Source organism: Canis aureus, chromosome 37, assembly GCF_053574225.1.
Source record: "Canis aureus isolate CA01 chromosome 37, VMU_Caureus_v.1.0, whole genome shotgun sequence".
NCBI classification, from domain to species: domain Eukaryota; kingdom Metazoa; phylum Chordata; class Mammalia; order Carnivora; family Canidae; genus Canis; species Canis aureus.
The window spans coordinates 1,275,270-1,419,448 of NC_135647.1; the positions used below are offsets into that span (position 1 = coordinate 1,275,270).

The 144,179-nt window shown below is 40.6% G+C and overlaps 6 protein-coding genes, 1 long non-coding RNA gene and 3 pseudogenes across 11 annotated transcripts; 3 read left to right on the forward strand and 7 right to left on the reverse strand.

The window, feature by feature from the left end:
- Positions 1-2,545: 2,545 nt before the first annotated feature.
- On the forward strand, positions 2,546-54,790 carry LOC144306454 (uncharacterized). The gene is made up of 4 exons (XM_077885866.1): positions 2,546-2,642; positions 4,626-4,971; positions 53,769-53,846; positions 53,937-54,790. Exons 1-4 carry the CDS (start codon positions 2,546-2,548, stop codon positions 53,941-53,943), a joined length of 528 nt encoding a protein of 175 aa, XP_077741992.1. The 3' UTR covers positions 53,944-54,790.
- On the reverse strand, positions 8,196-29,015 carry ZSCAN16 (zinc finger and SCAN domain containing 16). 4 transcript variants are annotated; one of them, XM_077885930.1, is made up of 5 exons: positions 25,679-29,015; positions 23,443-23,606; positions 20,123-20,587; positions 19,293-19,431; positions 8,196-11,272 (listed from the first exon to the last, which is right to left on the reverse strand). In XM_077885930.1, the coding sequence occupies exons 3-5, from the start codon at positions 20,546-20,548 to the stop codon at positions 10,752-10,754; spliced, it is 1,086 nt and encodes a 361-aa protein (XP_077742056.1). In that variant the 5' UTR covers positions 20,549-20,587; positions 23,443-23,606; positions 25,679-29,015; the 3' UTR covers positions 8,196-10,751. The 4 variants fall into 4 exon arrangements, with proteins under 4 accessions (XP_077742056.1, XP_077742055.1, XP_077742059.1 ...); XM_077885929.1 differs by having other exon boundaries at positions 23,443-29,015; XM_077885933.1 differs by lacking the exons at positions 23,443-23,606; positions 25,679-29,015 and adding an exon at positions 20,912-21,136.
- Positions 29,012-40,196, reverse strand: LOC144306436 (zinc finger and SCAN domain-containing protein 16-like). Its single transcript, XM_077885854.1, has 5 exons — positions 39,659-40,196; positions 37,550-38,004; positions 37,275-37,422; positions 29,774-29,956; positions 29,012-29,568 (listed from the first exon to the last, which is right to left on the reverse strand). The coding sequence occupies exons 2-5, from the start codon at positions 37,925-37,927 to the stop codon at positions 29,012-29,014; spliced, it is 1,266 nt and encodes a 421-aa protein (XP_077741980.1). The 5' UTR covers positions 37,928-38,004; positions 39,659-40,196.
- LOC144306548 (zinc finger protein 165-like) lies at positions 45,536-56,430 on the reverse strand. Its single transcript, XM_077885981.1, is given in 6 exon segments — positions 45,536-49,712; positions 49,714-49,874; positions 51,295-51,425; positions 51,724-51,781; positions 51,784-52,199; positions 55,561-56,430. Coding segments are annotated over 5 exon segments (1,437 nt in total). The 5' UTR covers positions 52,127-52,199; positions 55,561-56,430; the 3' UTR covers positions 45,536-48,968.
- Positions 55,498-85,033, forward strand: LOC144306559 (uncharacterized). 2 transcript variants are annotated; one of them, XR_013373632.1, is made up of 2 exons: positions 55,498-56,893; positions 84,629-85,033. It is a non-coding gene; the product is annotated as an uncharacterized LOC144306559 (long non-coding RNA). The 2 variants fall into 2 exon arrangements; XR_013373633.1 differs by having other exon boundaries at positions 55,498-56,702.
- Positions 85,034-85,522: 489 nt separating this feature from the next.
- On the forward strand, positions 85,523-86,497 carry LOC144306455 (olfactory receptor 2B8-like). The gene has a single exon (XM_077885867.1). The coding sequence runs from the start codon at positions 85,523-85,525 to the stop codon at positions 86,495-86,497; it is 975 nt and encodes a 324-aa protein (XP_077741993.1).
- Positions 86,498-87,138: 641 nt separating this feature from the next.
- On the reverse strand, positions 87,139-90,602 carry LOC144306456 (4-hydroxybenzoate polyprenyltransferase, mitochondrial pseudogene; annotated as a pseudogene).
- Positions 90,603-103,275: 12,673 nt separating this feature from the next.
- Positions 103,276-103,393, reverse strand: LOC144306879 (small nucleolar RNA U3; annotated as a pseudogene).
- Positions 103,394-106,752: 3,359 nt separating this feature from the next.
- On the reverse strand, positions 106,753-107,730 carry LOC144306522 (olfactory receptor 2B8-like). The gene has a single exon (XM_077885934.1). The coding sequence runs from the start codon at positions 107,728-107,730 to the stop codon at positions 106,753-106,755; it is 978 nt and encodes a 325-aa protein (XP_077742060.1).
- An 11,876-nt stretch (positions 107,731-119,606) lies between these two features.
- LOC144306526 (olfactory receptor 2W3-like) lies at positions 119,607-120,516 on the reverse strand (annotated as a pseudogene).
- Positions 120,517-144,179: the final 23,663 nt, after the last annotated feature.

The window sequence follows — 144,179 nt, forward strand, 5'->3', positions numbered from 1 at the left end:
AAGTATATTGAAGTTTTCCACCTCAGAGAGAGGTCCATGTTTTGGTAACTGTGTAGCTTTCCAGCCTGTCTGCCTGCTCCCTGTTCATTTCCTAGAGGAAGGCCTGTCCAAGGCCTACATATGTCCAACCTGGATTGGGTCTTCCCATTGGGCTAAGACCAGCTGCAGAAGCAGCCTCCTACAACTACAGTGGAAACACATACTACCTACATTAACCAGCACAGGACTCTGTTCTTTTTTCTTTTTCTTTTTTTTGACTTTGTTCTTAGATATAAGTGACACCAAACATCAGAAGACACCTAATAAAATCAAGAGCCGAGAATGAAAGGGAAGGGGCAGTTATAACATACATAGAAACAAACAAACAAACAAACAAACAAACAAAAAAACATACATAGAAACAACCCAGGGAACAGAAAACTGGAGTAATTGTAAATAATGTAGGGGAGTAAAAGCTTTCTCCCTTCTAGTTTTTTTGGTTGGCCTAATAATTAAATCAACATAAGACAGACTAGCTGAAGGAAAAAATTTTAGGGTTGTTCATATGAGAGTTCATAACAATATGGTGCTCAAGGAAGTGGCCAAAGCAGGCAGCTTTTACGCCTTTTAGACAAAGAAATAATAAATTTGAGAGGAATTCACAAGATAAAAAAGTCTCGCTTAGGGTAGGAAACTGGTAAAGAAGTAACAAGGTTGTTTATAAGGTCTCTCAGCCCTGAATTTCCTGTTTCTGGTGATGAGGACATCTCTTTATTGGCTGGGAGGGTACATTCCACATGGGAGATTTATTTTCTGCTTTCAGGAGGGACAAAGGAGGGTCAGAGTTTCCTTTTTGTATTGGCTGTTTTTTAGGTAATTTTAATTCAAAATAATCAATAGTCCAAAGTGGCATATTTGGGGGCAGCCTGCCTTGAACTCCATCATCAACAAACAGAAAAAGAAATGGGGAGGTACAGTTAAGTAACATCATTTCAGCTGTAGGCTTTGTAGATATTCTTATCAGATTAAGAACTATCCTTCAATTACTTAATTTGCTAATTTTGAAAATTATGAATGGATGTTAAACTCTATCACCTTTTCTAAAGCTATTGAGTGTTGTATTATTTTTGTCCTTTAACATGTTAATATGAATTACATTGATTTCCTCTAATGTTAAGTCAACCTAGCATTCCTGGAATAAAACCAACTTGGTTATAATGTATGTCATCCTTTCAATATATTGGATTTGCCTTAAGATTAGTTTTTGCATTTTTGTAACTTTTGTTCATTAGTGACACTGTCCAAGTCAAGTTTGGAATCAAAGATATGCTAGCCTCATAAAATGGGTAGAGTATAACCTGATCTTTGTATTCTGGAAAGGTTAATATAAGAATTATTTAATTTTTGAATTTTTAAAAAGATTTTATTTATCCATGAGAGACACACAGAGAGAGGCAGGCTCCCTCTGGGGAGCTGTTGCAGGACTGGATCCCAGGATCCTGGGATTATGATCTGAGCCGAATACGAAGGCAGAGGCTCAATCACTGAGGCACCCAGATGCCCCTATTCTTTAGATGTTTGGTGGAAATGTCCAGTGAAACCATCTGGATTTGGAATTTCCTTTATTTTTCTTAAATTCAGTTATCCATGTGAACACCATGGGATCTTATTAACAAGATCACCAATTTCCAGCTTATGCCATCTTGAGAAGCTTCCTTGATTTACTCTGATGAAATACAGACGTAAAGGAGAAATCATCAGAGACAGCAGATTCTCCTTTGAAATGTTGCTGTTTTCCATGACCATAACCACTGTTCTCAGTTCTAGTTACCTCATACCTATATGACTGCAGCCTTGAGATAGTCTTTATAACTCTATTCCATCCCAGATATGGTTATACTAGATTCATGTTCCTTAAGTATCATTATCATTCCTCCATCACTGACCATGAGTGGTTCCTTCTCTCCTTATCACTAAAACAATTTTAAACTTCTTTGTTTGCCTTTTCTAAATTATATTTTGAAAGATTAAAATAACAAAATATGATAAAGATTAAATCTACGTGTATATAAAAAATGCTGACATCTTTATCCCCAAATGCTATTAACTAGAATGTTGCAAGAAATTCTCCAAGGAAAAAAAAAAAAAAGAAAAAAAGAAATTCTCCAAGGATTTTTCACATTTCTCCAAGTCTTCTGATGAATTTTCTTTCAGGTTGTCTTTTCATAGATGTATTTCCTTTTTTTTTTTTTTTTTTTGATGCATCTCCTTTTGGACCAGATTTACTTCCTGACCAGGATAAAGTTTCTTTTCTCTTTTTTTAAAGATTTTATTCATGAGAGACACACGCAGAGAGAGAGGCAGAGCCATAGGTAGAGGGAGAAACAGGCTCCACGCAGGGAGCTCCACGTGGGACTCTATCTTGGGTCTACAGGATCATGCCCTGGGCTGAAGGCGGCGCCAAAACACTAAGCCACCTGCGCTGCCCCTGACCAGGATAATAAAGATAATGCTTCATTCTGGGACAAGACTGGGCAAAGACTGGGGGCCTGAGGACAAGGGAAACATGAAGCTCACAGTGTTTGTGTCACAGTGTTTGAATCCTTTGTTTCTGTCACAGGAGTCTGGTGATTTCTACAGTTCAGGATTTGTGAATCTGGCAGGTGAAATTGTTAGCTTGAGAATACTATGAAGTCTTCACAATTCTAAGCTTGAGGGGATCACTGCTCAGGTTGGAGTGCATTCTTTTCCTTCACATGCAAAAGCACAGCATATAATTACATCTATATACACATAGTTTTCTTTTAAGAAATGTGGAATACATATTGTCCTGACACTACTTTTTCCAATGACAATTTGCTATTTTAATTGCTGAATAGTATTTTATTTATTAAGATTTTATTTATTTATTTATTATTTTTTTTAAATTTTTATTTATTTATGATAGTCACAGAGAGAGAAAGAGAGGCAGAGACACAGGCAGAGAGAAGCAGGCTCCATGCACCGGGAGCCCGACATGGGAACCAGGATCGCGCCCTAGGCCAAAGGCAGGCGCCAAACCGCTGCGCCACCCAGGAATCCCGATTTTATTTATTTATTTGAGATAGAGTGAGCACGTGAGAGAGCACAGCAGAGGGGATGGGCAGAGGGAGAGGAAGCAGCAGATTCCCCACTGAGCAGAGAGCCTGACTTGGGGCTCAATCCCAGGACCCCAGGATCATGATCTGACTCAAAGGCAGGTGCTTAACTGACAAAGCCACCCAGAAGCCCCCGAATAGTATTTTATTATATAATATGGCATATGTAATTATTCTCCTATTGATAGACATGTAGATTGTTTCCTTTCTTTCTAACATTAGCAACTCCGTGTTTACTGCCCTCTAGAATGTTCCACCCCCCCCCCCATCTAATCGCTGTGACACTTCCCCCATACTCTCAAGTCAAGGATTTGTCTCACTGTTTCTTACTCATTCTAAACACTAGTCTGTTATTCGAATAACAGGTCTCTCTTCTCAGGATTTTATCAATCTATTTATCATTCTATTTTATATTACTTGCTATTATTGCATTTGATCTTTAGAGTATAAGTGGGTGCCTGGGTGGCTCAGTCAGTTAAGTGTCTGCCTTCAGCTCAGGTCATGATCCCAGAGTCCTGGGATGGAGACCCACACCAGCCTCCCTCCCTGTTCAGTGGGGAGCCTGCTTCTCCCTCTCCTGCTCCCCCCGCTTGTGCTTCTCTGTAACATAAATAAATAAAATATTTTTAAAAATAGAGCATAATCTTCCTCATTTAATATTCTGAGATCTCTCTCCCACTTCCAACGCACAGTGGCCCTTAAACTATGCAGATATGTGATACATTTCAGACAGGAAAAATGGTTTGATTTGTCGACTAGCTAAATTTAATCAATCTGATTCACCTTCCCCTTTCTTTTTTATTAATTCCTTCCTCCCGAGATCTGTCCTTATTCATCCAAGTAACTACTTCTCAAGAGCCTACCTGTGCCAGGTGCCCAGTCTGGTGAGAGTGCTGAAAGGAGCACATATATGAAGCTCCTTTGGACAATGACCACAACCTTGTCCATTCGTCATGGCTTGTCTGTTACTCAAGTCCTGCAGTTTACTTTTATGGGGGGGGGGGGAGCCAAAGTAGCTTGCCCTCTTAGCCTTCTAGGTTTTTGGCTGAGATACCCCCATCACCCAATAAAAAGGTTAACAGGAGAGAAACCGGGCAGTAACAGGTGTACCTCCTGTGCAAGTGCGAGACCCAGGAAAACTCAGTGAATCCGTGAAATGGCCCTATTCGCAAATGAAGATTTCTGGGGTTGGGGTGAAGCACAGTCCTGAAGGACGGGATTGCTACACAGATGTGTTATCTTCTGTATGACAAGAGGTTCTGGAGGCCTGGAGTCCTTCCTTCTCTTCCTCCCGGAGACATCCTCACAAATGGAAATTTCCCCTACACATGTAAATATTTCTTACAATGAAGTAACTCTCACGTGGTTTTCAGAGCTCCAGTCGTTTGTTCTAAAAAAAAAAAAAAAAAAAAAATAATAATAATAACCAGCCTAAACTATCCTTACATCAAAGAGGCATATTTGGGGTGGCCGGTTTTGCTTTTCTCCTTCACTTTTCTTCCACATGAGAGGTGGCGGGGCGCAGAGGCCTGTCCCCGCGGCCAGTCTCGGACCTCCCGTGGAACCCTGACGATGTGGCCCGCCCCACGGTCAAGGGGCTTTATGGGAATCTACCCCGCCGCCTGACCGAGCCCTCGGGAGCCCCCCAAACCCGCCTTTCTGGTCTCTTTCAGGCTGGAACCCGAGTGTTCCTGGCCTCGGGGAGGACCGAACCCTTTTCCCGGCGCTCTTACGACTGTAGCCACTTCCGGTTACTGGTAGCTGATGGTTCCGGAGCCGCTGGCGGGAAGGGCTGGCGCTGGGGGGGAACAGCGGCGCTTCGGGCTCGGAAACCGGCCGGAGAGAGGGGCTGCTGGTGAGTGATGGGGCAGGGGGTGGCGGGGCGGGCCCGGCGCTGGGCCGGAGCGGGGCAGAACGGCGGTAACTGGGACCGTGACGGGTTATCGTTGGAAACAACCCCCAGGGTGGCGGACCCGTGAAGGGAAGTCAGTGTGGGGTTGGACGCTCGGGGCCAGTGTGCCGCCCGGGCGTCCGGATGCGGCGCCCCCCACGCGACCGCCTTCTTCCGGGGCCTTGGGGTCTCCGGGGCTAGGCAGGGAGCTGTGCGGTGCCCCAGCGGGACGCATGCGCAGCCCCTGGGCAGCTGTGTCTGCGGTTGCGTTTGCGCACCGCGTGCTCTCGGCTCCCCTCCGTAGGGTCTGCCTGCCTGTCGACGCACCACCAGGCACCACCAATAGTAACATTCTCTTGCACGTGTATACCACAATTTCTCTATCCATGCATCCATCAATGGACGCTTAGGCTGTTTCCGTATCTTACCTGTCATAAATAATGCTGCGGTGAACATGGGGGCACGTGTATCTTTATTATTGTTTTTATTTTCTTTGGATAAATACCCAGAAGTGGAATTGCAGGATCATATACTTCGTTTTTTTGAGGACTGTCATACAGTGGTGGCACCACTTTACTTTCCCACCAGCAGTGCACAAGGTCTCTTTCTCCACATCCTCATCAACAATTGTTATTTCTTGTCTTTTTGATACTAGCCATTCTCACTGGTGTGAAGTAATATCTCCCTTTACTGTAACATAAGCTAATGGGGCAGAGATCTTGTTCTCTGCTATATCCTCAGTACGTAGAATAGGGTTTGGCGCTGGAGGGGAGGAAAATTTCTTCCTGTACCCTTCGTGGTCTTCCATTTGGACTAAGAATTAAGTTTATTGGAGACAGGTTAACAGGAGAAAAGACCAGATGGAAGCCCAATAATGAACTTAAGACCTAAAAATGACCAAGTCAGGAAGTCTTTAAACTTTTTAGACAAAGAGACAATATACCTGTAAGGAATTGAGAGGACAGAGAAAACTTAACTTTGGGAGCTTCAATCAGTAAGGAATTTTAAACAGAATTTGGGCTGGGGTAGTAAATTAGTAAACAGTAACAAGGGTTATCTATACAGCCTTCTGGGCTCTAAATTTCCCATCTCTGGTGCTAAGGATGTATCCTTACCTCCTGGTACCTTTCACATGGGAGATTTATTTTCTGCTCTCAGGGGGACAGAAGAGGAGAGGAGTGTCCTTGCACCAGCTGTCTTTCCAGTAACTTATGTAAATGCTATAGTGGTACCTCATTTTGAGGCAGCCCGTCCTTGTCTCCTATAGCACATAGCATGTGCTCAATACTTGTTGAACAAATCAATAAGAAGAAATAGGTAAACAGTCCTTGGCATCATATAACTTAGTCTCACAGAATTAAAGTGGTTTAAAACATAGAGAATGGGAGGTAGAGAAGATCTTGATTAGGCTGTCCAATAAATAGGAATATAATGTGATCCACCTATGAGGTTTTCTAGTAGCCACATTAAAAAAGTAAAAAGACAGGTGAAACTAATTTAATAATATATTTTATTTAAACTAGTATATTCAAAATATTAATATCCAATCAATATAAAAATGAATGAAATATCTTCCATTCATTTTTATGCTATATTTTTCTACTTATTGCACATCTCAATTCAGATATTAAATTTTCACTGAAAATACTTAATCTATATTGAGATTATACAAAATTTAAAATGTTAAAAGTAGATTCACATACCCAAACTACACCAAACATAAAGGTTTTCCAATAATTGAATTATATTTTTAAATTTAATTAAAATTAAGTGAAATTAAAATTGTAGTTCCTTAGTTTCATAGCCATGTGTACCTGGTGGCTACTATAGTGGACAGTGCAGATCTCAATCAAAAGTTTTTGTTCTTAGTTGGGTCAGGGGGCAAATGAGAGGGTGGCACCATAAGTATGCCAGGGAGGGAAGAGGAGAGTCTTGAGGGCAGATTCCCCTGGTCTTCAACAGTGAGGTATGGCTTCCTAAAGCAGATGAATTCTTCAGCATGATTGCTGTTAGTTTAGGTACTCCGTTAATCATTTTTTGGGGTAGGAAGAGGGTCTAAGCAGTGCTGGTTAAATGTACCATCTGTAAGTCGAATCTTACTGTGTATAAGGAACAGTCAGAAATCAGATTATTTTTCTACAGATAAGTTGTTCTCAACTGGGGGCGACTTTGCCCCTCAAGGGGGCATTTGATCCACCTTAAAAATGCTTGCTTATAGTTGGTGTAGTAGCATCTAGTGGTTGAAAGCCAAGAATACTGTTAAATGCCCTACAATGCAGGGGACAAGACAGTACAAGGAACTAGGTCTGGCTGAAAATGTCAACAGAATCAAGATGGAGAAAACTTGCTCTAGGGGATTTGAGGAGTTCTGAGTTCCTTCAGAACTTCAATATGACTTCCTTATGGGATCAGGGGAGAACAGCTTGTTTTGTTGAAGTATGTCAAGGTTTCTAGTTTTCATTGTTGATGGGCTTTTTGATTATAAACAAATAATGTTATGGTCAGGGTGAGGGGTGAGAATGGATACTTGTTGGATAGAGAAATAATACATGCTGTGCTTATAAGACTCTGTACCTTGGGATAAGGAGTTCATCTGTTCTCCTTTGTATGGCTTGTATCCTGTGACCCAGTCTCAAATGTGATTGATGCCTGTATGAGATTATTTTCGTTCTTTCACTTGTACCCTTGCTTCTCTTTCTCTCTCTCTTTTTTTTAAAAGATTTTATTTATTCATGAAAGAGAGAGAGAGAGAGAGAGAGGCAGAGAAAGACGCAGGCTCCGTGCCGGGTGCTCGATCCCGGGACTCCAGGATTGCGCCCTGAGCCGAAGGCAGGCACTAAACCGCTGAGCCACCCAGGGATCCCCTGTACCTTTGCTTCTCATTTACAGAGATTGCCAACAGCTTCTGTCTTGTTTTTCAGCAAGACAAAAGATAAAGGGGGAAAAGCTATCATTCAACATCTAGCTTTATTTTTAAAATAAGGATATTTCGGGATCCCTGGGTGGCGCAGCGGTTTGGCGCCTGCCTTTGGCACAGGGCTTGATCCTGGAGACCCGGGATCGAATCCCACGTCGGGCTCCCGGTGCATGGAGCCTACTTCTCCCTCTGCCTATGTCTCTGCCTCGCTCTCTCTCTCTCTGTGACTATCATAAAAAAAAAAAAAAAAAAAAAAAAAAAAAAATTAAAAAAAAATAAGGATATTTCTAATACTAAAGATTTAATACTTTACTTTTCTCTTCAGGACCATTAAAAATCCTTTGTTTCAGATGCTTTGAAATACTGCTCAGGTACTTCTTTTTTTTTTTTTTTATAAAGATGTTGCATAATTTATTTATTTTTAAGATTTTATTTATTTATTCATGATAGACATAGAGAGAGAGGCAGAGACACAGGCAGAGGGAGAAGCAGACTCCATGCAGGGAGCCCGATGCGGGACTCGATCCCGGGATCGCACCCTGGGCCAAAGGCAGGCGCTAAGCCGCTGAGCCACCCAGGGATCCCATGCTCAGGTACTTCTAAGTCATAAAAACAAGTATGAGACTTGATGGTTTAAATTTTTCTACCAGTTGATGTAGACAAAGTAAATTTACATTTTTTTAAAGCAGCATTATGTTCAATAGATATAAAGGTTCAGTTTATCTTTATGGTGTTACAAGGAGTGACTTAAGATTCATATTCCAGTAGTAGTGGAGACAGAAATGACAGGTGGTTACTTAGTCACAATACAGAATTAAGTGTGTGTAATTCCTGTCTTCAGGAAGAGATTAGATCCCTTCCTGCTTGTTCTGGGGATGGCTATTCCTAGAACCATTGATTCATGGTGGTTTGATGTGCTGGGCCTCTGGGCACAATTTTTGTCATGTTATGATATTCTCAAACTAGGAATGTAAAACTGTTGCAAGTACATGAACTGCTAATACATTTCCAAGCCAAAAAGAAAAAATTGGATTGAGATAATAAACTAAGAGTGCAAGTTTCTTATCAGCATAGGTATCTGATGGGTAATTAAAGCTCTCAATTTTTTAAAAAGATTTTATTTATTTATTTATTCATGAGAGAGAGAGAGAGAGAGAGAGAGAGGCAGAGACACACACAGGCAGAGGGGGAAGCAGGCTCCATGCAAGAGGCCTGACATGGAACTCCACGCTGGGACTCCAGAGTCACGCCCTCGGCCAAAGGCAGGCGCCAAACCGCTGAGCCACTCAGAGATCCCCTAAAGCTTTCAATTTAGATTAGGTTATTGTATTTACTTTAATAATCTTCAATCATCCAATTACAATACACTTTTTTTAAAATTAAAAAAGTGCTATAAAGTTATTACTAAATACCTTTTTTAGAGTGTTTATATTTTATCTCCTGTTGCTACTACAGTCTCTTCATGTGTCTCTTTTACTACCTTCCTGAACTCAGAATTACACAATACCTAAATTGGAAGACGCATTACTGTTGATCGATTAGGACAGCAATGTCCCAATGATAAAAATGTGCATTTGTGCTGCTTAGTTCAATAGCTGCTAGCTGCATGTAGCTGCTGAGGACCTGTAATATCACTAAGGAACAGAATTCTCTACTTTGAGTGAATTTAATTTTAAATTTATACAGCCATGTGTGGGCACTGGCTACTCCACTGGACAATGCAGTTCTGGATCAATCCCTCCCCATCTCTCTCTGTTTAGAGGGACCTGAGTCTCAGAAGAGTGACTTATCCTCATTACTGTCATCCCCGGTCCCAGCAGCTCCTACTAATCACTTAGGCTTTCCTTTCCACTTGAACGTTTTCCTTGCCCTGCTGTGTTTTCTGATAGTTTCCTCCTTTTAAAGATTTCATTTATTTATTCATGAAACACACAGAGGCAGAGACATAGGTAGAGGGAGAAGCAGGCTCCATACAGGGAGTCCGATATGGGACTTGATCCTGGGACTCTGGGATCACACCCTGAGCCAAAGGCAGTCGCTCAACCGCTGAGCCACCCAGGTGTCCCTGATGGTTTCCTCTTTTTTAGTGTAGGCAAACAAATTCTGCAAAATGATTATACCCCCTACTTTAAGATAAAAAGGGGATTAATATTTAGGTCATTAAATCAGTAGTGATGGAAAACAAATAGTATTGTTTTAGTTTTTTTTTTTTTTTTTTAAGATTTTATTTATTTATTCATGAGAGAGAGAGAGAGAGAGAGGCAGAGACACAGGCAGAGAGAAGCAGGCTCCATGCAGGGAGCTCGTTGTGGGACTCCATCCGGGGACTCCAGGATCAGGCCCTGGACTGAAGGCGGCGCTAAACCGCTGAGCCACCCGGGCTGCCCTTGTTTTAGTTTTTAACGTCAAAAGAAGCTTTAACTTAATACAACATACCTGGTAGGCCTCTACTATGTCCTCTACAGAAGGAGAAATGAAGGCAGAGAAAAATGTGAATGCTTTCCCTAACGTCATACACAGAATGTCAAGTGAAAAGGAAAGCTGAGAAACAGAATTCACTATTTTTCAACCAGGAAACATGGTAATTTTGGGCTGCAAGTGAACAGGCTGTCAATAGACATTTCCAAAATAACCCTTAATGCTTCTTAAGAAACTGAACTAATTTAGAAATAAAAGGAAATTTCCTCAGGTATATTCTCTGGTGCCAGAGAAATGTTTAATGACTGAGGATCATTGCCTACATTCAGGATACTCACAGTTCCTAAGGCATATTCTTTGATAACTAAGGAGACCTGAGTAGCTGAAGAACTTCTGTTACTTCACCATCTTAGTAAAGCTTATTTGCAGTATGAATTCTTTGATGTCTGATCAGGGCTGAACTTACACGGAAAGGCCTCCCACACTCATCACATTCATAGGGTTTTTCACCTGTGTGGATTCTCTGATGCTGAATAAGACCTGTGCGCCCACTAAAATCTTTCCCACATTCTTCACATTTATAGGGTTTCACTCCAGTGTGTACTCTGTGGTGTCCAATAAGATGGGAGCGTTGAATGAACGCTTTTCCACATTCATTGCATTTGTAGGGCTTCTCTCCAGTGTGAGTCCTCCTGTGCTTACTAAGGTCTGAGCTGTGACTGAAACTTTTCCCACAGTCATCACATGCATAGCGTCTTCTTTCCTTCTGTTGCCACTCTAATCTACCTTCACTTTCAGTAGCATCTTTGGATTCAGGATGCTGAAGAATGTCTTTGTTAAGTCTGTCATTTATCTTCCCAAGGAATTCTGTATCCTTGGGCCTATGTTCCTTCTGGGACAGAGCTTCATCCTTAATTCTGGTTTTATTACCTGTAACAAAGAGTTCACAAACATGTCCTAATCTAGGTTTGAGAAGCAAACCCTATGAAAGAAAGAACACATAAATGTTATAAATGTATTATAAAAAATGTCGGGATGCGTGAGTGGCTCAGTGGTTGAGCGTATGTATGCCTTCGGCTCAGGGTGTGATCCTGGGATTCTGGGATCAAGTCCCACATTGGGCTCCCTGTGAGGAGCCTGCTTCTCTCTCTGCCTATGTCTCTGCCTTCTGTGTCTCATGAATAAATAAAATATTTAAAAACAAAACAAAACAAAGTCACATACAATGCACAAACTAGATATTTGGCACCATCAAAACATATATTGATATTATAAGGAAGAGACTAAGAGGCCAGTAGGGAAGACAGCAGCAGGATACATTATTTGGGAACAGACTAAGAAGAGAGGAAAAAGGCAATGATGTGGATCAGGGGGTTATAATCCCTTGCAAAGGCAGAATGGTGAGGGACTAAGAGGGACCGATGGGGATTACAGAATAGAGATGGGGCAGAGGTAAAAGTTTGGGAGAAACATGCAGGGGCCTAAAACACAGGTGATTAAGTGGCAATAAAACTGAGTAAAAGTGGAAAAGACTGGGATTAGGAATCTAAAAGGAATGTAGTGAGTGGGAACCATCAAAGGAGGGGAATGTGTAAATAATTAATTGAAAGCATACCAAGAGTATGTAGGTTAGGAAAATTAGCAGGAAGTGACAATGGATGGTCTGGTGTGCTGGGTTGAATACTTTTTTTCCCCCTGAAACTGATCTCCTCACTCTCATCTCTTCCCATCCAAATCCTAGCATGGTGGTTCCCTCAAACTTGACTGTGCATCAGAATCACTTTGGATGACTTATTAAAACAGAACGCCAAGCTTTCTGACCCCAGAACTTCTGATTTGAAAAAGATGGAGTATGGGTTAAGAATTTGTATTTTTTTTTTTTTACATTTTTAAAAAAAAGATTTCATTTATTTATTCATGAGAGACATAGAGGCAGAGACAGGCAGAGGGAGAAGCCGGCTCCATGCAGGGAGCCCAATGTGGGACTCGATCCTGGGATTCCAGGATCACACCCTGGGCCGAAGGCAGGGGCCAAACTGTTGAGCCACCCAGGGATCCCCAAGAATTTGTATTTCTAACAAGTTCCCTGGTGTGATAGATATTGCTGGTCCAGGGAACACACTTTGAGAACCACAGGCCTAGCTATTATGCAAGGTCCATCTCAAATGCTCTCTCCTCCAGGAAGTCTTCTCTAATCTCCTAAATTGGATGTGCTCTTTCCCTCTTCCTGCTCCCCATGTCCTCAACCCCAAGCTTAGCACAAAATAGCACACGATAGCAAGTACTCAATATTTGTTAAGATGAATTTTATGAAAAAATAGCTGTTCTGATGATTTTGGGGGGGAAGAGAAAGTGTCACCTATTTCATCATGCTGTGACCACCATTTCAACAAATCTAGGAATCCTAACTGTGCAACAGTTCATTTAATTACTGCTTTCAGTGGTCACTTGGCATGATGGAAGCAGCAGCAAGAGCTACCAGATATTTCAATGCCTGGGCTTGGGGTGGAAAACACTAGGTTACATGGCTCACTGACTGCCATGTTGTAAGTCTGCCCTTCACTGTCACCACCATATCCCCTTGCTATACCAGTCTTCAAATCTGTTCCTTCTTAACGACTTTTTTTTTTTAAACCAGGCAGTAGACTTTCTCAAAGTTTGGATATTTGCTCTAAGTTGACATTGTTTTGGAATCTAAATGCCATATTATCTTTGGCTAGAAATGACAAAGACTAAATTAGAACCAGGAGGTCTAGATTCCAGTCTGGGAATTATCTGATTGTTTAAATTTTGGCAGATGACAACTATCTTGGTTTCTTTCTTTCTTTTTTAAAGATTTTATCTATTCATGAGAGAGAGAGAGAGAGAGAGAGAGGGGCAGAGACATAGGCAGAGGGAGAAGGGAGCCTGATGTGGGACTTGATCCTAGGATCACGCCCTGAGCTGAAAGGCAGACGTTCAACTGCTGAGCCACCCAGGCATCCCTATTTTGGTTTCCTTATCACCTCTGTGCCCTCCTTTTTACCCATAGTTTGATTAGATGAGGGGATGTATGATAAAATGTTTGTGAAAGTATAATGTATAACAGAGTATTGCTGAGTTAATAGGGTAATAATGATCAAGTGAATCATGGAAATTAGAGACACTTTCATACCATTAAGAAAAGCGTTCTCAAACATCATCATATTGGTTCAACCACTTCTTTTATATATAGCTGTCACTAGTGGTTGGCTTTCCTGTGGCTTACTGAAGATGAATATTAAAAAAAAAAAGAAACAAAAGGTTTATTCTAAGGTCAGTTCACCATCTTCAGTGTAATCTACTAGTCCTCAGGATGAGTCTTCCCCCACAATTTCAGAAGAAATCTAGAGAAAAATCCCACCAGGACTTCAAAAGGCTATTTTCTTTCTTATTTTGAATACAAGGTTGGTTTTTCATGGGTCAGCAATTGAAATGACAGTCCTCTCCCTTACATCTGTACAGAACAATGTACAGAATAATATTGTATGGAAATTGTCAAATGTAAGTTTTCTCATCTCAGAGACCTGTAGTCTACTTCTTGGTCAATTGGGAGTTTCAGAGCTTTATTTATATATCTAAGTGCCAGCTAGTCTCAGAGTCTCAGGCCAATAGGATTCCAGGAGACCTTCTTTCAAAGATTTCCTTATTTGGGGATGGTGTGATGGTGGGGGGCGGGGCAGGAGGGGGAGTGCAAGGGAGAGTGCAAGCTTAAGTGGGAGGAGGGACAGAGGGAGAGAGAGAATCTCAAGCAGACAACTCGCTGAGCATGGAACCCAACACTGGGCTTGATCTAATGACTTGAGCTGAAATCAACAGCTGGATGCTTAACTGAATGAGCCAACCTAGGTGCCCCTCGAGACCTTTTAGAGCAGATAAAATGAAAAATATTTGGATCTAAAATCTTGTGTACAACTTGCTTCACGGTCTAGGGGAGCAAGGACAAGGTTAAAAGCTGAGTGAAGTGAATCTGGAACAGAGTTAAGGAGACTTTTATTTATTGGTAATGGAGGATCAGTGTTGTGGGGAGTAGCATGTCCAAAAAGTTCCCTTTGAGATACTTTAATTTTAAAGTATTAAAAATTAGCACATTTGTGCTACAAAGAATTCTAAGATACTCTGCTCTCCCAAGTTTTTCTGTCATCTATGAAGATAATTCTGTATTAAGGGAGTACTACTGTTTTAATTCCCAGTTATGTTTACAGAGAGTAGTCCTATTACCCTAGCCAACAGCTAATACAAATAATACCTTACTGGTATGGATAAAATGAAATTTTTAAACCAGATATAGTGTGTAAAAGTTTATTTAATGATAAATTTATTTTTGAAAGATAGTGACTAAATTTTGGTACATTATCCTGATGGCTGTTAATGATTGTTCTGGACCAGCAGGCAGGAGCCCCAGGTTCTGACTGTAATCTTAGCTCTGCCTTTACTCTTTGGAAACAGACTAAATCACAACCACTGTGGGTATATTTCTTCAAATGTAAAATGAGGATTTGGACCAGACATTAATATGCTTTTAATAAAATTGAGAGACACGTCTTGAAATGTGTTATGATTTCTGCAGGGTTTTGTTTTGTTTTTGTATTGTTTTGGTGGATTTTGTATTTTGCTTCTCAGTTGTTTTGGTAAGGGGTGTGTTGATGGTGGTGACACAGATAAAAATTGTGTATGGCTCTTGGTGTTGTACCTTAGGGAAAAAGTCATATTCATACTGTTCAATGCAGACAAATGTATTCCCTAAAAATTCTCAGGCCTCGTACGGTAACTACATTTCAGGAAGCACCTTTCAGTAGATTAGATTAAGAAAACGCCTGGGTGGCTCAGTGGTTAAACATCTGCCTTTGGCTCGGGTTGTGATCCCAGGATCCTGGGATCAGGCTCCCTGCAGGGAGCTTGCTTCTCCCTCTGCCCCCCCACCCCTTTCTTCATGAATGAATGAATGAATGAATAAAATATTTTTTTAAATAAATAAAATCTTAAAAAAAGACAATTCATATTTTCCCTTGGAAAGTTATTTTAATAGCAACACAGGGCAGCCCAGGTGGCACAGCGGTTTAGCGCTGCCTTCAGCCCAGGGTGATACTGGAGACCCAGGATCGAGTCCCACATTGGACTCCCTGCATGGAGCCTGCTTCTCCCTCTGCCTGTGTTTCTGCCTCTCCCTCTCTCTCTCTCTCTCTCTTTCTCTCTCTGTGTCCCTCATGAAGAAATAAATAAAATCTTAAAAAAAAAAAAATAGCAACACATATAAGCCTCTACAATTTTAGGTATAGGAACTGTGTATTTTTCTGAATTTGTAACATGCTGTAGAGTGAAACCAGTCCAAAAATATTAAAAAAGACCAAGGAAAGACCATCTAGAACTTAAAGTTTTGCACAGACTATTAGTCATAATCAATAATTGTATGTTCTACACAGAATTTAGCATGTTGACATATTACATTATTGTGATTCCCCCTTTTTAAAAAAATATTTTATTTATTTGAGAGACAGCCTGAGAAAGCATGAGCAGGGGGGGAGGGGCAGAGGGAGAGGGAAAAGCAGGCTCCTGGCTGAGCAGGGAGCCCAACATGGAGCTCAAGACCTGAGCCTAAGGCAGACGCTTAACTGACTGAGCCACCCAAGTGCCCTATTGTGACCTATTTTACGACTGACTGCATGTCCTGTCTCCTCCCAAAAGCAGAGAGAAATTTTTCTTTCTTTCTTTTTTTTTAAGATTTTATTTATTTATTCATAGAGACAGAGAGGCAGAGACACAGGCAGAGGGAGAAGCAGGCATCATACAGAGAGCCTGACGTGGGACTCGATCCAGGGTCTCCAGGATCACGCCCTGGGCTGCAGGCGGCGCTAAACCGCTGCACCACCGGGGCTGCCTGAGAAATTTCTTATAATAGGCCTGCTCACAGAAAAAAGATGAAGACTCCATATAGTTAAGCTTACTAAAGCTTATTAAAATAGTCTGCATCTTTTACCTTTTGCCTTCTGAAACTATTTTTGACTACCATTAACTTCTAAATGCCAAATTCAGTGAGTTGATGTTTATCAGTTCTTAATCCTGTGTCCTATTAGTAGCATTGGCTATAGCTGGCTGGAATTCCTGGTGTCTTTAGTGACACCACCCTCTCCTGCTTCTCTTATCTGACAGTCCCTGATCTTTACAGAATCCTCTTCATCCACCCAAACTTCAAATGGTGGCATGCCTCAGAAATTTACATGTGGCTCTCTCTTTTTTAAAAGATTTTATTTATTTGAAGAAAGGGAGTGACTCCTGGGTGGCTCAGTGGTTGAGCATCTGCCTTTGGCTCAGGGCGTGATCCCGGAATCCCGGGATCGAGTCCCACATCAGGCTCTCTACACGGAGCCTGTTTCTCCTCCCTCTGCCTATGTCTCTGCTTCTCTCTGTGTCTCTCGTGAATAAATAAAATCTTAAAAAAAAAAAAAAAAAAAGAGCATGAGCAGGGGGACAGGCAGAGGGAGAAGGAGACTCCTCACTGAGCAGGGAGCCTGATATGGTATCTGGTCCTGGGATCATGACCTGAGAGGAAGGCAGACCCCCAATCCCTATTTGATTGCAGGTGTCTCTCTTCTCCTCACTTTATATATATATATTCTTCTTGGTAAACTTCACCTATAGCCATGTCTTCTATCATGTACCCACTGAGGAATCCCAAACCTCTTATCTCCTTCTATATCTTTCTCCCATATGTAGAACCATATTATATATATATATATGTATATTTTTTTTTTTTTTTAAGATTTTAATTTGACAGAGAACGTGCGCACAAGCAGGGGGAAGGGTCCAGGGAGAAGCAGACCCCTTGCTGAGCATGGACACATTCCCAATGCAGGGCTCAATCCCAGATCCTGGGACCATGACCTGAGCTGAATTAGAGGCTCAACTGACTGAGCCACCCATGTGCCCCTAGAACCACGTATTTTTTTTAAAGTTTATATATATATTTTTAAGGATTTATATTTATTCACTTGCTTATTTATTTATGAATGATAGACACAGAGAGAGAGAGAGAGAGAGGCAGAGACACAGGAGGAGGGAGAGGCAGGCTCCATGCCGGGAGCCCAACCGCGGAACTCGATCCCAGGACTCCAGGATTGCGCCCTGGGCCAAAGGCAGGCGCCAAACCGCTGAGCCACCCAGGGATCCCCTAGAACCATATTTTAATCTGTATTGCCTACTGGATGCATGTTTTAGGGATAGAGCAAATTCACATGTATAAAAGCTGAATCCATTGTTTTCACACACACGATATTCCCACCTTCTGATTTTCCTATCAATTACTGACACCATTATCTGCAAGTTGCCCAAGTCACAAACTTGGATTTTTATTAAAATACCCCCCACTATCAGTATCTAATCAGACCTGTTCATTAATAAATGAATAACAAATATCTCTTGAATTTTCTCTTTCCAGCCTTATTTGAGCACTGGTCTATAATCTTCTATATTTGAAAGTGGTCTCCCCTCAACCCCCTTTTGTTTATTTTCTATTTACAGCGGTGTCCTCGTTTACTTACAGACTTTGGAAAATAGAGAAGAATAAGTCACCTGTGATTTCATTACCTTCAAATAATCTTTGTCTACATTTGGAGATATCCTTCCAATATCTTTCTTTGTAACTTTAAAAAAGTAGAATCATGGATAGTGATTTTTTTTTAATTTTATTTATTTATTCATGAGAGAGACAGAGAGAGAAAGGCAGAGACAGGCAGAGGGAGAAGCACGCTCCATGCAGGGAGCCCGATGTGGGACTCGATCCCGGGGCTCCAGGATCAGGCCCTGGGCTGAAGGTGGCGTTAAACCGCTGAGCTACCCAGGCTGCCCATGGATAGTGATTGTTAAACACCAATCTGTCATCCACTCCTCTATCTCTATGTAAAATAATGTAACGGGGGCACCTAGATGGTTGGTTGAGTATTTGACTTGATTTCAGCTCAGGTCTTGATCTCAATGTTTTGAGTTCAAGCCCTGTGTTGGTGTTGGAGCATGGAGCCTACTTTAAATAAAATAATGTAACAAACATCCCTGTGATAGGATGAAATTCTGTTTCCTCAGCATGGTATTCAGGAATACCATGGCTGAGCATCTGCCTTTGGCTACTTCCCTACTGGCTTTTGATTTTTCAAAATTCTCTTTATCAAAATCAAAATCAACTCAGAGCAATTGCTATTCTTAGAATGTTATGCTTTCATGCCAGCCTTCCCCTGCCCCTAGTGTTGTAGCTCTAAGTCACCAGTGTGACTGCATTTGGAAAAGAGGCCTTTAAGAAGTAATTAAGGAGGACAGCCCAGGTGGCTCAGTGGTTTGGCGCCGCCTGCAGCCCAGGTGTGATCCTGGAGACAGAGGATCGAGTCCCATGTCCGGCTGCCTGCATGGAGCCTGTTTTTCCCTCTGTCTCTGCCTCTCTCATAAATAAATAAATACCATGTGAAGACCCAGCAAGTCTGTGAGTCAAGGAGAAGCCTCACCAGAAACCAAGGCTGCTAACACCTTGATCTTGGACTTTCCAGCCTCTACAACGGAGAAAATAAATTTCTGTTGTGTAAGTCACCCAGCTTGTTGTATTTTGTTCTGGTAGCTCTAATAGACTAATACAAGGCATCAAATTCTCCTGCTCAAAATCTAAATTTAAGAGAATTTAGAACTAGGATCACCCAATAACAAACAGAAATGTATTATTAAGTATTTAAATCCCATCCCCCCAATCATTGGGCCAAAAAGCAGCTTTTAAGTCTAATGAAAAACTAAAATTTAATTCTTTCCATGATGAGGCAGTGGTAAGAAGGGGGGGATAAAATCTTCCACAGTGAGATGGAGGATTAGCAAGAAAACTTGGCAAAGGAGAACATTAAGGGAGAAAGCTCCTAACACAAGGAACCACATCTTCCCTCACACATAAACTTCTCCTTACCATTCCTTTGGGGCTCCCCGGATTCCTGCTCCTGCTGAGTCTTCTTGGGACGGAGCTGGGTAGTCAGTGACTCATGGGGCCTTCCCAAGGGGGTCAACTTGTCCAAAAGCGTGTCCTGTCTTTCTGATGTGGCTGGGAGCTGGGAACAATGAAGTATGATTGGGCTTATAAGGCAGATTTTGTGAAAGAACTTAAAAGAACTTCAGAGAGAGGATCAAAAGAAGCATTTGCCAGGGACCAGGAACACAAAAGAGAAAAATTCTCGTTGAAGTGCAGAAGTAATAATGACTAAAAAAAGTAGAGGCAGAAACTAATCTCTACACCTCAGGCCACTCTAGAGTGAAATTCAGTGTCTCACAAAGATTGGCACAGGTTCAGGATCACGGTCTTCAGACTTGGAAAGAACCTTAAAAATTATCTAGTCCAACTGCCACCCAATGGGGGCATTTCTTCTCTAACTGCATTGTCCAATAGGATAGCCTCAAGCATGAAGTGCTTACAGAGCTCTTGCAAGGTGGTTAGAAGGAATGAAGATATGTAAAGTGTAAAACATACACTGAATTTTTAAAAACAGTACAAAAAAAGAATAAAAATGAGGTATTTTACCAGGTAGCCCATTTTTTAAATAGATAGCTATGAATGTTGGGAGAACGCTTAGTTTACTTCTGAAGCCTACCTGCCTTCCTGTAACTTCTCCCAGATCCCAGCCTTCCAAACTGACTCTGAATCCCGTTTCCTGTGTCTTTACTCAGCCACACTGGAGTTATTGGACACTGGCAGCTAGGTCCCTCCCTAAGCCTTGCTCTTCGCTAGGATAACCTACTACAGACCTTCAGGTGTCCTTTCACAGCCGAGTGTCCCCTTCCCACCTGCTTGCGCGGTTCCTCCAGCTCCCTCTCCAGGTCCTCCAGCACGGTGACCGCCTCCTCTCCTGTCCTCGGGTGGTGCGCCTGCACCCACGCTTGCAGGTCCCGAGGAAGAATGCTCAGGAACTGCTCCAACACCAGCAGGTCTAAAATCTGCTCCTTGGTGTGGTATTCCGGCCTCAGCCACTGGCGGCAGAGCTCCCAGAGCTGGGAGAGGGCTTCGCGGGGTCCGGGAGCGTCCTGATAACACAGCTTCCTGAAGTGCTGCCTGAAGAGCTCCCTCCTGTGAGGGCTGTGGTTCGCGGTGATCGCGTCCTGTGCCCAGGCGTGGTCTTCGGGCTTGATCGTCACGAGTCCTTCCTGTTCTTCGGGTTTCGGGGTTGCGGCCATTCTGGTTGCGTGAGGACAGTCCTCTCTGGGGCTGGACTCCTGTTACCGCAGAGAAACGACCAAGCTGCTGTGGACGGGACACTCACGAAGGGACCAGAGCGAGCAGACCGTCTTCCAACGCTGAAGCGGGGCCACGGTCTGACACCAGGCTCTCATTTAGACCACCTGGGAGACCCTCGGGTTTCTCACGCGACTGAAGCGGCGCGCACCCGTCAGCACCGAGTGACCACGCAGATTCCACGGCCCGCGGGGCGCAGCTTCCCGGGCGTCCGCTCTCATCCCGTGCCCCTGCACAAGCGCGGGACCACGCCGAGGGAGCCCTCCCGCCTCCCTTTCCCTGCCCAGGAGACACGGCCGACTCACCCTGACGCGCGCACGGACGCAAGCGCCACGGCGGCCCCCCTCGGCCACCGGAACAAAGACCGGACTCCGCCGACCAGGGCGCCCCGCCGCGGGCCTCGGCACTTCCGGCCGCTCTAGGAAGCCGCGCCTCGTTGGTGGCGCCCGGCTCCCTTCCGGCCCCGCCCACGGAGGGCCCCGAGGGCAGCCACGTACACCGGCCCGCTGTGCGGGGGGCGGCGCCGCGCCTCTCGGTTCTCAAGAATTTTTTAGGTTTACTGATTAAATACGTAGTGTAGAAAAGTAAGACATTATCACAGCTCAATGTTTAAAAAGGATACGTGTTCTCCAGCATCTAGTGTTGCCCTCCCGTGTTCCTCCGGACACACGCACCTTCCTTCCCTCCTGCACAAACGGTAGCATCTCCGCGCCTTGCTTCCGCCTTCCCAGCAGCTAATCCTGGAGATGGTGCATAGAGGGTTCCCTCGAGCCTGCTTTTTTTTTTTTCTTTTCAAGCAATTGCGTAGTATTTTTCATATGTGCCATCATTTATTAATAATTACTTCACTGATGGCCATATAGGTTGTTTTCAATCTTTATTTTGAAACGCTGCTGCAGCAAATTACTGTAAACATAAATCTTTCTCATGTGTAAGGGTATTTACATAGAATATATTACCAGAAATAGAATTACTAGAGTACAGAGTAGGGACATTGTACTTTTGTTAGTGCCAAATTACCAATCATAGAACCTACTAGAGATGTTCATGTTTACCTGTCTTTGTCAATGCAACCTCATAAAATATTTTGATCTTTGCCAATCTGATGGGTTAGAAATGCTTAGTTTTTTTTTTTTTTACCCCTCTTTCCCTTTCTTACCCAAATACTGATTATTCATCTGCTATGCCAGGCAATTTTTTAAAAGATTTTTTTAAAATTCATTTATTCATGAGAGACACACAGAGAGAGGCAGAGACATAGAGGAGAAGCAGGCTCCCTGCTGGGAGCCCAATGTGGGACTGGAGCCCAATGTGGGATCACGACCTGAGCCAAAGGCAGACACGCTCAATCACTGAGCCACCCAGGTCACCCTATGCCAAGGCATTATTCTGGAAGCTGGAACTATAGTTTAAAGGAAAATAATACCCTTACCTTCATGGAATTTGTAATTTAGTATGTGTGCTTGTGTGTATGAGGTAAGGAGGCAGACAATAAACAAGAAAAATATATAGTGTATTAGATGGTGAGTGTTAGTGCCAAGGAGGAAATAAAGGAAATACAAAGTTTGGGGTGAGAATGAAGTAATGCAATTTTAAATAGGGTGGTCATAAAGAATCTCACTAGTACACTGACATTTGAGCAAAGATTGAGGGAGATGAATGGGTGTATCATCAGGGGTGATATCGTGGATACCTGTCCATGATACCTGTCCAAATGGTATCATTAAAAGAAGAAGAAAACATGCACTTCACATGGTTCAAAGCTGTTTCAGGGAGAGGGGTAGCAAAGGCACAGCCTGGAGTGTAGAGTGTTTGAAATATTCTAGGCACAGGAAAGATGCTCGAGTGGCTGGAGCTAGGGCAACAAAAGGATGTTGGGAGTAGAGAGAGGGTCTCTGAGATAGGAGGGTCTTGGGTGAGTTCAAGGATATATATATATATATATATTTTTTTTTTTTTTTCTTTTTACTTCAAGATGGGAAGTCATTCAGAGTTTCTGAGCAGGGGAGTAACATGTTCAGGTATAGGTATTGAAAATAAATTTCTGACTGCTGTGTTAAAAATAAATTTGTAAGTCTGGGCAAGTACAGAAGGAGGAAGATAGGTTGGGAAGCTCTTGCTACCTCAGAGTGGGGAGGGTTCTAATCATGACATAAAACCCTAAAGACACATAACTGAAAACGTATAAAAAGAAGGGCAGCTACGGTGGCTCAGCGGCTTAGCGCCACCTTCGGTCCAGGGCGTGATCCTGGAGACCTGGGATCCAGTCCCATGTCAGGCTTCCTGCATGGAGCCTGCTTCTCCCTCTGCCTGTGTCTCTGCCTCTCTTTCTCTGTGTCTCTCATGAATAAATGAATAAAATCTTTTTTTTAAAAAAGATAAATGAAACTGGTGATGTAAAAATTTGAAATTTTAAATGAAGAAAATAAAAACTAAATTATAAGCTCAGAGTGAAATGTCACCCATCTAAAGACACAAGACTGATTTTCCCAATATACAAAGACCTCTTCCAAAAAAAAAAAAAAAAGAAAAATACCGCCAAACCAATAGAAAAATTGACAACTTACATTTACAGCACACAGAGCATTTACAGAACACAAAGAGACCATTCAAGTTCACTAATAAAGAATTTAAATTAAAACAATAAAATTTTCTTAAATTATTCAGATTACGAAAGATAAAAAGATTGGTCATATTCACTATTGGAAAGTATGTGAACATACAGGCACTCTTAGGTTGTATATTTTTGGAAGGCAAGACTTTTTAAAATTAGTATGTCTGTACCTCTTGATCCAGCAACTTAGCTTCTTGGAATTATTTATATAGAAATACTTACACAAGTGGCACCTGGTTCACTCAGCAGGTTGAGCCATGGACTCTTGATTTCTGTTCAGGTCATGATCTCAGGGTGGTGAGATCAAGCCCAACTTGGGCTCTGCACTCACTGGGGAGTGTGCTTGAGATTCTCTCTCCTTCTGCCTCTCCCCCAGTTTTTGAGCTCTAAAATAAGTAAATAAATCTATAAAAAACTCACCAATGTTCAAACATATACAAAATACATTATTTAAATTGGAAAACTCAAATTTTTGTAGAATAATTATCTTAAATGTGTTCTCAATTGGGGTAAGCTCAAAGAGAACTTGATTTCTATACATTATATACTTCTATAAAAGTTAACTTAAAAAAAAAAGATTTTATTTATTTATTCATGAGAGACACAGAGAGAGGGGCAGAGACAGGAAGAGAGAGAAGCAGGCTCCATGCAGGGAGCCTGATGTGGGACTTGATCCCTGGACTCCAGGATCAAGCCCTGGGCCAAAGGCAGACACTCAACTGCCAGGCATCCCAAAAGTTAACTTTTTAAAAATTATTTTATTTTATTTTTTAAACATTTTTTAAAAGATTTTATTTGTTCATAGAGACACACAGAGAGCATGGAGTCTGACGTGGGACTCGATCCCGGGTCTCCAGGATCACGCCCTGGACTGAAGGTGGCGCTAAACCGCTGAACCCGCTAAACCCGGGCTGCCCTAAAAAAGATTTTAAATAATCTCTCTGCGCAAACATGGGGCTTGAATTTACAACTCCCAGGGTCACATGCTCTACAGACCGAACCAGTCAGGCACACCTATAAAATTTAACATTTTACAAAAATTTACTATGGGTGTAAACAGGAAAGACACTTGTCTTAAAACCTCATCTATTCTTCACAACCCACAAACAATTTCCCTGTTTGGGGAATGTTATCAATATCCCTTTCTGAAATTCTTTGCCTGACAGGTCATTTTGTAAGATGATGTAACTCCTTGAAGATGAAAATCAGATTCAACTTCACTGTGCTTCATAGGGCAAATATAAGTGGTCAAATAAACCTGGAGGTGGCACCTGGATGGCTTGGTCAGTCAAGCATCAACTCATGATTTGGCTCAAGTTATGATTTCAGGGTCCATGCTCAGCAGGGTGACTGCTTCTCTGTCTCTCCCTCCTCTGCTGTCTCCCAGCTCACACACTCTTTAAAATAAGCAAATCTTTTAAAAAATGAAAAAATAAATCTGGAGGGGTCATTTAGGAAACACAGAAATGACTTCCAAGTAAACTAGCCTTAGACAACTGTCCTCTCTGGGAGAGAAATTTAAAAACAGCATAACCTCTGCTTTTCTTCCCATTAGAAGTACATGATGGAAAGCCAACCCCTTCCCTTGACTGTGATGTAACACATCCTCATAGCCAGCTGAGCAAATTTAAACAGACAACGATCAATTATTCTCTGCCCCGCCCCTGCCGTGCAGTGCATTATCAGCATGTTTCTCCCTCCTAATCTAATGTCTTGTATCAAATTCTCTCCCAGGTTCCAAACATAAACCCTCCTCCAGGTCCTGAGGAATCCAGAATATTCTTCAGGTATGTCCCTAGCTTCAGGCAGCCATTCACTTCAGACAATCAGCTTGCCAGAGCCTTGGAGCACTTGGCTGTGGTAACCTGAGTGGTTGGATGTCAGACAGGATGAGGCTTCCTAGTGCTGTCACAGAGCCTGGAAAAACCCTGGCTCTGGTCCTTGTCTTAGTTACATCCTTCCTTTACCTGGATGGAGCCTCTCTGCTCTCACGATTGAGGCATAAGCAGGCAGTCCCGTGTATGACAACCAGGGACCTCTTATTTATCTTCCAAAGCTACCAAAAACAAACAAAAAACCACCCCGCAAAACCACTAGTAGACTATTTAAAAATAACAATACTTGATGGATGTATATTACTTGCTTTCATTATTTAAAAAGAGAGAAAATAAATGAACTAAGCATTCAAGAAATTAGAAGAAGGAAATCCTCAAGGAAAAGTTTAGAAGAGAAATAAGGATAAAAGCAGAAGTAAATGAATTAGAACATAGAAAAAGTAACATTAATAGATCTAAGAATGAAACATTTGTAAACAAGCCTATTAAAAACCACAAACCTACAGTAAATCCAATTGAGAGAAAACCCTTAAAAATTGTAAATGACAAATAGCAGATGAAGTAAATATGCTACTAACGTTTTAAAAAATATCAATGAAATTGGTGATTTTCTGGGAAAGTACCTTTAGTTCCATAATTCATCGAAGTAGCAGGAAAATCTGTGGGGCACCTGGCTGGCTCAGTTGGTTGATCTTGAGGTTGTGAGTTCGAGCCCCACATTGGGCATAGAGATTACTTAAAAATATTTTTTTAAAAGGTAGAAAACTCTAAATAAACCAATCCTAAAAGATATAATTGAAAAAGCTATCAAAGAATCATCTCCAGAAAGGCTCAAGTGATTCTGTAGTATTTAATTTTTTTTAAAGTATTTATTACATGTGTATGATGAATTCTAACTTTTCCATTTGGAATATACAGAGAAAAGAAATAGAAAAGGTGAGAATCACTCCCTTTTCTTTATCTAAATACACTTAACATTTTATCACTTCCAACTTTTAATATTTTAAGTCTATTTTACAGAATTATACTCTAAAAATACTTTTATAGGCTGTTTAACATTTAAATGTATTAAAAGCTTTTCATTTTATTATAAGCCTTTCATGAAAATAAATTATGTCTATACATTGTTTGAGATACTAGTACCTCAAAGAAGAGTGGGAACATTTACATGAGATATAACATGATTGCTACTGGACACAACTGGTGTTCAACAGATGGCAGCCATGATTGTCAGAGTTTGCAAAGGACTTTTCCTTTTGCTACATCATTTAATTAACTTATAATGGGTATTATTATTTTATTTTATTTTTAAGATTTTATTTATTCATAGAGACACACACAGAGAGACAGAGGCAGAGACATAGGCAGAGGGAGAAGCAGGCTCCATGCAGGGAGCCGGACGTGGAACTCAATCCCGGGTCTCCAAGATCACGCCCCAGGCCACAGGCGGCGCTAAACTGCTGTGCCACTGGGGCTGCCCTATTATTATTTTAGAACACACTTTTTCCTTTTTTAGGAGGAATAGGTAAATCACATGCTTCCCAGAGAGGCCAAGAATGTATTCTTTTAAAATACATTCATTTATTTAGAGTGGTAGAGAGAGGGGGAGAGAGTGAGCAAGTAGTGAGTGAGAGCCAGCCAGGGTGGGGATGGCCAGAGGGAGAGAGGGAATGTTAAGCAGGCTCCACGCCCAGCACCTGACTTGGGGCTTGATATAAACACCCTGAGATCATGACCTGAGCCAAAATCATGAGTCGGATGCTTTAATGGACTGAGCCACCCAGGGGCCCCACCAAAAATAGATTTTTGCTCCTGGGGGAGAATCCCTCTGGTTGGCTGATTTTGTTAAGAAGGCTGAGCAGGGTTGAACGGTCTTTTCTACACCTAAAGAGAGGTGTCCCGTGTCCCAACACTCAAGAGAGCCATGCAGGGCCAGAGTCCTGAGTGATACAAAGAAACAGCAGTCAAGTCAGGTTTGGGTGAAGGTCTTTCACATTAGGCATTTGGCCTACGCGGCATAGAAATGAAGGGTGGACTAATACTCAGTGCTCCCACCTCCAGCCTCTCAAACTCCACCTCCCATTACTTTTTTCTTTTTCTTTTCTTTTCTTTTTTTTTTTTAAGATTTGATTTGCTTTATTTGCTTGAGACAGCATGCACACAAGGGAGAGTGGACTACCTGCTGAGCAGAGTCCAACTCGGAGCTGGATCCCAGGACCCCTGATCATAACAACCTAACTGAGCCATCAGGCATCCCTCCACCTGTTTCTTTAAAGCCTGCTTTCTCACTTCTTGTTTTCACTGCCTTTGCTTCAGCTTCCTGTTTTGCAGTTTGTTTTTCTGGTGTCTCTGGCTTTTCTACACTCCCCTTTTATGCCAGACTGTCCTGTATTCAAAGCTTTTTCTTCTTCTAAAGATTTATTTATTTATTCATTCAGAGAGAGCGAAGAGAGAGGCAGAGACACAGGCAGAGGGAGAAGCAGGCTCCACGCAGGGAGCCCGACGTGGGACCCGATTCCGCGTCTCCAGGATCACACCCCGGGCTGCAGGCGGCGCTAAACCGCTGCGCCACCGGGGCTGCCCCAAAGCTTTTTCTTCTCACCTCTCCCCTTCTCCCGTTTGGGCCTCATCTCACGGCCTTCCCACAGCTGCTCAGGTCACTAAATGCTTCTAATCTCAAAGCTTCTCTTTCCGAGCTGCACCTCTGCTTTCAGCCCCAGAGCTTCTTACTCCCACATTCCTGTCGACCCCTGCCACGTTTGTTATTTTCATCTCACCCAAAGAACTAGCTTCCGTGGGTTTGATTCAAAGCCATTAGAGTTGACTTTCAATAATTACCTCTACATTCTATCTAAGAAAATTTTAAAGTGACATTCCTCTACCTTTAGGTGCCCAAGTACACACTTTTAAATTTTTTTAATCGAAATCTTCAAACTGTTATCAGAAAGCTCTTTCTTCAGAGAGAATCTTATTGGGGGCTGGTGTGTAAAACTAAGGAAGAACTCTTGGTGGCAAGGTGGCCTGGAATCCCCAGACCCTGGAGAAGCCCTTAGGGAGGGGCAGGAGACCCCACCGGAGGCAGTGTGGCAGTGGACCATGTCTAAAAATACAGTGGTGATGATCTGTTACAGTCAATTCTTTCCTTGTGGGAAATGTGGCATCTATGTTGCCATGTCGTGCATTTTTGTAAGAGAATCTGGAAAGTCATATTTTATGTGAAATCCCCAGATTTTTAAAAAGCTGAAATAATTGGGGCACCTGGGTGGTACAGTCAGTTGGAGGTACAGTTCCTGATTTTGGCTCAGGTCCTGATCTCAGGGTCGTGAGATTGAGCCCTGCATTGGGCTCCATGGCTCAGTATAGAGTCTGCTTGGGACTCTCTCTCCCTCTGCCCCTCCCCCCACCCCAAATAAATAAACCTTAAAAAAAAGCTTAAAAAAATTGCAGTAATTTTATATATTATTGAAAACAAAATACCACATGGGAAAAATGCCCATGCAGGCCACATACAGCCCACTGGCCTGTTTTGCCAACTCTGGTGGAAGATATGAAAAGTCACTGGAATGTGTGTAATCTATCCTCTTGCTCCACCCTACTGAACCTTCCCATCTACACAAATCGTTCATCCCAAATTATGGAGTGTTTTTTGTATTCACAGTGTTTTTAGTGTAGGTAACTGATAGGCTGGTGTCTTTTATCAAGTTAACCTAAAATTCAGGATTTTTAAAAATGTAGATGAGATATTAAGTCTAAATTCACACTTCAGACAAGATCATCACTCAACTCCAAAGAAAACGGGGAGAAAAAACAGCAGCCATCTCTACAACCTCCCAGTACATATCTCACGGATCACTGCAGTTTCTTGAACGGTGTGCTTGTTAGTAAGCTGTCAGGTGATCATCTATTTCAGCTTCCAGAAGTATTTTCAAATGACTGTGCAAACTGCAGTGGCATCATCAGGACTTCTCCCCAGTGTGGATTCCCTGGTGTACAATGAGGTGTGAACTCCACCGGAAAGCTTTCCCACATCCATCACACTCATAGGGCTTCTCTCCAGTGTGGATTCTTTGGTGGCCCAGAAGATGCGAACTGTAGCTGAAAGCTTTCCTGCACACGTCACACCCATAACGCCTCTCTCCACTGTGGATTCGCTGGTGTCCCACCAGAGCTGAGCTGTGGCTGAAGGCCTTCCCACACTTCTCACACCCATAGGGTTTCTCCCCACTGTGGATTCTCTGGTGATGGAAGAGGCCTGAGCTCTGGCTGAAGCTTTTCCCACACTCACTGCACTGGTATGGCTTCTCCCCAGTGTGGACTCTCTGATGCTGTATGAGATGTGAGCTTAGACAGACAGAATGCCTTCCCACAGTCATTGCACTGGTAGGGCTTCTCTCCAGTGTGGGTCCTTTGGTGTCGAACAAGGCCTGAACTGTAGTGAAAAGCTTTCCCACACTCAATGCATTGGAAAGGTTTTTCTCCAGTGTGAGTCTTCTGATGCTGAACAAGGTGTGAACTGTATGTAATAAAAGGCTTTTCCACACTTATCACACTGATAGGGTTTTAATCGGTTATGTATTCTCTGATGGTCAATAAGTTGTGAGCTCTGGATGAAAGTTTTGCCACACACATTACACGAATAGGGTCTTTCTCCAGTGTGGATTCTTTTATGTCTGATGAGGCTTGAGTTTTGAGTGAATCTTCTCCCATATTCATCACACTTATATCTTCTCTCAGTTGAAGTGTTTCTCTGATATCTTTTGTCCATCCTTCATGTTCTTGAATGTCTCCACATGCAGGGACCTCTCCATTGATTTGGCCAGATGACTTTTTTGAAGACTCCATCTCTCTAGTAAGCTCATGCTTTTGAATCAATTCTCCTTTCTCAATTCTAATCACATCATCTGAAACAAAAGGAGAGATTCCAAATGTCACTGAAATTCACTGAAATATATAGGAACAAAATCAAACTAGAAGTACACAGATGAACTATACCAACAAAATAGTTTTACAACATTTGAGGAAGAAAATGGGAGTGACAAGGGAGGAGAGCACTAGCAGTGTCTGGACTGGAAGGCCATGACTTGGGCAGAGTGGAGACAAGTCAGGGAGGAATAAGTCAACAACAGAAAAAATGATCTGAGATGAGAGCAGGTTCCAAGGGCAAGGACAGAGCAGCATAGGGAGGAGAAGGGAAGCCATGGGGGTCAGTGCTGATGTGGAGCTGTGGAGCAGCTCTGTACAGGTGGCTCTGAAGGCCTCTGGGAGTACTGAAACAGGGGGGGAGTACAGAAAGTGCCCTATTTCCAAATATGCAGACCAAGGAGGTCAGAGTCTAATCACATGGGGCGCAGAAAGATATTATTATGTAGGAGAGATAGAAACAGATTCGGCCCCAAAGACACTGCTCTTCTTGCAAAGGAGAACCTGGGCATCTGTCAAGCCTGAAGCTACACTCTGTGGGTCACTTGATATTTCCCAGGCAGATGTTCATGAACACAGAGGAGGGGTTTTAATAGACCCAGACTCCTGGCTGTCCTTAGCCAAAGAAAGCATGTTCCCATAGTTTCCCTGTTTGTTGCTCCTACAGAGGTGCCTCTGAGCAGGGTTCCCAATACCTCCACTCCTCCAGGGTGGCTGATGTGGCCACTTCCTCAATGGTCAACAGTTTCTGAAAAAAAGTGAGACTGTCAAGACGTATTCTCCCTGAAGTAATTCCATTTTAGGACTCAGAGTAAAGGGCAGGATTTGTAACCATGTAAGAAAAATGCAGGGAAAAGCAATATGCTTTGTGTGGTTAAGAGACGTTAATTGGGGGTTATGGGGGTGGCAAGGAAAGACCAGTATGGAGACAGCTGAAGACCAGGAGGTAGCGTTTGTCAGACACACTGGCTGACTGTGCCCAAACCAGTCACCTTAAGGCCACTCTGGGAGGAGAGAGGGGAAGGAGCCATGGCCCAACAGCAGATGTGAGCTCACTGAGTGTGGACAAGGTACAAAGCCAAAGGCACCCCTCCTGAGGAAAGTGACAGACCCCTGGGTGTCAGGGCTCCCATTATATGAAAGTGGAGCTGAGAAGCAGTGCTGCCCAGAGTGAGAGGAGCCGTTTCCCAGGTCTCCTTCCTCACCAGACCACCTTGCCACGCTGGTGAAAAAGTTCTGTTACTGGCTATGTAAGGTTATCTTAAAGTTTTGGGGCAGTTTAAAACTTCATGTTACTGCTACCTCAGATACACTTGTGTGCAGAATTCAAAGGAAAATCACACAAAGTATACATTTATGCAAGAATATAGTCTTTTAGGGAGGTCTGGGTGGCTCAGTTGGGTACATGTCCAACTCTTGATTTTGGCTCAGATCTTGATCTCAGTGCCATGAGATCAAGCCTTGTGTGGGGACTCCATGCACAGTGGAGAGTCTGCTTGGGATTTTCTCTCTCCCTCCCTCTGCTCCTTCCCCCACTTGGGCGCACATGCATGCTCTGTCTCACTCTTTCTAAATAAGTAAAATCATAAAATCTAATATAAAAACGGAAAAAAAGAAGTCTTTTAGAGCCATTAGCAAATATAAAATGCACTGCAGATGTGATCCAAAACATTATTGTACATGTAATAGAACTAAAATTCCTATCAGCATGAGAAGAAAATTTACGGATTATTGAAAAATATAGCATAGAAACACAATTTCTAAAAGACTAAAAAAGGTTGGGGAAGGGGTGCCTGGCTGGCTCCGTCAGTGGAGCACACTACTCTTGATCTTGAGGTCATGAGTTTGAGACCCACGTTGAGTATAAAGATTACTTAATAAATAAAATACTTTTTTAAAAGGTTGGGAAAGATGGTGTACTTCTAGTCAGGATGGCACAGTGAATTCATATTCTAGCCCCAAATACATGGAGTGATAAAAGTAAAAATTAATCTATAATATGTCTGTGCTAAAAGAATAAGACAGTCATCTCTGTGGGCCAGAACGGAAATAAAAACACAGAATGGCAGCTATAGTTGAAGTTGTGGTCCTGCTACGCTCCAGAGATGGATGGAGACGGTGGCTCACAGGAAGATGGGGGACTGGTACCAGCTCACTGCTGATGCGAGTCTGGGTGCACACCCGCAAGCATGTGGACAGCTCTGTGACCAAGGAGCCTGTCAGGCCACTGAGAAGCTTGTGGTGACATTGATGGTCTGTGTGTTATCACTGGAGCCCTGGTTCTGGGAGTGGGGGCGGGCAGAGGTAACCACAGAACTGCTCAGCAAGGAAGGGAAGAATATAAAACAGATCAGAAAGAACTCAAAATGAGCCCAGAGATGAAAATTTCAAAACACTTGAGCAGAATGCTAAGGAAGATGGTTAACAAAATCACCACTTGGAACATGAATTCAATCCAGATGAAATTACCCTCATGAAAAAGCCTGGAAAGAGGGTGCCTGGGTGGCTCAGTGAGTTAAGCCTCCAACTCGTGATTTCGGCTCAGGTCATGATCTCAGGGTTGTGAGATTGAGTCCTGCATGGGCTCCACACTGAACATGGGGCCTACTTCTCTCCCTCTACCTCTGCCTCTCCCCTGCTCACTCTCATGAGCTCTCTCTCTCTCTAAAATAAATAAATCTTCAAAAAAAAAAAAAAAAAGCCTGGAAAGATTAAAGATATCTAAAAAAGGTTAAGTAATGACATAGTATCCATAGCACAAAAACAATTATGAAATAAAACCAGTAAAAATGAAACAAGATGATATAAAAACTGAATAGACAAATTTTATTTTATTTTTTTAAAGATTTTACTTATTTATTCATGAGAGACACAGAGAGAGAGAGGCAGAGACACAGGCAGAGGGAGAAGCAGGCTCCATGCAAGGAGCCTGATGTGGGACTCAATCTCGGGACTCCAGGATCACGCCCTGAGCCAAAGGCAGGTGCTCAACCACTGAGCCACCCAGGCATCCCCTGAATGGAAATTTTAGAAGTGGATAAACTGGAGACAGAATAAACTGGAAGGTAACAGGACTCTACTGGGATGTACCACAGAGACAGAGACAAAGGATATGAAAAAGTACTTACATGAAATGAATAGATTTATAAATAGATTCTAACCAGTGTATTCTGGGAGTCCCAGAAGAAAAAAACATAAGTAATAAAAAAAAAAAAACATTATGTAAAGAACCAATAGCTGAGAATTTTCTAGGGCTGAAGAAAAAACATGGGTTCTTTGCAACAGGGCATATATGAACCAACCAAGATGAGTAAAAATAAAACCCTATCAGGATACACTTTTTAGTAAAACTTAGGATCATAAAGGCTAAGAGTAAATATAAATGCTACTAATGAGAAAAGATGGAATCCCTAAAAAAACAAAAATGGTATTTGGAAACTGTAGTAGCCATTTGTTAAAGATTTTATTTATTTACTTGAGAGAGCAGGAGTGAGGGCAGCAGAAGAGGCAGAAGGGAGAAGCAGACTCCCTGCTGAGTAGGGAGCCCAATGTGGGGCTCAATCCCAGGACCCCGGGATCATGACCTAAGCTGAAGGCAGAGGCTTAACCGACTGAGCCACCCAGGTGCGGCTTAACCGACTGAGCCACCCAGGTGCCCCGGTAGTGACTGACTGACTGACTGACTGATTGATTGATTGATTGACTGATTTATGAATGATAGACAGAGAGAGAGAGAGAGAGAGAGGCAGAGACACAGGAGGAGGGAGAAGCAGGCTCCATGCCAGGAACCTGACGTGGGACTTGATCCTGGGACTCCAGGATTGCGCCCTGGGCCAAAGGCAGGCGCTAAACCACTGAGCCACCCAGGGATCCCCTGGTAGTGATCTTTTAAGGGCACACAACAGAATCTAGAGGACTAGCTACCGGAAGTAGTAGTACCAGCAATACTTTCAGAATGCTGAGGAAAAAAAAGGTCAATCTGAAATTTACTCTAGCTAAACCGTGATTACAAAGGGAAGAAAGGTGCTCCTGGCTGACTCAGTTGGTACAGCAAGCAACTCCTGATCTCAGGGTCGTGAGTTCAAGCCCTGCATTGGGCATGGAGCCTACTTAATATATTAAAAAAAAAAAAAAAAAGAGGAGGGCGATGTAAATATTTTCAGACATGCAAAGACTAAGTGTACATCCAAAGAACCTAAGATAATCATTAAAAATATGAACTCCAATTAGAGTGAAATCTAGAGGAAAGGTGTTGGACCAGAGAATGATGCTTTGGTAACTGACAAAGTATGTCTAGAAATTTATTAAACTTACTATGAAAGAAAAAAATTGATTTCACATTTTTATAAAGAAACTGGTTTCTATGAATGACCAACTATAATCTAGAATTTATAGCGTTAATAGAGTCTAGTTCCCTAGAGAAGAATTTCCATTCATTAATTTTTCCTAGTTATAAGAGAATTTTAAAAAGCCCATGAAAATAATGGAATTTAAAATCTTCTAGGGATCCCTGGGTGGCGCAGCAGTTTGGCGCCTGCCTTTGGCCCAGGGCTCGATCCTGGAGACCCGGGATCGAATCCCACATCGGGCTCCCGGTGCATGGAGCCTGCTTCTCCCTCTGCCTGTGTCTCTGCCTCTCTCTCTCTCTCTGTGTGTGACTATCATAAATAAATAAAAAAAATTTAAAAAAAAAAGAAATTAAAAAAAATAAAAATAAAATCTTCTGATACTGCCTTCATTTAACAAAATAAAGTTTCAAGTCACTGTGCTCTCAATTTTAATGAATTCCAAGGGAGGTTCCCAAAAATGGTTTAATAGATGTATACCAATATTGACTTTGTTGCTACTGGACCTCTTTACAGAGACTTAAAGAGGAGGTTTATTCAAGAAACTATGCTCCTTGGTGGAACTTAGAATTCAGGTCATGGCAAACATTTATTTTCTAGGAGCTACAATGATCAGATAGCCCACACTATACCCAATTTCTACAATGGTTATACTGAAGCATGCAGTTTTGTATTGTTTGTCCTAAAATTTATTCTGACTTCACATGCCATTTGTAGATGGTACCTAATCATACTTATAAATTACCAAATTTTAAAACTGCCCAAGAACTTACAGTTCTGAATATCTATCTTTAATTTCTCCACTGAATGAAATCTAAACTCATATGTTTAATATACAAGCCCTTCATGATCCACTGGGTTTTTGACCCTCAATAGTTACGCATATGAATCACTCGGAGTTAAAAAAAAAAAAAAAAAAAAAGGCCCATGTTTGGTCCTCACCCCAGTCCAAATGAAACCCAATTTCCAAGGGATGGCCTAGGCACTGATCGATTTTTAAAGTCATCCAGATGAGTAATGAAGGCACAATGAAGGTTAAAAATGTCCCTGCCTACTTTTCCAGTTTTATTTCCCATAACTTTCCACGTTCCTCATTTTTATCTCCCATCTTTACTACAGAGTTAAGAACATAGGCGATGAAGACAAAATTATTTAAATGCTGTATCTGCCATTTGCTAGCATGAGAGCTAGTGTCATTTTAGGACACAAGCTGATAGTCCCTCCTACCTAAAAGTCTCCAAGAGCAGCAGTGAACTGCAGATCAGAGTGATTAATCATGATCAACTTACATCTTCAGGAAAAGGATAGACTTGTGTTCAGTGTGCTACAAGAATTTGTTATACTTATCAATAAGATGCCCATTAACTGGCTAATACAATAAAGTTCTGACCTTCAAACAGCAAGCTTCAGTTCTTTAAGAAAACCCTGCATGTCAAACACCTACATTTGGGAAACATGAATTTCCAAGTGATAGTAGGATAACCAGACACACTTGTACTTAAAAGAAGTATCCTGCAGCCATTAAAAGTCCTCCCTCAGCATAACAAAGAAGACAACAACAACAGAAGTATAACTCATATTGTTAAGATGACACTCTTTTTTAAAGAAGTAGGCTCCACACCAGCATGGAGTCTAATATGGGGCCTGAAATCATGACCCTGAGATCAGGACCCCAATTGGGATCAAGAGTCAGATGCCCAACCAAGCTATTCAGGTGCCCTAGGTGACACTGTTTCTAACGGTGACATTCTTCATTTTCTCTTGAGAAGAGTGGGCATCTGTTACACCCAACAGATGAAAAGAATATTCCAACTCTGAACTCTGGATCCCTTGTTTAAGCCAGGAGGGGAGTCAGAAAGAGCAACTCTGTCATCTTTCCAGTACTTTCTAGGGCTTTAGGACAAGTGATCTAGTTCTCTTCATCCTTCCCTTCCTCTCCAACACCATTCAAAACTGTCCAACTTTTGGCCCTTATAATGTCGACTTGGAGCTACACCAAGTCTTCAAAGTAGTCTCCAATCCAGCTTACATCAACTTACATGGCACATGTTAGTTCCTGCTCAAAAACCAAAAGACAGCCAAGTGGGAAGAATAAAAGCTTTCTCAGCCAAACTGACCCAACCACATTTTCCAACCACGATCCGTATGTTTCTGCATCATTTCTCTGCTTGGACTTCATCACTCACCTTTACTAAACATTTCCTAGGGCAGGGGTTCTCACAGAACCCAGAGATAGGTCTTATATACAGTGAAAGTTAAAGATGTACTGACTTCTTACCTGGACACACAAAGCCCTTGTGTTTTGGACCCTGCCACCTCTGCTCTTCTGCCCCCCTCTCTGTGCTCCGGTCACATCAGCCTTCTTTCTTTCTTTTCTTTTCTTTTTTTTAAAGATTTTATTTATTTATTCATAGGCACAGAGAGAGAGAGAGGCAGAGACACAGGGAGAGGGAGAAGCAGGTTCCATGCAGGGAGCCCGATGTGGGACTTGATCCCGAGTCTCCAGGATCACACCCAAGGCTGCAGGCAGCGCCAAACCACCGCGCCACCAGGGCTGCCCACATCAGCCTTCTTTCAAACCCATTTCTTTCCCACCTGTTTTTGCACATGCTCTTAGATGCATTGCTTTTCCCTCTACAACTCACCTGGCTAATTTTTACTGGCCAATTTTAGGACTTTCCTCTCATGTTGCTTCCTCAAAAAGGCCTTATCTGTCTACCTTCTTCCCCCATAAACAATCTGTTATGGTACATTTTTCTGTGTATTTATTTAATGTCTCTGTCTCCAGACTATTGTAAGCTCCAGGAAAACAAGGCTCATATATGCTTTGTTCACTATACCCGATGCCTTGTGTGGTGTCTGGCACATAGTAAGTATTAAATATATATTTGCTAAATGATAAATGACCCTGAGGTCTCCAGGGGAGCCATATGATCCAAGTGTCAACACTAACCCCAATCCTGTTGGTGTTGAGGGTCCTGAGATATACCCTTCAGTTGGATCTCCATGGGTTGAGGCTGGAGAAATGTTGCTTCCTTAGCTGGATCCAGAGGCACTGATGTCTCAGAAAGCACTTCCTCTGTACAGGCCTGGGTTGAAACCTGAGAACAAGCAGGCTCATCTGGGCATCTGAACTGCCCACAGTATACATGATCCTGAGAGCCCACAAAGGATCAGCCTGGATGCCCACTCCCAACCATCCCCTCATTGAACACAGGCGCTCTCTACCTTCTGGCCTGGTTCATCCAATTCCTTCTCCAGGTCCTCCAGCACGGCCACAGCCTCTTCCCCACTCTCAGGGTGCTGCTCCCACACCCAGGCCTGGAGCTCCTTGGGCAGGATGGTCAGGAACTGCTCCAACACCAGCAAGTCCAACATCTGCTCCTTGGTGTGGATCTCAGGCCTTAACCACTTACAACAGAACATCCAGAGCTGGCTTAGTGCCTCACGGGGTCCAGGAGTCTCCTTGTAGCAGAACTGTTGGAAGCGCTGGTGGAAGAGCTCCTGGTTGTTTGGGCTGCTCCACTGTGAGCCAGATCCCGGAACCTTGGCAGGACATTTTTTGTTGTTTCCTCTGATATGCCCCTCTGGCTCTTCAGGAGCCATGCCAGCTCCAACGGTCAGAGAAGAGGAGAGCAATTGTTATCTTTCAGGGTACACTCCTAAGGTTACAAAAACCACAGCTAAAAAGAGAGAGAGAGATACACACACAGGCTGATTAAATACTTGAACTAAATCTAATGTTTCTGTTTTTTTGTTTTTTTTTAAGATTTTATTTATTCATGAGACACACACAGAGAGAGGCAGAGACACAGAGGGAGAAGCAGGCTCCATGCAGGGAGCCTGGTGTGGGACTCCACGATCAGTCCCTGGGCTGAACGCGGTGCTAAACCAGAGCCCCCCGGGCTGCCCTAATGTTTGTTTCAAAGAGCAAGAAGTCTTGACCCAAAATTAAAGATATTTAAAAATGTTTAATGTAATTCCAACCTTTTTCCAAGTAGAAGGGAATGTTGGCAGGAAAGGGCATTTTTCATAATACTGAGAATATTGTCAGATCCCTGCTTTCTAAAAATAAAACCAAAACAATCCATTGATGAAGCCAAGCTGAATTTATTCTTATGCATGCTAGCACTACCTTGACAGAGTCTCAGATACTCTCCCAGGGAGAAAGGCAAACTCAGATTAATGAGGTTTCAGGGGTTTAAGGCAGATCTTTTAAAGCAGGATACGGATTGGGCAAGGATCGGGACCCAATAGTTTAGAACTGACAGACACAACAAGGTGTTTTCAGTTGAGGGTTTCAAAAAGTCTGGATCCTATCCATTAAAAGTTGGGAGTCTGATATTCATTCAGGTGGATTTTTTGAGGGGTAATTTTGTGTTGAGGGGTAATTTTTGAAGCAAATACAAATATTTGCAACTTTATCTCCTAGAGCAAAAATTTCCTGGAATAGTAATGTCATGTTGATAAAGATAGTGGAAGAAGTAGCGTCACATCCAGTATAGACAAATAGTAGGATCACCTTAACCTAGGTAGACAGTAGGCTGTTTGGGTGTCGATGGTTTCAATCTTCCCTCTAATAGCAGACTTAAGCAGAGCCTTTTGGCTTCAGTAGATGTGGACTACCAACTCATCAGTATGGTGGGCCATGGTAAAGGACCTGTGCTATGGATTCCAGAAGACCTGGGCTTAAATCCCACCGTGTTCTCTTACGAGTAGTGGCTTAACCTCTCTAAACCTCTATTTCCCCCTCTGTAAAAATCTTACCTTTTTTAACATACTATTTTGAAGGAAGTTAAAATTTATTTTATTTGAAAAATGTTAAGGTTTTGTTTGATAGTGAGAGAGCACAAGGACGGGGAGCGGCAGAGGGAGAGAAGCAGGCCCCCCCCCCCCCCCACCAGCAGGAAGCCCGTTGTGGGACTCAATCCCTGGACTCTGGGATCACGACCTGAGCAGATGCTTCAACGGCTGAGCCACCCAGGCACCCCAAAATAGTTTTTTTTTTTTTTAAATTTTTATTGATTTATGATAGTCACAGAGAGAGAGAGAGAGAGAGAGAGGGGCAGAGACACAGGCAGAGGGAGAAACAGGCTCCATGCACCGGGAGCCTGATGTGGGATTCGATCCCGGGTCTCCAGGATCACGCCCTGGGCCAAAGGCAGGCGCCAAACCGCTGCGCCACCCAGGGATCCCTCAAAATAGTTTTGAATTAAAGAAAATTTCCCCAAAGGGTGCAGACAAGTCTCTACACGGCTCCCTCGGCTTCCACTCGCGTTGCCATCCTACGTGACCACAGCACAACGACACGGGCGGGATGGAAATCGGTGAACTAACCCTTCTCTCTAGATTGTTCTGAGCTCCCGCGGGTGTGGCCTAGTCCGGGCTGCGGTCCTCGCTGCCACCCGGTCATCTGGGCGCGGCCTCGGAGCCCTGCCGCGTGTCTGGGCCCAGAGCCCGTGGTTCTCTGTGCCCCCCGGCGCTCGCCGCACACCCCGCCGCCGCCCCGGCCGGATCAGGTTGGCGGACCGCGGTGCGCTCGCAGAAAGCCTGCTTCAGGGTCGCTCACGGAGACTCACAGCAGTTCACGTCCTCCAAGGAATGAGACTCACGGCGGCGCGGCCACCCGTCCGGTCACCCGGTCACCCGGTCACCCGGTCACGGGAGCGAACGGCAGCCCGACTCAGGCGGGTCCGCAAGCCGCCGGGCCTGGACAGGCCGCAGGAGGCGGGGTCCCGGGAGGCGCGCACCCAACGACTCTCCCCACCTTGCCTCGCCCGCTGGGGGTCCCGGGCGCGGCGCTGACGTCTCGAGTCCCACGGGGCCTGGAGAAGATGGCAGTCTCCCGGCCGCCGGCGGACGTGCAACCGCGAACGCTGTCCGGCCTGCGCCTCTTCCGGCCGCCAGTCTCCCGCGGCGGAGGGGAAGAATCCCGGAAGGACTCGGCGCCAGGAGGGGCCACGCCGGCACGCGGAGGGGGCGGGGAGCGTCTAGCGGAGCTCTAGGGTGCAACAGTTCTGGCAGCAGTGGAATAAATCTATTCATCAGCGCTTCAGACAGTGCTTTAGGTATTAACGTGAGCAGCAGACGAATGTCTAGGCCCCAGAAATCTCTGAGCTAACTCCAGGAACGTCGCTGTTAGTGGCTGAGGTTCAAGATACACATTAAGGAGCAGATTCAGGTGCTGGAGCAAGTCTTGACCTTCCTGTGCAAAGAGCTCTAGGCCTGTGTGCACGAGAAGCATCTACAATGTGGAGGAAGCTTTAGGAAGAGTTTGATGATCTAAGAGTTGCAATCTGGATGAGTTGTGAGGTCAAATGAAGATGCCTTTTGAAAGCATTCTACAGGGCAGCCTGGGTGGCTCAGTGGTTGAGCGGCTGCCTTCAGCCCAGGATGTGATCTAGAGACTTGGGATTGAGTCCTGCATCGGGCTCCCTGGATAGAAGCTGCTTCTCTCTTTGTGTCTCTCATGAATAAATAGATAAAATTGAAAAAAAGTGTTTTATATAGGTTATAACTCTCTAATGCTCTCATAGTTTTCACTGTAATCATTGCCAAAGATCTACCGATCTCATCTGTGTCCTGGATCTCTACTGTGTGTGTTATTCTCTTGAACTGACTGTTACCTGTGCTTGATTTAGGTTGATCCATAGTATGTAATCTGGGATCATGCTTAAATCATTCTTTGCTCTTTCCCTTAGGTGTCTGTCTCAAGTTCTATCTGTGGTCTGTTTAGGTTACAAAGTAGTACCAATAAGTAGTACTAATTTACTTCTTTGGTCTAAAGGAGTAAATATTTATTTATTAAGATTTTATTTATTTATTCATGAGAGACACAGAGAGAGAGGCAGAGACACAGGCAAGGGAGAAGCACACTCCATGCAGGGAGCCTGATGTGGGACTTGATCCCACATCTCCAGGATCACACCCTGAGCTGATGGTGGCGCTAAACTGCTGAGCCACCTGGGCCGCCCTAAAGAAGTAAATATTTAGAGAAATACACATAGGCAGTACCAGCTACATGATCTGCAGGACTAGTACAAAATGAAAATGTGCGGCCCTTTGTTCAAAATGCAGGAAAAACATATTGTTAAAAGTATTAAAATATAAAATCTATTTATCTCCTACCATAGGCTCTCTCATGACTCATCATTGCGTTTTTGTTCTTTGTCATTTAAACAAAAATTAAAATTTTAGTTATGACTTTTGCTGTTCACCTTTATATTGTACAATACCAGTTTTAAATGCAAATATAAAAGCGTTAGTGATCACCAAATTACACACAATTCATATTTTGTAGTTTTGTGCATATGTATTTCAGATCAGTGGAAACACTGTACAGGGTGACTGACAGCTTCTTGACAGGTACACATTCTGTCAACTCGACCTTTAGGTACTGATGAGTAAGGAAAAGGAAAAAGGCAGCAGTAGTGGGTTGCTCTCTTCCCTTTCCCTTCTGCCGTCATTTCCAGGAAATGGCTACTTACCACAGGGAAGTAACACAAAAAGAACATGGTGAGTTCCTTTTTCCTGTTTCTCAGACCCTGCCTTTTACCAGCTGAGTTATAAGGAAGTTCTGGTTCCAGCAAGAAAAGTATGGTCTCACCTGGCTGTCAGCACCCCAGCTTACTCAGGTGCAGATATAATATGCCTACCTTGTACATGTATGGGTAGGAAATTTTCCCTTCTTCCCTTTCAGGTTCTTTGGGTGGTCTAATAAATAAATTGACATGACCGGTTAAAAGGAGAAAAACAAATTTATGTACGTATAAGAGTTCCAAAGATAGGAACTCATGGGCAATTTGGGCAATTGAGGTTTATATGCCATCCTAAGCCAAGGAATGGGATAGGGGCCTGGGACTTCCTCTTCCTGGGAGGAGAATTCACAGGATAAGAGAAGTTTGGTAATTAGATGTTTGCATGGTATTCAGTTGTCTTTCAGGTAAAAAAGTTATGTCTGGTAATAGGTCTTTTTCTGGTACAGGCCCCCTATATAAATTATTTTAGGTAGTTAATGGAGAGGTAGATGTTTTTCCTGAGTCTTCTGGATCATGATTGGCTTCAGCTCAACATAATCCACAAGCCAGAGTGGTGTACTTTGGGGCAGCCTACTCTATTCCTTTTCTTCTTCTTTAAATATTTTATTTATTTATTCATTAGAGACCCACAGAGAGAGAGAGGCAGAGACACAGGCAGAGGGAGAAGCAGGCTCCATGCAGGGTGCCTGATGTGGGACTCGATCCTGAGGCTCCAGGATCACGCCCTGGGCTGAAGGCAGCGCTAAACCGCTGAGCCACCCGGGCTGCCTCTATTCCTCTTTATAGTTAGAGTCTCACTGAACTCCCATGAGTCATAGGTCCACTGGAATTTTGTGCTCATGGGGGATTGCAAATGCTATATGTGAATGGGAGAGCAAGACATACCTTCTACTCAGGTGCATGCATTACTGTCCTGTCCTTCACTTATAAAACACAAGTTCAAAGAGAACATTTAGAATGTCAAGACTGTGACAACAATATTAAACAAGCCCAAGATCTTCTGAAAAGCAGGACCCCTCTGAGCATTAGGGCCCTGCGTGATTGTATAGTTAACACATCTTGGAAGCTAGCACTGCACATCTGGCCGACTCAATGGGGAGACTTATCAGGAAGGCAGTTGTGAAGTCTTCTAACAGACTGGTGATAAATGTAGGAAAAATTTTCCCTGGAATCTTTAAACTCAGGAGAAAGTATACTGGACAAAAAACTTATAATTGTGGTGAGTATAGGAAAGCCTTTATTCAGCATTTCCCCCTTTCTGGACATCAGAGAACTCACTCTGGGGAGAAACTATCACTGTGGTAAGTGTGAGAAAACCTTTATTCAATGCTCTCATTTTTGTTGGTCACCTGAAAATCCATGCTGGATAAAGCCCTATAGACGTAAAGAATGTGAGAAAGCTTCCAGTGCAAGTACTGGCCTTATTAAGTATTAGAAAATTTGCACAGGAGAGAGAAACCCTATGAATGTAATAAATGTGGGAGAGGTTGCAAGGTTTCTAGGTGTGTTCAGCTCCGTTAAGGCCTCAGACTGCTCCTGTGGATAGGAAGTTCTAATAATGGGTTTCCTATTCTGGCAATTTCATTAAGAATTCAGGCCTTTTTCAACAGATAATATGTTTTGGAAAAGGATGCTATGGGAAAAGCATGAGAAAAGCTTCAAGGTGTTTTTCTCCAGACATGGTAAATTTTTTCCAACATCAGACCCTTGTATGGAAATGATCCCTTAAAATAGCCATTTCTATGTTATCTGACTTATGTGCAGCTGAGTAATGTATAGAATTGTTGAATCATGTTATACACCTGAAACGATTACACTGTATGATAATTATACTTGAATAAGAAAAATAAAGGGATATGAACTTTTTTAAAAAAAGCCTTTTCTAGTCAAACCCTCATATTCTTTGCAGTATGCTACGCACCAAGAGTTTAAAGGTTTAATCATGGCCTCTGGATGAATAACTATTGATCTGGAGAATCCTGCATCTTCACCTCCTAACCTTGTAACTGCTGACAAGTTATTTAACTCCTTTATGCCCAGATTTTTTTCAATGAAATTATTATTGGATAATAACTACTATTTACCAAGGATATTATGAAGATAAAAGAAGGTAACAAGTGGATGGCACTTTGTGTGTGTGTTGCTTTTTTTTTTCTTCTTTTTTTAAAGATCTTATTTATTTGAGAAAGAGCAAGAGAGAGCAAGTATGGGCAGGGAGAGAGGCAGAGGGAGAAGCTGACTCTCCGCTGAGCAGAGAGCCCAATGCTGGACTCGATCCCAAGACCCTGAGCCACCCAGGCACCCCAGGCATTTTGAACACATGTATTCTAATACTGATAGAAGAATGCTGTACTACAGGTTGAGTATTTGCTCTGTCATATCAAAAAGACTAAAATAAAGAGTATGACTATGAGAACAGAAATAAACAATACATACTAAAACCTCACAAATATACCACCATTGTTTTTATGAGTTCAGCTTTTTTTAGATTCCACATATAAGTGGTATCCTACAATGTTTGTCTTTTTCTGACTTATCTCACTTAATACAGTGCTCTCAAATTCCATCCATTTCACAAATGGCAGGATTTCCTGCTTTCTCATGGTTTAATAATATTCCACTGTTTATATGTACTATGTCTATTCATCTATTAATGGGCTTAGGTTGTTTCCACATCTTGCCTATGTTTTATTTATACTTATATTTAAGTAGGCTCTGTGCCACATGTGAAGCTATAACTCATGACCCTGAGATTAAGAGTTATGTGTTCTACTGACTGAGCAAGCCAGGTGCCCTACCTGTGTTTTAACCGAATTGTTTTTGTTATTAAGTTGTAGGAGTTCTTTATGTATTTTGTCTTAAAAAAAAATTTTTTTTAAGTAGGCTCCACACTCAGTGTGGGGCCTAAACTCACAACCCTGAGATCAAGACCTGAGATCAAGAGTCAGACACTCAACCGACTGAGCCAAACAGGCATCCCAAGTTCTTTATATATACGTATTTTGGGTATAAACCTCTTATCTGATAGATGGTTTGCAAATATTTTCTCCCATTCTGTAGGTACAGGATTGGGTGGTGAGGTGGGCAAGGAAAGATGAATAAAGCAACTATCAAAAACAGATATGCACTGACTAACAAGAGTTACAATGAATGTCAAAAGTGGAAAAGATGAAAATAAGCAGAAAGTCTGGGGATGGCAGTAGAAAGCAACAGAAAAATATTTTTAAAAATATTTTTTTGAGAGAGCACAGGGGCATGGGGTGGGATGGGTGAGGGGCAGAGAAGAGGAAGAGGGAGAGAAGCAGACTCCCTGCTGAGTGCAGAGGCCTATGCTGGGCTTGATCCCAAGACCCTGAGATTATGACCTGAACTAAAATCAAGATTCATTCAACCGAATCACCCAGGTGTACCCCAATAATTTGTTTTTTGACTGACAGAACAGATTGAAACGTACTGAAGTTAGAGGGAATGGGGCCAATAAGGAGAAAATGCTGAAGAGAGATCATGATATTTTAGGATCATTTGTTACTTTTTAACTAAAGACAGCAGGGACTAAAGGAAATACCAGATAGGGTTAGACAGTCTGAAAGATTAGGTAGATGATGTAGCTTCCATTACAAGGGCACAAGAAAGAGGTACAAAAGGGCTTTAAATGATACAGGAAATTCAGAAAAGGTCATTTAAAAAAAAAATCTTATTTATTCATGAGAGACACAGAGAGAGAGAGAGAGGCAGGGGCACAGGCAGAGGGAGAAACAGGCTCCATGCAGGGAGCCGGATGCAGGACTCAATCCCTGGACTCCAGGATCACGAGCAGGGCCAAAGGCAGGCGCTAAACCACTGAGCCACCCAGGAATCCCCAGAAAAGGTTTTTAAATGAAGTTATTAGGAATGCACATAGACAACTTTTTCCTGAGGCTGATAACAGGGAAGACAGCATTATGTTATTCTGTACCATGTCCTTTGTTAGTGCTAATTAAGTGGGACTATGGTACTTGAGAGGACATTCAGTCTGATTCAGCACAGTGTTTCTATGACTCACGGGTTCCTAATGCTTTTCTGCCTGGATACCTACCAGAACTTTCAACCATTCTCTCTCAAGATGGATTCTTTTTTAAATCTTTTATTTTATTTAAATTTTTATTTATTTATGATAGAGAGAGAGAGAGAGAGAGGCAGAGACATAGGCAGAGGGAGAGGCAGGCTCCATGCACCGGGAGCCCGACGTGGGATTCGATCCCGGGTCTCCAGGATCGCGCCCTGGGCCAAAGGCAGGCGCCAAACCGCTGCGCCACCCAGGGATCCCTCAAGATGGATTCTTGATGCTCACCCTGCTCATGAATGGCCTGGAATTCTGGATATTTCATGGACTGGAATAATTAGTGGCTTCTATGCTGCTTTGTGAGGAAATTCTGAATGTACTCCCATTCCACATGTCCTGGCTACAACCTGAAAACACTTAAGATATGATTGAGTTTGTGAAAAGCTCAAAGAGTGAACCAGAGTTAGTATCTTAGAAGGACACCTTAGGGGACAATTCTTAGGTCAACGAATAGAAAAAAATTGACATATAGTCTGTTCCATCTTCAAGAAGAAGTAAGAAACAAATCAAAAGGATGAGAAAATGAGGAAGGCGGACACTAATACACCTAGCCTGGCTGAGTGGACTGAAGCTTTGCAACCACGGTTGTACAGATGCTTCTCTCCCTTACTGCATGTTCGCTCATTTAATCACCACTTGCTGCCCTGTGTCATCATGCGCTCTCTCCGAGCCCCCCTCAAGGTGGCTGCCTCCTGTTTTTTGGTTGATCCTCTAACATTTACACCTGCAGCTCCTCATGCGGCATCCGCTACTGACAGCAACGTTCCTAGAGTTGGTACAGAGCCTCCCAGGGTCCAGGTGTCTCCTGGTAACAGAGCTGCCTTAAGTTAGGACCAGCAGCTGCCTCCTGGTTGTCTGAGTTCTCCCGCACGGCCCACGTTCTTGGCTCCCAGTGCAGTGCTCCCCGTTGGAGATTTAATAGCCTAGGCTGCGCCAGTCATGGACTCTGAGTAAACTTCACAGGCCGTGTCTATGGCAGTCTCTGCTTCAAGGAGACTGGCTTGGGGGTGAAGTGAATGTTTTTGGCTCCTCGGAAAGCAAAACAAATCATTAACTTACAGATATCCAAAAGGCTGCCGACAACTTTTACTGAGGCTTACGCTGACTGGTCGTCTTGAAATCACCGAATGAAGCACTGAAAGATTAATTCCAAAGGAAAATGAGAATCCCGGTGAACCTTGTCGTTTGTGACGAAATGCACAAACCAGGTCAGTCAATACAACTGATAACACGGAAAGAACGTGAAGCTTTAACTACAAATGGCACGAAACGAAAATATCCCACCGAACATGCCGGTGTTTTCCAGCAAAAACAAATTCACACGTGAGCAATTAGCACAGTACTTATGAGAAGAGAAACTATGCGTTCAATATTACACACACACAGACACACACATAATGGTTCACTTAGATCCTATCAGGGCTTTTCTAGTTCGAGGTAATTGAGAAATGTAAAACATTTTTTATAAAGCCTATTAGATGATTTTGTACATTAGATTATTGTAAATCTACACAGGAGGTTTGCTAGTTTTCAGATAAAGACATATGCAGTGGGGTATTATTATTATTATTTTTAAAGATTTTACGTATTTATTCATAGAGACACACACAAAGAGAGAGGCAAAGAGGAGAAGCAGACTCCACACAGGGAGCCCGACATGGAACTAGATCCAGGGTCCCCAGGATCACACCCCAGGCCGCAGGCGCGCCAAACCGCTGTGCCACCGGGACTGCCCTGCAGTGGGATATTAAACCTTACATAGTTGTTTTGATTCTCACATTAGGGAAAATGTGCCTCATCAAACAGGAAAACAGTACAGCAGGATTTGCCATATATCTTGAAATCACTGGTGGAGTGGATTCCTCTTTCCACTCTTCTCAGATAAAGACCTTCTCTACATTGTCTTTTCTGGAGAGAAGAGCATCCAGCATAATGAAATAGTTTCAGGACCTTTACTTTTTTTTTTTTTTTTTTTTAAGATTTTATTTATTCATGAGAGAGAGAGAGAGAGAGAGAGGGAGGCAGAGACACAGGCAGAGGGAGAAGCAGGCTCCATGCAGGGAGTCCAATTTGGGACTCCATCCCGGGTCTCCAGGATCATGCCCTGGGCCAAAGGCAGGCGCCAAACCAGTGAGCCACCCAGGCTCCCCAGTACCTTTACTTTTAATGCTAATTCTCTCAGCCCTCTTCCAGGATTGCCAGTAGCTAGGGAACCCTGCTTCTGTTAAGAGGGCTCCTCAGAACTGAAGTCTGTCCACTTACCCCAGAGAGGTGCCAAAACCCACGTATATATGGCAGTAAGATCCTAGTTATGTTACTGTCTCCCCTAAAGTCAACTTTAAGTTCAATGTGACCACCTTTCCTCACCACTAACCGCAAGTCCTCCCTAATTTATTTCTCTCCTCTCTTATTTGAATTTCTCTGGATTCTGGCCTCTTGCCTTGGATGCTTTCCTGGCTTACCTCCTGGTATGACCTCTGGATCTAGATTTTGGTCTGCGTATTAAAATGCCACCATTGCTCAAGTCCTCTTCTTTGACATGACTTTCTAATGTAGTTTGGTTGTCCTTCATTTAAAGGAATGTTTTGAAAGCTCTGTTGTGTATTTCCCAAGTTATTCCGCTTAGAGAGCTTAGACTACCTCTTCTTGTGGAGCATCATTTACTAGTGTTGATGATCAGCTTTACCGAATCCTCTCCTCTCCACATAGTAATCATGGTTACTTCCAAGACAGTCCTTTTTTTTCTGTATCTCCATTGCCACAGAGTAGCCTATTTATTAGCTCCCCTCTAAGTTCTGCTCTTGACTTCAGCAGTCAATGGAAGAGAGGCAAATCCTGTCTCACAGAAAGCCCCCTGCTCCCCACAGGTGAAGACCATTCACAGAACACAAGCCAGAGAATGAGAAAAGAGATCATAGTTTTTCAGTCATTCATCTCACTCCATATTTTTTATTCAATATTTTTCATGTTGCTATTTCTTTCTCCTTTCCATAAAAACTTAAGTTCTTTATATTAACAGGTTTTCCCTCTTGTGAATTCTTTGGTGTTGACGAAGGTGGGAACTCTGACTGAAGGCTCTTCCACACTCACTGCATTCATAGGGTTTGTCTCCAGTGTGGATTCTCAGATGTCGAATGAGGTGTGAGCCCACTCTGAAGGTTTTCCCACATTTACTACGTTCATAGGGTTTCTCTCTGGTGTGAATTCTCTGATGCAGGATAAGATGTGAGTTCAGACTGAATGCTCTCCCACATTCTTTGCATTCAAAGGGTCTTTCCCCAGTGTGAATTCTCTGGTGTCTAATAAGATCTGAGCTCCCCCCAAAGCCTTTCCTACACTCACTACATTCATAGGGCCTTTCTCCAGTGTGGATTCTCTGATGCCTGATAAGCTTTGAGCTATGTCTGAAAGCTTTCCCACACTCATTACACTGCTGGGTTTTCTCCCCATTAAAAATTGCTGCATGTTTAATAAGGTTTGGGCTCTTGAGAGATTTTCCATATTGGTGAATTCTTTCTCCAGCATAAATTCTTTGATGCTTAATAAAATCTGGATTCCATTTGAAATTTTGGTCATAGGTACTGTGTTTACAAGTTTTCTGGTTTATCAATTCACTTGAATTTAGGTTTAAGCTTCTCTCACATCTATCATGGCCAATTTCACCTGTAAGTATATTTTTGTGGGTAAGGATTTTATTATAACCTCCATCCTGAGAAGATGATGGTCTCTGAGACCCTCCTGATTCTTTTTCCCCACTGCCTCTTTAACCTGTCTGCAGACTTACAGATGTCTTGAGGCTCAGCAGATCCTTCCGACATGAATCCTGAAATTCTTCCTGATAGAATTCTTTGTGGTTCAATTTTTTCACAAATGTCCAACTTTGGCACAGATCCATTGTTTTCACTTTCCTTATCTAAAAAAATGAAAAGACAAAGTGGTAAATACCTGTTTGCTGCATTGGAAGAAAAGAAAATTTTGAGATATACCCAAGACAGTTAGTTACATATTGGTACTTGAATTGGCCATTCTAAAAATGTGGCCTTTCAGGTGATAGGTGTGATGGACAAGGACACAAAAGAGAAAAGTTGGTAAAAGCAAGTAGAATGCCCATCTATCCAACCACCCATTTCTTCATCATCCGTGACTGATCAAGTTCTGTAACCACTTTCAGCTAAATGTCCCCTGAATGCATCCCCTTTTTACATTTCTGCTACTACCACCCATTCTTATCACTCTTCCTATCTAGGAGACTGTCACAGCCTCCCACTGTTCTGACTCTGAGCTGTTCTTCTTAGGCATTCTGAATACCCTCACGAGACTAACTGTTGTTAATATTCTGTCACCTATATCCTACTCAGAAACCTTCCCTCTCTTTTCTTCCACAACACACCTAACTCCTCTGCCTGGTTTCCAGAGTCCATTTATGATCTAGTCTTCACAATTCCCGCCTTCTGGCTCACAAATTTATTCTATGACTACAACTCTGTATTGTGCTGCAATCCGGCATCCCCTGTTTGTTGTAGGATTTCCTTTGTCTAGAATATGGTAGAGCAGGAAGGGTGGTTAGGCAGTGCTGGTCTTAGGGTGGGGGAAATGTATGATTTTGGATGGGGTGGATAGAAATGTCTCCAAAAAAAAAACTGGAAAGCAGAATTTGGGTATTTTTATAAGAACTGACTGTAATTTATTCTTGAGTTTAATTTTGAGATCATTTACACCTAAAGTGATATTGAGTCCATGGACTTTTTAAATAGAGGCGTTTTAGAACAGCAATAAGTATTTCCATGGGGGTAGTCACCAGAAGTACATCCAACTTCCTATAAAAACAAAAACAAAAAAAAACCCCAAAACTTCCTACAAAAACATGAAAGTTTTGGAAGACTGAAAGTACAATAAAAAAAAAGACAACAACGCATATCTTGTTCTATAAATCCGTGAATTACATTCCACTTCTGAGTATATCATTGTGTATCTGCTTCTCTACTAACACATTTTGTTTCTCTTGATATGTTTCTTCCTCTTTTTCTTTTGTTTCTTTACTTTTTCCCTGACATTTTCTTATGCATTCATTTTTCTTTAATTTACTCACAAAAATATACTGTGTTTTGGAAATAGTCTGGATGAAGAACAAATAGGAAAACATAAATATTCTGTATAAGGAATCAGGTTTTCTCTGTTTTTATTTTAATTGACCAATGACACATAGGGAAAAAGTTCTCTACTTCTCATGGGGTGATAAAGGACCACCTATAGTGACTGAGGCTACTCTGAGAAAGAAGATTCACAGTCCCACTCTTTCAGTGACATGAATTGCACGCAATACTGCCCCTTACCACGGTCCAGAAGAAGGGGTGCTGAAGAACCATGAAGGGCATTGGGGTCCACTGGCTGCAAGTGGACACTAAGTACTGGTCCAGAAGGTACCACCTTTCTCCTGAATATCTCTTGTCCATGTGCATGGACTGGAACCCGAGGAAAAAAAAATAGAGTACATTTTGGCTTGTGAGAGAATCCTTGTTTGGGGATTTGAACATCTTCCAAAAGTAAAGAGAACCTCCTGTAGGAATACAAAACTGCAGAAGGATGGATTAAGTCTGATTCAACTGTAAAATGTGGCATAGCATCAAATGCAATGGATAGGAGACATAAAGGCACACTGAACTAACAGCCCCTGCAGGTCTCACCAGGTGTTCAATCTCAGGCCTTTTCTTCCTACTGTGAGACTCCATCCATGTGGAGGTCTTAGATCTCCCATCCCATTGTGTATCCGGACTACCGCTTCATTGGCACCTCTCTCCAAATCTTCCAGTATGGTAACCACTCCTCTCCACTCTCTGGGTCATGTTCCTGTACCCAGGCCTGGAGCTCCTCAGGCAGGATGGTCAGGAACTGCCCCAGCACCAGCAGCTCCAGGATCTGCTCCTTGCTGTAGGTTTCGGGCTGTAGCCACTGATGGCAGAGCTCCTGGAGCGGGCTCAGTGCCTCTCAGGGTCCAGGGGAATCCTGGTAGCAGAACTGCCTGAAAAGCTGTCGGCACAGCTCTTGCCTGAGGGGATTGCTTCTCTGGAGGCAAGTGTCCTGCCTCCAGACAAAATCTTCCTCTTTTATCTTCACTATCACAAGTTCTTCATTCTCCTGAAGGTTCTGAACTGTAGCTGTTGTCATTTTGTGATGAAATGTATTACCAGGAAACCCCTTTCTGCTTTGTGAAGGGTCTTATTTAGTTTCAAGAGCTCTTCTAAGGGATGAGAAATAACTATTACTGTCTACGAAGAAGAAAGATCATACAATAGTAATTTTCCATTAGACAGAAGTGTAGTGGGCATTTATTATACGTAAAAGCACTGAAATACTTATTTTGTGGGATATAAGTGTTACAAAATTTCTACCTTAAAGCAGTTTAAAATTTAAATTTAAAACAAAATACAATAAATAAATAAATAAATAAATAAATAAATAAATAAATAAAACAAAATAACTTGGGACTCCCGGTGGCTCAGTCGGTTAAGCATCTGACTTAGGCTCAGGTCATCATCTCTCAGAGTCCTGTGATCTGGCCCTGAGGCAGGTTCCCTGCTCAGTAGACAGCCTGCTTTTCCCTTTCCCTCTGCCCCTACCCCTGCTCCTGCTCTCTTTCTCATTCTCACTCACTCTCTCTCAAATGGATAAATAAAATCTTAAAAAACTAAAAACAAAATACCTTTTCTTAAAGTATTTTTTTATTCATTCATAAGAGACACAGAGAAAGAGAGAGAGAGAGAAAGAGAGAGGCAGAGACACAGGCAGAGGGAGAAGCAGGCTCCATGCAGGGAGCTGGATGCGGGACTCGATCCTGGGTCTTCAGGATCACGCCCTGGGCTGAAAGTGGTGCTAAACTGTTGAGCCACCTGGGCTGCCCCAAAATACCTTTTTAAAAAAGATTTATTTTAGAAAGAGAGATAGAGGGACAAAGGGAGAGGAAGAGAATCTCCAGCACACTCCTAGCCCATCTTGGAGCCCAAGTCTGGGCTAAATTCCACGACCCTGAGATTGACCTGAGCAGAAATCAGGAGATGGACTCAACCAACTGAGCCACCCAGGCATCCCTAAAAACAAAATACTTCAAAATGGAAGTATTTTGAAAATAGAATATAAGATTTAGGGACACCTGGGTGGTTCAGTGGTTTAGTGCTTGACTTTGGCCCAGGGCGTGATCCTGGAGTCCTGGGATGAAGTCCCACATCAGGCTCCCTGCATGGAGCCTGTTTCTCACTCTGCCTGTGTCTCTGCCTCTCTCTCTCTCTCTGTCTCTAATGAGTAAATAAATAAAATCTTTAAAAAAAGAAAAGAATGTAAGATTTATAAATTTAAGGCAATGCTTCATGTTAAACATGCTACATGCAATTAAATTATATGTAAGTCATAAAGACAATAAGGATCAGCATAGAAAAATGACAAAGTGCTTCATAAAGTTGGAGATACAAAGGAGCCTAGCACGTTGCAATGGGCAGGGAAAACTTAATTAACGGATTAACTTCTGAAGAATGGAAAGGACTTGATAGGATGTGGAAGAGAGAAAAATAGGAAATTACAAACAAGGAAACACCCTGAACAACTGGTTAATGGTAGGATCACAAAAGTGGGAAAGCAAAAAGTTTGGTAAGTTTGTATAAGGAAATCACAGAGGCAAAGTGCTACGATAGAAAGCCTCGAATGCCAAGATCCTGAATTCAGAGTTTATCCTTTAGGTACTGGGAAGCCAAGGAAAGCTTCTGAGCAGATGACCTGACAATACTGTTTGTGGAGTTAATATGTTGTTCATTTCTAGGATGGACTACAATATAAAAAGAGAAACGCCGAGAAACGTCACGTTTGTACTCAATACAAGTGTGAAGAAAATAATAAGGTTGGAATGATAATTATTAATTCAAAATCTGGAACTAGGATTATTTATAAATCTCTTAAGTAACAAGGGTAACTTTTCTTTTTCCTTTAGGTTTTGAGTAATCTCTACACCAAACGTAGGGATGGAACTCACAACTCGAGATCAAGAGTCACCTGTTCCACCAACTGAGCCAGCTGGGTCCCCAAGGCAACTTTTCTTGAGAGCCAGGGCTAACAGTTTCCACCAGTGTTAACTCATTCTTTCCTGAAAGATTTCAAATAGGTTTCCTTTTATCCCAACAGTTCCTTCTCTACTTTCCTAGTTTTGTGGCTCAGTTCATATCTTGGATGATGTGGGAAACGAAGGCAGAAGAAAAATTATGAAATTTCCTTACTATCCACAGCCCAATGAAAAGTCCTAAAACAGCCTTAGTGACATTCGTCTAGGGACTCAGCTGCCTCAATGTTGATACTTTGCTAAGGGCAAAAGGTAATCGACCCCCAGGACCCTGTAAGTATACTTGAACATATAGAAATTCTTTTGGAAACTTCCTTTATCTCTAAACTCCCCAGAGATACATGTTGGCAATCATCCCCCAAGCATATAAAGGTCCCTGATACACATCTGAAGGGTTTCATGACTGAGTTTTTACTAAACAGTAACAAATGACCCTAACAATAACTAGCCTCTGCAGGATCCTGGAAACCTTGTTTCCAAAATACCTTGGAGACTTGCTTACACTATCCCTAATGCCCTCCCAACTTCAAACTATATAATGGGCCATTCCTCAGGACCCCAGTGCAGCTCTTTCTGCCCATGGGTCCTGTTCTCTGCTTTAATAAAACCACCTTTTTGCACTTAAGACATCTCAAGACTTTTTTCTTGGCCGTTGGCTTCAAATCCTAATGTCTTTCGCATGTCATTGGACATTAAGTTAAATATAATAAACTGGCACCATGACTTGCTTATCTGTCTACTATGAATCTTGTTATTAAATACCAGTTCCTAGAGTTTTATCACACAGGAATGTCTGGTTTCTGCACTGAAAAACTGAGTAACAGGAATGTAGATATGAAGCCCTAGAGTACAAGAGCAGAATGCAAAGATCTTTCAGGGCCTTCTACTAAACATTTCACCAGTTAACTGTTGATTGTTGCACTGACATGTACTTTATTAAGAATCTGAACACACACACACACACACACACACACAAAAAAAAAAAAGAATCTGAACACAAGGAGCGCCTGGGTGGCTTAGTTGGTTAAGCATCTGTCTTTGGTTGGGGTCATGATCTCAGAGTCTGGGATTCAGTGCCACATCAGCTCCCGGCTCAGCGGGGTGGGGGGTGGGGGGGCCTGCTTGTCCCTCTGCCCCTCCCTCTCTGCTCCTGCTCCATCTCACTTTCTCTCTGAAATAAATAAAATCTTAAAAAAAAAAAAAAAAAAAGGAATCAACACAGTAAAGCTCTGGGCTAGAAGTTGTACAGCAATGGTTTCCAAGAAAGTCTGAGTTTGCAGCTGATTAACTAGATAATTAATCATGTAGAAACTGTTAAGATTCCTGGGATGCTGTCTCGGTCAGTCTGGGTATACCTGGAAAATCCCTATTCTGATGTACAGCTGTAAGGAATTAAATGGTGCTTGAGTTTGCGAAATAGTTGGGGGGAAAAAGGCCATAGAACCCACGTGGATTAAAAGCACTTAAATAACTTAATATGGCATATTAAATAACTCACTGGGCACGCACTGAAATGCTGACAACGGAAGGACTAAACCAGCTGGACGGTGGAGGCATCAGTACCTCACCGGGTCAGAGCAGGGAGACAGCGTAGGTGGACGTGCAAGAGCAAATACTTGCAGGGATGGAGAGGGCTGAAGCTGGACGGGACAAAGCGGGAAGAACTGAGAAGAGGGATGACGAACACAGGACGCTCGCAGGGTGGAGTACTGGATGGGACTAAGAATTCAATTCCCCTCCTTCCCACGGAGCTCCTACAGCTCCTGACGCATGACGTCTGCGGACACATCGCCTCGTCCCCGAACTGTTTTTAGTTCTGGCGGTTCCTTCCAGGTCTCGGCCCCAGGAGGACGGGGCAGCGGTACCGGGCCGCGGGCACCACGGGCTCCCCCGCGTGGACGCCCGACAGCCGTGGGCCGCCCCGCGTCTTCCACGGAAGGGCGAGGACCCCTCCCGCGAGCAGCGCGCGTGGGACGGGGTCCCGGGAACTCCTCCGGGAGGGGAGGAAGCAGCCCCACGGGGCCAACGCCGCGCTCCAAGGCCATCAGGGACCCCAGCCCGGCGCCCCGCCCCCCGCCATGACGTAACGCGCGGCGCGGGTAACCATGGAAACCGAGGCGCGTTTCGGAGTAGGCGGGCGCAATGCCTTCCGCACGCCTTTCCTCGGGATGCCTCCGCGGTGCTGGCTACAGGACCTCGCTGCGGGGCGGCTGCGACCCCAAATAAAGTGGCAGGGACTGCAATGCTCGGAGGGGACAAAAGGTCGGACCCGTGGATCCTCAAGCCCGGACTCCCCTCTCCTACGGGATGGTTCCGATCGGACACTTCCGGTGGGGGGACCGCGCCGCGCCGGCTCGGGGACTTTGAACCTGCGCAGAAGGAGGCCTGGCTCAGGACTGTGACTCCCAGAAGTCTTGGCGTCTTTCTCGCGCCCAGACTCCGTTTCCCAGGATGCCTCGCGGGCTCTCGAAGTTCTTAGGGCTTCCGGGGCGGGGTCCTTGCGCCCGTTTGTGGCGGGAAACTGGCTTCTGCTGCGCCGACGCGGCCTCTCCCGGACATCAGTCTGGGAGGTGGAACGGAAGCCCGTGCACCTCGCTCAGACCTCACCTGGGAATCCTTCCTCGGCTTCCGGGAATGAAGGTGTGCAAAAGGGTGTGCAAAACGTGGCTGGTTGTAACCCCGCCTCACAACGGCCCGAAACGTGGACTTTCCCGAGTCGGCGGGCGGATGTGTAACTACTAGGAGCTAACTGAGGTTTACTGCTGCTCTTTCCTCTCACTGCCTCATCTCACCTGCGGTGTTAACCAAAATTCAGCTGAGTTTGTTTGAAGGTCTTTATTTTTTAATTAATTGATTTAAAAGATTTTATTTATCCATGAGAGGCACACAGGGAAAGGCAGAACGATAGGCAGAGGGAGAAAGAAGCAGACTCCCTGTGGGATCTCAGGACCCCAGGATCACATCCTGACCACTGAGCCACCCACACCTACCCCAAAGTATTTTTTTTTGCATAATATCTACTTCTCATTTTCTTTTCATTTTTCTAAAAGCTGTGAATGGATTCAAACATTGATAAAAAAAAAAAACGGTAAACTTCATGCACACAACACCTAGCTTCTTCCACTTTTGACACTATACCCAATTTGTTTCGGATATATATTTTATTTTAACAATATTTATCTTTTTATTTAAGATTTATGTATTTATTTTAGAGAGAGAGCGCACGTCTGCAAGGGAGCACGAGTTGGCGGAGGATGACAGAGGGAGAGAGGGAGAAGCAGGCTCCCCACTGCGTGGAGCCCCGCCTAGAGCTGGGTCTTAAGACCCTGAGATCATGACCTGAGCATAAATCAAGAGTCAGGTATTCAACGGACTGAGCTACCCAGGCACCCCTCAGATACATATTTTATTTTTATTTTTTTTAAGATTCTATTTATTCATGAGAGATACAGAAAGAGAGAGACAGAGACATAGGCAGAGGGAGAAGCAGGCTCCATGCATGCAGGGAGCCCGATGTGGGACTACCCGGGACTGTAGGATCGTGCCCTGAGCTGTGGGTCAACAGCTGAGCCACTCAGGCGTCGCTATACTTTATTTTTATTTTTTAAATTTACTTTTAAAGATTTTATTTATTTATTCATGGGAGATACAGAGAGAGAGGCAGAGATGCAGGCAGAGGGAGAAGCAGGCTCCATACAGGGAGCCTGATGCCAGACGGATCCCAGGACTCCAGGATCACACTCTGGGCTGAAGGCAGGTGCTAAACCGCTGAGCCACCCAGAGATCCCCTATATTTTACTTTTTAAAAGAAGTGTACATTGCAGGTGCATGAGACCTTCTCTGCATTTCTGCATTCCATCTCCTTAGCTCCATTCCAACATATATTCATTATTTAGCATTCCAATTTGGGTGTACATTTTGCCATAAGTACTTGTGTTCTGTGGATTTTAAATCTATAAAAATGAAAATTGGACTGCAACTTTCACCCTTGGTTTTTCATTCCACATTATAGTTTTGAAATGTTTAAACTTTTCCATATATATGTAGTTCATTCATTTTAAACACAGTAGAATATTTCGTTATAGAAATGCATCAAAATGTAGCTACTCAGTTCAACCATTTTCCAGATGGTGTGCATTTAATATATATACTCTTTTTTCTTTTTGCTAGAACATGTGTATGTTTAGAAGAGACTATACATAGAAGAGAAATACAGAGAATATACATAGAAGAAAACATACATAGAAGGAAAAAATCCTAGGTCAAAATTATGCTTGTAATATTTGCCATTCATTTTCACTGTTGTAGAGTATTACCTTTACATCTTCTAAATATGGAATAATACTCTACAACAGTATGAGTTTGTCTGTTTTACTGATAATGGACGTTAAATTGTCTTTGATTTTTGGACCACACAATCTGCTGTGAACCTTCTTGTATATCTTCCCTTTTGTTTATGTATGAGAATTTCTCTAGAATACATACCTAGAAATTAAATTTTGGGGTTTTAGAGTGTTAATACCTTCAAGTCAGTAATACTGCCAAATTGTTTTCAAACGTTGTATCAATTTACATTCCCATTAGCAGCATGTAAGAGTTACAATTATTCCATATCTTACTCAACACTTGGTTCTTTGGTTATTAATTTTTACCATCTAATATGTATGAAATGATATATTTTTTAAAGATTTTATTTATTTAGGGATCCCTGGGTGGCGCAGCGGTTTGCCGCCTGCCTTTGGCCCAGGGCGCGGTCCTGGATATCCGGGATCGAATCCCACATCGGGCTCCCGGTGCATGGAGCCTGCTTCTCCCTCTGCCTGTGTCTCTGCCTCTCTCTCTCTCACTGTGTGCCTATCCTAAATAAATAAAAGTTAAAAAAAAAAAAAAAAAAAGATTTTATTTATTTATTCATGAGGGACACAGAGAGAGAGAGGCAGAGGCACAGGCAGAGGGAGAAGCCGGCTCCACACAGGGAGCCCGATGATGTGGGACTTGATCCCAGGACTCCAGGATCACACCCTGGAATGAAGGCAGGCCCTAAACTGCTGAGCCACCCAGGCGTCCCTGAAATGATATTGTTTAATCAATCTTTGTGTGGGTTGCTTTTACAAAGATATCCTTTTGTTTTTTTTCTCTAAAAAGCTTGAAAGTTTTGATTTTCACATTCCTGAAGCTATCTGGACAGATTGGATAGAGATACAATTTTTTTTTTTTTTTTTTTTTAAGAGAGAGATTGAGAGAGAGCGAGAAAGAGAGGCAGAGACACAGGCAGAGGGAGAAGCAGGCTCCATGCAGGGAGCCCGATGTTGGACTCCATCCCAAGACCCCAGGATCACACCCTGAGCTGAAGGCAGGCGCTCAACCGCTGAGCCACCCAGTTATCCCGAGATACAATTTTATATATTTAACACGTGGATTGTCCCAGTAATACTTATCAAATAGCCTAAGTTTCCTACTGATCTGGAAGTCACCCTTGTCATAGAAACTTTTTATGTATGTGTAGGTATGTTTTGGGTCTCTATTGTTCCATGGTCTCTCTGCCTATCCCAGAGTTAATACCGTATATCTTAATATCACATAGAAAAAGCACTCCCACCCCATCACTGTAATTCTTCCTTAATTCTTTGTCCTTTGCTTCTCCTATTACAGTTTAGAATTAACTTGGCAAATTCAATGAAAAACTGCATTTGGATTTTTGGCTGGAATTACAATGAAATTATAGATATTTTTAGAAGAATGGACGTGTTTTTGATATTTTTTTCTATCCATGTATATGGTATGTTCAATTATTTACATCTTATTTGATAATCTTTGATGAAGTTTTATAATTAAACCCATAAAAACTTACAGAAAATATTTTATATTTATTCCTAGGTATCTTGCTTTTTTGGTTATTCTTTTCTTTTAAATTAAACGGTTTCTTTGCAAAAGTAAATATATTTATATGGCTTAAACATGAGAAGGCACATGGTAAAATTTTTCCTTTTACCCTTGCTCTTTTCTCAATTTCCAATACTTGTCATAGATCTCCATTCCTATTAGCTTGTTGAATATCTTTCTAGTGTCATTTTATGCATACCCAAGCAAATATACATTTTTGTTTTATCCAAAAGGTAGTGCACTATATACTGATGGAGAACCAAGGCTCAGAGAAATGTAGATAAATTTCCTTACAACTTGCAGCCCATTGACGAATGCTTGAGACCGGTAGAGAATGACATCCTCCAGGAACTCCCAACTGTCTTGATGTTAATGCTTTGCTAGAGGAAAAAGTAATGTTAGCTTGACAATAGTCAGGCCTCTAGGATCCTGTAAGTCTTCTTCAACAATGTGAAAATTCTTTTAGAAACGTCCTTTATCTCTGCCCCTCCCAATTTAAAAGGATGTTAATCAATCACTCCTCACAGGCCCAGGGCAGCTCTTTCTGCCCTTGGGTCCTGCCCCTGTGCTTTTAAAAACCCACCTTTTTTTGCATTGAAAACATCTCAAGAATTCTTTCTTGACCATTTGCTCCCAGACCCCTACTTCAAATCACATGACATACATGCTCAATTATATTTAAAGAGTAAATTCTCCAAAGGGAAATTGTTGAGTCAAAGGATGTATACAGTTATATTTACAGTTTGCATATCGTCTATCATCTGTCAATTTACCAATAATAGTAATTGTACCAATTTACACCATGATGATAATATATGATACATCTCTTCACCAGTGTCTCACTGAGAATATCACAAGTTCATGATTTCAAAAAGTCTTACAGATATTCCACTGCAACTTGAACTTTCACTTTTATAAGTGATGCTGAGTATTCATGTGTTTAGGAGTCATTTGCATTTTTTCTTTGAATTGCCCACTAATATTTTTGCCATTTTTCTATTAGCTATTATTCTATTCTTTATCTACTTCTAGAGATTTTTTAGGCTTTTGTCTTTAATGTGAGATGAAAATATTTTGCATTTTTTAAAAAAGATTTTATTTATTTATTCATGACAGACACAGAGAGAGAGAGAGAGAGAGGCAGAGGGAGAAGCAGGCTCCATGCAGGGAGCCCAACATGGGACTCGATCCTGGGTCTCCAGGATCACACCCCGGGCCGAAGGCAGCCACTGGGGCTGCCCTATTTTGCATTTTTTGATGTTCATTTTGATGTATTTGCCATGTAGAAGTTATTTTTTGTTTTTAAAAAAACTTATGTAGTTAAAACATTATTTTGTATCTTTGTGCTCTCCTCTATTAATTAGTTTAGGTGGCAGTTTCTCAATCTTACTAATTGTTTTTAAAAGACACATCTCTTAAATAAAATATCCATCTTTTGGATTTATTTTTTAAAGTTTCCTTCCTGTTATCCGATTCATTAATTTCTGTCGGAGTACTTTATTTTGCTATCCTTTTCTAATTTTTCAGGTGGATCTTTAATTAATGAGATTTCTCTACATTCCATTTATTATTTTTTGCTTTATTCTACATTCCATTTAGATGTTTATGACTGAGAATTCTCCTCGCACATTGCTGTTCCCATGCTTGCTCACACATGGTGCTTTGGTTATCTATCTTTGATTATTCCAGATATTCTCAAATATTTACATTTCCTCTGTGAACTCTAGGAGGACAGGCCTGCGGGGGTTCTCTATTCTGTACTCCCCATGGTATGTTTCTGTGCGATCTGAGCCATCTGGGAGTTCTTAATGCATTCAAATGTTGATTTCATATTTTTACTATGATTTTCAGGCCTGTGATTAAGTTACGTAAGAGAATGAAAACATTTCAAGTGGAGGACTTTTCTGTTTCTGAATGTGTCATTCATTTTTTGTTTTACTGAAAGGTATTCAGAGAATGTTGTCTTAACTATTTCATTATAAGTGGTGTCTGGTTGGCTTCCAAGAGAATCATACTCTGAGGTAAAGAAAAGTATGCAGGAAATTTGTATGTAGTGATTTTAGGATTAACACATGTGTGGGAATAATAACACCTGTGAGGCAGCAGAACTAAATAGAAGTTGGGCTGTGATGCGCTCAGGGCCAAAGCCCTGCTGCTCCTAAAGTACAACAATGGCCCTTCAGGGTTGCCCTGAATTGGTTTGAAGGGTAAGGTTTTTACATGCCCTCAGGCGACCAGTCTTTGGATGCACCTGGCCCCTAGGGAGGGGTCATTACCCTAGACCCACCTCTTCTTTCCAGCTGAAGGTGATTTCTGAAGGGGGCTGAGGGCTACCAGCCAGCACACTCCCAGCAACTGGGAGAATAAGTCTGTCAGTCCAGAGAGGGAGTCTGGGAGGCATAGCATAGTATTCACTACAGGGGAAATCTGAGGTATTCTCATTCTCAGCCGTCTTTAAACAAACTCTAGGTTTGACCCGTCGGATACAGCTTCTCTGCAGTTTGAATCCAGGATAGTGATACACAAACAGTAGCTGTGGACCAGGCCAGCTTAGGCATCCAGTGTCTGTGAAGGCAGCATCAGTGAGTCAAGTTGAACACAGACTGTTTAATGACAGTGATGTTGGTCAACTCATAGGATCTTTACACATGTTGATTTGATTGTGGTCTGGATGGGAGCCTTGGAGGCTGGTTCTCCAATGCTGCCAGCAATTTTATGAACTATCCAACTTTTACTAAATTCTTTTATAATTAAGCAGCATTGATTTCTTTTTCTTTGCAACTAAGATATCTGATGCATACAAAGATCTTTAAAGAGATAACTAATTGGGATTTCATTGTTCCATTATTGCCATTGCTCCTCCATCCCACCACGTGCTACTTACATTGGTCCTTAGAAGCTCCCAGAAAAGTTTTCTGATCTGTCTCATAAGAAAAAAGTAAAAAAACACAAGGGTAACTTGTAATCATAAACAAAACAAACAAACAAACATATTTATAGCAGGATGTTTAAAAAAGAAAATCTTTTTATCTCTATTTCTGCCTGTCAGTTACTACCTATAAGAAAATGAGCAGGGCACCTGGGTGGCTCAGTGGTTGAGCATCTGTCTTTGGCTTAGATCATGATCCCAGGGTCCTGGGTCCTTCAAGGAGCCTGCTTCTCCCTCTGCCTATGTCTCTGCCTTCCTCTCTGTGTCTCTCATATCCTCTCTCACTGTTTTTCATGCATGACAACATGGTTATGTCACTCCTGTCTACTCTAGGAGGACAGGCCTGCAAGGGTTCTCTATTCTGTACTCCCCATGGTATGTTTCTGTGTTGATCTCAGCCACCTGGGAGTTCTTAACAATGCATTCAAATGTTGATTTCGTATTTTTACTATGATTTTCAGGCCTGTGATTAAGTAGCAAATTTAGCTTATCACCAAGTTTATTTAGGTATTTTGTAACATCTATGTAACATCTTTGTTTGTAACTGTGGCTAGAATGAAAATGAGCTAATAAGAATTTGCCTCCTGTTGAACTCCTTTCAGTCAGTAGAAATCACTGGGAGAAAGTTTTGGTCTGGCACACAGCCTTCTTTAATGCCCCTGTCAGCTCACTGTTCGTTAGACTGTATATGAAGAGATTCAACACAGGGGCTATGACCATGAAGACCATGTTGTGCCCAAGATCGCGAATCCGAGAAACCGCCAAGGAGCCGACACCGATGCAATCACACGAGGGTTTATTACAAGCTCGAGCCTGGGATCAAGTATATCCGACGTAGCAGAAACAGGGACTTGGACCCCGAGACTAAGAAGCTTAGCAACTTTATAGGGGCCAGTGGCCAATGGGATACACAGAAAGATGCACAGTCATGTTGGTCCGCTGAGCCGGATTTCCGGTTACAGTGTGCCCTGGTCTCTGACTAGGGCGAGGCAGTATCCCTGAGCCGTATTTCCGATTAGGGTGTGTCCTGGTCTTTGATTAGGGCGGGGCAGTGGCCTAAGTAATAAGCCGGTCAGCACAAGGCGGGTGCAGCCCAAAATAGAGTCAGTCCTGCTCTGCTTGTCCAGGGGTAGGGGATTTTGTTAAATTTCCTGGGTCCCACAGACCAGTGATGTGGCTGAGTCTTTTTCAGATGAATGGTTGGATGAGGGGCTCATATAGACTCCTGTGATTGCGCTGTAGAAAAAGAATGACCAAGGCAAGGTGAGATCCACAGGTGGAGAAAGCCCTGAGTTTTCCTTGGGCAGAAGGGATTTTCATCACAGAGGAGATGATGAAGCTATAGGATGTCAGGATACACCCTGAAGGTACCACAAAGATCAATCCCACTGCAGCCAGAACGATGAACTGATTGAGACTGGTGTCAGAACAGGAGAGGGGGAGGAGAGAGTTAGAGCAGAAGTGCAGACAGGTGAGCATAAGGGTGTGTAAGAAGGGATACAAAGTGGCAAAGAACCCAGGCACAGTCACCAGAGAGGCACAAAGGTGCTGAGTCATAATGGTGGAGTAACACAAAGGGTGACAGATGGCCACATAACAGTCATATGCCATCACTGTGGGAAGGAATTTGTCCATGTTAGCAAACATCATACAGAAATACATCTGCCCAGGCAGCCAGGATAGGAGATGGTCTGAGTCTGTGCTTGGATGTTCAGCAGCATCTTGGGGACTGTAGATGAAGGAAGGCAGAGGTCTACCACAGACAGATTGGCAAGAAAGAAATACATGGGTGTGTGGAGGTGGCAGTCTGAGACGATAGCTAGCAAGATGAACAAGTTTCCAAACAGCCCTGTTAAGTAGAGACACAGGAAAAGTATGAAAAGGAGAGCCTGTCACTCTGGCCAGCTTGAGAAGCCCAAGAGAAGAAAGTCAGAGACACTGATTTGATTTCCTTTTTCTATTGCTTGGAAATATCTGCATGAAAACGAAGAGTTGAAATATTTTTGACAGAAAAAAATTTTTCCTTTTTATTTTTTTGTCCATTCACCTAATCTTGTCCCATTTACTAAATATTTTCTTTTCTTAAAGACTTTATTTATTCATGAGAGACACAAAGAGAGAGAGAGAGGCAGAGACACAAGCAGGCTCCATGCAGGGGGCTTGATGTGGGACTCGGTCCTGGGTCTCCAGGATCAGGCCTTGGGCTAAGAGTGGTGCTAACCCGCTGAGCCACCCAGGCTGCCCTTCCTTTAGGCCATCCTACCTCCTCCTGATACTCTCTTCTAAGCTTCACTGACTGTGGGTATGTCTTTCCGTTTCATCAGCTGACTTTTTATTTATCCTCCCTTACTGGAACAGCACCTCACCAGGACTTTCAAGGGACCTCCAAACCTCTCCCCTCTTCCTATCAGTGATATCAATAGTGGCTCTTGTACATTCTGCACTTTGTGTGGCTGCCTGGCTGCCAGCTGTGCATTGGAACACATCTGTGAGTCTGACATACTAACTGACTCTAAGCCAAACTATGAGATTTATTTTTACTTTTTAAAAATATTTTATTTATTTGAGAGACAGCAAGAGCAGGGGGCAGGGGGAAAGGGAGAAACAGACTTCCTGATGAGCAGGGAGCCTGACTCCAGACTCAATCCCAGGACCATGACCTGACCTGACGGCAGATACTTAACCGACTGAGTCACCCAGGTGTCCCAAATCTCACTTGAGATTTAAGTGAGAAAATTATTCCAGATGTTTATCTAATATCCTATGAAGCATCCTTCTTGGAAACTGGTCAGACATTTGCCATTTTGGATTTATAAGAAGAAGATAAACCATCTTAGCTTTTTATGATTCAAAAGAAAAATACAGTAACACACCTGACAAGTGTAAAAAGTTAAGCATCCCCCAAATAGTTTACATGAAGACTATGAGGCACATAGGAAAATACTTACAAATAAGTCAAAAAGTTATATAACACGTGTAATTATATAATAATACATGTAGATAAAACTAAAAGAACTCAGAGAAAGTTATGTCAAAGTAGGGGCAAATTTACAAAATTCCCTTTTAACGGTTTTGTATTATTTTAACCATAACTACAAAAAAAGGGGTTCATGTTTATAAGGTATCATGATTACTTTGGGTGCTGCATATCTTGGAGTTGTAGAAAACGCAATGCAATGAAGAGTTCCTGAAACTTGGATTAGGATGTGTATGAAAAATACTATCATGGAAAACAATGAAGAGGACAAAATTCACATACACAGAAGAGATAGTTGCTCATGAATGAAGGGCTCCCTGAGAGATAGAAAAGGTCTTGGAGAATATGGGCTCTGGTTGGCCCAGTTGGAACCAGACTCTATCACTTGTGGGCTGGGTGACCAAGGCACTTAATCACCCGAATCTTAGTTCTCCCTTGTAGGATGATGGCATTTGCCTTAAAAGTTGTTGTGAAAGTGAAACGAGTCAACATGTGCAAAACTCTCAGCAAATAATGATTACTTAATAAATGCAAGTTGCTGGTGGTAGGTCAAGGTTCTTTCGCAGTCTCCACAGCAGCTGTTTTAAATCTTCCCTTCTCAAACCTCAAGCATGTGCCTTCACATTACTTCTCTTATGTTCACAGAGAAAACAGAACCATGGTCAGATGGATGTGTTCAACTTCCTGCCACCAATGCGGGAAACTTACCTGCGCCTCCACTCATCCTTCCTTCTTTCCTTTCCTCCTGTTCCAGGTCTCCAGAGCTTTAGCTACTCCTTTTTTTTTTTTTTTCCCAAATAGGTAAATTCTACCCCCAATGTGGGGCTCAAACTCACAACTCTAAGATCAAGAGTCACCTACTCTACTGACTGAGCCAGCCAGGTACCCCCACTCTTCTTTCTGTAACCTAAATGTTCTCCTGTTGTGTAGGACCCTGACTTTCAGCTAAAGTCTCTCTCACCTTTGGCTCCCCTTCCCTATCTGTGTTTACCTCTGGGTATCCCCCTGATTCTCTCCCCACTGCACAACCCCTCACGGACTTCATTTCCTCACACCCACATGCCAATCTGCTGCTGCCCCTGCTGCCCCCAATGAATTGCTTTTTGAAGTCTTGAAAAACCCTATGTTCACTTCTTAGTCCTTATGTTTTTAGACCTCCTAGAATTTTTTCCTTGAGAAACCCTTCCTTGGATTTATTTTCAGATTTCGTCAAATCTATCTGGCCATTCTTTTTCAGCTGCTTTAGCAAAATTCACTTCTTTTGACAGCCTGTAAAATGCAGGCATCCTGCTGTTTTGTTTTTGTTTGTGTCTTATGCTTGCTTTTCTTTTCATCCTACACATATTCTTGTATGATGCTATTCACTCCCATGGCTTTTATTCTCTTCTATTCATATGCCAGTCTCTCCTAAATTATTTCTCTAGTACAATTCTCTCTCTTCAGACTCATATTTCCAGTGCTCTCTAGATGTTTCTACTTGGAAGTCACAGGCATCCTATGTCTAATACTTTGCAAACTGATATTCTCCCTGCTCACAGACTGTTCCTCCCTCCATGTGCCCTTTATCAACGAACAGCGCCACAATTTGTCCAGTCATTCAAGAAAAGGAAACTTGTGAGTCAGCCCAGGACTTCTCTCTCCCCTTTACGTGTACATCCAATCAATTGTTAATTCCTACTGATGTTATTTTTTGAGACTCAGAATATTATTACTAAACAAATAGGTTTTTAACATCTACCACAACTAAAACACTGTTTTAGGCATTGGGAAATAGCAATGAATAAGAGAGGCATGGTCTCTACCCTTGAGGAGCTTTAAATCAAAGCCAGAAACTTCAGAGTCATCCTGGATTCATCATTTATGACCAAGCCATATTGATATTCTGAATTTTCTCAACCTATACTGATTTTCTTTGTTCTTAATTATACTATGTCAGACTCTCATTATCTCTCGTGCAGATACTTGCAATAATCTTCATAACGGTCTTCCTTCGTACAGTCTTCCCCTTTCAATCCTCCTTCATACTTACTAAAGAATGATTCTTCTAAAACAAGAATTTCCCTCCTTCCCTTCTTAAAAATTTCCAATACTTTTCAGTTGCCTGCAACCCAAATTCCCAATACTTTATCATGACACACAAGGTTCTTCATTACCTCTTTCTTACCTGTCTAGTCTTATCTCTTGCTGTGACTAATTTCCCACCCTTAGAATTTCATGACACACACTGAAACTTTGTCTCTCTAGCTTTTCTCACTTTGAAATCCTCTGACCACCTTACTTAAAGCTTCCCTCAAGACATTCTCTGTTGCAGAGTCCTGCTTTTTGTCTTCATATTACTCACCACCTGGAATTTTCTTGTTTCTTATAAAGTAATTTATTTGTATTCTAAAATGCATCAATAAAGCATAAGGTGTACAAGAGCAGGAAACTTGTCTTTTTTTTTAAGCCACTGTATGTGTGGAATATGCCTGACAATACAGCAGACATACTGATCAACATGTATTTGTTGAATAAATGAACATACCTCTAAGAGACTCAGGAAGCTTTTTCTTAGATAGCAGTGTCTTCAATGTATACTTTATAGTGATGTTTATTCTAGGCTATATAGCATTTGAGAATACATATATAAATAGATATAAATATTTATATATTTACTTTTGTTTTGCTTTCATGATTCTTCCTTGCTTGCAAAGTTATTTTGGAGAACACATAGACTGAATCTTATTCATCTTTGCATAGGGAAACCCAGTTTTCCAAACAATGATTTATATATGCCTATGAAGACAGACTGATTTTTTGAATGGAGTGAGCTTCATGCCAGAGTATTCAAGGCAACACCATCTGGGATTCTATTCTTGGTTCTCCACCTAGCCCCTTGTCTTGTATCTTAGCCAAGGCAGTGGAGAGTCTGGTGACAGAAACTAAAGGAAATAGAGGTAGTCTGTTGGACTATTTTTTCAGTGATTGAATAACAGAAGTGTGAAAGGCATTCTACACACTAATGTGAATGAGCCCTGGGTTCTTTGGATGCAAAATGCCATGCCTTTCTCCACCCTACGCATATGTGGTACAATGCCTCTCTGCCTTGACACTTGCTGAAACCCCCAAGAGAAAATAGCCCCTGTAGTCTTCTCTCTTCATCCATCAAAGTCCTGCCCTGTCACTCCAGGAGCTTTGCAGATGGTTGGGGAGTGGCTAGGTGAAGCAGCTTAGTTTTTCAACAGAGGAGAAAGAAAAATTTAGAATTTGGGCTATTGCCATGTTCTCCTACATGGACTGAATAACAGAGGAAACCAGCCTGCAGAGAGGGAAGAATAATATAGATGCTTTTTCAGGAAAAGGGGGGAGTCACATAGTGCTCTACTTCAACTCTGACTCATTTTTTAATTGCTTTGTCCATCTAAAAGGATATCCTCTATTTATTTTCCTTCTCACCTTTGCACCTTGAACCTTCCTGACCTAGCAACTCTTTATAAACTTACTTCTGAAGACACAGATTCCTTCTCTTTTTTCCTAGCTTGAGCCAAGTTCATACCAATTAACATTTCGGTCCTCATTTACCCAACTCTTTCAACTACAGATACATATCTTTCGAGTATTCTTTCATTTTGACCCATCCCTATTGTTTTTTTAAGATTTTATTTTTTAAAGATTTTACTTATCTTTTAGAGAGAGAGAGAGAGAGAGAGAAACATGAGCAGGGGAAGGGGCAGAGAGAGAAGCAGCCTCCCCGCTGAGCAGGGATCCCCGACACGGGGGCTTGATTCCAGGACCCTGAGATCATGACCTGAGTCTCAGGCAGATGCTTAACCAACTTAGCCACACAGGTGCGTGCCCCAATCCAAGCCTATCGTTAACTGTTATCCTAAACTTTTTGTATGATTCTGTTAAAGAACTGATCTGAATATTGAAACATTCATTTACAGAGAATGTACAATTCCAGAAAAGAAATATCTGGAGGCAGCAGAGTTTTTCAATAATCTATAGGAGATTATCCTCAGCTATCTATCAATCACTTTTCACTATTGGAAACTTGATAAAACAGTGGAAAGTAGGTGAAATCAGCTGAGTAAATTCTGTAATTGTGTAAAAATAATAAAATTTTCACCAAGGTAGAAAAACTATAAATACAAGGCTTACCACTATCAAGTATTCTATGCCACACTAAATGTTCTCATAATTTTCTATTTCTCATAACACCTCTGTAATATAGGTCACATATCCTCATTATATAGACACTGAGTGTTAGCAGAGCCAGGACCTGAATTAATTGATTTTAAATCTAGTCCACTTTTCACTAAGCCACAACGGAATCTATAAATTTTATACCTTCACAGAGAGGGCTCCCATTTATTAATCAAATTGTTCAGCCCACAGTTGGTATTAGGCACCTACCATATGTTAGACAATCCTGATGGCCTTGAGTAGAACCTGAATTTGTCTTATTTATCTAAATAGACTTGCTTCCTCCATTTTTCTCAAATCTGCTCACTTTCTACCACACTTACCAGATGCTCATATCAGGAATCTTCTGAGAAGAGACTTTAGCTTCTAAGTCTCAAAGGTAATGGGAAAAAAAAAAAAAAAAAAAGGAATATTGCTCCTCCTCCAGGATGTACAAGGATGGCAGTTGGAATGCTTCTTGGGACAGGTATAAGTGGTACAATGAGAGCTAGAATGGTATAGTGAGAGCTACAGTGACCTCAGGACTCCTCAGTGCTAGAGTTTATAGCTTCTTTGCAGTGCTTGGGAACCAAATCTTATCAGGCTCTCTCAATTCCAGTGACAATTACTTTATCCCCTTTGTGGGTTTACCAATTGTAAACCTAGGGATAATGTACCTGGCAGATAATCCTCCAGAGAGATTCAAAGAATTAAAATATCTGGAAATTGTTCCCACAGGCTCACAGGAAGAGTTGTAACATATCTCCTCCTTCACCTTCCAAGAAGTCCCAAAACAACAAATATCAAACATTATACCAAAAACATATAACCTTTTCCAGCATGGGTTGACTTATTCTTTGTCTTCCTTTATTGCAGCACTCTCAACACCACCATCCTTGGGCTTCTGTATGCTTGATTTATCAATGTTGCCTGAGATAAGAGGGCCCATTTTTTTTGACAAAGGAGATGAGACAATTGGCGCATGATCAGGATTTGCTAGTTTTAACATGTACTCCATCCCACAAAACACTCAGCCCGATATAGCAGTGAAATGGCCTTGTAAAGCCTCAGCTAATATGTCAGGTTGGGGATAACACCCAGAAGTTTGGGGATGCTATATTCCAGGATGTTGTATACACATGGAAAAATGACCATATATGGTAGTAAGTCCTCAGTGCTACAACCTGTCTAGATGCCAAAGAGTGTGTGTCTGTTAACATTTTTCTATATAACAAAACTTAGAACTTAAAGTTTTAAAACTTAGAAGCTTAAAACACCAACCATTATTTATCTCACAATTATGTGGGTCCACAGTTTGGGCTAGGCTCAGCTGGGCAAGTTATTCTGATCTTGGTTAGACTCACTCAAATGCCTGCAGTTATCAACTGGGTTCATTTAGGGCTCATTTAGTGTTCTAGCATGGCCACAGCTGGGATGACCCCTGTCTGTTCAATGTGATCTCTCATCCTCCAGAAGTGTGGCCTGGGTTGTTCATATGGTAGGGGCAGATTTCCAAGAAAGTAGAACCGTGAAAGGCGTCTTAAAGTCTAGGCTCGAAACTGGCACAGTGTTACTTCTACTGCATACTGTTAGCCAGTGAAAGTCACAAGACCAACCCAGTTTCAAAGGATGGGTAAAGACTCTACATACTGGTGGAGGAGCTTCAAAGTCACATTGCAAAAAGACATAGATTCGGGGAGAAGGGCAAAATTGTGGGCAGTTTTGCAATCAACCAAGGATGGAAGTAGGAAATATATATATTTTACCATTTCCCCAAATGATATACTTTTATTTTCATTTATTTATTTTAAAAAAGATTTTATTTATTTATGAGAGAGAGAGAGAGAGAGAGAGAATGAGCAGACAGAGAGAGGCAGGTGGAGAGGGGGAAGCAGACTCCCTTCTGAGCAGGGACTTGGAGGTCCATCCCAGGATCCTGAGATGACCTGACCTGACCTGAGCCAAAGGTAGGCTTAACCAGCTAAGGCACCCAGACGCCCCCACAAGGCATTTAATTAGACATCAGCCAAGCTTTTTTTTTTTTTTTTTAATTTTTATTTATTTACGATAGTTAGAGAGAGAGCTAGAGAGAGGCAGAGACATAGGCAGAGGGAGAAGCAGGCTCCATGCACCGGGAGCCCGACGTGGGACTCGATCCCGGTTCTCCAGGATCGCGCCCTGAGCCAAAGGCAGGCGCCAAACCGCTGCGCCACCCAGGGATCCCCAGCCAAGCTTTTGATATATATTTCCTAGCATGTGCCTCCTTATTGTTACTTCACTTTTTATATTGAAAAAATCCATTCCAATTAACAATTTTATTTCATATATACAAACAAACACTTATTTGTGTCCCTGATGAAACCCTTCATTTCTTCTTTAGTATTCACATTACCTTCTATCTTCTTCTGGAATAAATAGCTATCAATTTTTGATTTTTTTAATCTAATTAATTAATCACTCAAAGAAATATGTGTTGGATATCCATTATGTGCAGAGCACTGAGGGAAGGTCTAGGAAGATAAAGATAACCTACCTCTCTTTCCTCCTTCCAGTAAAATCCAGAACTTCTCTTTGGGTTGAATTTGTCACCAGTAATTATTATTATTATTTTACATTTAAACATTTTTAAATTCAATTTGCCTACATATAGTATAATACCAAGTGCTCATCCCATCATGTGCCCTCCTCAGTGCCTGTCACCCAATTACCCCATCCCCCCACCCACCTGTTCTGAAACTCTTTGTTTCCCATAATTAGGAGTCTCTCATTATTTGTCTCCCTCTAATTTTTCCCACTCACTTCCCCTCCTCTTCCTTATAATCCCTTTCACTATTTCTTATATTCCATGTATGAGTAAAACCATATGATGATTGTCCTCTGATTGACTTATTTCACTCAGCATAATACCCTCCAGTTCAACCATCCACATTGAAGCAAATGGTGGGTATTCGTCTCTTCTGATAGCTGAGTAATATTCCATTGTATGTATGTATGTATGTATGTATGTATGTATGTATGTATGTATGTATCTATCTATCTATCTATCTATCTATCTATACCACATCTTTATCCATTCATCTGTAGAAGGATATCATGGCTCCTTCCACAGTTTGGCTGTTGTGGACATGGCTGCTATGAACATTGGGGTGCAGGTGTCCTGGCATTTCACTACATCAGTATCTTTGGGGTAAATACCCAATAGTGTAATTGCTGAGTTGTAGGGTAGCTCTATTTTTAGAGGAAAAATAGAACCTCCACACTTTTCCAGAATGGCTGTACCAGTTTGCATTCCCAACAGTGCAAGAAGATTCCCCCTTCTCCACATCCTGTCCAACATTTGTTGTTTCCTATCTTGTTAATTTTCAACATTCTCAGTGGTGTGAGGTAGTATCTCATTGTGGTTTTGATTGGTATTTCCCTGGTGGCAAGTGATGTGGAGCATTTTTTCATGTGCTTGTTGGTGACATGTATATCTTCTTTGATGAAATTTCTGTTCATATCTTCTGCCCATTTCATGATCAGATTTTTTTGTTTCTTTGGTGTTGAGTTTGATAAGTTCTTTTTTTTTTTTTTAATTTTTATTTATGATAGTCACACAGAGAGAGAGAGAGAGAGAGGCAGAGACACAGGCAGAGGGAGAAGCAGGCCCCATGCACCGGGAGCCCGATGTGGGATTCGATCCCGGGTCTCCAGGATCGTGCCCTGGGCCAAAGGCAGGCGCCAAACCGCTGCGCCACCCAGGGATCCCTGATAAGTTCTTTATAGGTCTTGGGTACTAGCCCTTTATCTGATATGTCATTTGCAAATATCTTCTCCCATTCTGTAGGTTGTCTTTTAGTTTTGTTGACTGCTTTCTTTTGCTGTGCAGAAGCTTTTTATCTTGATTAAGTCCCAATAGTTCATTTTTGCTTTTGTTTCACTTGCCTTCATAGATGTATCTTGCAAGAAGTTGCTCTAGCCTGTGTTCTCTAGGATTTTGATGGATTCTTGTCTCATATATAGACTCTCAACCATTTTCAGCTTATCTTGTGTATGGTGTCAGAGAATGGTCTAGTTTTATTCTTCCTCATGTGGCTGTCCAATTTTCCCAGCACCATTTATTGAAGAGACTGTCCTTTTTCCAGTGGCTATTCTTTCCTGCTTTGTCGAATATTAGTTGACCATAGATTTGAGGGCCCATTTCTGGGTTCTGTATTCTGTTCCATTGATCTATGTGTCTGTTTTTGTGCCAGTACCATTGTCACCAGTAATTATTCAGTTTTTGTTCGTTTCAAGTAATCTCTGTGTTCACTGTAGGGCTTGAACTCATGACCCTGAAATCAGGAGTTGCATGCTTTACCAGCAGAGCCAGCCAGGTGCCCCAGTTTTTTTTTTTTAACCCTTGTTGGCTTTATGGTGGTTTAGCAATTCCAGTCCAACATGCCACATGGAACCAGGCTGACTGGTTCAAATTTGTTCCTTTTAATGAGACTTTGTTCTGTTTGACTTCTGACAGTCATTTTATGTTTTATTTTTTTCATTTTTATCTTTTAAAGATTTTATTTATTTGAGAGAGAGAGAGAGAGAGAGAGATAGTGAGAGTCAGCATATGTAGGGGGAAATGGCAAAGGCAGAGGGAGAAGCAGACTCTCTGCTGAGCCTGAAATCTGATGCAGTCTTGATCTCGGGACCTGGAGATCATGATGTGAGTCTAAGGTGGATGCTTAACTGGCCGAGACCCCCAGATGCCTCGAAATGCACAGTTTTAAATGATAGTGCCAAAATGTGGACTTAGACATACGGACTCCAAAATTATGTTCTTTCTATGGGACTTTGGAATATATTTTTTTAAAGATTTATTTATTTATTTATTCAGAGAGAGCAAGAGAGAGGCAGAGACACAGGCAGAGGGAAAAGCAGGCTCCATGCAGGAAGCCCGACAAGGGACTTGATCCCAGGTCTCCAGGATCACACCCCGGGCTGCAGGCAGCACTAAACCACTGCACCACTGGGGCTGCCCACTTTGGAATATTTTTAATTGCTTTAATAAGCCCTAGTCTTATCAGGTAGAGACTAAAGTCACCAAAAGGCAGTGACCAACTGCTCTTACTGTCTTAGCTTGCTGAGTGTTTAAAGATCTCCTCATTGTGATTAAGAAGCGTAATGTTTATAATTTATAAGATTAAGGTGTTAATAATATTGAGAATTTAATTACACAAGAATTATAGGGTTGGTCCCCAAATGACCAAAGGTAAAAGAATTTTAATATATGAAAATAGAAATTGGTTCAAAGTATTTTTTCTTGTCAACATTCAGCAGCCTGAACAGGAATTTGTTCATGTCAAAAATGTTCAAAGAAGACATTGTAAACCAAATTTTGGAAGCTTCCTAATGCACGTATTTTGTGTGCATGAACATGATTATGTGTTTGGGAGTGGGAGGGCATGGATGAAGGAAATGTAGCAAGTGTTCTTTGACTTCTTTCCGCACATTTGGACTTATAGTGCTCTCAGTTATATCCTCATCACAGTCACTATACCTAGTTGGCTTAGGTTCCATAAAATTCCCACAAAGATGAAATAGTTTGGGAGGATCCTTCAGGAACCCTACAGGTGCAGTGGATTGTCCAGCTTTAGGCTTGGAGAATGTTTCCATGAAAGCCTCAGAGTTACACCTTGTGCAGAAGAGGGTGAAGGGCTGTGTGGTGTTGAAAAAGGAATGAGCTGGTTTGTTACCACTGACTCTGGGTGGAAATGGAGATGAACATATGCAAGATGTCCTACCTTTTGTGTAAGATGAGCATGTGTGTGAAAGTCCTTTCTAGATGTGAACTCTCAATATGGAATAATTACACAAGATGCTTGCTCTGTAGTCTGGCACTATGTTTTACCTCATATGTAATGACTTCAACCCATTCTGAGCTTTTTGAACTTTGAGGTTTGTATTGCTCATCATTTTATTGTATTTTCTCATTTTCCTTCTGTTTTCACTTTTAGGGAGTATTCTCTGTTCTCTGTGTCACTGGCATCTTTGTATGTATGTCCTGTCTCCTTCAGCTTCTCTTATTTGTCCTTCTAGATTTGTCTTCTCTGTCTTTTCCCACTTAGTTTGTTTATCCATTTATCTAGTGGTAACCACAGATCCCGACCCAGGGCCAGTGTAGGGGCGGTACTGTCTCTTAGTAGGAAGGCTGGGCTGTTCCCACTGTTTCTCCCTCAGATGGAGGACAAGTAGTCAGGAAGAGGATCAGACTGTTGGGAGCAATTCAGAGACCAGAAATAGTCCCTTGGAGGATATGCTGAGCAAGTTGGCAAGGTGGCAAGTTGGATCTTTCAGATGAAAGACTTTCCTCACAATTCTAGCTTTGCAGAGAGGATGGTGTCCAGGCTCCTGCTGGAGAAGCATTACTGCTCCTACTTTTTCCAATTATGTTACTTTTCTATAATATCTTATTTCAACTGGTATTCCTTTTAGTCCACCTGTCTGATTCCTTACAAATCCCTAGTAATATTTCTTTTTTTGCCTAAACTTAGCTTTTCCAGATATGTTTGTTTGTTTGTTTGTTTGTTTGTTTGTTTATTTATTTATTTATTTATTTATTTATTTATTTGACAGAGAGAGAGAGAGCATGAGTGGAGAGAGGGAGAAGCAGACTCCCTGCTAAGCAGGGAACCCCATGTGAGGCTTGTTCCCAGGACGCTGAGATCATGACCTGAGCTGAAGGCAGATGCTTCACCAACTGAGCCACTCTGGTGTCCCCAAAAATGATTTTATCAGCTTTCATTCTTTCAAAAAATACTCCTCATAATTAATATTATTTTTATATAGTCTCTTTATTTTCTGCTTTCCTATTGTTATATGTATAACACTGGGTACAACGCTATCATATAAAAATATGTTCAGTTTGATAAAAAATGGAAAAGTGAATGGTCCTGATATTAATACCCTTGTCAACTACAACCTGGATAGAACCTCAGACTCTACTCAGCTGCATATCTTTCTCTCTATTTTGATCTTGACTTTGTTATAATCAGCCTTTTGATACCATTTTTAGTTTTTAATATAACTTTTTTACTGTAACTGTAGTCTTAACACCCATATTTGAATTCATAAAAAATAGTTTGTCTTACCTGTTTTTGAGTTTTATGTAAAGGGAAGGATTACTTTGTAACTTGGCATCATTTGCTCAGTACTTTGTGTGAAAAGCATTGTTTCTACCCCTTAGCTGAAATTGTTGTTGTTTTTAAGTAGGCACCACACCCCAGGGTGGAGCCCAACACAGGGCTTGAACTCATGACCCTGAGATCAAGAACTGAGCTGAGGAAAAAAAAAAAAAAAGAACTGAGCTGAGTTTAAGAGTCAGATGCTAAACAAAATGAGCCACCCAGGTGCCCCTGTTTAGCTGTAGTTTTATTCATATTGTTATAGAGTGTTCTTTTGTAAGAACAGGCCACAGTTTATCCAGTTTACTGATGATGAGCGTTTAGATTGTTTCTAGTTTCCATAAATACAAGCAGTGCTATGGTGGAGCATTCTTATATGTGTATCTTGGTGTAGGTGGTAGAGCAGTATCCTAGATAATATTGCATCTAGGAATTTAAGTGGGGGTCAGCATCGCTAGATAATGCCTCACTATTATCAAAATGATTTGAGCATGTAAGTCTGCCAGTGAGCGTGGCCTGGGATGCAAAGCATTAATAGCAGGTCTGTGATTTCCTCCCTCTTTAGGACACCCAGAGTGTACTGTCTTTGCCAGTTCTCCCTGTAATTATGAGGATGGGACCTACCTGGTATGGGAATAACTGAGAAAATTCAAATATAAGAATGTTATTTTTTAAAAGAATTTATTTACTTATTCATGAGAGACAGAGAGAGGCAGAGACATAGGCAGAGGAAGAAGCAGATCCTTCATGCAAGGATCCTGATGTAGGACTCGATCCCAGGACCCTGGGGTCATGATCTGAGCCAAAGGCAGATGTTCAACCACTGAGCCATCCAGGTGCCCCCAGAATTTTTATTTTTTTATTTATTTTATTTTATTTTTTATTTTTTTATTATTTATTTATTTATTTATTTATTTATTTTTTATTTATTTATTCCCCAGAATGTTTTTAACAGGAAGTAGTTTATCTCTTTTGGCTAAACATGATAACTGAAACTGTTACTTACAGAACTAGGAGAAACAGCCACAAACAACTCAACAACTTCCTTCCATTTTTCTGTAGTAATTATTTTAACCATCCTGGTAAAGTCAGAATGATTTGGAACTTAATGCAAAGAAGGTTGAAATTAAATAAACCATGCATGATTTAATAAAAACGTGGATAATTTTAAAAAATTATTTGAGTACATCATTAAAACCTGTGGATAGGGGATGCCTGGGTGGCTCAACGGTTTGGCACCTGCCTTTGGCCAATGGTGTCATCCTGGAGACCTGGGATAGAGTCCCACATCGGGCTCCCTGCATGGAGCCTGCTTCTCTCTGCCTGTGTCTCTGCCTCTCTCTCTGTATCTCTCATGAATAAATAAATAAAATCTTTTAAAAAAATAAAAATAAAACCTGTGGATATAAACTGAAGAGTGTTTTAAAGGATTTGAGATTGTTTTTCCTTTGCTGCATTAGAAGTTTGGTAGAATTTGGTTGTCCTCCTTTATATTCATAAAGATAGAATGAAAGATTAGAATGTGCCTATTAGCTCCGTGATCCCATATAAATTGGTTATGACTGAAGTTAAGAATTTATTTTCATATTTACATTAAAAATTAAGTAACTTGGGATGCCTGGGTGGCTCAGCAGTTGAGTGTTTGCTTTTGGCTCAGGGCGTGATCCTGGAGTCCCGGGATCGAGTCCCACATCAGGCTTCCCGCATGGACACTGCTTCTCCCTCTGCCTATGTCTCTGACTCTCTCTCTCTGGGTCTCTCATGAATAAATAAATATAATTAAAAAATTAAGTAACTGAATGGATACTTACTTATATATTTATATGCAAATATTTTAGGCAAATGTGACCAAAAAGTCTTCAGTATTTTAAAAAACATGTAGGTAATTCACAGGTGAGAGCTAAGGTAGCTGGAGATGTCTCCCTCTAGCTGGAGGGAGGTATTTGTCCTCTGTCAAATTTATGAAATAACAGAAGAGATAGATGGCATTGTCCTTGATTATCTTCCTCCTTGAGGATTGCCATCTCTGGACAAGCTCAGTGACGGGCTCATTAACTCTGTGGGGCATCTGTTCCTCAGAGATCTCAGCCAGGGAAACACATTGGGTTCTGCACCAGCCCAGCCACAGCTGAGTGTCACAGCACCCTCTCCTGTGCTCATAAGGCACTGTCATCAGGCAGATCTTGTATTTAGGAAACCACCTTAGGGTTTGCAGTTGGCTCCATTTCCTACCTTCTAGAGGCAAATGCAGATCTCTGGTATCACATGAAGACATGTGAGGTCATCATGAGAAAGCATCCTTTTGCTTAGACATAATGTATGGATAACCCAGTGCTGGTATAGTCAACCTTTGCATTTACTGCATACAACTGGTCCTATATGTCCAAGTGCCAATCCTCAGTACTGTCTTTAGATAGTGACTTGGAATGAAGGTAGAGAAATTGCTTAGAATCTTCAGAGAGGGATCCCTGGGTGGCGCAGCGGTTTGGCGCCTGCCTTTGGCCCAGGGCGCGATCCTGGAGACCCGGGATCGAATCCCACATCAGGCTCCCGGTGCATGGAGCCTGCTTCTCCCTCTGCCTATGTCTCTGCCTCTCTCTCTCTCTCTCTCTCTCTCTCTGTGACTATCATAAATAAATAAAAATTAAAAAAAAATCAGTCATAAGAATCTTCAGAGAAGGCGAATAAAGGTGAGTGAAATGCAATTTGGAAGTTAGTTTCTTATCAGTTGGGATTATTCTTGAAAAGCTGTGTTGGTTTGCATATATGGTCCATTTTCTGGAGAAACAGACTATGGAAGTTCATTAAATATAAGAACTAAATTTAATTGTACATTATAGACTCCACCAAGTCGTTCTCAGACATTTTATTCTACTGTAGTATATTCATTATACCTGTGTATGCACATGTGGAAAATAGTTTAATTATGCATATTTAATGGTAATAAAATACGGCCTTCGGTAATAGAATAAGAGAGTATGAGTATCCTTCCATGCTTTCCCACTGGTTCTTATTGTTGTGAAATTAGACAATGTTTATTCTCTATACTTAAAACTCATTGTCAGTATTCATAGTTTCTAAATGATCATTTTCTTCCTTATAAGTTACCAAAATACTTAAATGTACAGAATTTTAATACCTAAATGTATTTAGGTATTAAATACCTAAATACCTAAATGTTTAATGTAATGTAAATACCTAAATGTTCAAATACCTGTTTTTATTTAATTTAAATTTATTTAATTTAAATTTAAATAAATTTTAATACCTAAATTTAATACCTAAAATGTACAGAAATTTAATACCTAAAATGTACAGAATTTTAAAAAGGCTATGTCAGAAATAGAAGAGGGTAGTTCGGGGATCCCTGGGTGGCTCAGCGGTTTCACTCCTGCCTTTGGCCTAAGGCGCAGTCCTGGAGTCCCGGGATGGAGTCCCATGTCAGGCTCCTGGCATGGAGCCTGCTTCTCCCTCTGCCTGCTGTGTCTCTGCCTCTCTCTCTTTATGTCTATCATAAATAAATAAAAGTTAAAATTAAAAAAAAGAAGAGGGTAGTTCCACTTTGTAAATATTGTGTCAATGCATCTTTATTTTGACATTAGTGTTAATAAGAAATGATATTTTGTGTGAGTATAAATATCAATCTGAAGAAGACAAGGTAGGAAGAAACCTGAATGTTTAATTTTTTTTAAGATTTTTAAAAAAATTTATTTATTCATGAGACAGAGAGAGAGAGAGAGGCAGAGACACAGGCAGAGAGAGAGGCAGGCTCCATGCAGGGAGCCCGACGTGGGACTCGATCCAGGGACTCCAGGATCATGCCCTGGGCCAAAGGCAGATGCTAAACGGCTGAGCCACCCAGGGATTACCACCTGAATGTTTAATTAATGATAATTTAGGCAACTGACAAGTTGTGTGTGTGTGTGTGTGTGTGTGTGTGTGTGTGTGATTGCCCCGAAGTGATGTGTAAAGTACACTGTGTTCCATCCTTCTATCCTTGCACAAGATCATGAAGAACTCTTGGATGAATGCTGTTGGTGCCCTGCACAGATGTTCTTTATCTGGCTGGTGCTCTGATCCTCACCGTATTTGTTAGGAATATGGGCTGCAAGGTTCATAGCCAATCCTTTCTTCAGAGATTTGCCCTCAGCTGAAAGGGAGCCACTTTGCCAGGGGGTCTCAGGAGCAGGGTGGAGGCAGCTCACACCAATGACAGACTGATGGGGTAGACAAAAGGCTGCCAATGCCAAGGCAGGACTAAATCTGATGCAATTCATGCTCCTCTTGTGCTGTCCATACAAGCATAAGTAGCCAGAGGAAGTCCCTTAAATTTAATTAATTAAAATTAAATCAAATTTAAAATTCTGTTTCTCACCTAAGATATCTTAAGTATTCAGGTAGAGACATGTGGAAAGTGGCTATTATATCAGTGAGGACAGAGTATTTCTACCAGCACAGATGGATACTTGCATTGGAGAGTCTGCTCCAGCTTCTTATGGGATCAGGCTCAGGCCATAGTCCACTTGAGACCACATCCTTGCTTAGCAACACTCTCTGCTCTGTTTTGCTTCCCTCATCCCCTTTATCCTGCTCTCAGGATAAAGAGACTGTCCAAGTCCATTAGATCTGCCATTTCCAGTGTTGTGATAGCTGTATTCCCCCTCATTAGCTCATCCTGCATTGTCCCTGGGGACCTGTTCTGATATATCTGGGGTCAGCTCAGACCTAGGAGACAGAAACATTATTAAAGCAATAGGGATTCATTCCTACCAACAACATTATTTCAGGATTCATTCAGGAACTGGATAAGGCAGAGTTTGTATGTCAAATATGTGAGTGAATGTTATATATTTGAAATATCTTCAATACAGATGTTATCTTGAGATCTCTGGTCTTTAAAATGTGTAGTTTGCATACTGAACATCTGGTTTTATTGAAATACGTATTCTTCCATTAAAATTTTTAGACTTATATGTGAGCATTGAGCACTTAGTTAATTGCTTTATCACCTTATGTATGCTGCTACTAAGCATTATAACCTCTTTCATTTGATGTCTCTTTTCTTTCTTTTTTTATTTATTAAGATTTTATTTATTTGAGAGAGCAAGTGAGAGAGCATGAGAGAGGGGGAGAGGTAGAGGGAGAGCAAGAAGCAGTCTGCTCTCTGAGCAGTGAGCCCGATGTGGGGCTTGATCCTAGGACCCCTAGATTGTGACCTGAGCTGAAGGCAGATGCTTAACGGACCGAGCCACTCAGGTGTCCATGATGCCCCTTCTCTTGATTATTGTATAAATGTATTTTTGAGAGATGTCATTTCCCATTATATTCTTTTTTGATGGTAATTATTACGTAGAATACCATCTTCTTTAGTTTGTAGAATCTATTTATTGTTATTTTACCTAATAACATATTTTCTCTTTCTATGTATAACTTGTAGTTTTTTCAAGTATTTATTTTTTTGTATGCAAAGTAATAATTTCTGTGTGGATTTTTAACTGGATTTTCTATACCATATCATATCATGATAGTTACTAGGGACACCATGCTGTGTTCCTGTACCTAAGATGGATGTGTTCAATATTTCCAGCCAGAATCATTTCCACAGTTTGTTTAAGAAGCATTAATCTCTCTTACTGGATTCAGTGGTTTGATGTTTACCTACACATAGATGATGGTTATTAGTCTAATTACATAATCCTTTAAATTTGATAAGAAAATGAAACAAAATTTCTTATTAACCTTAGTCTAAACATATTCTTTCTCTTGGAAGATTGTGTTCTGTGGTGGTACGCGCAGATTAGAGAGGGATGGATGCTGAGTAGGGGATGAGGAAGAGAATAGAGTGACCCAGATCAGCAGAACATGCTCTTGAGAATCGATGGGATAATACAATGCATGGCCTACTGGTTCCCATATCCAGTGTTACTAAAGGATAATAATTTTCCTGAATGGAATGAGAAAAAAAAAAGTAAGATGGTGGACTATGAAATGAGTATCCTAGTTTCCTCCCAGTGTGCTCTGCAGGATGGTACTGGGAGCAATTGTAACATTTGGAGACAATCACATTCCTTTTTCTCTTTTGGCATGCATCTCCTTTGCCTGTTATTTTATTTTTCAACTTAAAATCTTATTCGTTATTATACCTGTAAGATAGGTAGTCATTTAGCAGTCTTTTATATATATATATGTACACACACACACACACACATATAATCCTGTAAAGCAGCAAAATCATTTGTAGAGGTTCGTGTCCAGGGTTTTATCTTATCTCATCTGCTTTCTTAGTCCTTATTGATTTGTTAATGTTAAAAATACCATTATTTTATTCTAATGGTCCATTATTATATTGGTGTTTTCCTTGGATGAGTTAGCATTTTATGTTTGCCCTCCTTCACTTTGGTAAGTACATCCTTTATAAGGCACATTTAAAAAGTTGCCAGCAATTTATTTCAAATCATTTATCTGTATTTGTGCATGTATGCAGGAGATTGAATCATGGTTTGTTTTTGTTTGCTCCTATGAGCAGGTGTGAGTCAGGGGATGCTTTTTTGTTGCACATTTACACTGTCTCAAATACTTTTGTAATTAATTCTTTTTTTTTAAAGATTTTATTTTTTCATGAGAGACACAGAAAGAGAGAGAGGCAGAGACATAGGCAAAGGGAGAGGCAGACTCCATGCAAGGAGCCTGATGTGGGACTCCATCCTGGGACTCCAGGATCATGCTCTGAGCCAAAGGCAGGCACTCAATTGCTGAGCCATCCAGGCATCCCACCTTTATATTTAATTCTATCAAGGAAATACTTGTGTATAAATGTTTTTTCTTGTGGGTATCACTGATCACAACCTTATAGAAAGGTTGTAGAATATAGGATATATAATTTCTCTATTCAGATTTTATTACATTTATTTATGCCAGGTTTGTACCAGTTTCTTTCATACATCCATGGGTTTACATCCAAACCCGATATTCAGATTTTAAAAGTCTTAGAAGAATTAAAAATGTACTGTATGCCTAACCATTTGAACAAGAGAGAACTGAAATGCTCATTTTCTGATGCCTCTTTGGTTGGTGTATAACTATGCTTCTTTAGTACTAAGCAGCTGGATAATGATGGTCATCAGACTCGCCTGTGTTTGAACTAGTTGTGACTAGTTCATACTATCTCTGCAAGATAGCTCTAGGGAGGTGATAGGCTAATGCTGATGGATGAGATTCTGTATAATATGAAAATATCCTTTTCTTTATGCATTTCCTTGTAGTACTTTAAGGTTTCCATTACAGTGCTTTGACTTGTCTTTGCTTTAAGAATGTTTCTGTCTTACTCTCTATGTATTTATTTATTTAATTATTTTATGATAGAGACTGATGTAAGGCATTGCACATTGTACATAGATTATACAACTGGATTACTTTTTAAGTGTTTATTCTGACTAGAAATGTTGATAGTGAATAATCCTTCCTCTTTCAGGATTTCATGAGCTCTACGTGGTAATGTGTGAAACAGAAATCTGCAGAAGGAAGAGGAAAGTCTTGGCCCCTGGATTTTAAGGTTCTGAATCCAGCAGATATGAAGGACCAATGAATTTTTGGAGTTTCTGTTAAATTAGTATGGTAATTTTAAGCATCTTTAGGGAAAAGTTAAGCACTATAATTAGATGGTGATGTTTTTTGATTCTCTGTGATTATTTATTGTTTTGCTACCATACCAAAAAACCCCACCAAAAACCTAACAGTGCAGCTTTCATAAATATACTTACTAGCTAGAGTCAATTATGCTAGATTTTTATATGAAGAGCTAGTAGTGATATTTTGAATGTAATTGAATTCTTTGTATAAGTACATTCTAAGTCATAAATTCCAATCTCTGAATGCATTTTCAAGTTTATGTTGTATTCTATTCTATTCTGTGTGAGGTGTGTCGAATTTAGTTGTGTAGAATCATGAGATACATATTTACAATTACTTCTCTCCCTTTGTTTGCATCTCTTTCGGATTCATTCTTATTGCTCTCCCTCTTTTTCCCTCATCACCATTTCTCTCTAAAATGTATGTAAATACTTACACTACTTTAAGTCTTATTAAGCTCAGACTGAAAGACCTTTTGTACTTATGACTAATACAAACACAAGGCCCATATTTCATTTTTCTTACATTAAATATCAGTGGTATACTTTTTGTGATAATGTGGAACTGTATTGGTATAAGCTATGTCAGTTTCAATAATTTATTGAAATAGTACCGATAAAATCCCATGGCCATGTCTTATAACATGATAGATCCATCCCCTGCCAACTGTCTTTTTTTTTTTTTTTTTTGAAGATTTCTTTTAAAAATTGCTAAATGCTTGGTCCTGACAGGAAACATGTGCTACCAGAGGATGGAACAGAACAATGGTAGTTCTTTCACTGGGTTTATCCTGCTGGGTTTCTCTGAGCGGCCTCAACTGGAGCTAGTCCTCTTTGTGGTTCTTCTGATCTTCTATATGTTTACTCTGCTGGGAAACACAACCATCATTGCCTTGTCCCACCTGGACCCACTTCTTCAGACTCCCATGTACTTTTTCCTCTCCAACCTAAGCTTTCTGGACTTGTGTTACACGACCAGCACTGTCCCTCAGCTCCTGGTTCATCTCAGGAGAGCAGACAAGTCTATCTCCTTTGGTGGCTGTGTAGTTCAGCTCTTCATATCCCTAGGGTTGGGATCCACAGAATGCATTCTCCTAGGGGTCATGGCACTTGACCGCTTTGCAGCTGTCTGCAGGCCCCTGCACTACACAGTGATCATGCATTCCCGTCTCTGTGTCCTGATGGCTTCTGCATCATGGTTCATTGGTTTTGCCAACTCCTCATTGCAGACAGTGCTCATCTTCCTTGTACCACTTTGTGGGAGAAATAAAATAGATCATTTCTTTTGTGAGATCCCCCCACTGCTCAATCTTGCCTGCGTTGACACCACTATATATGAGTCTGAGATCTTCTTTGTCAGTGTGATCACTCTCTTTATACCTGTGACATTAATCACCGTCTCCTATGGTTGGATTGTCAGGGCAATCTTTAGAATAAAATCATCTGCAGGGCAAAGGAAAGCATTTGGGACATGTGGGTCCCACCTCACAGTGGTCTCCCTGTTCTATGGTACAGCCATCTACGTTTACCTCCAGCCCAGCAACAACTATTCCCAGGATCAGGGCAAGTTCATTTCTCTCTTCTACACCATCATCACCCCCATGGTCAATCCTGTCATATATACACTGAGGAACAAGGATGTGACTGGAGCAATGAAGAAGGTGCTTTGGCGAGTCCTAACTCCAGATGACTGGGTGGGAAAGACCCTTTGATGGGAGACTTTGAATGCCAAAGTTTTAAATATGTTTGTGTCCTGCATGTGTCATGGAAAATTTCTCCTGAAAATTCTCAAGGAAATTTCCTTTTTTTGCCCTACAGCAGCTTTTATCTTTCCCTAAAATGTTCTGTTTTCCCAAATTCACTCCTTTAGCTGAGATACAAATCAGGTGTCTTTTATTTATTTTTATTTTTTTAAAGTAGTCTCCACACCCAAGGTGGGGCTCAAACTCACAAACTGGGATCAAGATTCAGATGCTCTACCAAGTGAACCAATGAGGTGCCTCTACACGTCAGGTGTCTTTTATAGTGCCCAAACTCATACCATTCTCATAAGTGCAGATACGAATTATAATGAGCTGAAGAACGCATCAACTTAAAAGTGAAGGTCACTCAAATCCTAGTGCTCCTGTTTGCTGAGAAAGGGGAAGGATTTTGCTAGTAAATTCTTTTTTTTTTTTTTTTTTGCTAGTAAATTCTTGAACTAAGTCCAGGCAAATATGGTCTACGTCCTCATTTTGTGGTGGTTAATTATTTAAAATATTACAAGATGGCTTATTCAAATCTAATTTGTAGTAACGAGACCCTAGTGTTTTGTAAAAGTTTGTTGTTAAGATTCCTAGATCAACTTCATTCCCTAATTTCCTATTCTACTGTCTACACTTTTCTTTGCTTCATCCATCTTCTTTTCTTTCTAGAAATTCCCCAGGACAATCCCTAACAAAACTGTTAGTCCTAGTGTTGGATTGGAGGTAAATTTATCCAAAAATCCTTACGTCTGTGAATGCCTAGAGTGTAAATCTAGTGTGCTAGATGGGCTCCTGAGCAGTGGAGTAGGTGTGGTTTGACCACCTTTCACTCCCACCAGGCTCAGTGCCCCCAGCATTACCATATCAGAGCCAGTGAGCCACCGCTTGGTATTTTCCTGGAACTGCAGCACCCTGGACCAGGGACCAATCAGAGCATCATCTCTTTTGTCCGAGTGGGCGTAGATAGTATCATATATCAGACTCCACATAATTCCAGAAAATAAAGAGGCAGGCAAAGAGATGGATCACAGGAGCCCTTGGTAGCTGACCATCCAGTAATGCCCGCCAATTAAAAGTCAACCTCAAGGCTAATTGAGGTCAATATGTAATTCTTTTCATTAGTGGGTAGGGGATGAAGGGAAGTAGGATGCTGCTCCCAGAGCTATAGAGTAGGAATTCAGACAGAGAACACCCAGTGCCAAAGTCAGCTGTTCCCGGAGGAAAAGAAAGGATTGAAAAATTGAACTGTCTCCAGCAGCTATTGGGCCATTTGTTGATATAACCGATGGACTTGTCCTACCATATGAGGCGCAAGTAGATTATGCAGAGGGTAGGATGCAAGTTCACAACCCCCACCAATAGGCTAAGCCAATGCATCTGGTCCTGGACCAAAAGAAGGCCACAAGTGCCCAGTGGGGGTAGTCGCTCAGCCTCTTGACCGCTTCTTGACCTGCAGGACCCCTGGAGGCCTGCGGGCCACAGAGTGTGGCTCTTGAGAGCTCTCAAGGGAATTTTCTGAACCGATCCTTTTATGCAAGCGAGTGCTGAAAATCTAAGTCCATGGATGCATGCATGCTCCAGAGATGCTGCCTTAGTATTCCTAGAGCACCTGCATCATATTATTATTTTTAAAAGGACCACAGGTTTTCTTTATCGCACCCCCCCCCCCATTTGGGAACACTGTTTCCATTTTTACTTGCAAGGAGACATTTAGGCACATACCATAAAGTCAGGTAAGAATACGAACCACAAAACAGTATAAGAAATAGTAACATTTTAGCATTTTTAAGCAATTGTTGGAGGCATATCAAATGTTCTTGCATTTTGATCATGGCTCTATGACAAGGTCCATAGGTTGGGGTACTGCAGCTTTTTCCCAGAAGCAGGTTGGAAAAACCTACTTTTACTTTAAGGAAACACCTGCTAACATCAATCTTGGAAAAGCCATTCAGGTATTAGGCCCTAGTGTGATGTCACCAGTGTGACAGTAGTTTTAGGTAGCATTCATATTATAGAAGGTGGAGGGCATGGTGCATACCTGCCAGTGATAATGGGAGCATGAGATGATAACTACAGGTGCTTACCTGTAATTTTGTGCATAGTCACAGAAGTGCCAACGTGAGGTATGCAAATTGTTTATTTAGCTTGTGAGCCATGGTGTTGGTTAAAAATGACATTTGAAGACTATCATATCTGAACAGTACATGACTCAGATCCTATTTAATATTCTACCCATTCTACCTACAGTAATACAGCAAAAGTTTCAAGCATAAGATACATTTAGATACTGTTTTCATGTCCTTTTATAAATTCTTTGATCCGAGTATCATCTGATCAATGCTTTTGTGTCTCACAACTGCCAAGGGCCCCATACAATTTGAATTCAGGAACATATTATAAAAATATGGGAAATAACCTCTTATTCCCAGGAAATCCCATGTTCTGTGGAGCTTACCAGATGCACCAGTGAAAATTTAAGGAAAAAAATCAAATGTATATTAATTACTAAGCATCTAAATATGTCTAAACTTTACAAATATCTTAGTATGAACTGTTACTGAATTCTGAATTAATATAAACAAATATAAACATCTCAAAACAATTAAATCTGACATTTGAGCCCTTAGATCTTACCTGAAGCTCAGTTTGCACATAAATATGTTTTGGGTTATGGATCTGGGTTTTTGTATTTATGTATTGCCACAGACCGTGTATTTTCCCGTAGAGGTTGGACCTTTGGCAATGCTATCATCATAGAAATGTTTATGATTTTGGTAGGTTTTCCCAACACATAGCCCAGTGTAGGTAAATGTATTTGTGTCTTGGACCACACACATATACCCATAACAACTGTACTCTTCCCTATTCGGACAACTAACCAGCATCCTCTAGTGCCTTGAACCCCTGAGATGGTCATGCTCATGACAAATGATCTTGCTACAGAGACAGCATTTGGAGGCTGGAAATGACAACCAGGAGAGATCATGCACATGGTCAGGTTCTACCTGGTCACTGACAACATCACAGTATTCTCACTTGAGATCAACACCTGGGATATATCTTGATACCATAGTGATGTTTCATGTAAACCAGTAGGAAAACAGTTTTGTAATACTGTTTATATCCAATGGTGACAAATTTACATTCTCCATTGTATTTCTTTTTTTGTTTTAAAGATTTAATTAATTAATTAGTTAATTAATTAAGAGAGAGAGAGAGAGACCAGGCAGGATAGGGAGACTCTGCACTGAGCATGAAGCCCAATGTAGGGCTCGATCTTATGAAATCAAGATCATGAGCTATGATCTGATTGAAATCAAGAGTTGGATATTTAACTTACTGAGCCATGCAGGTGCCCCTCCACTGTCCATTATGTTTCTTTTTTTTTTTAAGATTTATTTATTTATTTATTCATTTATTCATAGACACACAGAGAGAGGCAGAGACACAGGCTAGAGGGAGAGGGAGAAGCAGGCTCCGAGCAGGGAGCCCGATGTGGGACTCGATCCCAGGTCTCCAGGATCACACCCCAGGCGGCACCAAACCGCTGCGCCACCAGGGCTGTCCATTATGTTTCAACCACATCCTAACAGTTATATCCAAATGGTTACCCCAAAATCCCTCAAATGAACTGTCTTTGATGCAAAAAACCCTCGAGGTCTCATGAAGTTACAACCTATTGTTCTGGGTGAGCAACTACTTCTCTACTTTTACAGATATACAGAGCCCTGGGGTGAAACAGATTTATTTCCTTTAAGTGAATGTTTGAATGGCATTTGCATGTTTGTGTTATATGGCAATAAATTATGACTACTAAAAATCTGTGGAATCCATGCTAAAAGAAATCACCAAACGCAAGTTCAGAATTGTTCTGTAACATTTTTCTAATGTTAAGAATCTGTTTCCCATGTTCTCAATGCTTTGTAACAGACTCCATAGTTGTGTAAATTGTCACCAATATTATTTGGATCATTTCCTTTTATATTTTCACCAATAACTCTGCATGGCTGTAGGAGTTGTACCCAAGACTTGGCTAAATTATTTTATTCCATCTTTAGCACCTGCAGGTCATGGCGACCATTATGCTCTAGAGCAATTCATGGATTCTTCCAGCTTTTTTGCTTTCTGAGGAACATAGGGAACACATCATCAGCTCGGATAGTGAGTGATGTAGACCCCAAAATGTCAGTCATTCATGTGAAACACAGTTCTTTTTTTGTTTGTTTGTTTTAAAGATTTTTATTTATTTGAGAGAGAGAGAGAGAGAGCAGCGTGAGAGAGAGAAAGCACAGGAAGGAGCAGAGGGAGAGGGAGAAGCAGACGCCCCCCTGAGCAGGAAGCCCAATGTGAGACTTAATCCCAGGACTGTGGGATCATGACCTGAGCCAAAGGCAGACATTTAACCGACTGAGCCACCCAGATGCCCCTGAAACACAATTCTTAACCAGCAGAAGACTTATTACCAATTAGCAAAGGATACCAAATAGCAAGAGCAGGAGGCCTCTGACCCTTCAAACACAGCTTTGGAGTCCCCTTCACCGCAATGGAATGTGGGCACTAACTTGTGTGGTACAAGTCAGCACAAAGAGGCTTGGGGGATTCTCGATTTATGTGTCCCTACCTTCATAGCCCTGTTCTGGCTCTAGGACTGTCATTTATTAGCATATCTGCAGTGTGTATAATGTAGGTTTCCTGCGTTCTCTCCAGACCCTCTGCATCGTGCTGAACATTTTGGGATTTGCCCTGGGCACCTATACTTGCTCTGTTTAAAAAATTTAATTGTATTGATTTCCATTGTTGTATGGATTTATTTTAACCATTTGAACTGAATGAAATCTCTGATCTTTAAGAAGTATTAATTACTTCTTAGTGATTAGTCAACCATTTCTGAGGACGGTTTTAATCTCTTTTTGAGAGTGAAATTGTTCAATATTGTATCTATTTATTTAGTCTCAGTGGAGCATCCTGGACATTTCTAATGATTGAGTTATTTTGGATCCTCGTGATCAATAGGATGCCATGTTCAGTTGTCAAAACCTTGCTCAGGAGCTCCCCTGATTTTGTGGTGGCAGATTGCAAATAGTGCTTTATATGTATTTTTAAATTCCTTTATCGGGCAGCCCCGGTGGTGCAGCGGTTTAGCGCCGCCTGCAGCCCGGGGTGTGATCCTGGAGACCCAGGATCAAGTCCCACATCTGGCTCCTTGCATGGAACCTGCTTCTCCCTCTGCCTGTGTCTCTGTGCCTTTCTCTCTGTGTCTCTTATGAATAAATAAATAAAATCTATAAAAAAATTAATTCCTTTTTCAAGTATTTATAAACAGCGAAACAGTTTTGCAAGATTCTTTTTGGAAAACTTCTTTATTAATTTATCTATGGAAATGAGAACTCTGTTTTAATGTATTTATTTATTTTTAAAATTTATTTATTTATTATTATTTTTTTGTTTTAATGTATTTAAAGGAAATATCATGGTATAATGTGTCATTTTAGCATGAATTCAAACTCTCTCTTGATTCACTGCTTTTTTTGGGAAAGACCGTTTTATACTGAAAAATGTTTCTCAAATTCTACAGAACATGTCATTTTGGCTTGCATTTAGATTGAAGTAACATATATAGTAGTATAATATTACACATATATAAGATATGCACATGCACAAATAATGTACTCCTCCTGCAATCTCTCGTAGTTCTTCAGACTTCTTATCCCATTTATGAAGATGAATAGAAGAGAATATGTTTCCTTTAGCTTATCCTACTTTGAAGTGACAGAATTATAAATGATGTGATTATAAATGATAAATGATTTCAAAATTTTTGAAATGTGTACAAGTATACCCAAGTGTGTATGGTAACAGTTTATTTCTGCAGGTCACATTGAATAGAACAAAACAAACTCTTAACCAGGAGGTGGTGGAGGTATCTGCTCTTGGTAGAATCTTACATCACTAAAGAGTTGAATAAAACAAACTATAACCCTTTTGCTGTCGTAGTAGATACACATATGTTGAAGAAATGCTATTTCTTCAAAGTTTGGAAATGCTATTCTTTCATTCTCTGGATTGAAATTTGGATCGGAAAGAGTGGGCTGTGTTTATATATAGGGCATTTCTACAACATTCTCATTTAGTAACTTGGTAAAGAGAATTTTGTATTAAACAGAAGTAAAAATATGGTCTCAGGAGAGGAAGAATAGTGGGATGAAAGAAATGAATGATATCTTTAGTATTTATTTATTTTTGCCAGATATACTGAGATGTAATTGACATATAACATTGAGCAAGTTGTAGGAGTACAAATATGAATATATGCATAATGAAACAATTGCCATTGTAGTGTCAGCCAACACCTCAATCATGTGACATAATTACCATTTCTTCTTTGTGGTGAGAACATTTAAGATCTGCTTCCTTAGCAACTTTCAAGTCTGTAATATTATAATATGAACTATAACTACCATGCTATACATTAGGTCTTCAGGACTTATTCATTTTATGACTGGTAATTGGTGCCTTTTGCCCTACATCTCCCACTTCTCCTACTCCTTAGTCCCTGGTAATCACCATTCTACTGTCTGTATCTACAGGTTCAGGTTTTCTGGACTCCACAGTTACATGAGATCACATAGTATTTGTCTTTCTCTTCTGACTTATTTCACCTAGCATAATGTCCTCAAGGTCCATTCATGTTGTCCTAAAAGGCAGGATTTCCTTTCTTCTCCTGGCTGAATAATATTCCTTTAGATATGTATGCCACATCCTCTTTATCCATTCATCTGTTTGGATACTTAGGTTATTTCCATATCTTGGCTATTGTGAACAATGCTGCAGTGAATATGGGAGGGTATATATCTCTTCAATATCCTGACTTCATTTCCTTTGGATGTGTGCCTAGAAGTTGGTTGCTGGGTATCCAAGTAGTAGTTCTATCATTAATTTTTTGAGAAACCTCCATACTGCTTTCCATAGAGGCTATACCAGTTTACATTCCCACAGTCAGTGTCCCCTCACCGACTCTTGTTATCTTTTGTCATTTTGATGATAGCCAGGCTAACAGGTGGGAGGTGATATCTGATTGTGGTTTTGGTTTGCATTTTCCTGATGACTAGTGATGTCAGATACCTTTCATATATCTATTGGCCCTTTGTATGTCTTCTCTGTGAAAATATCTATTCAGTTCCTCTGTCCTTTTGAAAACAATGGAATTACTGGTTTTTCTGCTCCTGCATTGCATGAATTCCTTATATATTTTGGATATTAGCCTCTTATCAGGTGTAAAATGTGTATTTTCTTACATTCTATAGGTTGATCTTTCATTTTGTTGATTGCTGCTTTTGCTGTACAGAAGCTTTTTGTTCAATGTAGTCCCACTTCTTGATTTTTTGCTTTTGTTGCTGGTGCGTTTGGTGACATATTCTGGCTTTGGATTAAAATTTGGATTATAAAGACTAGGCTGTATTAGTAGATAGGATAATGCTTAGACCACCCTCATTTGGTAGGTAGCTGTCAACGTGTCCAATATCATGAATCTTTTCCTCTCTGTTGCCTTCTAGGAGTTGTAAAGTTTCGGGTCTTATATTTACAACTCAATCCATTTCAAGTTATGTTTTGTGAGATGTGTAATAACTCCAATTTCACTTCCCTGCATGTACTTACCCAGTTTTCTTGGGACTATTTATTAAAAAGACTGTGTTTCCCCATGAATATTCTGAACTCTTGTCAAATATTAGTTGTCTATATATGGGTGGGTTTATGTTTGGGCTCTTCATTCAATTCCTTTGGTGTGTGTGTCTTCAGCCAGTACTATATTGTTTTGATTACTTCTTTATAATATAGTTTGAATCAGGAAGCAGGATGCCTCAGGCTTTGTTCTTCTTTGTCAGATTGACTTTTATAATTGGAGACTTTTGTCTATACATATAGATTTTAGGATTGCTTTTTTTTTCTATCTGTAAAAAATAATACTCAAATTTGATAGTGATTGCATTGAATCAATGGTTGAGTGGTGTGGACATCTTAGCAGAATTAACTCTTTTGACTCATGAAAATAAGATATCTTAATTCTTCAAATTCTTTCATAAATACGTTATAGTTTAAAGTATAGTGAACATTTGGCTCCTTTGTTCAATTTATTCTTAAGTGTTTTGCTTTTGATGCTATTGTGGATGGGATTTAAAAAGTCTTTTCACATGTTTTTTCTTATGGTATAGAAAGGCAACTAATTTCTTTATGTTGATTTTCTGTTTTGCAACTTTACTTTGTTGATGGCTTCTAATAGTTTTTTGGTGGCACCTAGGATCTTCTCTAAATAATCATATATATAATTTCTAAGCAAAGACAATTATACTTCTTTTTTTTAATGTTTGGATACCATTTATTTCTTTTCTTACCTCATTACTCAGGCTGGGACTTACAGTTCTGTGTTCTGTATGAGTAGTGAAGGCACGCATCATTGTCTTGTTTCTAATCTTAGAAGAAAAGCTTTCAACATTTTGTCATTGAATGTTAGCCATGGGTTTCTCATATATGGCCTCTATTATGTTGAGGTACATTCCTTCTACATCTATGTTGTTGAGTATGTTTACTATAAAAATATGTCATATTTTGTTAACTGCCTTTCTGCATCTATTGAGATAATTGTATGATTTTTATCTTTCATTCTACTGTGTGGTGTATCATATATGCTGATCTGTGTACTTGTCTCTTCCTGTATCCCTGCTATATATTCCTTTTGATCATGGTGTGTGAACCTTTTAATGTGCTTTTGAATTTGGTTTGCTGATACTTTGCTGAGAAATTTTGCATCTATATTCACCGGGGATATAGGTCTATAGATTTCATTTATTCTTTTTTTCTTTGTAGTATTTATCAGTGTTTAGTGTCAGGATAATGATAATCTTGTAAAATGAGTTTGGAATGTCCTTCCTAATTTTTTGAAGGATTTAAGAAGAATTGGTGCTGATTTTTTTTGGTAAATGTTTGAGAGTGGAGGGGTAGCTAAACATAAATTAGACAAAATAGATCTTAAAACAAAAGTGGTAACAAGAGAAAAAAATACATCATTATATGAAGGGGTCAATTAATCAAGAAGATATAACTGGTAAATATTTAGAACTCAAGATTCAATCACATAAACTTATTAAGCAAATGCTAACAGATATGAAGGGGGAAACAGACAACAATATAATAATCATAGCGACTTCAATATTCTAATATTAACAGTGGATAAATCATTCTGACAAAATCAATAGGAAAATATTGGATTTGAGTCAGACTTTAGACTAAAAAATTTAATAAAGATATATAGATCATTTCATCCAACAACAGCAGGATACACATTCTTGCCAAGCACATTATCTGGGATAGATCACAAGATAATTTACAAAACAAGTCTTAGCAAATGTTTTTTAAAGATTTATTTATTTATTCATTAGAGAGAGAGAGAGGCAGAGACACAGGCAGAGAGAGAAGCAGGCTCCTCACAGGGGGCCTAATGTGGAACTTGATCCCCCGACCCGGGGTCACACCCTGAGCAGAAGGCAGATGCTCAACCACTGAGCCACTCAGGCGTCTCAAGTCTTTTTTTTTATATATATATATATTTTATTTATTTATTCATGAGAGACAGAGAGAGAGAGAGAGAGAGAGAGGCAGAGACACGGAGAAGCAGGCTCCATGCAGGGAGCCTGATGTGGGACTCCATCCTGGGTCTCCAGGATCAGGCCCTGAACTGAAGGAGGCGCTAAACCCCTGAGCCACCTCGGCTTCACCAGGCGTCCCAAGTCTTAGCAAATTTAAGAAGATTGAACTCATCTTTTTGTGATCACAGTGATACAAGATGAAGAAGCATAACAAAACAAAAGCTGAAAAACTTCAAAATACATAAAAATTAAATAAAATCCTCCACCCCAAAACCAATGGATCAAAGAACATCAGAGAGAAATCAAAATATCTTTAAAAATTGTGTATACAACACCAATTACTAAAATTTATGGGATACTGCAATCTCAGGGGAAAGTATACCACAATAAAACCCAAATTAGGAAAAAATTCTCAGATAAATAACCTACCTTCACTCCTGTAGGGTAGTAAGAAAAAAAAAAAAAGCTCCAAGTTATCAGGAGGAAGGAAAGAACAATGATCAGAATGGAAATGAGATCAGAAAAACAATAGCGAATCAACCTGGAAGGAAGAAGAGACCAGAACTCACTGAACAAATGATCTTTGAGGTCTTCAAAGGAAAGCCAGGTAAAGTTCATTCTCATTGGTTAAATGTTATGGATATCAAACAGTTTCGATTCTATTAGTTCAGCACATTGGAAAGAAATCAGATGGATCATTTGGAATAGAAAGCCAGATCGAGTTTGAAAGGAACACAAATCTTACTGTGAGTGTTTAGTATCATAATATATATTAATATCTAGTTTACTTCAAATGTTTTAAAAGTAAATGGTTTGACATACAACATACAGAGGGTGGAACTAGAGTCAGCGTCAAGTTTGATGAATTTTCCAGTATTGTATACCTTCCATAAACAGTGACCAGACCCAGAATCGAATATAACCAGAACCCCAGAGTTTCCCTCCCTCATTTCTCCTTCTGATAAAAAAATCCCTTGTGATTCCACTATTCTGACTCCCAATACCACAGGTTCTTTGTGCCTGGTTTTGAGTTTTACACAAATAAGGGGTAAATTTTATACAATTATTTTTTTTTTTTAATTTTATACAATTAAATGTGAACAGTATTGATAGCCCAAGATGGTGGAGGAGTAGGAGACTTAGTTTTGTCTGGTGCCAGGAATTCAGATAGATAGCTATTAAATTATTCTGAACACTTGTGAACTCAACTGGAGATCTAAGAAAATAGCTGCAACTCTACAAATAGAAAAGTAACCACCTTCTGCAATAATGACAAGATGAAAAAAACCTTAAAAAATGAACAAGAGTCAATCTGACTACAAGGGATCTAATTTGTATGGATATAAGTAAGATGTCAGAACTAGAATTCAGAATAATAATTATAAAGATACTAACTGGGCTTGAAAAAAGCATAGAAGACACTAGGGAATCCCTTTCTGGAGAAATAAAAGAACTAAAATCTAGTCAAGTAAACATAAAAAAGGCTATTAATGAGATGCAATAAAAAATGGAGGCTCTAACTGCTAGGATAAATGATACAGAAGAGGGAATTAGTGATATAGAAGACAAAATTATGGAGAATAAAGAAGCTGAGAAGAAGAGAGATAACTACTGAATCATGAAGGGGAGAATTTGAGAGATAAGTGATCTCATAAAGTGAAACAATATTAAAGTAATTAGAATTCCAGAAGAAAAGTAAAGAAGGGGGCAGAAAGTATATCAGAGCAAATTATAGCAGAGAACTTCTCTAATGTAGGGAAGGAATCAGGCATCCAAGTCTAGGAGGCACAGAAAACCTCCCTCAAAATCAATAAAAATAGGTCAATACCTTGACATATAATAGTGAAACTTGCGAATCTCAAAGAGAAAATTGTGAAAGCAGTTAGGGGGTGGGGGAAGTGTAGGGGTGGGAAGAGGCCCATAACCTACAAAGGTAGAAACAGTAGACTAGCAGCAGACCTATCTGCAGAGATCTGGCAGGCCAGAAAAGACTGGTGTGATATATTCAGGGTGTTAAATGAGAAAAAATATGCAGTTAAAAACACTTTATCCAGCTAGGATGTCATTCAAAATGGAGAGATGAAAAGCTTCCAGGAGAAACAGAAATGAAAAGAATTTGTGATCACTAAAGCAGCCCTGCAAGATATATTGAAGTGGAACTTTATTTTTTTTTTTTGAAGTGGAACTTTAAAAGAAAAAAGACCCCAAAACTAACATAGACCAAAAAGGAATGGAGACAATTTACAGAAAGAGTACTTTACAGGTAATACAATGGCACTAAGTTCATATTTTTCAATAGTTACTCTGAATGCAAGTGGGCTAAATGCCCAATCAAAAGACAGAGAGTATGAGACTGAATATAAAAGCAAGACCCAACCATATGCTGTCTATAAGAGACTTATTTTAGACCTAAGACACCTGCAGACTGAAAATGAGGGGGTGGAGAACAATTTACCATGCAAATTGACCTCAAAAGAAAGCTGGAGTAACAATCCTCATGTCAGATAAATTAGATTTTAAACCAAGACTGTAATAAGATATGAGGAAGGACACTATATCATAATTAAAGGGTCTGTCCAATGGGAAGATCTAACAACTGTAAATATTTATGCTCCTAACTTGGGAACAGCCAATTCTATAAACTAACCAATAACCAAATTAAAGAAATGCATCGATAATAATACAATAATGGTAGGGGACTTTAACATCCCACTCACTGCAATGGACAGGTTATCTAAGCAGCAGATCAACAAGGAAGCAAGGGACACATTGGACCAGATGGACTTCATAGATATATTCAGATATTCCATCCTAAAGCAACAGAATACACATTTTTCTCAAGTGCACATGGAACAGTCTCCAAAATAGATCATATACTGGGTCACAAATCAGGTCTCAACCAGCATCAAAGATTGGGATCATTCCCTGCCTATTTTGAGACTACAATGTATTGAAACTTGAACTCAGTCACAGGAGGAAATTTGGAAAGAACTCAAATACATGGGAGCTAAAGAGCATCCTACTAAAGAATGAATGGGTCAATCAGGAAATTAAGAATTTTAAAAATTCATGAAGGGGAAGAGAGGCAAGATGGCAGAAGAGTAGAGGTTCTGGTTTCATCTGGCCCCCTAAATTTGGCTCAATAACTATCAAGCCATCCTGAACACATATGAATTCAACCTGAGATTTAAAGAAAAAAGGCTGGAACTCTGCAAATAGAAAAATTACCACTTTTTTCAAGGTAGGAGTGTGGAGAAGAGAAATAGAGGGGATATATCAGAAGATAAACAGCAGGGAGAGGGAGCATTTGTAAGCTGGCTGCAGGAAAATGATACAGCCCTGAACTCAAAATTGGGACCTTTAGAAATCTGCTCCTATGAGAGACCTCCCTGCCTGAAAGGTGCTCAATGATGAAGCAGGGCAAAATCCCAAGAGGGTGGCGTGGTGGTGTGGTCTCAATATTCCCAGAGGCATAGAAAGAAGAGGGGCGCCTGAGCCCCCAAAGTTCCCAAGCATTGGAGCAAGGGAAACAGGTTTAGGTCAGTGAGCCTGGAAGGAGGCTCAGTTTGTCATGCTATAAACCACAAACCTCAGCAGGATCTGGTGACCACTCTCTGTGGTGGGTCCCTACAAAGGACTGGAATGCAGTAAACTTCCACCTTTCTCTGGGAAAGATGCAGGTGGACACTCCACCAGGTGACCACTCTCTGCGCCAGGGTTCTGTAAGGGACAGAAATGGGGCAATGCTCTGCCTCCTCCAGGAAGGGTGAAGTGGGTGGACCAGCAAGCAAAGGCTCTTCCTGTCAAAATCCTACAAATTACACAAATCAGTGTCCTCCTCGCCTGCCCCTGGAGGGTTCTGAGTGGGCATGTACCATAGGAGTCTGCAGAGTTTGGCAAATACCACCATCTCTCAGCTCTGGGGATTGAGATCTGGGCACAGCCATCACAGCCATTCCTGCCCCCCCCCCCCCCGCCCACTCACCCTCAAAAGAGGTGCAGAAAGCCTTCAGGGAACAAAGACCTCACACAGCAAACAGCTTACACTGAACCCTGCCCCCTGGCAAGGGGCAGTACAATTCCCCCCAGGCAGAGACATACAAGAATCAGCACAGCAGTCCCCTCCCCCAGATCAGCTGGAATAACAGGGGGACTGCAAGTTTACTTACCAAACAGGACTGCATAACTCCAGGACTGAGAGTAAATAGTATATAGAACCCAAGTTTTCTCTCTTACGATTTATCTTTCAGGTTAAAATATTCCAATATCGGGGATCACTGGGTGGCTCAGTGGTTGGGCATCTGTCTTTGGCTCAGGGCGTGATACTGGAGTCCTGGGATGGAGTCCCAGGATGGAGTCCTGGGATCGAGTCCCACTCAGGTTCCCTGCATGGAGCCTGCTTCTCCCTCTGCCTGTGTCTCTGCCTCTCTCTCTCCCTCTCTCTCTCTCTCTCTGTGCCTCTCATGAATAAATAAACAAAATCTTAAAAAAATTCCAATATCATATCAACTAGCAGAGTTCTTTATTCCCATACCAACTAGTTTATTTTATCAACTCCTCATTTTTAAGTTTTTTCTTAACTTTTATTTTTTTACAATTACATGTATTAGATACATTCTTCAGTTGTGGCTTCCTTTCACTGTATTGAATTTTATTTTTGTATATATATAAGTTTTGCTATTTTATAATTTTGGAATTTGGTATCTTCTAACACACAGTCCAAAATATACTCAGAACCAAATGGATCACCCTGTTTTGTCCAGTCTTTGAGATTATATTCTCTCTCCTATCCCATTGCCCCCCTTTTTTTGTTTCTATTTTTTAAATTTGTTTTCCTTTTTTTTCTTTTATTTTCTGGTTTCTGACATCTCTGGAATTTTTCTAGTGTGTATTTTGCATGGGTCATGTTTGATATTTTTGACTCTGCTCACTCATACAGCCATTTTGCACTCAACAAAATGATTAGAAGGACAAATTCAACACAAAAGAAGAAACAGAGGTAACACTACCACAGATCTAATGGAAATGGATTTAAGTAAAATGTTGGAATTCAGGGCTACAATTAAAAAGTTACTAGTTCGGCTTGAAAAAAACATAAAAGACTCTAGAGAATCTCTTCCTGCAGAAATGAGATCTAATCAGGCCAAAATTAAAAATACTCTGAGATGCAGTCTAAACTGAATGCTCTAACAAGTAGGGTAAATGAGGCAGAAGAGAGAATAAGTGAGACAGAAGACAAGCTGATGGAAAGGAAAGAAGCTGAAGAAAAGAGAAAAACAACTAAGAGCCCATGAGGAGAGTCTCTGAGAATTAAGTGATAGTTTGAAAAAAAAAAAAGTAAGCTGTATAGTATTAGAACTCCTGAGGGTGGAGAGAGAGAGAGAGAGAGAGAAAGAGAGAGAGAACCAGGAGGTATATTTGAGCAAATCATAGCTGAGAACCTCCCTAATCTGGGGAAGAAAACAGGCATTCATATCCAAGAAATAGAGAGGACCCCTCCCATAGTCAACAAAAACAGTTAAACTCAAACATATAATAGTGAAGTTTTCAAATATCAGAGATAAAGAGAAAATCCTGAAAGCAGTGAGAGACAAAAGATTCCTGGCATACAATGGAAGAAATATCAGACTAACAGCAGACCTATCCACAGAGACTTGGCAGGATAGAAAGGGTTGGCATGATATATTCAGGGTACTAAATGAGAAAAACATGCAGCCAGTAATACTTTATCCAGCAAGACTGTCATTTAGAATGGAGGGAGAGATAAAGAACTTCCAGGATAGACACAAACTAAAAGAATATGTGACTACCAAACCAGTTCTGCAAGAAATATTAAGGAGGATCCTGTAAGCAAAGAGAGAGCCCAAAGAAACAGAGACAATATGCAGAAACAGGGACCATACAAGTAATACAGTAACACTAAATTCATATTTTTCAATAGTTACTCTGAAAGTGAATGGGCTAAATGCTCCAATCAAAAGACACAGGGTATCAGACTGGATAAAAAAGCAAGACCCAACCATATGTTGTCTACAAGAGACTCATTTTAGAACTAAGACACCTTCATACTGAAAGTGAGGTGGTGGAGAACAATTTACTATGCAAATCGACCTCAAAAGAAAGCTGGGGTAGTGATCCTCATATCAGATAAATTAGGTTTTGAACCAAACACTGAGAGAAGAGGAACACTATATCATACTTAGAGGATCTATTCAACAAGAAGATCTAACAATTATGAATATTATTTGCCCTTAATGTTGGAGCAGCCAATTATATCAATCAATTAATAACCAAGGTAAAGAGGGATCCCTGGGTGGCGCAGTGGTTTGGCGCCTGCCTTTGGCCCAGGGCGCGATCCTGGAGACCCGGGATCGAATCCCACGTCAGGCTCCCGGAGCATGGAGCCTGCTTCTCCCTCTGCTTCTCTCTCTCTCTCTCTCTCTCTCTCTCTCTCTCTGTGACTATCATGAATAAATTAAAAAAAAAAAAAGAAAAAAAAAAAACCAAGGTAAAGAAACATATAGATAATAATACATTAATAGGAGGAGACTTCAATACTCCACTCTCAGGGCAACCCGGGTGGCTCAGTGGTTTAGTGCCGCCTTCAGTCCAGGGCCTGATCCTGGAGACCCAGGATCGTCGGGCTCCCTGCATGGAGCCTGCTTATCCCTCTGCCTGTGTCTCTGCCTCTTCTCTCTCTGTGTCTCTCATGAATAAATACATAAAATCTTAAAAAAAATAATCCACTCTCAGTAAAAGACAGATCTTCTAAGCAGAAGATCAACAAAGAAACAAGGGCTTGAATGACACACTGGACCAGATGGACTTCATAGATATATTAAGAACATTCCATCCTAATGCAAGGGAATATGTTCTTCTCAACTTCCATAGAACTTTTTCTGGATTAGACCACATACTGGGTCACAAATCAGGTCTCAACTGATACCAAAAGATTGGGATTATTCCCTGCATATTTTCAGACCACAATACTTTGAAAGACCTTAATCACAAGAAGAAATTTGGAAGGAACTCAAACACTTGGAGATGAAAAAACATCCTACTAAAAGATGAATATGTCAAACAGGAAATTAGAGAAGAATTAAAAAGGCTCATGCAAACTATAAAAATGAAAGCACAACTGTTCAAAACCTTTGGATTACAGAAAAGGTTGTCCTAGGAGGGAAGTACTAACTATAGAAATGATTCCTGAAAGTATAGTCTTTAGGAGGGAAGTACATTGCAATACAAGCCTCCCACAAAAAACTAGAAAAATCTCAAATACACAAGCTAACCTTACACCTAAAGGAGCTGAGAAAGAACAGCAAATAAAACCTACACCAACAGGAGAAAAGAAATAAAAAAGATTACAGCAGAAATCAATGAAATAGAGACCAGAAGAATAGTAGGACAGATAAACAAAATGAGGACCTGGTTCTTTGAAAGAATTAATACAATAGATAAACCCCTAGTCAGACTTATTAAAAGAAAAACGACTCAAATTAATAAAATCAAGAATTAAGAAGAGATCATACCAATACTAAGGAAATGAGAATGATTCTAAGAACGTATTATATACCAACAAATTAGGTAAGCTGGAAGAATGGACACATTCCTGGAAATTACCAAAACTAAAACAGGAAGAAATAGAAAATGTGAACAGATCAAAACCAAGAAGGAAATTGAAGCTGTCATCAAAAACTTCCCAAGAAACAAGAGTCCCGGGCTAGATGGCTTTCCAGGGGAATTGTACCAAACATTAAAAGAAGAAAGAATACTTATTCTACTGAAGTGGTTTAAAAAAAAATAGAAAGGGAAATAAAACTTTCAAATTATTTCTATGAGGTCAGCATTACCTTGACCCCAAACCTGAACAAAACCCCATGAAAAGAGAATTATAGGCCAACATCCCTGATAAACATGGATGTCAAAATACTGACCAAGATACTAGTTAATGGAATCCAAAAGGATTATTCACCATGACCAAGTGGAATTTATTCCTGGGATGCAAGGATGGTTCAACATCCATAAAACAATCAACATGATAGATCACATTAATAAAACAAAGGATAAGAACCATATGATCCTCTCAATTGATGAAGAAAAAGCATTTAACAAAATAGAGCATCCTTTCTTGCCTAAAACTCTGCATAGCGTAGGGATAGAGGGAACATACTTCAATATTATAAAAGGTATCTATGAAAAGCCTACAGTAAATATCATTCTCAATGGGGAAAAACTGAGAGCTTTTCCCCTAAGGTCAGGAGCAAGCAGGGATGTCCTCTTCCATCATTGTTGTTCAACATAGTACTAAAAGTCTTAGTCTCTAAAGAATCCAGAGACTCCACCCCAAAATGCTAGAACTCATCCAGAAATTCAGCAATATGGCAAGATGCAAAGTCAATGCACAGAAATTAATTGTATTTCCATACGCTAACAATGAGGCTGGAGAAAGAGAAATTAAGGAGTCAATCCCATTTACAATTGCATCAAAATCCATAAGATACCTAGGAATACACCTAACCAAAGATGCAAAAGATCTGTGCTCTAAAAAATACAGAACACTTATGAAAGAAATTGAGGAAGACACAAGAAATGGAAAAATATTCCATGCACATGGATTGGAAGAACAAATATTGTGAAAATGTCTATGCTACCCAGAGCTATTTACACATTCAATGCAACCCCTATCAAAATACCATGCCCTTTCTTCACAAGGTTGGAACAAATAATCCTAAGATTTGTTTGGAGCCAGAAAAGACCCCAAATAGCCAGAGGAATGTTGAAAAAGAAAACTAAAGATGGGAGTATCATAATGCCTGACTTTCAAGCTGTATTGCAAAGCTGTGATCATAAAGACAGTATGGTTCTGGCACAAAAAAAGACACATAGATCAATGGAACAAAAGAACCCAGAAATAGACCCTCAACTCTATAGTCAACTATCTTTGGCAAAGCAGGGACGAATATCCAATGGAAAAAAAGACAAAGCAGGAAAGACAATCCAATGAGAAAAAAGACAATAAATGATGTTGAGAAAATTTGACAGTCACATGCAGAAGAATGAAACTAGACCATTTCCTCACACCACACACAAAAATAAACTCAAATGGATTTGAGACCTAAATGGGAGGCAAGAATCCATAAAAATTTTAGAGAAGAACACAGGCAGCCACCTTAGTGACCTTGGCCACAGCAACTTCTTGCTAGACAAGTCTCCAAAGGCCCGGGAAACAAAGGTTAAAATGAACTATGGGAACTTCATCATGATGCAAAACTTTTGCATAGCCAAAGAAACAATTGACAAAACCAATAGACACCTGACTGGATGAGAGAAGATATTTGCAAATGACAGATCAGATAAAGGGCTAGTATCCAAGATCTATAAAGAACTGGTCAAACTCACACCCAGAGAACAAATAATCCAGTCAATAAATGGGAAGAAGACATGAACAGATATTTCTCCAAAGAAGACATACAGATGGCCAACAGATGAGAAAAAATGCTCAGCATCTCTTGGCATCAGGGAAATACAATCAAAACCACAATAAGATACCACCTCAAACTGGTCAGAATGGCTACAATGAAAAAGTCAGGAAATGAAAGATGTTTGCAAGGATGTAGAGAAAGGGGAACCCTCTTACATTGTTGATGGGAATGTAAGGTGGTGCAGCCACTCTGGAAGACAGTATGGGAATTCCCCAAAAAGTTGAAACTAGAGCTACCCTACAACCCAGCAATTGCATTACTATTTACCCCAAAGATACAAATGTAGTGATCCAAAGGGGCACCTGCACCCCAATGTTTATAGCAGCAATGTCCACAATGGCCAAACTATAGAAAGAGCCCAAGTGTTTACCAAAAGATGAATGAATAAAGAAGATGTGATGCACGTGCTCGCACACACACACAATGGAATATTACCATAAAAATGAAATCTTGCTATTTGCAACAACTTGGAAGGAACTCCAAGGGAATTATACTAAGTTAAATAAGTCAATCAGAAAAGACAGTTTTCATATGACTTCACTCATATGTGAAATGCAAGAAACAGAGGATCCTAGGGGAACAGAGGGAAAAATAAAGGAAGATGAAATCAGAGAGGGAGACCATTTTATATCTTATTTCTTTCAACATTGTGTTTTTGAGAATCATTCATGTTGTTGTTTGTACTTATAATTTGTGTATTCTCATTTTTGTAAAGTTTTCCAAGACATGATATTCTCATGGCTTTGTCTTCTTTCTCTTTCTTTTTTTCTTTTCTTTTCTTTCTTTTCTTTTCTTTTCTTTTCTTTTTTTTCTTTTCTTCTTTTCTTTTCTTTTCTTTCTTTTCTTTTCTTCTTTTCTTTTCTTCCTTTCTTCCTTTCTTTTTCTACATAATCTTAAAACCCATATTCTTTCCACTGGAAGATTTAGCTACATGGGGACAGTGGTGTTTGCTGTGGTTGCTGACACATCTCAAGTCCTAGTTTACCACCTCATCCAGAACAGATGCTGTATGAAGATCTGCTGAATTATGAGAGAACCCACTTGGAGTCACCCAGAAGTCCCCTCAAGCACCAACTGTCAAGCCTGCGAGCCTGCATTAGCTCCTTCTGGAGTCCATGGTCACTCTCAGCAGTCTCCTCAGTGCCCCTTTGACCTCTTTGTTTCTCAGAGTATAAATGAGGGGATTCAGCAGGGGAGTGACCAGTGTGTAGAAGAGTGCAATGCTCTTGTTCACATCCTGTGAATAACTGGAGGGAGGCTGGAGGTACATTGAGATGAGTGTGCCAAAGAAGATGACCACCACCATGAGGTGGGAACCACAGGTTCCAAAGGCCTTCTGCCTCCCCTGGGCTGACTTTATCTTCAGGACTGCCCGGGTGATGTGGCCATAGGACAGTAAGATGAGAGACAGGGGCACAACGAGGAAGAAGACGCTGACCGTGAAGAGTTCAGCCTGGTTGAAGGAGGTGTCGGCACAGGAGAGCTTCAGCATCACCGGAACTTCACAGAAGAAATGGTCCAGCTGGTTTCTCCCACACAGGGGAAGAATCATGGTCAGAGCCGTTTGTAGCACAGAGTTGCCGAATCCTGTGAACCAAGCAGTTAGCACCAGCCACAGGCAAAGCTGCGGGTGCACGATGGCCAGATAGTGCAGTGGGCGGCACACGGCGGCATAGCGGTCATAGGCCATGACGGCCAGGAGCACACACTCCACGCCCCCAAGCCCCAGGGCGATGAAGAGCTGGGTCACACAGCCACCATACGTGATGGTCTTGACCCGCCCCTGGAGGTTGGCCAGCGTCTGAGGCACCGTGCAGGTGGTCAAACAAAGATCCATGAAAGAGAGGTTGGACAGGAAGAAATACATGGGGGTGTGCAGGCGAGGGTCCATCCAAGACAGAAGGATGATGGTGCCATTGCCAAGAAAGCTCAAGAAGTAAACGATCAGGATGAGCACAAAGAGAGGCGTCTCCAACTGAGGCCTGTTGGAGAATCCTAGAAGAAGGAATCCTGAGAAGGTGCTGTCATTAGCTCTTTCTCTTGCACTCTGCCTGTGCAAGAAGGAGGACTCCATTGTTTTATCTTGTGTGTTCCATCCACCTCTGTTTTCCTACAGCAGGTGGCTGGAGTCTGGTTGGGAGCCTAAGTTTGCACAGTGCCTTCCTTGTGGGTGAGGAAGGGGGTGATAAATAGCCACTGGACAGAATCCTCTTCCGTGTTTCAGGCTCTTCTCTCAGCGAGTCAGTGAGGTTGGCATGTACATGATCTCCGTTGAATAGATGAGGGAATGGAGGATGAAGGAGATTCAATCATTTTCCAAGGGAGACTCACCAGGGTTCAGACAGCACTCCCCAATCCATGAGCTCTTAACCACTAGGGATATTGTATTTTCATCATTGTATGAATTCTGAGGCTCACTGTAGTTTCTCCAAAAATTAAATCAATTTGTTCTGAATCAGTTGCCCATTTGTACTGCCTCTATTCCTTTCTCTATTTTCCATCAAGAATTGAAATACATCAGACTGGCTCCCCTACTTCTGCTTTGTGTAGAGAAAAATACATTTTTTTCTATAAATGCATAGGTAGCAAAATTTTCCATTACTAATTTTATTCAAAGAGAACAATGTATTTTTATGTATAATCTAATGAAACATTTGGGAATGGAGCCTGAAATTATAATTATTGACTGGGAAGTGCCTATTGGAAATGATTGAAGAATTCATTGTGTCCAAACTTTGTGTTACAGGAGGACTAATGCGGAGTAATCATTACTGACACTAATTTCAGTAAAATCTGAGAAAATCACCAATCCAATGTTTAGTCTTTCCTTCTCTCTCACATTACAATTCCATTTAAAATTTTTTCAATGTAGGGTGCCTGGATGGCTTAGTAGGTTAAGTGGCTCAGTTCATGATCTCAGGTTCTGGGATTGTCATGGCTCCACAATCAGCATGGAGTCTTCTTCAGCATTATCTCTCTCCCTCTCCCTGGGCCTTCCCCTGCTTGCTCTCTCACTCTCTCTGTAAAATAAATAAATAAATAAATAAATAAATAAATAAATAAATAAATCTAATACAAAACAAAAAAATAAAATTTTTGTATTAGATGTAATGGAGCAAAATTTTTTTTTTATTGGTGTTCAATTTACTAACATACAGAATAACACCCAGTGCCCGTCACCCATTCACTCCCACCCCCCGCCCTCCTCCCCTTCTACCACCCCTAGTTCGTTTCCCAGAGTTAGCAGTCTTTACGTTCTGTCTCCCTTTCTGATATTTCCCACACATTTCTTCTCCCTTCCCTTATTTTCCCTTTCACTATTATTTATATTCCCCAAATGAATGAGAACATATAATGTTTGTCCTTCTCCGACTGACTTACTTCACTCAGCATAATACCCTCCAGTTCCATCCACGTTGAAGCAAATGGTGGGTATTTGTCATTTCTAATAGCTGAGTAATATTCCATTGTATACATAAACCACATCTTCTTTATCCATTCTTCTTTCGTTGGACACCGAGGCTCCTTCCACAGTTTGGCTATCGTGGCCATTGCTTGGAGCAAAATATTTTTTCAAAATCCCAATCTCTATTTCTATAAATACCAGCCTCACAGAAATCATTTTGTTTTCTATAAAACATCAGGCTTGTTCTTAGAAATAACCTCCTTCTCATCCCCACAACCTATGATATAAGTCTGATAGTGAATACAACTTAAGAGTAATATCTCATAGTATCACCATAGCCTCGAAAAGAGTCTGGCATGTAGTAGAATCACAAAAAATGTTTGTGGAATAAATGAAAATATGGAAGATTAAGACCTGTAACAAGTTATTGAAAGTGAGCCTAAGGGGTATCAGAAATTCAGAGAGAATACCAAAGCAAAGGAAATCTTGAACAATAGATAATAAATAGCCTTGAATATTCAAACTGTGTGTGTGTTTTTTTTAAACCTGTGTTGTCTAGAACTTTGCAGGACTTGGTCTATCTTCTGTAAATGTCACTTTTCTATCAGCAAAATCCATGACCCAGCAAGAGGATATTCGACCACCTCTCTCTTCTGCCTTTTCTGTTGGATTGTCAGTCCCCTTCTCCTTTTATTCCTAAATCCTTTTGGTGATTATTTTGTTGGCTGTTGTTACGGTGTTGCCAAAGTGTAGAATTAATTTGGAATAATATGTTTCAAAATGCAATTAATGGGAATCAGGATACTTGGATTTTAAGTACAAATCTACCGCTATTAATAAGCTTTGACATATTGAAGGCTGCTCCTCAACTCCTTTCCTCCTTCCAAATAAATGAGGTGATATTACTAGCTTTTAGTAAGAAATGTAAGATATAATGTTTTTAGCTCTTTACTGAAACCTGGTAGATTTATGGTTCAATAGATCCGTTGTCTGTTTCAAAGAAGCACCTGTCACTCCCTGTATGCTCTTAAGCGAAAACATGGGTTTTAAATTTCTGTATCTTCCACATTATCAGGCCTTGATCCGAAATATCCAGAATCAAACAACAGGCATTAGTCAGTGGAATTTGTCTTACCAGATGTTATTGAGGCTTAGCTCTGGTACTTCCCTCTCTCTTTGTGCTTTAAGAGTCAGAGAAGGGTGTCTCCAGTCCATCATGGTCTCCAGTGGAAGTCTCTTACAGGGCTTTCAAGTCAGTTGTTTTTTCTCAGGAATCACTGACATATCTCATAACTCAGTCGAGAATACGATTTTAAAAGATTTTGTTCTTGTCAGTGATGCACAGAAACTAATTGGAACCAAGAAAGCATATATTCTGATAAGGAACATCTAAAATTCATTGTAACTAGAAAAGGAGAATTAAATGGCCATGGAAATTTTAGTATAAATTTCAATATGTAGTATTATTTTCCTAGACTTCCATAACAGAGTCCCGCAAAGTAGGTGGTTTGAGAGAACAAGCCTTACTGTCTCATAGCTCAGGAGAATAGAAATCCTAAATGAAGACATTAGCAGGGCCTCTTAGGCCATATGGAGAATACATCCTTGGGCCTTTGTAGCTTCTGGAGGTTTGTTTACTGGCAGTTTTGGGGGTTCGTTGGCTAGCAGCTATAGCACTTCATCTACTGCCTCCATAGGCATATGACAGTCTCTACTGCCTGTCATCTCTTGTTCTTATAAGAAATACCAGTTGTATTGGATTAGAGCACACCCTATTGAGTGTACCATCATCCTAATTTGAATACATCTGTAAAAATTCTGTTTTCACATAAAATCCAGTTAACCTAAACTGGGGTTAGTATCTCAACATACTTTTTTTAGGGGGGCAGGGAGGTTGTGGGCAGACGCAATTCAACCCTATAGCAATAGTATAATGCAATTATGCCCTTCAAATGACAACAAATCTTTATTATAAATAAATGCCTGCATGCAATGCTAAGACCAAGATGCAGGTATTAGTTCTATCCTATGCCAAGTTCTCTTATTCTCTTATTCATATTGCAGAAGCCTACAGTAATAGGAAAAACAGATCTGCCTTGCGTGGTGTGAATAATCAATGAAGACTTTTCTCCTATACATTTGTTACACTTTACAGATCTGAAACAAAAACACAGATTGCATGCTTGTAAGTCCTACCACCTAGCATTTGGTTTGAGCTGGAAGAGAAACTACATTCTATAATTTCACTAGTGAAGTGGTATTCAGCTAATCTAGAGTTCAGATTTCTCTTCTGTCTGCAAGTGACTCTAAGGAAACAGCAAACTCACCCATAGACACTACTTCTGCAGATAACATCACCACCTTTTTGGGTCTAAGTTCTTAGGAGCAAAAGGAACAACTTCATCTCATTGTAGGAGCATTTGAATGGATGTGAGGATAAGAATATAACATCTTCTTCCTAGGAAGAATAACAAAGATTACGGATATCCAACTGCCTCTCGGAAGAAGAAAGATGATCTTTGAAGGATCAGTACAGTTGAATGAAATGAGGAGATTAGCATATTGATGGCAAAGTGAATGTCTGCAGATGAAAGTGCATGACTGCTGGTCCCCCAGGATTGCTAATGCATACAGTGATTGCCAAGATGTTTATGGTCATGGAGTTGTAGAAATGTGTTAGGGGATGAAGGAGAACAGAATTCTTAGAATAAATACAGATTCATGTATTTAAAGTATGCCATCCTTGGAGAGGATAATCTTTGAAAATGGTGAATCTAAAAGTCAAGGGAAGTAAAAATTACTTCTCCCTCAAATTCTGTTAATGGTAGTACCAAATCTCTTTACAACTAATGTTAGCATAAATTGTCTCATCCTCAGGGTTTACCCAGGAAGACTGTCCACTCATTTAAGTGTTTCAGCACAGAAGAGGAAAGACAAATTAGAGTGGACAAATGAGTCACAGCAAAACAGAAATTGGAATCTGTGAATTCTATGGAATCTGCCCTTGAATAGAAGGGCTACTATGATGTCTGAAGGATATTTTTATAAGTCATCAAAGTCAAAGTACGTGCTTTAGGGACTGAGGATGTGTTTATTTTTAGTAGCCCCAGGAGTGTCCTGCTCCATACAACTCATTAGCCTCAGTTGAAATAGTCAGTTTGGTTCCCCAGAGGCAGCCAAAGAGGAAGGCTCTGGAGAGGTGACATCAACAGGTAGTCTATGTCTTCCTGCCAAATTGACTGGAGTGAAACTATCTTAACTTCCATTTACCAATCCTATTTAATAGTATTAGAATATTTTTTGCTAGTCTCAAATTCCTTTTTAATATTGAGATACAATTGTCATCATATAACATTGTGTTAGTTTTAATCATACAATGTAAGGATTCAATTCTTGTATATATTGTGAAGTGATCAACACTGTAAGTCTAGTTACCATTTATGCTGCACATTCTTCTCATTATTTTCTTGTGAGGAGAACTTTTAGGATCTGTTGTCTCAGCAATCTTCAAACATACAATATAGTGTTATTAAGTATAGTTCCCATGCTGTAAGTTACATCCCCTGGGCCAGTCTCTAGATTTTCCATCCTTATTTTCAGAACTGTCATCTTTTCCTACTTGAAAAAGGACATTTCTATGCCTTTCCCCTCTCCTGTTAGTCATATCCTTTCTTTGTTAAAGCACACCTTTAATATATAAAGCTGTGTTTATTTTATGGATCCTGTAGGTGTGGGAACAACACGATACACTGGAAATCAACTCTATTGAAACTTCCAACTTTTTTGAGAACTTATTACTCAGTTATCTTTAATCTGTTCTTTCTTCAGCTTTTTATAGCCCATTATCTGTTTGTTCATAGTCTAAAAATACGCTCCTCTCTCTTATCAGAAAAATAAAGTTAGAATGAGACTCTCCTTCTGCCCTACTGTTTTCTAGATATCCTCGTTGTTAATTTCATCTTTTTGACTATTCATGTTCTTTCTTCTCCCATCAACACTTCCAAATGCTCTTTTGACATCTTCCCCTACCACTCTGGTGAGGCTGCTTTCTGTAAAACATTTAATAGTCTTCCATTACACAAAGTAGATGGGCTCATCATTATCTCAGTTGGTGTAATATGGCATTGATGACGTTTCCCTCCTTCACGAAATTATGCTATCGATCAGCTTTTCTCTGTTTTCTATTATTTCCTGGGTTATTGATTCTCAGTTCTTTCTTCTTTCTCACTGGGCACAAATTTCAATGTTCCAATTTCCCAAGATTCCATCCTTGGCTCTTCTCTCTCCAGTGAGATACTTTGTCATTTCTTGGTATGAATTGCCATCTATCTATCAGGTAAATCTCTAAACCACATCCATAATTTAGGCCCTTCTTGAGTTCCATACAAATGGAATCTTGGCTATGTATGAAAATTATTTGTGAACTCTAAAATTTCCATGGTTTTACAACCTGATGTATCATATTCTAAAAGCAGCTGCTGTTTTGCATGTCAAACTTTCAGAATCTCAATACCAAACCCTTAACAACCTCAGTAAGACTCCCCTGAATTATTCCTGATTCTTCCCTCTGTTTTTGTTCAACCACTGAACCTATGCCTTGCTTATTCTTTCTGACATAGTTTTAGAATAGATTCACTGTGCAGTGCACATTTTCTATTTGTTATCAAGGTTTACTTAAGCTCTTTTTACCCTTGTCTAACCCATTAAATTAATCTCCTAAGAGATCCTCCAACCACACCAACCCTAAGCTTCTATAGCATTATCTGAATTATTTTTTCTAAAACTGACACAACCACATCATTACTTTCTAAAAATAGTCTTGGTAACCACTGTCTACAAGATTAAATAAAAAGCACACCTTCAATATATAAAGCTGTGTTTATTCCATGGACCCTGTATGTGTGAGAACAACACTGGAGCAAACATTCCATTACACATTTATTATTCTACTATTTTGCTTCATTTTAAAGGTATTATCTTATTCTATTTTCCCATACACCATATTCCATTACTAATTCAAGATTTTGCTCAAAGATTATAGTCCTTTTTTAAATTTTATTTTTGAATTAGTGGTTTTTATTATGCAAAAAATTTCACATACCCAGTATATAAATTTTTGTTATAATAGTTCTTAAACATGGGGACTACATTCACTCTTTGTTAATAAAAACTTCATTTTCAGGTGTCCCAATGCAATCCTTTCTGCTCCCTCAACTTTATTGAGGTACAGTTGACAAATAAAACTAAGATTTTTTTTAAGACTAAGATTTTTAAAGTCTTCAACATGATGTTATACATATACCTTATGAAAGGATTTCCCCATGGAGTTAACACATCTGTCATCTCACATATTTATCTTTGTGTGTGTGTGTGTGAACATTTAAGTTCTGTTCTCTTAACAAATTTCAATTATACAATAGTGTTATTAATGATAGTCACTGTGCTATATGTTAGATACTCAGAACTTACTCACATAATAACAGAAAGTTTGTACCCTTTTACCAACTTCTCTTCATTTCCACCTCACTCCCCACTAGCAATTCTCCAATCCCTAGCAAACACTTTTTTACTCTGTTTTTATGAATTGTACTCCCCCCTGGCCACCTGTGAGGGATACCATGCAGTATTTGCCTTTCTTGGTCTGGCTTATTTCTCTTAGCATAACATCCTCCAGGTATACCCATGTTGTCATAAATGTCATAAAAAGGATTTCCTCCTTTTTAAAGGCTGAATAATATTCCATGGTATGTATATACCACAATTTCTGTTTTTAAAATGGTTTATTTATTTATTTTTGAGGGGAGCGGGGCAGAAGAAGAGGGAGAAAGGAATATCAAACAGACTCCTCACCAAGTAGGGAGCCCAACACAGAGCTCAATCTCACAGTCTTGAGATCATGACATGAGCTGAAACCAAGAGTCAGATGCTTAACTCACGAGCCACCCAGGCGCCCTATACCACAATTTTTTTATGCATTCGTCCATTGGTGAACACTTAGATTGTTTCCATACCTTGGGACTGTGAATAATACTACTATGAACATGGGAGTACAGATATCTCTTTGAGATAATGAGTCATTTCCTTTGGATAAATACCCAGAAGTGGGATTTCTAGATCATAAGGTAGTTATATTTTTAATTTTTTGAGGAACTTCCATACTATTTCCCATAGTGTCTGTACCAATTTATGTTCCCACCAACAGGGCACAAGGGTTTCCTTTCTCCACATCCTGGTCACTAGTTACTGTCTCTTGTCTTTTTGAGAATAGCCATTCTAACAGGTATGTCCATTGATGCATGAATAGATAAAGAAGCTGTGGTATGTATATATAATGGGATATTATTTAGCCATAAGAAAGGAAATTTTGCCATCTACAACAACATGGATAAACTTTAAAGGTATTTTGCTAAGTGGAAAAAGACAGGCAAAGACAGGCAAATACTGTATGATCTCACTTATATGAAGAACTTAAAAACAAACAAAAATGAGCTCATAGATATGGAAAACAGATTTAACAGATTGGTGGTTGCCAGGTGGGGAGGGTAGGGGGTGGGTGAAAGGGATCAAAAGATACAAACTTCCAGTTATAAAATAAATGTCATGAGTGTCTAATGTACAGCAAGATGACAATAGTTTATAATACTTTATTGGATATTTCGAAGTTGCTAAGAGAATAAATGTTAAAATTTCTCATCACAAAAATAATTTAACTATATATATATATGTTAACTAGATTTAATGTGATGATCATTTCACAATATATACAAACATCAAATCATTTCTGTACACCTAAAACTAATACAATGTTATGCCAATTATATCTCAATAAAAAAACCAAGACAGTTATTTTTAAAAGGCTATCAGAGACAGAGAAAATTATAAAAGCACTCTGAGAGAAAGAGCAATTCTCAAGTTTTCTCAGACCACAGCATGGATTTTGGTTGCAGATATACACATTGGCACTCTTGAAGTTATAAATTTTCAGGATAAAGCCTTTTCCTCACCCACCAGCCACTCCGTTATTCTTCAAAGTCAAGAGGAGCAAGTTTCTTTTCTGTCTTCTGCAATATGGATGCATTTCTTATGCACCCTTACCCCAAGGTGGTAGGCTTTTGAGGCCCCAGCTCTGTGTGATGGTCTCTTGTCAGAATTCCCCTACCTTTGTGGGCCAAGTAGGTATAGAGGGATTTCTAGAAGGAGATACATGTCATATTACTTACACATTACATGATCATTTTCTTTTTTTTTTTTTAAAGATTTTATTTAATTAATCATGAGAGACACACAGAGAGACAGGCAAAGAAGCAGGCTTCATGCAGGGAGCCCGACGTGGGACTCGATCCCAGGTCTCCAGGATGAGGCCCTGGGCTGAAGGCAGCGCTAAACCGCTGAGCCACCTGGGCTGCCCCATGATCATTTTCATAAGAAAAACACAGGGTAATAAACTTTTTTATTCATTCAACCAGCAAATATTTGTATAATGTCTTTTACATGCTAAGACCAGAGTGATTTTGATCACTGAGGATTTCAAATGAAGGCAGAGATAGAAGCCAAGAATGTGGCTAATGTTTTTAATCTTTGTAAACATTCTGTCTGTTGGAGGAAAGAGATGAATTGAGACAAATAAATATTTTGCTTTATGAAGGATGAGTTTGATTTATAAAAGTTAAATTTGTTCACACAGGTATGATTTAGGCCAGAAAATAATTGGAAATATAATGGCTGGTGTTTGGAATCAACTTTTATTTTTATTTTTTAAAAATATTTTATTTATTTATTCATGAAAGACAGAGAGAGAGAGAGAATGAGAGAGAGAGAGGCAGAGACACAGGCAGAGGGAGAAGCAGGCTCCATGCAGGGAGCCTGACGTGGGACTCAATCCTGGGTATCCAGGATCAAGCCCTGGGCTAAAGGCGGCCCTAAACTGCTGAGCCACCTGGGCTGCCCTGGAATCAGCTTTTAGCATGGAATTCGGATTTGTGGGTTGTTGGCCTAAGAGGGAAAAATGAAGCAATGTGAACTGTCTGGTGGGAGTGACTGTGGACAGGAAAGTAAGGGTCTCCAGCGACAGAAACCCCTTCTTAATTGAAAAGTAAAGTTGTCTTTATCTGGTTTTACTCCAGGAAATGTCTCCTTTGGCATTTTTTTAAATAACCTTTACTATTTTTCTGCATGGATACAAAAGGATGCTACTTAATGTGGTATCTAGCCCATAATCCTACTTAATATACTTTTTAAGAAAATTGATATAAATAAACATCTCCAGTAAAAAGAAAACAAAACAATACAATTATTTGGTTAACTTTTATTTTATGCTTGCTCCAAAGCTATGTCTAGCACTGACTACTTGAAATTTTTAATTCACAAAGTACCTATTTAAAGGGCTCCCTAGGATAAGACCCTTATTCTTAAGCTGAATCAGAGTGAGAAGACACTTTTGAATTTCTTTCTTTTTTTAAAAAAGATATTTATTTATTTATTTATTTATTTATTTATTTATTTATTTATTTATTTAGAGTGCTAGTGAGGTGAAGGAGTGGAAGCAGAGAGAGAGGGAGAATCTCAACTAGACACCAGGCTGAGCATGGATCCTGGCCCAGGGGCTCGATCTCAGAGCCCTGAGGTCATGACCTGAGCTGAAACTGAGAGTTGAATGCTCAACCAACAGTGCCACCCAGGTGCCCCTTGAATTTATTTCTAAGGAAAAATTAGTCACTTATAACTTTGTAAAACCTTCCTAAGCCTTGTGTGTGTATAAAGATCTAAACGTGTGGTGGCACATACATGGTTTCCATATTTGTTTTTATCATTGTGACTTTTTATAAGCCTTTCAATAAAATTTGGATTTAAAAAGTGTGGACATTTACACTCATTCTGATAATTCAGATTCTTATGTTAAAATTTTAGCTCTACTATATTTCTCAGCTATAAAAAAGAATGAGAAATTTTAAAAAAATATTTTTAAATGTAAGTATAGTTGACACATGATGTTATATTAGTTTCAGATGTACAACATAGTGATTCAATTTATCTGCACATTATGCTATGCTCACCACAAGTGTAGCTACCATCTGTCACCATACAACGTTATTACAATATCATTGACTATATTCCCTATGCTGTACCTTTCATCCTTGTGACTTAAAAAAGAATGAGAACTTGCCATTTACAGCAACATGGATGGACCTAGAGGGTATCATGCTAAGTAAAATAAATCAGACATAGAGAGACAAATACCATATGATTTCACATAAATGTGGAATCTAAAAGACAAAACAAATGAATGAACAAACAAACTAGAAACAGACTTATAAATACAGACAACTAGTGGTTACCACAGGGGAAGAGGGTGGGAGCATGGGCCAAATAGGTGAAGGGGATTAAGAGATACAAACTTCCAGTCATAAAATAAATAAGTCACAAAAATGGGAAGTACAGCATAGGGCATATAATTAGCAATATTATAATAATGTTGTATGGTGACTATACTTACGGTGAGAGCATTGAGTAATGTATAGAATTGTTGAATCCTAATGTTTTACACCTGAAATTAATACAACATTGTATTAATTAATTAATTAATTGTCAACTATACTTCATAATATAATAATAAAAATATGTCACATAACAATAAAAAATTTTGGCTCCATTATTCATGTGTCTGTTTGATTATAAATATGTTTCACCATGCCTCAGTTTCCTAATCTGTCAAATGGAAGGATCTGGAATGGATTATTTGTTTTCAAACTTAAATCCATGTTAAAACAAGACAGTTTTCAACACAAATATTTCTAGACTTACTAAAATGAGAGCTTCAGTGACTGAGCCTTGAGAATCTGTATTTAAATCAAACAAAATATCTGTCCAGATCATTGTAATATAGCTGATCAGTGAAACAAAGCTGAGTTCAAATAATTTAAATATCAGGGGCTGTGTTTAGGGTAATGGTGCTATCTTCTCCAGACAGTGAAATTTAAAGCTATTAGAATACAAAAAGTATTGTATTTTGGCACTACATTGGCCTAATTCTGTGATAAAAATGATAATTACACAAAGTACCAATGAGAGGAAAGATCCTTATACAATTTTATTTGGGTATAACTTAAGCCAGTCCACTCTCAGCCCACAGTACTAAAGCATTGATTCATAGTTTTGTTGGATTTTAATTAGATGTGACCACTTGGAAAGGAGGAGGAAAAATGATTTGAAGGGGACATAAGGTATTATGCAAATTAAAATTTATGTCCAACCTAGTTTATCATCAGCATCATATTGGGGCTTTATAATATATATTCCCAAACTCCATCCCTGGAAATTTTTATTGAGTAGGTTGGAGGGTTTGTTTTTTATTTAATTTTATTTAAATTCAATTAACTAATGTATTACTATACTTAGTTTCAGATGTAGTGTTCAGTAACTTATCATTTGCATATAACACTCAATGAGGTTGGAAGGTTTAAACGAACTCTAGAATTACATTTCAAGCATTATTTATTTCTGGTAACTAAGTAAAAGAAGGAGACTTAGAAAAAGTCATGGTCAGCTCACTTTCTGGACATGAGCCTCCTCAGGGTACCCTTTACATCCTTGTTTCTCAGTGTGTAGATGACAGGGTTCAACATGGGGGTGACCAAGTTGTAGAAGAGGGTAAGGAATTTCTGAGAAATTTCTTTGGTTCTGAGAAGAATTATTTTCTGGCTGCATATACTTATAGATAATATTCCCATAAAACAAGATCACAGTGAAGTGGGACCCACATGTGTTGAAAGTTTTCCTTCTTCCCATAGCTGACTTCATGCTCAGCACCACCAGGCCAATGTAGTCATAGGAGACCAGGATGAGTGCCAGGGGCTGCAGGACAATCATTACTGATAAGATGAAAACAGTGCTTTCCACAGCCACGGTGTCCACACAGGCAATTTCACATAGGAAATGTTTCACCTTACTATCTCCCACTTCGTGGCAGCCTCACGGTCACTGGAGACATCACCAGGGAGTTGAGGAGCCTGACACCCCAGGCCACAGACACCAGCTTCCAACAGAGCTGAGGATGCACAATGATGGAGTAGTGAAGGGGCTTACAGATTGCAGTGAAGCGATCATAAGCCATGACTGCCAGGAGGACACATTCTGTGCCACCCAGCCCCAGGAACATGAATAACTGGATGGCACAACCAGTGTAACTGATGGTCTTGTCTGGGCCACCCAAGTTGAAGAGCAGCTGGGGGATGGAAATGGTGGTAAAGCAGAGGTCTAGGAAGGACAGTTTGGTAAGGAATAAGTACATGGGTGTGTGGAGGCAGGGGTCCAGGTGGGAAACCAAGATTATGACTATGTTGCCCACCAAAGTCAGAAGGTAGAAAAGCAGCACAGACACAAAAAGGGTCTACTCTAGCTGGGGTCTGTCTGAGAAACCCAGAAAATGAACTGTTTCTGGCAGCTCTGGTTGGTCATGACAGTGGACCATTAGTACAGGCCTACAAGGAAGCAGATAGGAGCACAATTCACCCTTAGTGAAGTAGGCTAAGGGACTGAGACCAGAGAAATAACAAGTACAAATAATTACATAAAATTTCAATATTCTGTACAGATAGGGATTGTATATTTTAAGAACAATCTTTTATTGACTTCATTTGAATACATAAAAATCCTAGAGGAGAACCCAGGCAACACCCTTTTTGAACTTGGGCACAGTTACATCGTCCAAGTTACACCTATGAAGGCAAAGGACACAAAAGCAAAAATGAACTCTTAGGACTTAATCCAGATAAAAAGCTTCTGCACAGGGAATCCCTGGGTGGCTCAGTGGTTTAGCGCCTGCCTTTGGCCCAGGGCGTGATCCTGGAGTCCCGGGATCGAGTCCCACATCAGGCTCCCTGCATGAAGCCTGCTTCTCCCTCTGCCTGTGTCTCTGCCTCTCTCTCTATGTGTCTTTCATGAATAAATAAATAAAATCTTCAAAAAAAAAAAAAAAGCTTCTGCACAGAAAAAGAAACAGTCAACAAAACTAAAAGACAACCTACCTATAGAATGGGAGAAGATATATGCAAATGACATATCAGATAAAGGGCTAGTATCTAAGATCTATAAAGGACTTATTAAACTCAACACCCAAGAAACCAAAAATCCAATCATGAAATGGGCAGAAGAAATGAACATAAATTTCACCAAGGAAGACATACACACGGCCAACAAGCACAGGAGAAAATGCTCTGCATCATTTGCCATCAGGGAAATACAAATTAAAACGACAATGAGATACCACCTCACACCAGTGAGAATGGTAAAAATTAACAAGACAGGAAACCACAAATGTTGGAGAGGATGTGGAGAAGGGGGAACCCTCTTGCACTGTTGGTGGGAATGCAAACTAGTGCAGCCACTCTGGAAAACTGTGTGGAGGTTCCTCAAAGAGTTAAAAATAGAGCTACCCTATAACCCAGCAATTGCACTGCTGGGGATTTACCCCAAAGATACAGATGTAGTGAAATGCTGGGACAACTGCACCCCAATGATCATAGCAGCAATGTTCCCAATAGCGAAACTGTGGAAGAAGACATGAAGTCCTTCAAGAGATAAATGGATAAAGAAGATGTGGTGTATGTATACAGTGGAATATTACTCAGCCATCAGAAAGGACGAATATTCACCATTTGCTTTGACATGGATGGAACTGGAGGGCATTATGCTGAGTGAAGTAAGTCGATCAGAGAAGGACAATCATAATATGGTTTCACTCATACGGGGAATATAAGAAATAGTAAAAGGGAAAGGAGGGGAACCGAGTGGGAAAAATTAGAGAGGGAGACAAACCACGAGAAACTCCTAACTCTGGGAAAGGAACAAAGAGCTGTGGAAGGGGTAGTTGGCATGGGGTGGGGTAACTGGGTGACAGGCTCTGAGGAGGGCACTTGATGGGATGAGCACTGGGTGTTATACTATATATTGGCAAATCGAACTGCAATAAAAACAAATTAAAAAAGAAAATAAATAAAAAGTATGTTTTTTTATACCTAAGAAAGAATAAATGCCAAATAAGAAAGAAATCTAGGTAAATTAATTTTTTATATTTCAAACTGATTGATCAATTCAAAAGTCATAAATGTGTTCTTTATAAAAATATTTCTATGCATAAGAAAAATATCAAAATCCTTTCAATACTTCCTGGAACCAGATTCCCTTGATTGCATTATGTACTTAAAGAAGTAAAAGTTTTAGGTTCATTTTAATGTGTCAAAGGTATTGCCAAAATTACATACTTTTAAACATACAAAGATTATCTTATGACCAACCATGTAAAGGACATTTCTCAGGACCCCAAAATATTAAAGAGTCCTCCTATGCTCTATCTACAGAACATGATGGGCTTTTTTCTTTTGTTTTTTTTTTAAGTAGGCTCCATGTCCAATGCAGGGCTTGAACTCAAGACCCTAAGATCAAGACCTGAAATGAGATTTAGAGTCAGATGCTTGGGCAGCCCCCGTGGCGCAGCGGTTTAGCGCTGCCTGCAGCCTGCGTTGTGATCCCGGAGACCCGGGATCGAGTCGCGTTGGGCTCCCTGTATGGAGCCTGCTTTTCCCTCTGCCTGTGTCTCTGCCTCTCTCTGTCTCTGTCTCTATGAATAAATAAAATCTTAAAAAAAAGAGAGATGCGGGGATCCCTGGGTGGCGCAACGGTTTGGCGCCTGCCTTTGGCCCAGGGCGCGATCCTGGAGACCCGGGATCGAATCCCACATCGGGCTCCCGGTGCATGGAGCCTGCTCCTCCCTCTGCCTCTCTCTCTCTCTCTCTCTCTCTCTCTCTCTGTGACTATCATAAATTAAAAAAAAAAAGAGAGAGAGAGAGAGAGAGATGCTTAACAAATTGAGCCACCCAAGTACCCCGTATAGAATATGGTGTTTTGAGTCAGAAGACCTTGACTTGGTGCTATATGAATAGTCCTGTGAGCTACCTCTTGCTCAGGTGCATAAAGAACTTTGTGAATCTGCCAGTAACTACTTTAGTTATGTAACTAGTTCCTACTATAGTTAGTGGTCTAGAGAGATCCAGGAGAGGCTGGAGAGAGTGAAGGAGCCACATCTCTGTTTCCATCTCTGCACAAGTAGTTCATACATACTGATGCCTTAGCACCATTTTTTATGTTTGTGAAGGGCCTCGCACATAATAAACCATGCTATAGGTATTAGTTATTACTATTACAAGCAGGAAGGCCAGGTCTATATTATATATGATCAAGACAAGAACTTTTCCCATGCTATTTGAAGTATAAATATTAGCAGTGTTACCAGCAAAGACTAAACAATAGCTGGTTTAAATTAATTATAACTATATAGATGACTTGAGAAGCAAACTTTTGCTTCTGGGTGTTATACTCTGAGTGCTTTGAAGAGAGCGCTGCTGATCTGTATGTTGATACAACTTTGGTCAGAAGTTGAGGTTATCATCTGTGAAATAAAAATTACTAAAAACATTTATATTAAAAGCAATTCTGTATTCAATAAATATTTATGGAGCTCTTTTTTATTTAATCCTCATACCTGAATTTGAAGGATATAGATACTAAATAACTTACCAAGAGTGCACAGTTAGGAAGTTGTAGATGTGGGATTTGGGTCCAGGCCTGTTTGGCTGTCAAGCCACATTTCTAAACACAAATGAGACTGAAACAGATCATGCATTAACTCATGACCTCAGTAATCTCCCATCTGATGCAAATCCAATGATTTGAGTCTTTTAATCCCTGGTTTGGTCCCAATTGAAGAAGAAAGTCAAAGAAGTCAATGTAAGACAAATCAAGCCAAGAAAATGTCACCAAAACTCAGTTTTCTTAAATGAATAAAAAATAAATAATTACTGATCAGTTCACAAGTTCCTGGATTTTAAATTTAAAAATAAGTGAAAAGGGACACCTGGGTGGCTCAGCGGTTTAGCGCCTGCCTTCAGCCCAAGGGATGATCCTGGAGTCCTGGGATCAAGTCCCACATCAGGCTCCCTGTGTGGAGCCTTCTTCTCCCACTGCCTATGTCTCTGCCTCTCTCTCTGTGTCTCTCGTGAATAAATAAATAACATCTTTAAAAAAAATAAGTGATAAACTCAAACATAACAATATTATTGACCAGTATAAATTGCTAAAAATAACCTTTTTTGGAAAACTGGATATTACAAATATAACTTAAAACAATTATTGAAAAGGATTATTTGAAATTATTAGAAGAACAACATAATATTTATTTTCCCATGATCACAGAGTGACAATAGTTAAACATTAATAACAATAGTTAAACACAATAATTTAGATTCATTTTGGAAACATTTTAAATCAATAATTATAGCAAGAATATATATTATTTTATCTCTCTATATTAGCAGATATTATTGATTGTAATTTTCATATATATTATATATAATATTTCATATATATATTTATTCATATTGGCAGATACTCTTATTTCTAAATTATTTTATTTTATTTTATTTTGTTTTTAAATTATTTTATGTCATAAAGTATATGTTATTTTATATGTTTATTTTTTTCTTATTGAACATTAATTTTCTTTAGGGTTAGGTTGATGGAATTGTGCTTGGACAAATGGGAAGAACTATGATTTTCTGTCTTACGTCTATAAGTCAATATTGCTAATCTGATTCTCCTTCACCTGTTAGGGGCTTACAGGTGTTAGAAACTGTAAGTTAAATTTGACAAACAAGAGTTAGCTGCTGGAAAGAGCTGGGAGGTGGAGGATAGAGGATCAGTGGAATGAAGGCTAGGGAGAGAAGAGATTTGCAAATGTAGTGAAAAAGGCATATAAGTCTGAGTTTATCATAAAAGTTAGACAGTCAATAGAAGAATAATGATGATAAGATAGCCAGTAGGGTCACCTGGGTGGCTCAGTTGGTTGAGTCGGTTGACTCTTGATTTGGGCTCAGGTCATGATCTCATGGTCATGGGATCAAGTCCTGGGTTGGACTCTGTGGAGTCGGCTTAGCACTCTCTCTTTCCCCTGCCTGTGTGCTCTCTCTCTCTCTTTAAAATAAATACATTTTTAAAAAAAGATAGCAGTAATATCAGTTGAAGCATCATCAACAGATACAAAAATTGATGATCAAGGAACCAATATATAAATATACGTTCATAATTATTAGAATGAACTAAGATAGTAAGAGTTAAAACCTCCTCTTGGGATGCCTGAGTGGCTTAGCAGTTGAGCATCTTGCCTTCCGCTCAGGGTGTGATCCTGGTCCAGGGATAGAGTCCCACATCAGTCTCCCTGCACGGAGCCTGCTTCTCCCTGTGCCTATGTCTCTGCCTCTGGCTCTCTATGTCTCTCATGAATAAATAAATGAATTCTAACAAACAAACAAACAGACAAACAAACAAACTTCTTTGGAGTATGCCATTTGGTGTTGGAGAATGGTATATGAAACTATTTTTGTTTTTCATGATAGACCTTTTTGTACTTCCTGTTGCTTCAGCTTGTACATATTATTTTAATAAAAACACATATTTTTAAAATGAAACATACAATTACTTAGAAAAATATAAATAAAACTATATAGCTCAAAGCAGTATATTATGACAATTGTTCAAGTCCTAGTTCTACCCTTACAGTCACATAACACTAGTCAAGATTTTTATTTTTTACTTATTCATCTTTTACGGATTTTATTTATTTATTTGAGAGAGAGAGAACGAGGGAGGAATGTGAAGGAGAAGAAGTAGGCTACCTGCTGAGCAGAAACCTCCCCTACCACAACCTAGGACTAGATCCAAAGACCCCAGGATTGTGACCTGAACCAAAGGCAGATGCTTAATCAACTGAGCCACCCAGGCACCCCTTAGTCAAGACTTCTAACTCTTTTTAAGTTATTTTCTCAGTTTTCTTATTTGTGAAATAGGACTAAAAAAGTACATGCCAGGGGCTCCTGAGTTGCTCAGTTGGTTAAGAGGCTGACTCTTGATTTTGGTTCAGGTTATGATCTCAGGGTTGTGAAATCAAGCCCCACATTGGGCTCTGTGCTGGGCTTGGAGTCTGCTTAAGATGCTCTCTCTCCCTCTCCCTCAGCATCCTACCCCAGGCCCACCCATTCATGCTCTCACTCTCAAAAAAATTAATTTAATTAAATTAAAAAAAGAAAGAAAAATGCATGCCCTTTAATAGGAATATTGTAAGAATGAAGTCATATATGTAATTATATTACAGTTTATTGAATTCTATTGTAATGATGCAATAAAAACTTATTGTTTTGTTCTGATTATTAGTATTATTTTCATTAAATTATTATCTTTCCCTTTTTTTATTCCATTAAGTATTGCCTATTCCACTGTGAAATAGAATCCAAAGATTTCAAGAATGATATGGACAAAAGTATCAAACATTGTCAATATGTCACACGAAGGAAATAGCAGCATCAATAATAGTTCATATTGCTCAGCAAAATTTTAGGTTTTAGTTCTTCTTTTAATTTGGACTCAATTCGCTTTGAACATTTGTTCTGAGTTATATCTTCTTTATATTTGACTCAAATATCATTCATATGCTGATGTTTACTAAACCCATAGCTCTTAAATTTTTGTTAAATATTTTGTTTTAAATATAAATCTATACATTCAACTTCTGATATCTTGACTTGAGTAACCAACAGATAGTTGAGAGTCAACATAGTGGTAAAGAGCCCAGACTTGAGCATGGTTTCATATTCTAGTAATGCTATTGAGTATAAGAAAACTTGGACAAGGGAATCCCTGGGTGGCTCAGCGGTTTAGTGCCCGCCTTTGGCCCAGGGCGTGATCCTGGAGACCCGGGATCAGTGCCACATCAGGCTCTCTGCATGGAGCCTGCTTCTTCCTCTGCCTGTGTCTCTGCCTCTCACTCTCTGTGTGTGTGTGTCTCTCATGAATAAATAAATAGAGTCCTTAAAAGAAAAGAAACCTTGGGTAAGTTATTTAAACATGCTGTGCCTCAGCTTTATCATCTGTAAAATGGGCATAATAATAGTTCCTACTTCGGAGAGTTGTTTGAAGGATAAAATGAGTAACATGTTTATATTTGGTTAAGAATACAGACACCAAATGATATAAACGTATACTTTTAATTCATTTGTTTAGTTATTTACTAGGACTTTTTTAGTCTATCAGGCACACTGACTCTAAACATGCGCAGATATATCACAATTACAGGTCCAATACAGCTTCAATTCTCATGCAGAATGACAAGGCTATGGGAAATTGTCAGGCTCAGAACATGTGACAAATTTCAAAGGATTGCTATGAAAATCTGGAGGTGAAATATGTTCTGAAATTTGGGAGTGTAGGATGGATTATGCTGTCTGAATGATGCTATCCTACCATTAATGTGTCTCCATGTTCTCAGTTCTTGGGAAGGTAGCAAAGAGCTATGGGTGAGTCCACTTTGGTCAGAGCAATGCTAGTTTGAAGGCTCAGCTTGGTGTGTATGGCCTCAGGCAAGTTCCATTCACATAAGTGAGTATCCTTATCTGTCCAGTGGGATGATAACAATAGCAACAACATCCCTTATACTGGTGTAAAGATAAAGAAGCTAACTTATGAAATGTTTATAATGGTGACTAATAACATCATTCACCCAAAGGCTTATTATTATCATAATAGTTATTTTTTTTTAAGATTTTATTTACCTATTCATGAGACACACACACAGAGGCAGAGACACAGGCAGAGGGAGAAGCAGGCTCCATGCAGGGAGCCTAACATGGGACTCGATCCTGGGTCTCCAGGATCAGGCCTTGGGCTGATGGCAGCACTAAACCACTGAGCCACCTGGGCTGCCCGTATCACAGTAGTCATATTCCCTGTAAGTGCTCTGGTCATATGTGGTTCAGGAACTGCTGAGCTTTATTTATTTATTTTTTTAACCCTTTATTTTTTTATTATTATTTTTTTAATAATAAATTTATTTTTTATTGGTGTTCAATTTACCAACATACAGAATAACAACCAGTGCTCATCCCGTCAAGAGCCCCCCTCAGTGCCCGTCACCCATTCACCCCCACCCCCCGCCCTCCTCCCCTTCCACCACCCCTAGTTCACTTCCCAGAGTTAGGAGTCTTTATGTTCTGTCTCCCTTTCTGATATTTCCCACACATTTCTTCTCCCTTCCCTTATATTCCCTTTCACTATTATTTATATTCCCCAAATGAATGAGAACATACACTGTTTGTCCTTCTCCGACTGGCTTACTTCACTCAGCATAATACCCTCCAGTTCCATCCACATTGAAGCAAATGGTGGGTATTTGTCATTTCTAATGGCTGAGTAATATTCCATTGTATACATAAACCACATCTTCTTTATCCATTCATCTTTCGATGGACACCGAGGCTCCTTCCACAGTTTGGCTATTGTGGACATTGCTGCTAGAAACATCGGGGTGCAGGTGTCCCGGCGTTTCATTGCATCTGAATCTTTGGGGTAAATCCCCAACAGTGCAATTGCTGGGTCATAGGGCAGGTCTATTTTTAACTCTTTGAAGAACCTCCACACAGTTTTCCAGAGTGGCTGCACCAGTTCACATTCCCACCAACAGTGTAAGAGGGTTCCCTTTTCTCCACATCCTCTCCAACATTTGTGGTTTCCTGCCTTGTTAATTTTCCCCATTCTCACTGGTGTGAGGTGGGATCTCATTGTGGTTTTGATTTGTATTTCCCTGATGGCAAGTGATGCAGAGCATTTTCTCATGTGCATGTTGGCCATGTCTATGTCTTCCTCTGTGAGATTTCTGTTCATGTCTTTTGCCCATTTCATGATTGGATTGTTTGTTTCTTGGGTGTTGAGTTTAATAAGTTCTTTATAGATCTTGGAAACTAGCCCTTTATCTGACACGTCATTTGCAAATATCTTCTCCCATTCTGTAGGTTGTCTTATAGTTTTGTTGACTGTATCCTTTGCTGTGCCAAAGCTTCTTAGCTTGATGAAGTCCCAATAGTTCATTTTTGCTTTTGTTTCTTTTGCATTCGTGGATGAATCTTGCAAGAAGTTACTGTGGCTGAGTTCAAAAATGGTGTTGCCTGTGTTCTCCTCTAGGATTTTGATGGACTCTTGTCTCACATTTAAATCTTTCATCCATTTTGAGTTTATCTTTGTGTATGGTGAAAGAGAGTGGTCTAGTTTCATTCTTCTGCATGTGGATGTCCAATTTTCACAGCACCATCTATTGAAGAGACTGTCTTTCTTCCAGTGGATAGTTTTTCCTCCTTTATCGAATATTAGTTGACCATAAAGTTCAGGGTCCACTTCTGGGTTCTCTCTTCTGTTCCATTGATCTATGTGTCTGTTTTTGTACCAGTAACACACTGTCTTGATGACCACAGCTTTGTAGTACAACCTGAAATCTGGCATTGTGATGCCCCCAGATATGGTTTTCTTTTTTAAAATTCCCCTGGCTATTCGGGGTCTTTTCTGATTCCACACAGATCTTAAGATTATTTGTTCCAACTCTGAAGAAAGTCCATGGTATTTTGATAGGGATTACATTAAATGTGTACATTGCCCCGGGTAACATTGACATTTTCACAATATTAATTCTGCCAATCCATGAGCATGGAATATTTTTCCATCTCTTTGTGTCTTCCTCAATTTCTTTCAGAAGTGTTCTATAGATTTTAGGGTATAGATCCTTTACCTCTTTGGTGAGGTTTATTTCTAGGTATCTTACGCTTTTGGGTGCAATTGTAAATGGGATTGACTCCTTAATTTCTCCTTCTTCAGTCTCATTGTTAGTGTATAGAAAAGCCACTGATTTCTGGGCATTGATTTTGTATTCTGCCACGCTACCAAATTGCTGTATGAGTTCTAGCAATCTTGGGGTGGAGGCTTTTGGGTTTTCTAGGTAGAGTATCATGTCATCGGCGAAGAGGGAGAGTTTGACTTCTTCTTTGCCAATTTGAATGCCTTTAATGTCTTTTTGTTGTCTGATTGCTGAGGCTAGGACTTCCAGTACTATGTTGAATAGCAGTGGTGAGAGTGGACATCCCTGTCTTTTCCTGATCTTAGGGGAAAGGCTCCCAGTGCTTCCCCATTGAGAATGAGATTTGGTGTGGGCTTTTGGTAGATGGCTTTTAAGATGTCGAAGAATGTTCCCTCGATCCCTACACTCTGAAGAGTTTTGATCAGGAATGGATGCTGTATTTTGTCAAATGCTTTCTCTGCATCTAATGAGAGGATCATATGGTTCTTGGTTTTTCTCTTGCTGATATGATGAATCACATTGATTGTTTTACAAGTGTTGAACCAGCCTTGTGTCCCAGGGATAAATCCTACTTGGTCATGGTGAATAATTTTCTTAATGTACTGTTGGATCCTATTGGCCAGTATCTTGTTGAGAATTTTTGCATCCATGTTCATCAGGGATATTGGTCTGTAATTCTCCTTTTTGGTGGGGTCTTTGTCTGGTTTTGGAATTAAGGTGATGCTGGCCTCATAGAACGAATTTGGAAGTACTCCATCTCTTTCTATCTTTCCAAACAGCTTTAGTAGGATAGGTATGGTTTCTTCTTTAAACGTTTGATAGAATTCCCCTGGGAAGCCATCTGGCCCTGGACTCTTGTGTCTTGGGAGGTTTTTGATGACTGCTTCAATTTCCTCCCTGGTTATTGGCCTGTTCAGGTTTTCTATTTCTTCCTGTTCCAGTTTTGGTAGTTTGTGGCTTTCCAGGAATGCGTCCATTTCTTCTAGATTGCCTAATTTATTGGCATATAGCTCTTCATAATATGTTTTTAAATCGTTTGTCCTTGGTGTTGGTAGTGATCTCTCCTTTCTCATTCATGATTTTATTAATTGAGTCTTCTCTCTCCTCTTTTTAATAAGGCTGGCTAATGGTTTATCTATCTTATTAATTCTTTCAAAGAACCAACTCCTGGTTCTGTTGATCTGTTCCACTGTTCTTCTGGTCTTGATTTCATTGAGTTCTGCTCGAATCTTAATTAACTCTCTTCTGCTGGGTGTAGGATCCATCTGCTGTTTTTTCTCTAGCTCCTTTATGTGTAAGGTCAGCTTTTGTATTTGAGTTCTTTCCAGTTTTTGAATGGATGCTTGTATTGCGATGTATTTTCCCCTTAGGACTGCTTTTGCTGCATCCCAAAGATTTTGAACAGTTGTATATTCATTCCATTAGTTTCCATGAATGTTTTTAATTCTTCCTTAATTTCCTGGTTGACCCTTTCATCTTTTACCGGGATAGTCCTTAACCTCCACGTGTTTGAGGTCCTTCCAAACTTCTTGTTGTGATTTAGTTCTAATTTCAAGGCATTATGGTCTGAGAATATGCAGGGGACGATCCCAATCTTTTGGTATCGGTTCAGACCCGATTTGTGACCCAGTATGTGGTCTGTTCTGGAGAAAGTTCCATGTGCACTTGAGAAGAATGTGTATTCAGTTGAGTTTGGATGTAAAGTTCTGTAGATATCTGTGAAATCCATCTGGTCCAGTGTATCATTTAAAGCTCTCATTTCTTTGAGATGTTGTGCTTAGAAGACCTATCTAGCATAGAAAGAGCTAGATTGAAGTCACCAAGTATAAGTGTATTATTATCTAAGTATTTCTTCACTTTGGTTATTAATTGATTTAAATATTTGGGAGCTCCCACATTTGGGGCATATATATTGAGGATTGTCAAGTCCTCTTGTTGGATAGATCCTTCAAGAATGATATAGTGTCCCTCTTCATCTCTCACTACAGTCTTCGGGGTAAATTTTAGTTTATCTGATATAAGGATGGCTACCCCTGCTTTCTTTTGAGGACCATTTGAATGGTAAATGGTTCTCCAACCTTTTATTTTCAGGCTGTAGGTGTCCTTCTGTCTAAAATGAGTCTCTTGTACACAGCAAATAGATGGGTCCTGCTTTTTTATCCAGTCTGAAACCCTGCACCTTTTGATGGGGTCATTAAGCCCGTTCACGTTCAGAGTTACTATCGACAGATATGAGTTTAGTGTCATCATGACATCTATTCAGTCCTTGTTTTTGTGGATTGTTCCACTGAACTTCTTCTTAAAGGGGAATTTTAAGAGTCCCCCTTAAAATTTCTTGCAGAGCTGGTTTGGAGGTCACATATTCTTTCAGTTCCTGCCTGTCTTGGAAGCTCTTTATCTCTCCTTCCATTTTGAATAGAGCCTTGCTGGATAAAGTATTCTTGGTTGCATGTTCTTCTCATTTAGGACCCTGAATATATCTTGCCAGCCCTTTCTGGCCTGCCAGGTCTCTGTGGAGAGGTCTGCTGTTACCCTAATACTCCTCCCCATAAAGGTCAGGGATTTCTTGTCTCTTGCTGCTTTAAGGATCTTCTCTTTATCTTTGGAATTTGCAAGCTTAACTATTAGATGTCGAGGTGTTGAATGGTTTTTATTGATTTTAGGGGGGGAAATCTCTATTTCCTGGATCTGAATGCCTGTTTCCCTTCCCAGATTAGGAAAGTTTTCAGCTATGATTTGTTCAAATACATATTCTGGCCCTCTGTCCCTTTCGGCGCCCTCGGGAACCCCAATTAAACGTAGGTTTTTCTTCCTCAGGCTGTCGTTTATTTCCCTTAATCTATCCTCAGGGTCTTTTAATCATTTGTCTGTTTTTTCCTCAGTTTCCCTCTTTGCCATCAACTTGTCTTCTATGTCACTCACTTGTTCTTCCACCTCGTTAACCCTCGTCGTTAAGACTTCTAGTTTGGATTGCATCTCCTTCAATTGATTTTTAATTTCTGCTTGATTAGATCTAAATTCTGCAGTCATGAAGTCTCTTGAGTCCTTTATGCTTTTTTCTAGAGCCACCAGTAGCTGTATAATAGCGCTTCTGAATTGGCTCTGACATTGAATTGTATCCAGATTTTGTAACTCTGTGGGAGAGAGGACTGTTTCTTTCTTTTGAGGTGAGGTTTTCCTTCTAGTCATTTTGCTCAGTGCAGAGTGGCCAAAAACAAGTTGTATTGGGAAAAGGAGAAAAAGAGAGAGAGAGAAGGAAAGAAAAGAGAAAAAGAAAAAAGAAAAAAGGAAGAAAAAAAGGAAAAGAGAGAAGAAAAAGAGAAAGAAAAAGAAAGAAAGGGAAAAAAGGTGGGGGAAGCAAACAGAAATGAAAAAGAAAAAAGAAAAAAAGAAAAAAGAAAAAACCACGGGGGAGTATCTTCTGATTCTGTACACTTTAAGTCCCTTGACTTCCCCTGGACCTGGTCCGTCTAGCAGGTCTTCTGGGGGAGGGGCTTGTGCTGATTTTCAGGTGTTAGCACTTGGGGGAGCTGCTCTGCCCCCTGCCTGGTGCAGGGCTCCGTGGGGGTTGTTTACCCCGTGAGGCCGCAGGAGGAACAACTGCAGTGGCGGCGGCAGCTCTGGAGCCCTGGAGTCAGCCCCCGCAGGAACTCCGGAGCTCTCGGTCTGCAGGGCCTGGAGGCTCCGGGGCGGGGCCGCTGATCTGCTCAGCTGGGGCAGGAGCGTCCTCGCTGTCCTGGGCCCTCCCGGCCTCTGCCTGTCCCGGGGGGAGGCCGGATCCTGGGCTGTGTCCCGGCGCCCTGTGCTCCGAGGCCTGCGCTGTTGGATTCGCGCTCCCGCCCCGCAGCCCCCTCCGCGGAGCTGCCCCCGAGGCCCCCGAGCTGCTCCCGCCCCGCAGCCCCCTCCGGGGAGCCGCCCCCGATGCCCCCCGAGCTGCTCCGGGTCCCCTGTGCGCGCTGCAGCCCTTAGGGAGCTCGGCGCACTGTCCCGGGGCGCAGGTGTCTGTTAGTGTCCCCGGGAGCCCGAGGGCATCCCCGCCCTCCTGGGTCCTGCTCCAACTCCCTGCGGGCCCCTTTCCCCCGGGAAGGTCGGTGCAGCTCCTGCTCCTCCGGGACGGGGCTCTCCTGTCCTGGGGACACTCGCCCCGGCCTCAGCCCGGCTCCTCGCGGGGCCCCTCCCCCTTGGAGGCCTTTTGTTTCTTTATTTCTTTTTCCCCGTCTTCCTACCTTGAAAGAAGCGCGAACTCTTCTCACTGTAGCGTTTCAGCTGTTCTCTCTTTAAACCTCAGGCCGAATTCGTAGATTTTCAGGATGATTTGAAGGTTATCTAGGTAATTTGGTGGGGACAGGTGATTTGGGGACCCTACTCTTCCGTCATCTTGCCCCTCCCTCCCAACTGCTGAGCTTTAAAGGTGGGTTGCTTTGTGGTGTCTTTGTGTGGCACTTGTGGGTTTAATTTCTTTCATCAAGGTGCCATTCTGGAAGGAAAGAGAGTTGTATAGTCCACAGTGTCCTATACACAGAGTGAGTGAGTTTGTGCCTGTAGTTTTTGGGAGTAGAGACATAAAAGAATATTTCAAAGTCCTTTCCCTATTATTGTCTATCCCACCACAACAAACAATACTGCCTGTTTTTTAAAAATAAATTTAAAATTTTATTTTTCATCAATAACCTGACCTTTATTTTTATAATTCAGTCACTTTTTCCAGTCTAGTCTTTATTCAGAAGCTCCTAATAAGTTAACCAACTGCTGGCATCCTACTCACACAGAATGAAAATGTGGAGGATATTTGGGAAAAAATAAAATATGAGTGTTTACCTTAAAATTGATGCTGTGGTACATTCTGGGGGTAAGATGCCAGATAATGTGTAGACGATTCTTGCCTCACACCGATTATAGTCTAGTGTGGGATTTGGAGAATAATAAGTCAACTATAATGAAGGGCAATATATCATATGATTGGAAGGTGTCTAGACACCGACGGGGTGCTTTCTTGAAACCCAGGAGAAGAGGGATGTGTTCTTAGAAAAAGTGGTACCTCAAATAAGAGCTTTAACAGAAGAGGACTAGAAGTAGGAGAAAAAGTGTATATGGGGGAAGTTGAAAAACCTACGTATTGTGAATGTGATGAGGGAGCAGCATTCACTCAGACTGGAGAGGCAATAAAGGCTAGACTAGTAGGAGTGGTCTTGTAGCTCATGCTCAGGAGTTGGTCTTTATGTTAAAAAACAAAAATAAAACAAAACAATAATTGAGAATCACTGAGTGATTCAAAGTAGAAGTATTATGGAATTGGGGATTTCAGCCTTACTCTGACTGCAGTGGATTGGAAGAGAGGGATTCTGTCAAAGATGCTGCAACTGAACTGCTCTGGACTGAGAGCTGCGGTAACAAGAGTGTACAGTGTCCAGGCCTCAGAGAGATAATCCATAGCCCTGGGTGATCTACCAGATGAGTGATGGGAGGGTGAAGCAGAGTCTTCAAGTTTGTGTCTCCCTGTTTGCACAGACACTTCACAAAATGGGAATACAGAAGGAAGCACTTCTGGGTTGGTGGAGACAGTCCACCATTTAATTTGGGGACCAAGTGAGAAGTTTCTACAGGACCTCATAGTATACAGGTCTGTTAGGCAGATGGACTTCTGCAAACTTCACACCTTATTGAATCACTCATAGTCAATTGCTGCCAAATACAAATGTATGCAATTTTTTAAATCTGGAAAACAAAAAGAACTTTCAGGAAATTTTCAGTTTTTTAAAAAAAATTACAGTGACTAATCCATCTAGGCACAAATTAAGGCTATATGATACCTAGAATGTTGTAAGGATTTGGGAAACAATTCATTTTGTTTTGCATTCATTCATTTATAATTAGAGTCACTGTTCACATGAGGTACATGAATTATCAATCTATTTAAGAAGTTTAAGATAGCTTGTTCTCAAAACTGAGACTGGTCTGAAGATATTTTTACAGTTCATGTTTATTTATTTATTTTTTAAAAGATTTTACTTATTTATTCATGAGAGACACAGAGAGAGAGAGGCAGAGACACAGGCAGAGGGAGAAGCAGGCTCCATGCACCGGGAGCCCGACGTGGGACTCAATCCCGGGTCTCCAGGATCACGCCCTGGGCCAAAGGCAGGCGCCAAACCGCTGTGCCACCCAGGGATCCCTACAGTTCATGTTTATTTTTTTTTTTTATTTTTTTTTTCTTCTTCTTTTTTTTTTTTTTTTTATTGGTGTTCAATTTACTAACATACAGAATAACACCCAGTGCCCGTCACCCATTCACTCCCACCCCCCGCCCTCCTCCCCTTCTACCACCCCTAGTTCGTTTCCCAGAGTTAGCAGTCTTTACGTTCTGTCTCCCTTTCTGATATTTCCCACACATTTCTTCTCCCTTCCCTTATTTTCCCTTTCACTATTATTTATATTCCCCAAATGAATGAGAACATATAATGTTTGTCCTTCTCCGACTGACTTACTTCACTCAGCATAATACCCTCCAGTTCCATCCACGTTGAAGCAAATGGTGGGTATTTGTCATTAAAGGCATTCAAATTGGCAAAGAAGAAGTCAAACTCTCCCTCTTCGCCGATGACATGATACTCTACATAGAAAACCCAAAAGTCTCCACCCCAAGATTGCTAGAACTCATACAGCAATTCGGTAGCGTGGCAGAATACAAAATCAATGCCCAGAAGTCAGTGGCATTTCTATACACTAACAATGAGACTGAAGAAAGAGAAATTAAGGAGTCAATCCCATTTACAATTGCACCCAAAAGCATAAGATACCTAGGAATAAACCTCACCAAAGATGTAAAGGATCTATACCCTAAAAACTATAGAACACTTCTGAAAGAAATTGAGGAAGACACAAAGAGATGGAAAAATATTCCATGCTCATGGATTGGCAGAATTAATATTGTGAAAATGTCAATGTTACCCAGGGCAATATACACGTTTAATGCAATCCCTATCAAAATACCATGGACTTTCTTCAGAGAGTTAGAACAATTTATTTTAAGATTTGTGTGGAATCAGAAAAGACCCCGAATAGCCAGGGGAATTTTAAAAAAGAAAACCATAGCTGGGGGCATCACAATGCCAGATTTCAGGTTGTACTACAAAGCTGTGGTCATCAAGACAGTGTGGTACTGGCACAAAAACAGACACATAGATCAGTGGAACAGAATAGAGAATCCAGAAGTGGACCCTGAACTTTATGGGCAACTAATATTCGATAAAGGAGGAAAGACTATGCATTGGAAGAAATACAGTCTCTTCAATAAATGGTGCTGGGAAAATTGGACATCCACATGCAGAAGAATGAAACTAGACCACTCTCTTTCACCATACACAAAGATAAACTCAAAATGGATGAAAGATCTAAATGTGAGACAAGATTCCATCAAAATCCTAGAGAAGAACACAGGCAACACCCTTTTTGAACTCGGCCATAGTAACTTCTTGCAAGATACATCCACGAAGGCAGTTCATGTTTAGAGGTAAGAATAATGACATCTAATAAAATTAATAGAATTTCCCAACAGCAAAAGAGGAAACTGATTCCATTTTAGCTTGAATTAGTGAAATCTTCGACTGAGAGAAACTTAATCCAATGTGATATGTCAGTTATTATTGATGGATTTTTCAAATGTCTGATAGATTTTTTTAGATTTTATCTTTTTATAGGAAGTTATTTTATTCCAAGCTAAAGCAAACATTTTGAAGAGTATTTTATCTACACAAGTTATATAAAAATGATACAACTTTACAAATTATTAGAATATCTAAACATGGCCAAAAAAATGAATGTAGTATACCTATACATCTGTGACATCATAAAGCACAACTGATGAATATGTAGATTCCTGAAGTTTGGCTAGAAGTTTTGTGTCAGAATCCAGGAATCTGAACTTTTTCTGGAACTGTATAAGCATGAATTTTTAGTAGTTCGTCTGTCTACATGAATTTTACTTCTATGATTAGCTTTTTGCCATTATCAATTATATGAAAAGTCATGTTTCATTCCAGCATTTTCGTCCTTGTGTAATTATCCCTATGGTCCTCTTTTTTTCCTAGATCTGTTTAAAGGAAAATACAACCATTAATATCATTAAGTGTGACTGCCATATTTTTATGGTTAACGGAAAAGTAGATCAGGGTAAAAAAATAGTAATTTATTGTTAGAAAATAAATAATTAAATAATTTCAATATTACCTGCCTCCTTTTAAAGTATCCATGAGGAAATATTGTCAGGATTTACCTCTGTTCTCATTCTTGTTTTCTTATTCTTTTCTCTCCTCTGAAAATCAGCTTTAGTTCTAGGAAGTTGGTTAGTGGTCTCTGTTCTTGAAGATATTTCCACTTTAGTAACTGCCCTTGTAACTGGATTCTGAGCTTGCAAATAAACTCTATAAGGACATCTGTGTGGAGAACAATTGTTCACTAGATAAGTGTACAATTCCTATCTACAGCCCTGACCTCAGTCACTTTGACCCTCAAATTAGGTTGAGCCGAAACAATTCCATTTGTGAAGCCGTGTTGTAGCTTCAGCACATCCCACACCAGGAGTCTGAGATCAGATCTTCAGGCTCCTAAAGGACTACTCTGAGGTAATACAAACCATTTACCCTTTAAATTCTTACTGAATGTCTCAGATTGGAGAACTAAAAATGTTTTCTTCTGTTCACTGAAGCCTTTGGGAATGTACATTCCATTGAAGCAATTAGATAAGTTTGCTGTTGTACAGAAAGAAAGACCAGTAGGATGCTTGTAAGAAAGGTCACATGTGTACTTCCTTCAGAGTCTGAGCATGGGGTGGGGCGTGGGGAGCCCTTGTGTTCACTTTGAGTAAGATCCCTATTTCCTTTAGCTTACTTCTGAGGCTAAGGAGACTTAGCCAAGCCTGAGACAATCCCAAAGGATTTAGTGTTCTTTTAGGTGCCAGAAGTTTGTTTTTACTTTTGTCATGATTTCAAACTTCCAGAAGAATTGTAGTTTTGTACAAATAACTTTATATCCTGCATTATTTGAGAGCAGTTTGTGCCATCATACCCAAGTACCTTAGTGTACTTCCTACAAACAAGGTCATTCTCCTATATGACCATAATACAACTGTCAATATTATGAAGCTTGCATTTACACTGTACTATGACCTAATTCACACTTTCCATTCAAGTTGTAATTGTTGTCCCAGTGATCTTGCTTACAGCAAAAGGAGCCAATCTGGGATCATGTATGGCATTGATTTCTTGTATTTTTTTAGTCTCCTCAATCCAGAAAAGTTCCTCAGTCTTTACTTGACTTCTATGACTTTGATACCTTTGAGGAATACAGAATATTTTATAAAATAACCCAAATTCCTTAACATGGGCTTATCTGATCTTTCCTTATGATTAGGTAGGTAACACATCTTCGGCAGAAATAGAGAGATGGTGCTGTGTCCTCATTGCACCTTATCAGGAAGGCACAAGATGTCAGTTTGGCTCATTACAGGTGGTAATGTACTTTGATCACTTGATTAAGGTAGCATGTTCTGGGTTTCTCCACTTAAAGTTTCCTCTTCTTTCCTATTGTAATTAAGAAGTATTTTACAGAGGCAGTAAATGTAAATATCCCATTCCTTATTACTTTCTGTACTTGCTCTAGTACTTATTAATGTTTCTTGCTAAATTAATTGTAACTGGTTTTCTTTTAAAAAAAAATTTTTTTTTTAAATTTATGATAGTCACACAGAGAGAGAGAGAGGCAGAGACACAGGCAGAGGGAGAAGCAGGCTCCATGCACCGGGAGCCCAATGTGGGATTCGATCCGGGGTCTCCAGGATCGCGCCCTGGGCCAAAGGCAGGCGCTAAACCACTGCGCCACCCAGGGATCCCTGGTTTTCTTTTTTTAAAGATTTTTTTATTTATTTATTAGAGACAGAGAGAGAGAGAGAAGCAGGCTCCATGTAGGGAGCCCGACGTGGGACTCGATCCCAGGTCTCCAGGATCACACCCCGGCTAAACCGCTAAGCCACCGGGGCTGCCCAGTAATGATTTTCTAATTCCACTTTTCTTTCTACAGTTATTAGTTGGCATTTTACTTAAGGAAAAAAAAAACACTCTTTCTTCCTTTCTCTCTTTCTTCTTTCCTTTCCACCCTCCCTCGCCCTCCTTCCCTCTTTCTCTCTTATATTCAGTATGGATTCAATTGGTTACAATATATTAATATCATTATTTATTTATATGCTGAAGTTATACCAGATTTGTACTGTATGAACTCCTCCAGCTTGGCTTCTATGTATATTTTATTATTTAAAAATCTTTTTAATTTAAATTCAATTTAACTAACATATAGTATATTATTAGTTTCAGAGGTAGAATTCAGTGATTCATCAGTTGCATCAGTGCTCATTCCATCCAGTGCCCTCCTTAATGCCCATCATCCAGTTACCCCATCTCTCCACCCCCTCCAGCAAACCTCATTTTTTTTCCTAGAGTTAAGAGTCTTTTATGATTTGTCTCACTCTGTTTTCTTCTTATTTTTCCTTCCCTTCCCCTATGATTCTGTTTTATTTCTTAAATTCCACAGATGAGTGAAATCATATGACATTTGTCTTTTTCTGACTGGCTTATTTCACTTAGCCTAATACCCTCTAGTTCCACCCATGTCATTGCAAATGGCAAGATTTAATTCTTTTTGGTGGCTGAGTAATATTTATATATATAAAGATGTAATATCTTTATATCTAATATATATATATATATATATATATATATATATATATATATATATATATATTACATCTTCTTTATCCATTCATCTGTTGATGGACATCTGGGTTCTTTCCATATTTTGGCTATTATGGCCATTGCTGCTATAAACATTGGGGTGCATGTCCCCTACAAATCACACTGTTTGTATCCTTTGGATAAAGTCTACGTCCATTTTAAAGAAACATTTACTTTGAAGTAATTTTAGATTTACAGAAGGGCTGCAGCACAGTATAGAGCTTGTATGCTCTTCCCCTGTCTTCTACTATGGTTAAAACTTTATGTAACCATGGGTTTCTATCCTTTTGGCCTGTCCCCATCATTCTTTGAAAAATTTCTTGCTTCTTCCTTTTTTTTTTTTTGCTTCTTCCTTTTTAAAAAAGATTTTATTTATTTATTCATGAGAGAGAGACACACACACACAGAGGCAGAGACACAGGCAGAGGGAGAAGCAGGCTCCATGCAGGGAACCTGACTCGGGACTTGATCCTGGGTCTCCAGGATCACATGGTGGGTTGAAGGCAGGCGCTAAACCATTGAGCCACCCAGGGATCCCCCACTTTCTTGCTTCTTAATGCAAGCTATTCCAAAATCATCTTATCCTTCTCTTATTTATTTATTTGTTTATGAGACAGAGAGAGTGCATGAGCAGGGGGCAGGGGCAGAGGGAGAAGCAGACTCCTCATTGAGAAAGGAGCCAGATGTGAGACTAGATCCCAGGACCCTGTGGTCATGGCCTGAGCCAAAGGCAGATACTTTACTGACTGAGCCACCGAGGTGCCCCTTTCTTATTCTTCTCTTGTCCCAACTCTGGACTCAGCCATTTCTATTAAGGGTCCTAACCCACAAGGATTGGTGGCAATTTGTCTCCACTTTGTGAAATCAATCTTTTGCCAGTTTCCAGATATGACTAGCACACAGAATTAGAGATCACAGAACTAGAAAGAGATTGGTTCCCATTGAAGAAGGATGTACACTGTCACAGCGTTTATATGAATTGAGGCTTTGGCTGGTCTTTAGCAGCTATCTCCCCAGTTCCTCCTTGAATGGTACTGTGGCAGCTTACCAGGTTGACTACATATGGGGAAAGGGAAATGCTCAGAGTTTTCAAGGATTTTTGGTTATGGGAGCCGATATAACATTGACACCAGGAGACATAAAATGCCATCGTGGGCCCCCTGTTAGAGTGGAGACACATGTTAACCAATTGATGAATGGAGTTGTGGCCCAAGTCCATCTCAAAATGGGTCTGTATTAGTTTAATATTGTGGCTTTAACAAATCATCACAAACTCAGTGGCCCAAAACACCACAGGTTAATTAACTGAGAGTTTTATAGGTCAGAAGTCCAGCGTGGGAGTCACTGGGCTAAAATCAAGGTGTCAGGGGGACTGCATTCCTTTCTGGGGGCTCCAGGGGAGAACCTACTGTTTCCAGCTTCTAGAGACCGCCTATGCTCTTTGGCTTGTGTTCTGTTGCTCCATCTTCAAAGCCACCATTTGATTGAGTTTTTCTCATTTTGTCTGTCTAAGTTTTCTGTCATTGCACTCTTTCTGATCACAGCTGGGAAAGAGTCTGCTTTTAAGAAGTCATGTGGTTAGATTGGGTCCAATCTAGATAAATCAGGATAATCTCTCCGTTTCAAACTCCATATCCCTAATCATGTCTGCAAAATCCCTTTTGTCACATATGGCAGCATTCACAGATTCTAGTGATATCTTTGGGGAGCTATTACTGTGCCTGCCAGAGTTCAATGGATCCATGGGACAAATGGTGGTCATTTCCCATGCTCCAGAGCATAACTGGGATGAACTGGTTCACACTGGTTCTTTTTTTTTTCTTACTAGATTATCAGTTGATTAAAAAAGGACATAACTTAGGAAAGGTCAGATGGGAGAGATGCATAGGACAGAGTATGAGAAAAGGATGTGGAGTTTCCACATCCTCTCCAAGGGCACCCCTGTCCTCAAATCTCCACATATTCATTAACCCATTGGTCCTTAACTTGTTTCCTGGGGTCCATTGTGGTATAAAAGGCTAAAAGGAGGCCCATAAAACTTCCCCAACCCCCAGTCACAATAGTATATCAGAATCAATACCACATTACAACTGAAGTGGAAGATTAATGCCACCATCAAGGACTTAAAGGTATAGAGATAGTGGTTTCCATCATATTCCTTTTTTTTTTTTTTTTTTTTTTTTTATTCATGATAGGCACACAGTGAGAGAGAGAGAGGCAGAGACACAGGCAGAGGGAGAAGCAGGCTCCATGCACCGGGAGCCTGACGTGGGATTCGATCCCGGATCTCCGGGATCGCGCCCTGGGCCAAAGGCAGGCGCCAAACCGCTGCGCCACCCAGGGATCCCAGGTTTCCATCATATTCCTATTCCATTCACCAGTCTGCCTCCTGCAAACATCACATGGACTGTGGTGGGTGACAGTGACCTACTGCAGGTTCACCAAATGGCAGCACCATTGCAGCTGTGGTGTAAAAAATGAAACAGATTGGCACACACATTGGTCATTTTTACACACTCATTGATCTTGATAAGAATGCATTCTTATCAACATCCAACAATACAGACAAGTAGAGGCAGTTTGGTTTCATTTGGTGTGGACAACACCATACACTTACAATATGTTTCAGAGATATGTTACCTATTTTGTCCTCATTGATAGTAGAGCCTGAAGGGAGCTTGATTTTCTGGACATTTTGAAGAACATCGTAATCTTCACCATACTGATGACATTATTATAACTGGTCAGGTAATCAGGAAGTGACAAGTACTCTAAATGCTTTTTAGGATACATGTACTGCAGAGAGTGGGAGATAAATCCTACAAGATTTAGAATTCATCAATAACATTTTTAAGTGATTGGGGGAAAATAGATAGTCCAGATTCCTATGCCATTTTCTTTAGCTTTACCAATGCCTCTCTCTCAACTTAGACCAATACATTAATGTGGGGTTCACTAGGACCGTCTGAAACAGAAAGGAAAGCACAGACCTGGTTAACAGATGAGTCAGTCTGGTATGCCAGTGAGAGTCAAAAATAGAGTGCTGCTGATTTATAACCAACCCCCTCCCAGGGTGTCTCAGGAAGGCACTGGTGAGAGAAAATCCTCCCAATGGGCAGAGCTTCAGGCCAACCACCTAGTCATCCACTTCATATTAAGAAAACATATGTCTGAGGTAAGGATCTGCTCTATTCCTGGGCAGAGGTGAGTGGGTTTGGCTGGTTTCTCAGGGACCCGGAAGAAATAAAATTGGAAATTTGAGGACAAGAAGGTCTGAGAAGTAAATAAATATCTGAGTGGATCTGTAAGAATGGCCACACAGTGTATGCATCTCTGTATTACATGGTGATGATCAGCCAAGAAATCTTCAACTATAGAGGAGGCAATAAATAATGCACCATGCTTGGGCCCAGTAAGGGTTCCCTCTCACCAGCATTGAGCGAACTATGTACCTAAAGGAATTGAAAGTACACTTTTGGGGAAATGTCTATTGAAAATAAAAATTGAAGTGGCAATCTATTTAAAATTGAAAGACAGGGCAGCTTGGGCGGCTCAAGGTGCCGATCATTACTGAATAATAAATTTAACAGAATATTTTTTGGTATCAACACTTT

Bases quoted from the DNA above. Each gene is read 5' to 3' on its own strand.
- LOC144306455 (XM_077885867.1), top strand. From the start codon at position 85,523: ATGTGCTACCAGAGGATGGAACAGAACAATGGTAGTTCTTTCACTGGG.
- LOC144306454 (XM_077885866.1), top strand. From the start codon at position 2,546: ATGAAGCTCACAGTGTTTGTGTCACAGTGTTTGAATCCTTTGTTTCTG. The intron at 2,643-4,625 runs GTGAAATTGTTA...CTTCCACATGAG, and splicing joins AGGATTTGTGAATCTGGCAG to AGGTGGCGGGGCGCAGAGGC. The intron at 4,972-53,768 runs GTGAGTGATGGG...GTTCATTTCTAG, and splicing joins GCCGGAGAGAGGGGCTGCTG to GATGGACTACAATATAAAAA.
- ZSCAN16 (XM_077885930.1), bottom strand. From the start codon at position 20,548: ATGGCCGCAACCCCGAAACCCGAAGAACAGGAAGGACTCGTGACGATC. The intron at 19,432-20,122 runs GTCTGTAGTAGG...CATTGTTCCCAG, and splicing joins CTGTGAAAGGACACCTGAAG to CTCCCAGCCACATCAGAAAG. The intron at 11,273-19,292 runs GTAAGGAGAAGT...TCTTTGTTACAG, and splicing joins CGGGGAGCCCCAAAGGAATG to GTAATAAAACCAGAATTAAG.
- LOC144306522 (XM_077885934.1), bottom strand. From the start codon at position 107,730: ATGGAGTCCTCCTTCTTGCACAGGCAGAGTGCAAGAGAAAGAGCTAAT.
- LOC144306436 (XM_077885854.1), bottom strand. From the start codon at position 37,927: ATGGCTCCTGAAGAGCCAGAGGGGCATATCAGAGGAAACAACAAAAAA. The intron at 37,423-37,549 runs GTAGAGAGCGCC...GCTTGTTCTCAG, and splicing joins TGGATGAACCAGGCCAGAAG to GTTTCAACCCAGGCCTGTAC. The intron at 29,957-37,274 runs GTTAGTGTTGAC...CTTTTGTTTCAG, and splicing joins TCAACACCAACAGGATTGGG to ATGATGTGATTAGAATTGAG.